General features: G+C 44.6%; 2 protein-coding genes and 1 long non-coding RNA gene across 6 annotated transcripts; all 3 read right to left on the bottom strand.

The window, feature by feature from the left end:
- Nucleotides 1–6,449: 6,449 nt before the first annotated feature.
- Nucleotides 6,450–49,383, bottom strand: LOC129701789 (pterin-4-alpha-carbinolamine dehydratase 2-like). 2 transcript variants are annotated; one of them, XM_055643227.1, is made up of 4 exons: nt 49,193–49,383; nt 40,313–40,444; nt 10,331–10,411; nt 6,450–7,729 (listed from the first exon to the last, which is right to left on the bottom strand). In XM_055643227.1, the coding sequence occupies exons 1-4, from the start codon at nt 49,292–49,294 to the stop codon at nt 7,631–7,633; spliced, it is 414 nt and encodes a 137-aa protein (XP_055499202.1). In that variant the 5' UTR covers nt 49,295–49,383; the 3' UTR covers nt 6,450–7,630. The 2 variants fall into 2 exon arrangements, with proteins under 2 accessions (XP_055499202.1, XP_055499200.1); XM_055643225.1 differs by having other exon boundaries at nt 40,292–40,444.
- Nucleotides 49,384–52,838: 3,455 nt separating this feature from the next.
- On the bottom strand, nt 52,839–93,862 carry LOC129701788 (thioredoxin domain-containing protein 15-like). 3 transcript variants are annotated; one of them, XM_055643223.1, is made up of 7 exons: nt 93,585–93,862; nt 83,294–83,333; nt 79,593–80,009; nt 60,460–60,974; nt 56,175–56,338; nt 54,624–54,754; nt 52,839–53,204 (listed from the first exon to the last, which is right to left on the bottom strand). In XM_055643223.1, the coding sequence occupies exons 2-7, from the start codon at nt 83,304–83,306 to the stop codon at nt 53,008–53,010; spliced, it is 1,437 nt and encodes a 478-aa protein (XP_055499198.1). In that variant the 5' UTR covers nt 83,307–83,333; nt 93,585–93,862; the 3' UTR covers nt 52,839–53,007. The 3 variants fall into 3 exon arrangements, with proteins under 3 accessions (XP_055499198.1, XP_055499197.1, XP_055499199.1); XM_055643222.1 differs by having other exon boundaries at nt 93,580–93,862; XM_055643224.1 differs by lacking the exons at nt 79,593–80,009; nt 83,294–83,333; nt 93,585–93,862 and adding an exon at nt 62,421–62,580.
- Nucleotides 65,044–67,631, bottom strand: LOC129701790 (uncharacterized). Its single transcript, XR_008724265.1, has 2 exons — nt 67,414–67,631; nt 65,044–66,393 (listed from the first exon to the last, which is right to left on the bottom strand). It is a non-coding gene; the product is annotated as an uncharacterized LOC129701790 (long non-coding RNA).
- Nucleotides 93,863–115,059: the final 21,197 nt, after the last annotated feature.

Here is a 115,059-nt window from a genome sequence, read left to right on the forward strand (position 1 = left end):
GGGGGGGGGGGTTACAGAGTAAAAAAAAAATCCAGAGTGAAAAGATAAACATTGGGGCGCAATATTTTTAAATTCTACCCCAGGACAGAGGGAGCCTTGCCTTTGGGCTCCTTGGCCCTCTTGCAGCCCTTTAAATGGTGGCCGATTAGGAAAAGGGGAGATGCAACGAGACCTGGGTGTCATGGTACACCAGTCATTGAAAGTAGGCATGCAGGTACAGCAGGCAGTGAAGAAAGCGAATGGTATGTTAGCATTCATAGCAAAAGGATTTGAGTATAGGAGCAGGGAGGTTCTACTGCAGTTGTACATGGGTCTTGGTGAGACCACACCTGGGGTATTGCGTACAGTTTTGGTCTCCAAATCTGAGGAAAGACATTCTTGCCATAGAGGGAGTACGGAGAGGTTTACCAGACTGATTCCTGGGATGTCAGGACTTTCATATGAAGAAAGACTGGATAGACTCGGCGTGTACTCGCTAGAATTTAGAAGATTGAGGGGGGATCTTATAGAAACTTACAAAATTCTTAAGGGGTTGGACAGGCTAGATGCAAGAAGATTGTTCCCGATATTGGGGAAGTCCAGAACAAGGGGTCACAGTTTAAGGATAAGGGGAAATCTTTTAGGATCGAGATGAGAAAAAAAAAATTTCACACAGAGAGTGGTGAATCTGTGGAATTCTCTGCCACAGAATGTAGTTGAGGCCAGTTCATTGGTTATATTTAAGAGGGAGTTAGATGTGGCCCTTGTAGCTAAAGGTATCAAGGAGTATGGAGAGAAGGCAGGTACAGGATACTGAGTTGGATGATCAGCCATGATCAGGCTCGAAGGGCCGAATGGCCTACTCCAGCACCTATTTTCTATGTTTCTATGTACAGCCACTGGATGACCCTGGCGTTGCGCTCGATGACCGAGAGGGCAGAGGCTTGTTCTTCCCTCAGAGCGACTCGTTGTCACTATCGCTGCGAAACTTGAGGGCAAGACTTTCAAAGGCGGCGTCGGCGGCAAACCTCTCCCTGGCCAGGTTCTCGGTCACCTCGGGGAGAGGAAGGGGGGAGGGGAGGAGAAAGGAGGAGGGAGAGAAGTGGGAAGGAGAGGAGGGGGGAAAGGAGGGGTGAGAGGAGCAGGGGGGAGCGGGGAGCGGGCATCAATCAAAGGAGAAGGGAGGTGTGGGGGGGGGGGGGTGACGACATTCGCTGCGCGAGCAAGATGGCGCAGAGCAAAGTTTGTCATATTTTTGAAGATTTTCATTAATAACTCGAGAAAAAAAGCATGACATTTTCAGATAGGGCGATTTTGGACTCCAGGGGAAAAATCTCTACTGGAATATGTAAAGATTTTACTGTTAACATGTTATACGCAAACAAACACACACACAAACAAACACACACACACATCCAAGATCAGACTTTTAATAGTTACTAGACCAAGTAGGGACCCGTTGGGTCCCGTCCCCTCACCCCCCCCCCCCCCCCCCCACACACACACACTAACCACCCCCCTTGATATTATATTATTATTATTCATTCGCTCCTTTCACCCCATACCCGCCCTATCCACTCATGCATAGCTCCCCAACACGCAGTCGCGTCTAGAGAGGGAGAGGGAAGGGGGTGGAGAGGGCAGAGGGTCAGTGACAGAGAGAGCTGGGGGAGAGAGGGGGAGAGAGAGGGGGAGAGAGAGAGAGAGGGAGAGAGAGAGGAGGGGAGAGAGAGGGGGAGAGAGAGAGGGGGAGAGGGAGAGAGGGGAGGAGGGAGAGAGAGAGGGAGAGAGAGAGGGGAGAGAGAGGGGGAGAGAGAGAGAGGAGAGAGAGAGGGGAGAGAGAGAGAGGGGGGAGAGGGGGGGAGAGAGAGAGAGAGGGGGGGGAGAGAGAGAGAGGGAGGCCCGGGCCAAGAGAGGGGGGGGGGGGGGGGAGAGGGGAAGAGAGAGAGATGGAGAGAGTGGGGGGGGTAGAGAGGGGGGAGAGAGAGGGGGCGGAAAGAGAGGGGGGGGAGAAGGGGGGAAAGAGAGGAAGAGAGGTGGAGAGAGGGGGAGAGGGGGCAGCGGGGGCAGGAGAGAGAGAGAGGGAGAGAGAGGGGTAAGAGAGGGGGAGAGAGGGGGGGGGCAGAGGGGGGGAGAGAGAGGGGGGGGGGGGGGGAGCAGAGGGGGAGAGAGAATGAAAGGGGAGGAGAGAGAGAGAGGTGTAGAGAGAGAATGGGGCGTAGAGAGAGATGGAGGGGGAGAGAGAGAGGGGAGGGGGAAGAGAGGGGAGGGGAGAGAGAGAGCCGAGCCAAGGCACGCGCGGACGGCCGGGCGGGTGAGTGTCGACCAAAGGAGCGTCAATGGGGCTGACGCGGTCTTCAGCTATGATCTTTGGTCTTCAGTCGACAGGGCAACTTTTGAACAACGGGGGCGGAAAGCGGGCTGAGAGGTGATGTCAGTCGCAGCACGAGCAGACGGCAGGCAGGCAGATCCATTGTCACGTCATAAGCAAAAAACATGCCTTTTGATTTCAAAGTTTGATCGGATTTGTGAACATTTTTATCAATATCTCAAGAAATAAAGCACAACATTTTCAGGTTAGCCGATTTCGGACTCCAGGGGGTAAATTTCTACCAGAATATGTTAAAAAAAATTCCCGTTCACGCGTCGTTTTTTGAGAAGATGTGAAAACCCACAAACAAATAAATAAATACACACACACACATCCAAGATCAGAGTTTTATAGTTATAATAAGGATATGATTGAATCAAAATCAAAAATGATAAATTCACATTTCAAAAATGGTTTCGCAATTCAGTAGTACTGATCGTCAGTATTCCATACTGATATTTGAGAATACATGAGGTTGCATGTAAGATACTGATTTTCAAAAATCCAGTTTCTGTGTAGTACATTCTATTGCATTTATGTGAGAAATACCGATTTCCCCAACAAAATACTATCAAAATACGGAAATCAGCCATCAAAATACGGAAATGCTCGGTGAAACTTCGCAACTCTGCAATTATTCATAATCACATTGTGTTTGAGAATTCAAAATGCGATTTGTGATCTTGTTTATGAGTCATCATGGAACTAGAATTTGTTATAATAGTACCCTGTATGACAGTAAAATAGGTTAGTTTGAAAGCGATCATAGTAATGTAAATGCACCATTTAGTTTGACTTCAATTTTCATGATGGAAATTGAATTCGAACTAAATGTTGAATTCACATCCCTATTCCATGTTGAAATTGATGTGATGTGAAGTTGTTAGGTCAGGAGTTAGGTCACCATTAAAGGTACACTGCACACACTAACACAGTTGAACAGTAACAGGCAATCAAATTAACACACAAAACATTTTCTAAAAAAAGGTTTTCTTCACTGCAAAAACTTACAGTATTTTATTTGCAGTTTTTGCATGCTCTTTTATAACATTTTACATAACATTTTACAACAGTACAACTTATTTATTAAAACAAGGACAACTTCAATTCTTGATTTTTTTTAAATGTATACAACAATGATCCCAATCATCACATTCCACCCACTCATTGCTCTTGACTCAACCAAAATTATTTCTGAAATAGTGGTCATAAAATTGGTGCAAAAATGCTCCAAAACAAGGCTCAGAATGCACCAGAGACCATATAAAACCCCAGAGCTTCCATTGCCCTTAAGCGGGCCCTGGACCCTGGCAATGAGGGATTTCGAGCTTCGCGCTCATGATGTGTGCTGCGCGCACATTATTTCACAGACATTGTTTTGTAATCCTGTCATGCCACCCCCTTTTTGAAACGCTTCATACGGGCCTCTTTGTCATCTAGCAGCATTTGCTGTTTTTTTCTACACGCTGTAAATTAACCTTTTGGGAATCCTGCACCATGCACTCACAAGTCCCTTTGCACCTCCGATTTTTGAATCCTCTCCGTAGTTATTATTTCAAACATTTTCAAAAACAAATTGACAATTTTGACAGAGAACGAAGCTATTATTTCAACTGAAGACAGACACAAAGTGGTGGAGTAATTCAGCGCGTCAGACAGCATCTAGGGGAGAAAAGGAATAGGTGGCGTTTCAGATCGAGACCCTTCTTTGGACCGAAGACCGCCGTCTGAAGAAGGGTCTCGACCCGAAACGTCACCTATTCCTTTTCCCCAGAGATGCTGTCTGATACGCTGAGTTACTCCAGCTTTTTGTCTCTATCTTCGCTTTAAACCAGTATCTGCAGTTCCTTCCTACACATATTATTTCAACCGTTTTGTTTGTGGGACTTAATCCAGTCATGAGTAGCCACACTCGTCACGAAAGGCCCTGACACTAACCAGGCGTTCACCAGATAGACTTCCTCCATCTCAGCACCAAGATGCTTTCAGCGACTCCGGCTATTAAACTTGTTGAAAGCTCTCCTGCTGCTCGCCGACTGGTACGTGCTGGAAGTTTTCAATTGTGTTTTCTTTTAGTATCAAGTGAATTTTGGCCATTCCTTTTCTTTTCTCAGTCTTTAGACTTTAGAGATACAGCGCGGAATCAGGCCCTTCGGCCCACCGAGTCCGCGCCAACCACTATCACTATCCTACACACAAGGGACAATTTACAATTTACATAAGCCAATTAACCTATAAACCTTACATCTTTGGAATGTGGGAGGAAACCGGAGTATTCGGGCTTAAGTACTGCATAAGATCATAAGTAATAGGAGCAGAATTAGGCCATTCAGTCTACTCTGCATTCAATTGGCTGATCTATCTCTCCCTCCTAACCCCAGTCTCCTGCCTTCTCCCCATCTGATCTGGTTGCAATAAAATAGCAGGTATCCACCATTTTTTTATTTCAATTAAAGTATTTTGCAACATCTTCAAATTGATGGGAGAGAGAAACTTGGAAGCCTTCTGAAATGAAGGTAGAGTTAGTTTGCTATTCACAATTCCGTATCATCTTCAAAGCTCCCTTATTCAACTGGGGAAGTGAAGTTAATACTTGAATTCATCTTTCTGTGCTGCACTAAAGGCATCGAGACCAGGTGATTGTCTCGATGCCTTTGAACTATTGTACAACCTCATTTGTTTATCACCTAATTGGAGACACTCGGACAACCCTTGATCGGATTTTGCTGGCTTTACCCTCCACTAAACATTATTCCCTCATCATGTATCTGTACACTGTGAATGGCTCAATTGTAATCATGCATTATCTCACCTGTGACTGGGTAGCAGGCAACAATTGCTTTACGCTGTGCCTCGTACACGTGACAATAAACTAAACTGAAGTTTAGTCTGAATTCTGCTTTATTCTAAAGAAGTGTCTCGACCCGAAACATCGCAAATTCCGTCTCTCCAGAGATGCTGCCTGTTCCGCTGAGTTACTCCAGCATTTTGTGTATATATCCCGTGTGATTCTGCAATTCCTTCCTACACAAACTAAATTAAACACTGCTTAGTTTAGTTGAATTTAGTTTAGAGATACAGCATGGATATAGGCCCTTCGGCCCATTGAGTCCGTGCCAACCAGCGATCCCCGTACTATTCCATTCCCATTACTCTTCCATTCCAATTTTAGTCATGCAGATTGTAAATAGTAATTTGTAATAAATCCATTTTATTTAAATAGCATTATTGTAATTAAATAAATTGTATAATAGATTGTAAATAATATATATTTTTAAAACAGCAATATGAGAAGCAGAAAAGTAGAAATAAACCATAAACATTCCTCTGCAGCACAGGCTGAAGGTTCAGGAGGATCACTTTTGGATATATCAAGGTTTATCATTTTAATATTAGTGTTCAAGATTTGTCAGGTTAATCGACAAGCAAGCAAGAAGGTAAAAAAATTACAAAATGCTGGAGTAATTCAGAACGTCAGGCAGCATCTTCGGAGAACATGGATAGGTAATGTTATGGGTCAGGGACCTGCAGGCTCCAGCCATATCTTCAGACAGGAAGGCAAAATTTACAGAAGCCAATCACCTACAAACCTGTAAGGCTTTGGAGTGTGGGAGGAAACCAGAGCACCCGGAGGAAAGCCACGCAGTCGTGGGGAGAAAGTACAAACTCCTTACAGACAGCACCCGTAGCCAGGATCGAAGCCGGGTCTCTGGTGCTGTAAGGCAGCAACTCCACCACTGCGCCACCAAGCAACGCAACAAAGTAGGGCAAACATTGTGATAAAAGAAAGAAAAGTTGCACACTTGCACTTCTCAACATTTTATTTATATTGAAGGAAATGCACCCAACATAAGTGGATATTCCATTTTGTCTTTATTATTTCTCAAGTATTGTGTAAACTAAACCCAATATAACATGCGGGTAATGGAATTATTTTTTCAAAAACTGCAGATGCTGGAAACCTGAAATAAAACCAGTGTTGGAAATGTTCAGCAGGTCGGGCTGCATATGTGGAAAGAAAAATACAAATTTCGATGAAGAGTCTCTGCCCTGAAATGTTAGCTGTTTCTTGATCGACAAATGCTCCCTGACCTGCCGAGTGTTTCAAACATTTAATATTTTAATAATACACAAATACCCCCTCAACAGCATTTCAGATACAAGTCTAATGCATTTACATTCCTGCTTTCAATTTGTACATTCATTAAAAAAATAATTCCCGTGATCAGCAACTCCAGCCCAGTGCCATTGCCAGGATAAAAACATTTTTCACACAGAGAGTGGTGAATCTCTGGAATTCTCTGCCACAGAAGGTAGTTGAGGCCAGTTCATTGGCTATATTTAAGAGGGAGTTAGATGTGGCCCTTATGGCTAAAGGGATCTCGGGGTATGGAGAGAAGGCAGGTACAGGATACTGAGTTGGATGATCAGCCATGATCATATTGAATGGTGGTGCAGGCTCGAAGGGCCGAATGGCCTACTCCTGCACCTATTTTCTATGTTTTATATGTTTCTATAATGGGCCTGTAAGGCCAACTTAAGACTCTATATTTTTAAAAACATTGAAACTTCAGGATACAAGATGGCGCCGGAAATGTGGCGACTCTTTAGTTTAGTTTACTTTACTTTAGAGACACAGCGCGGAAACAGGCCCTTCGGCCCACCGAGCCCGCGCCGACCAGCGATCCCCGCACATTAACACTATCCTACACACACTTGGGACAATTTACATATTATACCAAGCCAATCAACCTACAAACCTGTACGTCTTTGGAGTGTGGGAGGAAACCGGAGATCCCGAAGAAAACCCACACGGTCACAGGGAGAACGTAAAAACTCCGTACAGACAGCACCCGTAGTCGGGATCGAACCAGGGACTCTGGCATTGTAAGGCAGCAACTCGACCGCTGCGCCACTGTTCCTTTGTGTACTGCCTCAATGTAATCTTCTATTCTTACACTCCTGAGCTTAAGTATGATTGTGTACATGTATGGTAGGATTTTATTGAAATGTACTTATAACCAAGAATTTCACCGCATCTCGGTACATGGCAATCAAGTACCGCTGAACCATTGAGATTACAGTTTCACACAACTTACTATTCACTGCATTACTATTCACAGCAGCCATGACCTTCATTTTTGAAGGAATTTAAAAATGGGATTACACGTTCCATTATTCTTCCCAATTTCACCGTGAGCTTAAATTCCTTCAAAGGTATATTTTATGCAAACCCCCCTCGCTGTTTCCCCCCTGGAAGGAAAAAAGGCAGAAAAACAACTAATTGGGAGAAGCAGCAGCTTGTTCGATGAATTTTGCCAGCTTAATATCTTTTTTGGAGAGACCACGGCAGTCATGGGTCAGGAGAGTGATCTGAACCTGGGGGAGAGAAATATATGTACATTTATATTAAATGCATGATTGAGTCACCATTCCACTTTAATCAAAGAAGTGATCTCGAGACGAAACTAAAGTGGGGCAAAATTAATTTTGGTGCAGGTCCACCATCGATTTTCCGGCACCCTTGGTTCCAGAGCCTTGCCGGATTATCCGTTTTGCCGGGTCGGCCATAGTCGGACCGTCCCGCCTAGGCCACCGTGGGGAGGGGGAGATACTGGCCCACAAAGCCGGCCTCGGAAGTCAGCTATGGAAACGGATCTGCCAGCTCCGGCCGGGCTGGGGTTCCAGAGCCCCGGCGGCAGGGGGTAAATACGACCCACCGATCAGCCGCGGAAGTCGCGATGAGGTCGAGATCGGCCGCCTCGTTGCGCCACATTTTCGGGGGGGTGGGGGGGGACTTTCGGGAAAGGGGGCTTCAAGTGCGTTGTTGTAATTTTGTCCGGATTATAAGAGGTGCGGGAATAGAATAGAATATGTTTATTGTCATTGCACAAAACTGAGCAACGAAATTCCATTTGCTTCTCCTCCGTTAAAAGAAATACAACACAACACCAATGCACATATGTACAGTTAATAGTAGAATATAAATACATTTTTAAAAGAGATTAAAAGAATTTAGCGGTATTCCTCGAAGTTACTTCTTGCTTCCCAGTGTTCACTATTGGAGTTAAGCTCTTTTATCGCACAATGGTAGAAACTATTTTTTAGTCTACCAGTGCGAGCCTGCAGAGACCTGAATCGCCTCCCGGAGGGTAGCAGAGTAAAAAGGTGGTTGGCAGGGTGGGATGTGTCCTTCTTGATATTTATGGCCCTGCGCAAGCATCGGGCCTTGTATATGTCATCCAAGGAGGGCAGGTTAACGTTTGTAATGCGCTGCGCAGTTTTTATAATTCCCTGCAGCGCCCTCCTCTCAGCCACAGTACAGCTGGCAAACCACACCAGGATTCCATAGGTGAGGATACTTTCCACGGCACATCGATAGAAGGACAGCAGCAGCGGCTGTGAGACGTTAGCTCGCCGCAGAAGGGTGTGGTGGGGAGGGAAAGAGGGCGTTTTGAGGAAGGAGTGGGGAAGAAGTCATTTTGGGGGACGAGTTGGAGATGAAGGGAGGGGAAGAGGAATTGTTGAAGGATAAAAGGTGGTGAGAAAGAGGAATGTTTCGAGGAGTTGGAGATAGGGGCCGAACTCTTGCAGGATGAGTGCTGGTGAGGTTCATAAGAGGTCATTTTGAGGGATGATTTGGAGACGACGGGAGGGGAAGAGGAAATTTTGAGGGATGTGTCGGTGACAATATTTTGTGGTGTAACAACAACAACATTTGCTAGTCTGGATGAGCTGAACCAGCACTAAAACACACACAAAATGCGGCTAGTTACAGTGCTATTAATGCTTAAGCAAGCCTCTTTGAAGCTTGTTTTGTGGAACTGCACACAAGGAACAAAAGGAGAGAGTAAGGGCTAACTAACTCTGCTGTAAGGTATTAACCAAGATGGCAATGTCTGAGAATACACTGGTTCGGGCTTGTAGCACCTTATAACACCTGACTGTCCCTAATCATCCCTTGCCCATCCAAATGCCTGCATATCCTATCCCTCAGAATACTCTCCAGCAACTTACCAACTACAGATGTTAAGCTCACCAGCCTATAGTTCCCAGCATTTTTCCTGCAGCCCTTCTTGAAAAGAGGCACAACATTTGCCACTTGGGTGGGGGAGGGATGGAGAGAGAGGGAATGCAAGGGTTACTTGAAGTTACAGAAATCAATACTCACACCGCTGGTTGTAAGCTGCCAAAGCAAAATATAAGATGAGATGTGAGATGAAATATGAGATGAAATATGAGATGCTGTTCCTCCGATTTCCATTTAGTCTCACTCTGACAATGGAGGAGGCCGAAGAATCCTAGAACATATACATATATATACATACATATATACATACATATATATATATGTGTATATGTGAGCATGTGTATATATACACACACTGAACTTTTTTTCTCTCGTTTATCATATTGTTTACAGTGTACCATGTTTACATATTCTGTTGTGCTGCTGCAAGTAAGAATTTCATTGTTCTATTTGGGACACATGACAATAAAACACTCTTGACTCTCTTGAGATAATGTTTACCAGTCTGTGGTGTGCTGAGGAAACATGGTGTGCTAGTGCTGACATCGCTAATATGGCACTGCTTTGAAAGGAGCGAGGCACATGTGGTGTGTTGGAAGGAACTGCAGATGCTGCTTTAAACCAAAGATAGACACAAAATGCTGGAGTAACTCAGCGGTACAGTTAGATAGACAGTCACATTTTTGAGTTAGATATAGCTCTCAGGGCTAACGGAAGCAAGGGATATGGGGAGAAAGCAGGAACGGGGTACTGATTTTGAATGATCAGCCATGTTCATATAGTGAATGGCGGTGCTGGCTCAAAGGGCCTACTCCTGCGCCTATTTTCTATGACAGGCAGCATCTCTGGAGAGAAGGAATGGGTGATGTTTCGGGTCAATAACCTTCTTCAGACTGTTGCAGACTGAATTAATACACACCGTCTTGCTGTGAAACTATCGTTCACGTTACCTTGTGGTACACATTGAACCATTCTGGGTGATGATTCATTTTCTCTGCTTGCAAAGCCACACGCGTCATGAACCCAAAGGCCTGGAACGAGATTCAGTTTGGACATAAAGTTAACAACCTCAAATTAAAAACCACCATTCTATATACTATCAAAGGTTAACTGCAAAGCTCAATTTAGTGAATCTGAATAGTAAAATAAAAATCTGTGCCTGACTTTACCCTCTTAAATGAAAAAATAAACCAATTTTCTCTCATTTAAAACAAATGTTGGGTCAAGTTTAGTGCATATTCATCTTTAATGTTTCAGCGTGCTTTGTTTAGCTCAGCCTAGTTTAGTTTAGTTTAGTTTAGGAACCGGAGACTCATTCCTGCTGCACCCTTCAACCACCTTCCCAGCCGTTGTGACTCTCCACTAAGGTGAGTCCAGCCATCATCGTCCTCCGCCTGTTCCACCGCTGAGGTCTTGGTTGGATTGCTCTTTGTCAGAGACCTCCCCCTCGACCTTACCGCCATGGGTGGCCCTACCAGGAGCATAGCTCCAGACGGCATCTCTCTCAGGATCACAGGACCACACAAGCTTCTCCACCACGACAAGGTGACAATCCACGGAGAAGTACATATTGTACATATTATTGCAATAATTGATTATATATATTGGTTAAAATAAACACTCAAGCCAATATAAGATGTAGACTCTTGTGTACAGCCTCAGTTTAATCTACTATTCCTACACTCTACATAAGAAAGATTGTGCCTATGTATAGTAACATTTTTATGGAACTATATGCAAAAAAGGAAATTGTCTGTGACAATGAAGTCATTTATTTCCAGTTTCCTCCCACATCACAAAGATGCACGTTTGTAGGTTAATTAGCCTCGTAAAATTCACCCTGGTGTGTGGAGAATTGATGAGAACGTAAAACTAGTGTGAACCATCCAGTTTTAATGTATTAGATTTTATCATTTAAAAAGGGGCGGCACAGTGGCCTATGGTAGAGTTGCTGCCTTCGTGTGCTGTCTGTATAGAGTTTGTACGTTCTCCCTGTGACCGCGTGGGTTTTCTCCAGGTACACCGGTTTCCTCACACACACCAACGACATACAGGTTTGTAGGTTAATTGGCTTCAGTAAAGATTGTAAATTGTCCCATGTGTGTAGGATAGTGCTAGTGTACGGGGATTACTGGTCGGCACGGACGAGGTGGGCCAAAGGGCCTGTTTCCAGCTGTATCGCTAAGCTAAACTATCTCTAGACTAAAAGTCCTACTTTATATTTTGTATAAATGCTGGTTGCGATACAAGTAGCTAGCAACACCCCAATAAGTGACTGTGGAGCCACTTTGATGTGACTATGATGGGCACAAAAAGCTGGAGTAACTCAGCAGGTCAAACAGCATCTCTGGAGAAAAGAAAGAGGTGATGTTGTAGTCTGCAGCAGCGTCTTGACCAGAAACGTCACCAATACCTTTTCTGCTGAGATGCTGTCCGAACCCGCTGAATTACTCCAGCTTTTTGAGTCTCTCTTCGGATTAAACCAGCATCTGCTGTTCCTTGCTACACTTGATGTGACTAATAATCTTTGAAATGAACTGACAGGGAAAAATAGTCTTCAACGAGTTCCTTCGTTAAAATCAGTACTACAGTTTAATAGAGGCTTTTCTGTCTATATTTCAGACCCTTGTTCGAGCTGCTGATTGCCCTGCAATTACTGGGTAAGGAAACATCCAGCAATTACGCACTGATATGCAGGCATACCTCAGGAAGCCTTCAAATGTTTCATGGAACTAATTTCCATTTTACATTATAAACTATGCTCTGTTCCCCGAGAGAGTGTTTCTCTTTATAATATTTAGATCAAATTTCAAGCCATTGGACAGTTCACCCAGCCCATTAATTGTCTCCATTTGTACCAAATCACCCTCTGTGCGGCACAGTGGCGCAGCTGGTCGACTACGGGTGCTCCGGTTTCCTCCCACATCCCAAAGTCGTGCGGCCTTGTGGGTTAATTGGCCTCTAGAATTGCGCCCGGTATGTCGGGAGTGGATGAGGTGGTGGGATAATGTAGAACTCGTGTGAATGGGTGATCTATGGTTGGCGTGGGCTCAGCCAGCTGAAGTGGGATGTTTCTATGCTGTGTCCCTAAACCTAAAACAATCAGAATTAAATATCATGGATGAGAAGGTGGGATGACAGAGAACTAGTGTGAACGCCTAATCTGAGAAAATACATTCTTGCCATAGAGGGAGTACAGAGAAGGTTCACCAGACTGATTCCTGGGATGTCAGGACTTTCATATGAAGAAAGACTGGATAGACTCGGCTTGTACTCGCTAGAATTAGAAGATTGAGGGGGGATCTTATAGAAACTTACAAAATTCTTAAGGGGTTGGACAGGCTAGATGCAGGAAGATTGTTCCCGATGTTGGGGAAGTCCAGAACAAGGGGTCACAGTTTAAGGATAAGGGGGAAATCTTTTAGGACCGAGATGAGGAAAACATTTTTCACATAGAGAGTGGTGAATCCCTGGAAGGTAGTTGAGGCCAGTTCATTGGCTATATTTAAGAGGGAGTTAGATGTGGCCCTTGTGGCTTAAGGGATGAGGGGGTATGGAGAGAGGGCAGGTGCAGGATACTGAGTTGGATGATCAGCCATGGTCATATTGAATGGCGGTGCAGGCTCGAAGGGCCGATTGGCCTACTCCTGCACCTATTTTCTATGTTTCTATTTTTCTAACTGGACTCTTTTAGAGTTACAGCGCAGAAACTGGCCCTTCGGCCCACCAAGTCCGCACCAACCAGCGATCACCCCATACACTAGCACTATCCTACACACTAGTTGACAGTTTGCAAATTTAACTGAAGCCTGCACGTCTTTGGAGTGTGGGAGGAAACCAAAGCACCAAAACCCATGCGGCCATGGGGAGAACATGCAAACTCCGTACAAACAGAACCCATAGTCAGGATTGAACCCTGGTGCCTAGCGGTGTAAGCCAGCAACTCTACCGTTTCAGCACTGTGCTGCCCACCTACAGCATAACTCGGTGGGCAGAAGGGCCTGTTCCCTGCAAATGACAAAAGTTGAGCAATAACGAGTTGTGACTCTTTGGGTATCGTGGCGCGGTCGAATGTTAGTAACAATTCAATGATTGGCTTTGCAATTTCTAGGCCATTGCATTTTCTTTAAGGATCTGCAATATTTTCTTGTGCTCTCCATTCTCTAGATTACAACAATTGTTACTTTGAAATATCATATGTTCTGGGCAACATATTGCAAGCTGAAAGGATGGATGCAGATACACTGTATCTCAGATTCCATGCTGCATCTCCAAACTAAACATGACAGAAATAGTTACTTCATACGATCTTTTAACAGTAATCTGTTTACTTGAAACGCACTTCACAACTTTTAATTTTAGAATACACTTCTTCCACTCCAGGATTACCACATGTTTCATTAAGGTCTTCCTTAGACACTATCATCTTGGTATTTGTGCTCACTTCCATGAGAAATACAAGCCCTTGACCTTCCTATATTCATCACATAATTCAGAGCCTGGCATTAGGATATTAGAAGGGACCCAGGTTGGCTCCTGACTTTGGGTGCTATCTATGGGGAGTTAGCACGTTCTCCCTCTGAACGCATGATTTTCCTCCAGGGTGCTCCGGTTTCCTCTGACTTCCCAAAGACGTGCAGCTTTGTTGGTTGATTGGCCCTGGTGTGTCGTGAGTGGATGAGAAAATGGGATAACCTGGAATGGGCAATCGATGGTCAGCTCGGACTCGGAGGCCGAAGGGACTGTTTCTATGCTGTTTCACCAAACTAAACTAAAACTAAACCAAAGTTAAATATCATACCACTTCATAACTTACTCTCCTATCATCTCTCACTGATCATACACGTCTGTTAAAAACACAAATATTCCCCTTCATTGCACACAAGAGTTTTTCTCCCAAAATTAATCCATGTGGTTAAAATCAGTGACTTCTCATGGCCAAGGCTGCTCTAAAGAATTTCTAAGTGCAAGATTTTCAACGCAGAGTTTTCAAGGTTATGTTTCTTGTGCGTCAGATGTTTTTTTTATAACTGCCATGCTAAATCCTAATCCCCTCCCCCACACTGTCTAATCATCAGTCTTTGTAAGGGCCTGTCCCACTCGGGCGTCATTTGCGCGTCATGCAGCTGCCGCGCGAAGATTTTGTGAATCCCAAAATCCTGGGGCACCACGCGCGACCGTGCGTCATTGCCTCCGCCACCACGCCTCGCCATGCGCGCGTAATGCACGCCATGCGCGCATCACGGGCATGTCACAACGCGCGCGTCATGCATCATGACACGTAAATGATGTTGTGTAAATGACATGCAAATGACTCCCAAGTGGGACAGGTTCTTTACCTGTTCATTCTGATGCCGGGAATGAGAGAGAGGTCCTGACCTCCCATCTACCTCATTGGAGACCCGTGGACTATTCTTAATCGGACTTTATCTTGCACTGTGTGTTATTCTCTGCCACAGAAGGCAGTGGAGGCCAATTCACTGGATGTTTTCAAGAGAAAGTTAGATTTGGCTCTTAGGGCTTCCCGAATCCACTAGGAGATAGATTTGGATCTTAGGGCTAACGGAATCAAGGAATATGGGGGAAAAGCAGGAATGGGGTACTGATATTGGATGATCAGCCATGACCTTATTGAATGGCGGTGCTGGCACGAAGGGCAGAATGGCCTACTCCTGCTCCTATTTTCTATTTTTCTATTCCCTTTATCCTGTATCTGTACACTGTGGGTGGCCCAATTGTAATTATGGATGGCATTTCCGCCAACTGGATAGCACGCAACAAAAGGTTTTTCCCACTACCTCAGTGCACGTGACAATAAGTTAAACTAAGATCATAAGTGATAGGAGTAGAATTAGGCCATTCGGCCCATCAAGTCTATTCTGCCATTCAATCATGGCTGATCTATCTCTCCCTCCTAACCCCATTCTCCTGCCTCCTCCCCATAGCCTCTGACACCCGTACTAATCTAAGGTAAAATAAGCTACTAAACTAAACTACTAAGCTCAACTAAACGAATTGGAACACGCACCTCGGTCACTTAAAATACAGTGAATATCCGGCCTGCCTGCCCACTTTACCAGCAATCAACTCCCACAGAATATAGTACAGACAGTTCTCTGGCCCTAATATAAATGTCAGGGGTGTCAGGGGTTATGGGGCGAAGGCAGGAGAATGGGGTTGAGAGGGAACGGTAGATCACCCATGATTGAATGGCAGAATAGATTTCAAGGACCAAATGGCCTAATTCTGCTCCTATCACTTATAATAATAATAATAATGCATTTTATTTGCTGGCGCCTTTCTGGACACCCAAGGACACCTTACAGGACATAAAATCACAATACATTTATCAATATTAAAATCAAGTTGATTAAAAACAAAAACAAAAAAAAAAAACAGAAAATACACAAAACATTTTAAGTCATTAAAATCAGGGTGAACATGGTGGAAGTTATGTCGGGTATGCTAATCTAAACAGGTGTGTTTTGAGTTGTGATTTGAATTGATCGATAGTGTCCAGGTGACGGATGGGAGGTGGGAGAGTGTTCCAGAGACGTGGGGCAGAGCAGCTGAAGGCTCTGGCACCCATGGTGCTGAGTCTAAATGTGGGGACAGTTAAAATTGCAGCTGAGGAGGAACAAAGTGACTGGGAAGGAGTGTATGGTAGCAGCAGGTCAGAGAGGTATTGGGGAGCAAGGTGGTGCAGGGCTTTGAAGGTCAGCAGTAAAATCTTGTAGTTAATCCGGTGGTGCACAGGGAGCCAGTGGAGCTGAGTGAGGATTGGTGTGATGTGGTCCGATGATCTGGTGCGGGTGATGATCCGGGCTGCAGAGTTGTGAATGCATTGGAGGCGATGAAGAAGTTTATTGGAGGTGCAAGTGAGGAGGGCGTTACAGTAACCGATGCGGGATGTGACCAGAGCGTGGATGAGGACTTTTGTATTGTCTTTGGAGAGGGAGGGGCGGAGTCTGGAGATGTTGCGGAGATGAAAGTATGCAGAGCGTGTGATATTGCTGATGTGGGGGCCAAAGGAAAGTGTACTGTCCAGAATGACGCCGAGACTTTTGACATGGGAGGAGGTGGGTATGGGTGAGCCATCAACTGAAATGGTGAACGGGCGGGTTTTGGAGAGTGTGGTCTTTGAGCCAATTAGCATGATTTCTGTTTTATTTATTTATGAGCTTATAAACTAATGAAATATCCGCGTGACCAGTGCAAACATGCTGCTCCACTGCATCAAAAATTTTAAAATGCTTTCACAAAATCCTGTTACCTTCAAGTATCAGGTTTGGGGTAAGACAAAAACTTTACCTCCATTCTGATTCAGCAAAGTACACCAGTCTAATACTGGCACATCTGACTGTTAACATGCCTCATTGCCTGTTGCCACTCTCGCTGTTCAAACCAGTTCATATTCGCTTATTGATAAAAGCATAAACTTAGGCATAGCAGATTTTTGCTTTTATTACTACAGTAATTGTTATATTTTGCAAAGGCAAGGCCCATATTCAAGAAAGGGTGGAAACAGAAAGCTGGAAATCTAAGACTATTATGTGCAACATGGTGGCGCAGCAGTAGAGTTGCTGCCTGTCAGCGCCAGAGACCCGGGTTCGATCCTGACCATGGGTGCTGTCTGTACAGAGTTTGTACATTCTCCCTGTGACAGCGTGGGTTTTCCCCAGGTGATCCAGGTTCCTCGCACACTCCAAAGACGTGCGGGTTTGTAGGTTAATTGACATCGGTTACATTGTCCCTGGTGTGTTGGATTGTACAGGGAGATAACCATATAACCATATAACAATTACAGCACGGAAACAGGCCATCTCGACCCTTCTAGTCCATGCCGAACACGTATTCTCCCCTAGTCCCATATACCTGCGCTCAGACCATAACCCTCCATTCCTTTCCCGTCCATATAACTATCCAATTTATTTTTAAATGATAATAATGAACCTGCCTCCACCACCTTCAGTGGAAGCTCATTCCACACAGCTACCACTCTCTGAGTAAAGAAGTTCCCCCTCAAGTTACCCCTAAACTTCAGTCCCTTAATTCTCAAGTCATGTCCCCTTGTTTGAATCTTCCCTACTCTCAGTGGGAAAAGCTTATCCACGTCAACTCTGTCTATCCCTCTCATCATTTTAAAGACCTCTATCATGTCCCCCCTTAACCTTCTGCACTCCAAAGAATAAAGCCCTAACTTGTTCAACCTTTCACTGGTCAACATGGATTTGATCTGGACTGATTACTGGTCAACATGGACTGATCACTGTTCAACATGTTTTAAAGTCTAAAGTAAAATGTTAATATCTCCTAATTGGATCTGCTAGATTCATTTCTAAGGAAAAAAAGGATGTGAAGAAAATGAGAATACAATTGATCTTCCACCTACACCCCATCCTCCAGTCTCACAGTTCATGCCTCTTCTCTCCTTATCCCACAGCCTTTCGTCTCCTTTTCATCCCTGGCCATAAGGTCATAAGGTCATAAAGGATAGGAATAGAATTAGGCCATTTGGCCCATCAACACTACTCCGCCATTCAATCATGGCTGATCTATGTCTCCCTCCTAACCCCATTCTCCTGCCTTCTCCTAATAACCTCTGACACCCGTACTAATCAAGAATCTATCTATTTCTGCCTTAAAAATACCCACTGACTTGGCCTTCACAGCCCTCTGTAGCAAAGAATTCCACAGATTCACCACCCTCTGACAAAATTAATTTCTCCTCATCTTCTTCCAAAAAGAACGTCCTTCAATTCTGAGGCTAGGACCTCTAGTCCTAGACTCTCCCACTAGTGGAAACATCCTCTCCACATCTTTGACCACCCATCTGCTAATCAACCCCCCTAACATTGCCTGGTTTTGTCCTGCACCTAAAGACGGGTCCCGACCCAAAACATTGCCTACGTTGTAATTAGAAAAGGGCAATCTTTACAAATAACAATTTTATAATCGCAAAATCTAAAACCATTAGATTTTGTTTTACAACAAATGCTCTAAATACCAATTTTTTAAATTAAGTTAAGGGCAGCGCAAGGGTGCAGCTGTGAGAGCTGCTGCCTCACAGCGCCAGACACCCGGGTTCGATCCTGACCTCAAGTGCTGACCGTGCGGAGTTTGCACGTTCTCCCTCCGACCTAGTGGGTTTCTTCCCACATCGCAAAGACGTGCAGGTTGGTAGGTTAATTGGCCGCTATAAAATTGCGCCTGGTGTGGGCGAGAAAGTGGGATAACATAGAACTAGCGTGAACGGGCGACCGATGGTCGGCATGGACATAGTGGGCCGAAGGGCCAGTTTCAATGCCGTGTCTCTAAACTCAACTAAAAGCAGTTCGGGTAAACATACCCCTCCCAGCCACCCCTTCACCTCCTCTCCCTGCTGACTTTGGAAGTCCAAACTAAATTTAAATCAGCACCAGGAAGTGAGGAATTGGACGAGGCATGATACATGCTCCACAAATTTGCCTTTACTTTTTTTCTGTTTATATTTGAATTCACTGGAACAAAATCTATCCCCCAAAAAACTCCCACCAAGTAAATGAGCATGAGGAATTTAAAGGCTAATTTTACAAATCAATTCTTCTGGCAATCTTAATTAATTCATGTTTAATATGCCTCAAGAAGGGTTTTTTTTTTCCACCAGTGTGCTCTAGACAAATTCCAACACTAATCAGGCAAATTAGAACTCTATTATTTAAGTGGTGTCTTATTATCCTCTAAATATTTGCAGTGTACGAACATACTAACTTCATTGAGCTGAGATGCCAATAAAAAGGAAATAGGTTGGGATACAGTCCTGTATTTAGGTTTCACACTTAATGATGTTTGACATTTTTCACATCTCGTCATGTGATCTGTCATTAAGTCCAATTACTTTGCGTAGTATCTGCCTTGAGACCCAATTAAAATAATTGTACGATTCCGGCAACGAAACCTTCCATAATTTGGCCAGAATCTGCACTTCTTCAACTTTGATTACATGAAAATTTAATAAGCCGCAAGATTTTTTTTATTATACCTTCTGTCGTGACACATCCTTACTCATCTGAGCTGCATTCAGGGATCGCGTTACGATTCACGGAGAGACAACATTTGGTTCCCAAGTTCTTGAAAGATCAAAACGCCAGCCATGCAACGAAAATGCCAAGGCAGTCTTTCACATATAATTGAATCTTCTGGCAATAATTGGAGCAATTTGGGCGTTTTAATCAGACACAATAACCCAATTTTACAGAAACAGAACCATAATCAAAAATAAATTTGCAAAGTGGAAATCAGTCCAAGCCAGATGTATTTTGGTTAGTTCAGTACAGAATCTCTGTGTCTCCCTCTCTCTCCCCTGACTCTCAGCCTGAAGAATGGTCTCAACCTGAAACGTCACCCAGCCCCTCTCTCCAGAGATGCTGCCTGTCCCGCTGAGTTACTCCAGCATTCAGTGTACTTTAGTTCAGCTTTGCCACGACTTTGTGGGGGGGGGGTTTTTCCTAACAGAGTCAGGTAACCCAGGGGGGAAATTTTAACATTGGACATCCCAAAGTGTTGGGGTATCGATTTCAAATCCAGGTTTGGTTGTAGACAGGAGGCCATGCTGTCTGTTTTACAACAGATACAATGCGGCTGAGGCAGGGGGTAATGGGGAGAGAGAGAAAAACAGAAGGATGTAAAGAAACAATTAGGTCACAGTCACTCAGGCCACTTTTTTAAAGTCTGCTTACACTCCCACATACAACAGCCGCAAGGGGAATAATTGAAAAGCTATCCTATTGACTCCATTTGCACTTCACGCTGCCTGGAGACCAGTCTCACCCCGGACACTCCCTTTTCCCCCTTTTCTCATCGGACAGGAGGTATAGATGTTTGAAAACACACAACTCCAGATTTAGAGACAGTTTCTTCCCAGCTGTTTTCAGGCAACTGAACGGTCCGCTCATCAGCTATAGCGCAATCCTGAACTCACATCTACCTCGTTTGAGACCTTTGGACTATCTTTAATCGACACGAAACGTCACCTATTCCATTTCTTCAACTATGCTGCCTGACCCGCTGAGTTGCTCCAGCATTTTGTGTCTATTGTTTTTGATCAGACTTCAATGTTATATCTTTGCAATAAATGTTGTACCCTTTATCCTTTGTCTGCGGACGGCTTCACTATATTTATTTTGAGTCTTTTCGTTGACTGGATATCACGTAAACATAAGCTTTTCACTGTAGCTCTGTACACGTGACAATAATAAACTAACCTCTAAAGTCACCTGCATCTTTGCTCTGTCTATTGTGGTTGAGTTTGACGATTGAATGGGTGTACGGTAAAGACTTAGTTTAAACTTTAGAGAGATACAGCGCAGAAACAGGCCCTTCGGCCCACCAAGTCCGTGCCAACCAGCGACCACCCCATACACTAACACTATCCCGCACAATAGGGACAATTTTACAACTTACCAAAGCCAATTAACCCACAAGCCTGTACACCTTTGGGATGTGGGAGGAAACTGAAGCACCCGGAGAAAACTCACACGGTCAAAGGGAGAATGTGCAAACTTCATACTGTCAGCACCCGCAGTCAGGAGCGAACCCGGGTCTCTGGCGCTGTAAGACATTCTTGCCATAGAGGGAGTACAGAGAAGGTTCACCAGACTGATCCCTGGGATGTCAGGACTTTCATATGAAGAAAGACTGGATAGACTCGGCTTGTACTCGCTAGAAGTTAGAAGATTGAGGGGGGATCTTATAGAAACTTACAAAATTCTTAAGGGGTTGGACAGGCTAGATGCAGGAAGATTGTTCCAGATGTTGGGGAAGTCCAGAACAAGGGGTCACAGTTTAAGGATAAGGGGGAAGTCATTTAGGAACGAGATGAGAAAATCTTTTTTTACACAGAGAGTGGCGAATCTGTGTAATTCTCTGCCACAGAAGGTGGTTGAGGCCAGTTCATTGGCTATATTTAAGAGGGAGTTAGATGTGGCCCTTGGGGCTAAAGGGATCAGGGGGTATGGAGAGAAGGCAGGTACAGGATACTGAGTTGAATGATCAGCCATGATCACATTGAATGGCGGTGCAGGCTCGAAGGGCCGAATGGCCTACTAATGGCACCTAATTTCTATGTATGGCAGCAACTCTACTACTGCACTACAGTACCACCCCATATCTGATCTGATTAGATCTGTATATCTTATCTGTTTGGATAGCACGCAAAGCTGTTCACTGTATTTTGTTACACGTGACAAAAATAAATATGAACCTAAAAAAATAAAATATTGCAAATGTTTGAAATCTGGGAAGGGAGTGTGTAAGGGCTACTTTCTTCAGAGTTACTGTATAACACCATATTCTGCACTCAGTTTCGTTCCTCCTTTGTGCTACCTGAAGTACTCGTGCATGGTGCGTTTTGAACAAAGTTGCTCACTGTATCTTGGTACATGCGGGAATAAAAAAATCAGTACCAATTCCAATAATTGCTTTCAGACTTCTCCAGGCATTAATAGACGGCACAAAAGCAGATGGAAGAAACGCCGGACGTGCGCACTGAAATGAGAAAGAAATAAAGTGCTGGAGTAACTCAGTGGGACAGGCGGCATCTCTGGAGAACATGGGCTGGTGACGTTTCGGGTCAGGGCCCTTCTGCAGACTCATCAAACTGAAGAACGGCCCCAGCTTGAAATGTCACCAATCCATGTTCTCCAGAGTTGCTGCCTGACCCGCTAAACTACTCCAGCACTTTGTGCCTTTTTTTGTAAACAACCATCTGTAGTTCCTTGTGCCAACATGTGCACTGAGTTCCATTGAGAACATTCTTCCTGTCAAGCTTCCATATTAATAGGACACCCATCTCTATGCCAGAGCTGGGGGCCAAGTTTTATCAGGCATCAGCTCTAGTTACTCCTGGCATTCATGCACCAGCAATACGATAAGTTGCAAGGATCCCTAACTGCAATCTAGGTCACAATCCGCTTCAAAATCTAAAACGTTCATAAGTTATAGGAGCAGAACTAGGCCATTCTGCCCATCGAGTCTACTCCACCATTCAATCATAGCTGATCTATCTTTCTCTCTCAACCCCATTCTCCTGCCTTCTCCCCATAACCCTCGACACCCTTTCTAATTAAGTATCTGTCCATCTCCGCCTTAAAAATACCCAATGACTTGGCCCCTTCAGCAGCCTGTGGCAATGATTTCCACAGATTCCCCATCCTCTGATTAAAGAAATCCCCCTTCAGTTTAGTTTATTGTCAGTTCAGTTTAGTTTATTGCCACGTGTACCGAGGTACAGTGAAGATTGTCATCTCCTTTCTAAAGGTAGGTCCTTTTATTCTAAACTGCTATACAAACTAGAATACCTTTTGTCAGCTGTGATGTTAGAAACATAGAAAATAGGTGCAGGAGTAGGCCATTCGGCCCTTCGAGCCTGCACTATTCAATATGATCATGGCTGATCATCCAACTCAGTATCCTGTACCTGCCTTCTCTCCATACCCCTTGATCCCTTTAGCTAAAAGGGCCACATCTAACTCCCTCTTAAATATATCCAATGAACTGGCCTCAACCACCCTCTGTGGCAGAGAATTCCACAGATTCACCACTCTCTGTGTAAAAAATGTTTGTCTCATCTCGGTCCTAAAAGATTTCCCCCTTTGTTATATTTGTCTCCATTCTATCTAGTTAGGTATTTTGCCAAAAATCCTAACGCTGGAATAAATCTAGATATATTTTAAAATTATTTTCAATGGCTTGAAACAAAGCTCTCAATATCTAACTTAAGTGCCAGTAAGCTAAAGGACACAAACTCCGCAGCCCTACATTGTATCTAGGCAGGTGTATTTTTAGTCGGAGTTTCCAGGAAACAAACCAAGGACAGTTGCCACTCCACTGACGTTATTTATTCTGCTGCCAGCGGTAGAGTTGCTGCCATACAGCGCCAGAGACCCGGGTTCGATCCTGGCTACGGGTGCTGTACTTTACAGAGTTTGTACCTTCTCCCCATGACCTGCGTGGGTCTTCTACAAAAATATTGGTTTCTCCCCACACTCCAAAGATGTACAGGTTTTTTGGTTAATCGCCTTGGTTTAATTGTTAAAATTGTCCCCAACGTAGGATAGTGTTAATGAGATGGGGACAGTCGCTGGCTGGTGTGGACACGATGGGCCAAAGGGCCTGTTTCGACGCTGTATCTCTAAACTAATCAGCTGCCTCGGAGTCAACGGGTAATTGAACAAAGGAATCTAGGATTCACGAGCAAAAAGCAAATTGCTGGAAAAACCTAGTGGGTCAGGTAGCATCTGCGGAGGTAAGGGGAAAGTCGATGCTTTGGGTTGAGACCATCAGAATCCTGATGCAGGGTCATTACCTACACCTTCACTTGAAGGCTTGTTCTTACACAAGGGGTAAAAAAAATGGTCACACATTTACATGATCACAGTGGATTTGCAAGTGACAGCCATTCTAAACACAACTGGGTCCAACGTAGAGCATTCCAGTCGGCATTACAAGGAGACGCAAGGAACCGCAGGTGCTGATTGACAAAAAACTATACAAAGTGCTGGAGTAACCCAGCGGGTCAGAGAGCGTCTCTGGACAACATGGAGAGATGACATTTCAGGTCGGGACTCTTTTTCAGACTCATTACAAGTAACCAGTCAACAATCAATATGTAAGCATTTCCATTATATAGAGAACAAAAAAAATCTGGAATAATTTTGCACTGGGAAATTTCCAGAGCAACGTTTGTTCATAAGTTCATAGGAGCGGAATTACGGCCATTCGCCATTCAATCATGGCTGATCTTTTCCTCTCAACCCCATTCTCCTGCTTTCTCCCCATAACCCCTGACTCCCCTACTAATCAAAAATCTATCAATCTCCACCTTACAAATATCCATTGACTTGGCCTCCAGTCGTCTGTGGCAATGAATTCCACAGACTCACCACCCTCTGACTAAAGAAATTCCTCCTCATCTCCTTTCTAATGCTACGTCCTTTAATTCTGAAGCTATGCCCTCTGGTCCTAGACTCTACTACTAGTGGAAACATCCTCCTCACATTCACTCATTCCAGGCCTTTCACAATTCGGTAAGTTTCAATGAGATCCCCCACATTCTTCTAAACTCCAGCGAGTACAGGCCCAGTGCCTTCAAACCCTCATCGTACGTTAACCCGATTATTCCTGGGATCATTCTCAGTTAAACCTTAATACAAAGTTATTCCTCCAAGAAATTACAATAGTGAAGATTTACTTTCAAGGGAAAACATCATTACGATATAATTTGGAGAATAAAATATCACTCTTACCATTTCACAATCACAATCACAATAATACTTTATTAGCCAAGTATGTTTTGCAATATACGAAGAACTTCATTTGCCAAGTCAGTCTTACAAATAAAAAGCAACGGAACACACAAAACACATTTAAACATAAACATCCACCACAGAGACTGCTCCACATTCCTCACTGTGATGGAAGGCGAAAAAAAAAAATCAATCTCTTCCCTTAGTTCTCCCACGGTCGGGGGCCTCGAGCCCTCCGTTGACGGGACGATCTTCACTCCCGTAGCCGGGGGCGTTTTGGGCCCTCCTGCATCGGGGGGGATGTCCGCAGGCCGCAGTTAGAGCGATCCCAGCAAAGGGATCGGCTCCGATATTAAGTCCGCGACTCGCGATGGGGCCAAAGGTCAGTCCGAGGAGGCCTCCAGCTCCATCAATGATAGGCCGCAAAGCAACCGGAGACGCGACCCGGAAACATCGCCGGCGTCAAGTTGGGAAAAGGGGAAGTACAACGGGATCTAGGGGTCCTTATTCATCAGTTAATTGAAAGTAAGCATGCAGGTACAGCAGGCAGTGAAGAAAGCAAATGGCTTGTTGGCCTTCTTAACAAGAGGAGTTGAGTATAGGAGCAAAGAGGTTCTTCTGCAGTTGTATAGGGCCCTGGTGAGACCACACCTGGAGTATTGTGTGCAGTTTTGGTCCCCTAATTTGAGGAAGGACGTTCTTGCTAGTCAGGGAGTGCAGCGTAGGTTTATAAGGTTAATTCCCTGAAGGGCGGGATTGTCATATGCTGAGAGAATGGAGCGGCCGGGCTTGTACACTCTGGAGTTTAGAAGGATGAGAGGGTCTCTTATTGAAACATATAAGATTATTAATGGTTCGGACACGCTAGAGGCAGGAAACATGTTCTCGATGTTGGGGGAGTCCAGAATCAGGGGCCACAGTTTAAGAATAAGGGGTAAGCCATTTAGAACGGAGACGAGGAAACACTTCTTCACACAGAGAGCTGTGAATCTGTGGAATTCTCTGCCTCAGAGGGCGGTGGAGGCCGGTTCTCTGGATGCTTTCAAGAGAGAGCTACATAGGGCTCTTAAAAACAGCGGAGTCAGGGGATATGGGGCGAAGGCAGGAACGGGGTACTGATTGGGGATGATCAGCCATGATCACAATGGCAGTGCTGGCTCGAAGGGCCGAATGGCCTACTCCTGCACCTATTGACTATTGTCTATCGCATCTCCGGCAATGTAATAAACTGAAACATTTCCCCCGACCCCCCCCTCCTCCCCACATAAAAACAAACTGGAGAACATTTACACAAACATATAAAACGCACTTAATAGATTAAAAAACAAACAGACTGTTGGCGGGGCTGCCAATCGTTCGGCGCCCCTGGTGGTGAAACAATTAACTGGTGACAGAGTGAGATGGGTAGTGTCCAAACTTCTTTAACAGATAAAACAATGTTGGATAAGATTCCACTTCAAGACCAGCTGAAACTTAATTTAATACAGCACTCCATGTGGAAAATGCATTATAATATACATATGGCACATAGGGAAAAGTAGCATCTCATGTTACCCTTGGAATGCATTTAATAACTTAATACTGTCGCTGCAGATTGTTTTACTGGAGCCCACTGTTTTATATCTTAGTGTGTTGGTGAGCAACTGATTTTGATCTCTGCCCTGAATATGTCTTCAAATTTAATAAACAACCTACAGCGCTGATTTAAAAGTAAGGAAACAGAAATATTTTTAAAAATTCAATTCAATCTAACTCTTAACAAAGTAACTTCAAAACCTGCACCTGGTCTTCAAGTGGAATCTTATCTAATGTTGCTTTACCTGTTAAAGCAGTTGAGAAAGCTCCGTCGTCTGACCACCCTGGACACGCTCTCATTTCATTCCTGCCATCGGGAAGAAGGTACAAGAGCCTGAAAACTGTAACATCCAGGTTCAGGGGCAGCTGCTTCCCTACAACCATCAGGTTATTAAACACTATGAATTCCAACTCAACTCTGAACTACAAACTGTCTTCATTGCACTGAGGACTTGAGGCTTTATTTTTCTCCTTGCACTGTTTTGCTGAGTTCCGTATATTTGATCGGTGCGCGTGTCAGGGGTTATGGGGAGAAGGCAGGAGAATGGGGTTAGGAGGGAGAGGTAGATTCAGCCATGGTTGAATGACGGAGTAGACTTGATGGGCCAAATGGCTTAAATCTGCTATTACTTACAGTATGACCTTATATATTGAATTTATTTTTGTTCATTATCAAAGTGTCCACAGAGTACACAAAAAAGCTGGAGAAACTCAGCGGGTGCAGCAGCATCTATTGAGCGAAGGAAATAGGCAACGTTTCGGGCCGAAACCCTTCTTCAGACAGAGTACTATGTTTACATATCCACTGGTGCTGCTGCAAGTAAGAGTTTCACTGTTCATACATACGGTTTCAGGACATACGGCAATGAAACTTGACACTTGAATTGTATCATAAATGATCATTGTGATAGATTTATGAAGGGTCTCGACCCAAAACGTCACCTATTCCTTCTCTCAAGAGATGCTGCCTGACCCGCTGAGTTGCTCCAGCATTTTGTGCCCATAATCGGACAGAACCTTATTCTGTCTCCGCAGTCAAATCCATTCCCCAGCATTAGAGAATACTACACTGGCTGGAGTTCAATATTTCTATGTTCTCTTCCATTTCTTTGTGTCCGCTCCATGTACTTACAAGCTGTGAATCAGTTTTGCCAATACACTTGGTGCCTACGTTAGAAAAGGTGCCTCAACTGTAAGCACTACAAAGATACGACAATTGGTTTTGGCTTCTCTAACACAAACTGAAGGTGAAACAAAGGATAAAGTTTTTAATTTCAGCTGAATTGGTGATTACTCCCAAAATGAATAGTGCAATATAAAAATTAACGACCCTCAGAAAAGCTCTGTGGACATTAGCTCCTACTGGTGCACCGGTAGAATTGCTGCCTCACAGTGCCAGAGACTTGTGATTTATCCTGACCATGGGCGCTGTCTGTATGGAGTTTCTACTTTCTTCCCGTGACCTGCGTGGGTTTTCTGCGCGGGTATCCCAGGAATGGGTAGTTTAACCTATGATGAGCGTTTGTCGCCACTGGGCCTGTACTTGCTGGAGTTAAGAAGAATGAGGGGGGACCTTATTGAAGCGTACAGAATAATGAAAGCCTTGGATAGAGTGGATGTGGAGAGGATGTTTCCATTAGTGGGAGCATCTAGGACTAGAGGTCGTAGCCTCAGAATTAAAGGATGTTCCTTTCGGAAGAAGATGAGGAGAAATTTCTTTAGTCAGAGGATGGTGAATCTGTGGAATTCATTCCCACAGAAGGCTGAGGATGCCAAGTCAGTGGATATTTTTAAGGCAGAGATGGATAGCAGTACAGTTGTCAGAGGTTATGGGGAGAAGGCAGGAGAATGGGGTTAGGCGGGAGAGATAGATCAGCCATGATTGAATGACGGAGTAGATTTGATGGGCCGAATGTCCTAATGCTTCTCACTTATGACTAGACGATAGACAATAGGTGCAGGAGTAGGCCATTCAGCCCTTCGAGCAAGCACCGCCATTCAATGTGATCATGGCTGATCATCCACAATCAGTACCCCGTTCCTGCCTTCTCCCCATATCCCCTGACTCCGCTATTTTTAAGAGCCCTATCTAGCTCTCTCTTGAAAGCATCCAGAGAACCTGCCTCCACTGAGGCAGAGAATTTCTGTATCATTCCTGTATAAATTCCTGTAGAATATTCAGAAGCATGGATCAACAGGACACAGATTTATCCCCAGATCCGCTACAAAAAAGCTCAAGGCAATTACCTCCCATATATCAACATTTACTGGTGTTTTGTTTGTAAGTGCAGGCCAACGAAGCAATAATGTGGTTATTAACTTTACTGAAAAAAGGAACTTTAAACAACCTTATTGTATAACAGCATGTGAACAGTTAATGCAGATTTAGTTTAGTTTAGTTTAGAGATATAGCACAGAAACAGGCCCTTTGGCCCACTGACTCCGTGCCGACCAGCTATCTCCATACACTACCACTATCCTACACACACTCGGGACGATTTACAATTTTTTAAAACCGGTCAATTAACCTACAAACTTGTTTGTCTTTGGAAACTGGAGCACCCGTGGAAAACCCACGTGGTCACAGGGAGAACGTACAAACTCCGTACAGACAACACCCATAGTCAAGATTGAACCCGAGTCTCTGACACTGTAAAGGGCCTGTCCCACGAGCATGCGACTCCATGCGGCAAGCGTGACCATAAGGGCCTGTCCCACGAGCATGCGACTCCATGCAGCAAGCGCAACCTAACGTGGTCGCTTTAACTGTACGGCCTCGCGGGACTGGTCCCACCTCGATCACTGGAGCCGTATGGAGTTGTGTGGAGCTGGTTCTGACATCGCGCGGGGCTCCGAAAAGCTGACCGTGTTCAAAAATTCCGCGCGGCAACGGCCTGCCAGCCCGCAGCCGCCTCGACGCCGTACGTCATGCGCGAACTTCGCTCGAACTTCATATGACTCACTCGACCTCCGCGCGGTCCCCGCTTCTGGTTTGGTCACGATTGCGCATGCAGTCGCATGCTCATGGGACAGGCCCTTTAGGTCGCGCTTGCCGCATGGAGTCGCATGCCAGTGGGCAGGCCCTTAAGGCAGCAACTCTAACCACTGTGCCACCCAGATTTTACATATTTTCCTAGCATTTTTCTTAACCCTGTAGTATAGGGAGAGGGCATGCTGCTCGATTCAGATGAAACTATCCACAAAAATGAGAGCTAGCTTAACATTGAAACTTTGAGAATATAAATTTGCTATCCTTAAATAACATAGATCACATTAATTCCACTTGGCAAGTGAGCTTCTACAAGTAAAACAGCCAAGAAACATCACAACAGCCGCTGAGATATTATCAGTCTTGCTTACACAATGCACTAACAATATGTGAGATGAGTTTAGTTTATTGTCACGTTTTAGTTTAGTTTAGATTAAAGATACAGTGCAGGAACAGGGTCTTCGTCCCGCCGAGGCCGCACCGACCAGCAGTCCCTGCACATGAACACTATCCTACACCAGGGACAATTTTAACATTTTATACCAAGCCAATTAACCCACAAACCTGGGCATCCCTGGAATGTGGGAGGAAACTGAAGTTCTCGGAGAAAGCCCACGCGGTCACGGGAGAACGTACAAACTCCGTACAGACAAGAACCTGTAGTCAGGATCGAACCCGGGTTTCTGGCGCTGTAGTGCAGCGACTCCAACCGCTGTGCCACCGTGCCGCTGATGTACGTGTACAGAGGTACAGTGAAAAGCTTTTGTTGCGTGCTAACCAGTCAGCGGAAAGACAGTACATGATTACAATCGAGCCATCCACAGTGTAATGGGTATCATGCAACATGATAATGGGTATAACATGAAGAACATTCAGTACAAGATAAAATCCCAGTAAGAAAGTGACACAAATAAAAAGTTTAAAAGAGGAATACAACTTCAAAAAATGGGGCTGACTGTAAACAAGCATATGCTAAATCCCTCAACACATCTTGTAGTATACAGCCAGCAGGGATTTTGTTCCAAACAACTTCAAGGTTTCTTTCCTTTATAAACCTTGGTGAGCAGAACGAAACATAGATAAAAGACTTTCCATGCATGATGCCCTACGTATAGAGTTTATCAGACTTCTGTTAGTCTGCATAATTTAACCAAACCTAATTAAAATTTCTGAATTTATTTAGTTTACCACGAGAGGTCAAATACCATTTGCATGGGTTACACCTGCAACCACTCAGCACCCAGCCTTTGATAATTAGCAAAAGATTCACTGGCCAGGCCCAAATTTGTCTAAAATGAGAGCCTCATGGTCTGATTTCCTATTGTAGTCATGCCAAACCTTTAGAGCTCAGGAGTAGATACAGAGTGAAATTTTCCAACAAGCAAACTGGGTTAATAATGTTTCTCTTTCGCCCTTCCTATTCTGCCGTTAGTTATTCAGCATTCATAAACAGCCCCTGGCATCGCACGCAGGCAGCTGCTCAATGGAATGACGGACCGCAGACAAATCACAGTGTAGATTAATTTTAAGCACAAATTACTAGGTAGCAGTCACAGGAAGGCTCATTAGTATCGCTAGAGGCAATAATACAGCAACCTTCTTCCAGGTAATTCAGCACAGGGCAAGGACCAAACCTTACACTTCCAAGTCTATGTGCTTTAGCGCCAAACAATATTAGCTGTCGTCCAGAGTGGCACAGCGGTGGCGCAGCGGTAGAGTTGCTGCCTTGCAAGGCTTGCGGCGCCAGAGACCCGGGTTCAATCCCGACGACGGGGTGCTGTCTGCATGGAGTTTGCACGTTCTCCCCGTGACCGCGTGGGTTTTCTCTGAGATCTCCGGTTTCCTTCCACACTGCAAAGACTTACAGGTTTGTAGGTTAATTGGTTTGGTACAAGTTGTCCCTAGTGTGTGCAGGAAAGTGTTAATGTGCAGGGATCACTGGTCAGTTGCGAAGTTTCAGTGTAAAGCTAGCTCATTTTTGTGGATAGTTTCATCTGAATCGGTGGGCCGAAGGGCCTGTTTCCGTGCTGCATCCCTAAACTAAACATCAGAGGAGGCATTGTTTAAGAAGGAACTGCAGATGCTGGAGAATTGAAGGTACACAAAAAAGCTGGAGAAACTCAGCGGGTGCAGCAGCATCTATGGAGCGAAGGAAATAGGCAACGTTTCGGGCCGAAACCGAGGCATTGTTGGATATAAAATTAATACGAATCACCACTTGATATTCAGATCAATCATTTGTGTTTAGTTTTGAGTTTAGTTATTGCAACGTGTACCAGGGAAAAGATTTTGTTGCGTGCTAACCAGTCAGCGGAAAGGCAATACATGATTTCAATCCAGCCATCCACAGTGTACATATACATGATCAAGGGAATAACGTGAATTTAAAAGAGTGGAGCAATCTTCTTCTTCTTCTTCTTCTTCTTGCGTATGGCGTGCACGGCCTAAAGTTGATCTTGTTTGTGCACGCCGGGTTGAAACAGGGTGGACCACGTGAAGGTTGCAATCTCCCACCCCAGTGGAGCAATTATAATGCGTGATTGCAGACCCACTTCTGTGACCCGCACACCAGGTTGCCTGGGTTGGGCCCCATCATGGATCATCTACACTTCACGCTGCCTCGCCAAGGCCACCAGTCACACGCTGGTCACTCCCTCTTCTCCCCTCTCCCATTAAAGCAAGAGGTACATATGTCCAGAATCAAGGACAGTTTCTACCCAGCTGGTATCAGGCAACTGAACCATATCCTACCACCAACTAGAGAGCAGTCCTGACCTTATTGGAGACCTCCCAGTCCAAACTATCATTAATCAGACCTATTGCACTAAACGTTATATCTTTGATCCTGTATCTGTATGCTGTGGTGAAGGCTTGATTGAAATCGTGTATAAGCACGCAACAAATATGCTTTCCACTGTACCTCGCCACACGTGACAATATAAAAACTAAACAGGCTAACATTATCCAGAAGAAGAGGACCTGCCACGCGGATACGCTGTAACTTTGTCAACGCCCTTCATGGACGATTATTTGCATAGCAAAGAATTTCACTGTGCCTTATCAAATGTGACAATTAAGTATTCACTCATTCATTCATTTATTCATTCTTGAACACAACAATAACCTCAGCAACTGTGAACTTCTATGGACAGGAGTTTGAGTTTGAGTTTAGTTTATTGTCACGTGTACTGAGGTACAGTGAAAAACTTTTGTTGCATGCTAACCAGTTAGCAGAAAGACAATACTTGATTACAATCGAGCCATTTTGGGGGGGGGGTTGAATTAGTTTACAGTTATTAATTCATTGAACTTTTTAATTTTATTTCTATGTGAATTGGGATTTATTTATTTTATTTACATGTGATTGTGATAACAGGCTCATTCATCTGCTGCAATTAATAATTTCATTTTTCTGTTGTTAATGAAACATTCCTGACTCTTCTCGACTTGATTTTTGATTTGGCACAAAGAAGTCCCCCCCCCCCCATCTAATTCTATGTACATTCTTCCAACAAGGCAGCATGTGGGTGAATGTATTTCTTCACATTGTCCAGATAGAGATTTAAAAAATAACTCTTCACATTTTCACAATGGGCGAAACCAATAAATTCCACAGATGTGCAGCTCTGTCCGTTATTCACCAACATCGACAATTTACTGCACGATTTCTACTATGGTGGCTGAAAGTGTATTCATGCTATTCTGCAAGCTTAAGATATTTAGTTCCCATCACTAAAACCTGAAACAATTTGCCACGGGGAATAAAAATCCAAGGAGTTTGATTTTAGTTTATTGTCAGTAATACCCAATGTACAGTGAAAAAAAACTGTTGCATGCTAACCAGTTAGCAGAAAACAATACTTGTTACAATCAAGCCATTTTAATTTACTTGATTACAATCAAGCCATTTGGGGGGGGGGGGGGGGGGGGGGGGGGGGAGGATATTTGAGCTGAATTAGTTTAAAATGATTTTAATTTTATTCTATCTGTGAATTCTTTATTGCCCATTCATCTGCTGCAATCCTAATTTCATTTTTCAGTCGGTAATGAAACATTCCTGACTCTTCTCGACTTGATTTTGATTTGGCACAAAGATAATCTCATCTCATGTACTCCCATTGTCCAGATAGAGATTTAAAAAATAACTCTTCACATTTTCACAATGGGCGAAACCAATAAATTCCACAGATGTGCAGGTCTGTCCGTTATTCAACAACATCGACAATTTACTGCACGAATTCTACCATGGTGGCTGAAAGTGTATTCATGCTATTCTGCAAGCTTAAGATATTTAGTTCCCATCACTAAAACCTGAAACAATTTGCCACGGGGAATAAAAATCCAAGGACATTAATCCTTCTGAAAGTAATAGCCCAATGTCCCTCTCCCCTCCTTCAACACTGTAGTATGGAAAGCAATAGGTAAACACTTATCCTGTTGCCCAGGGGGAATGCCCTTATACCCGAGTACAATAATCACTGTAGCATTGACGAGATGGAGGAGGGCCGTTGGAGAGGGAGGGGGGGGACGGTCGGAGAGTGAGGAGGACAACTGTGAATGAAGGGGGGACATGGCGGGGGGGTTCCCGCTGCCAGGTGCGGCGGCAAGCGTTAGGTAGGTAGACAGTTCAGTAAACTGTCGTTACTTTGTCAGCGCCAAAATGTGGGCGGCACCTGTGTACTGACTAGGCGAGGTCTGCTGCATGGTTTCACAGGGTTGTATGCAAAACAAAACATTTCATTGTTCCTAGGTAAATGTGACAAGAAAGAATTACAAGGGAGTTGGGAGGTCATGTTGCAGTTGTACAAGACGTTGGTGAGACCGCATTTAGAATATTGTGTTCAGTCCTGGGCACCATGTTACAGGAAAGATATTGTCCAGGGGTTTGGGTGCCATCTTTCTCTTGTTTGGTCTTCCCAACAACCGGGAGGAACATAATTAAAGGTGCCTCTCAAAACACTGGACTTCGTGCTTCCTTTTGAGACCCACGAACCACACAAGCTTGAAAGGGTTCAGAAAAGATTTACAAGGATGTTGCCAGGACTAGAGGGTGTGAGTTATAGGGAGAGGTTGTGTAGGCTGGGTCTCTATTCCATGGAGCGCAGAAGGATGAGGGGAGATCTTATAGAGGTATACAAAATCATGAGGGGAATGGATCGGGTAGATGCACAGTCTTTTGCCCAGAGTAGGGGAATCGAGGACCAGAGGACATGGGGTCAAGGTGAAGGGGGAAAGATTTAATATGAATCCGAGGGGTAACTTTTTCACACAAAGGGTGGTTGGTGTATGGAACAAGCTGTCAGAGGAGGTAAACATAGAAACATAGAAATTAGGTGCAGGAGCAGGCCATTCGGCCCTTCGAGCCTGCACCACCATTCAATATGATCATGGCTGATCATCCAACTCAGTATCCCATACCTGCCTTCTCTCCATACCCCCTGATCCCCTTAGCCACAAGGGCCACATCTAACTCCCTCTTAAATATAGCCAATGAACTGGCCTCAACTACCCTCTGTGGCAGAGAGTTCCAGAGATTCACCACTCTCTGTGTGAAAAAAGTTCTTCTCATCTCGGTTTTAAAGGATTTCCCCCTTATCCTTAAGCTGTGACCCCTTGTCCTGGAGTTGAGGTAGTTGACTATCCCATCCTTTAAGAAACAATTAGACAGGTACACGGATAGGACAGGTTTGGAGGGATATGGACCAAACGCAGGCAGGTGGGACTGGTGTAGCTGGGACATGTTGGCCTATGTGAATAAGTTGGGCCGAAGGGCCTGTTTCCACACTGCATCACTCTATGACACTAATCATAATGTATTTTGATTAACATTCAGTTGTAGATTGCAAATATAATCAGACTTATCAGTGCACACCCACTGAGGTGGCACGGTGGTGCAGCGGTAGAGTTGCTGCTTTACTGGCAACGGGTACTGTCTGTACAGAGTTTGTACATTCTCCCTGTGACCTGCGTGGGTTTTCTCTGGGTGCTCCGGTTTCCCCCCACACTCCAAAAACGTACCAGCTGCTGTTAAAATGGTCCCTAGGGTGCAGGATAGAATTAGTGTACGAGTGTGGTGTAGGTTATTTGGCTTGGTAAAATTGTAAATTGTCCCTAGTGTGTGTAGGATAGCATTAATATGCGGGGATTGCTGGTCGGCGCAGACTGGGTGGGCTGAAGGGCCTGTTTCTCTAAAACTAAACTAAACTAAACTAAACCCAGCAGTAACTCAACAGCAGACCACAGTGCAGTTATGGTTTGCATATTATTTGCCTGCAAAAGGCATTTGTTTAAGACACCTTGATGTGAACAGCAGTGTGGGGATGAAAGGGTATCATATTCTACTCCCAAAGACAAGTACCCTGTTGGGAAAGTCGGGAGTCCCAGGTGGCTGCAAACAACAAATGTCACACGTTCCAAAGAACAGAAGGGGTGGCAAATGTACAAATCCCAGCCAAAACTAAAACGTGTGTGACGGACAAGGAGAAGGCAAAGGGAGAGAGAGGTTAATGGAATTAACTTACTGGAATGTGTACATCTGTGTAACCCAATTCATCTGATCCAGCAATTCAATTCCAACATATATTCATGGATCATTCATGTCTATAAACAGTTGCCGACTTTGTTGTCGAGTATAGACCACCTTTTATCCACTGCTATCCCATGCCCATGATCCTGACTCTACACACGACATTTGTTTCAATCTTCATGTGCACATAATTTCCAGCCTTCATTTTGCTTTGTAACGCTGTCAAATTAAATAATAATTTGAAGCGCTTACAAGGAAATAAACTGGCCTATTTACATAGAAAGGAACTGCAGGTGCTGGTTTAACCCAAAGGTTGACACAAAAAGCTGGTGTAACTCAGACAGCATCTCTGGATAAAAGGATTAGGTGACGTTTCAGGGTCGAGACCCTTCTTCAGACTTCAGGCCAGATGTGGTCTATTGGCATGGTCTCATCACTAGCTGGTTTACTGCTTTAATGCAAAGTAATTTCATAAATTCAGAAGTTCTAGGAGCAGAAATAAACCATTTGGCCCATTGAGTCTACTCCGCCATTCAATTCTGGTTCATTCATTTCACCCTCTCAACCCCATTCTCCTACCTTCTCCCCATCACCCCTGTGCTAATCAAGAATCTGCCAATCTTCGTCTTAAAAATATCCATTGACTTGGCCTCCACAGCCACCTGTGGCAATGAATTCCACAGGTTCACCACCGTCTGACTAAAGAAATTCCTCCTCCTGAAGACATTTTGTGCAGAAAGTTAAAAATATATATTTAAATTAATATTTAATTTACGTTCTATTTAATCTATTGCATCAATATTAAAAAATGTATTTGAATTTGACTTCATAAAATACAGTGTATCTGACCTTTGGCCGATCACATATGATCTTTTCATTTCTTTGCTTTCAATGTACTTTCGCGATCCCCAAAAGATAAAATGCTCTGAATGTGACTGCTAGCTAGCTGTTGCATTTGTTTAGTAACTATAGTGCAATGCAATGCGCCCTTCTCTGTCCTTCCCCCACCCCAAATCGTTCTATTAGTTTCACTGTCGTCCCACTTAGTTTCACCTTTTCACTCGTTATCATCTTCTCCACAGCCAACAATGGACCAGTGTGGGCTCCACCTTTCCTTGATCATTGTGGCCGGCTTTGATTTGTCCTTTTGCATGCCTTTCATTCATTTGTTCTTGTTACCTCTTCTTATCTCTAGTTTCCCTCTCCCCTGACTCTCAGTCCGAAGAAGGATCAATCAATCAATCAGAATTATTCATCATCACATACGCAATAAAGTGCAGCGAAATTAATTTTGCCAGCAGCGGTACAATCTCCGTGGGGAAGGCGACCAAAAGCAGTTCCCCCCCCTACCCCCCCTCACCACCCCCCTCACACAAGACACACCAAGAGACATTAAAACACACATTTGGACATACTAAAAAAAAAAAAAAAAAAAAAGTTAAAATGACAAACACGCTGCTGGCAGGGCAGCCGTCTCACAAAGCCCCCAACGAACCCGAATTGACACCTATTCCTTTTCTCCAGGGATGCTGCCTGACCCGCTGAGTTACTCCAACACTGTGTATCTATCTTCAGTGTAAACCAGCATCTGCAGTTCCTTCCTACACAATGCAATGCTGTGTGGTATCAGCATTGTCCCTGCAAACATTTATCTTTTGCCACTAGACTTTGGGATACAGAATGATGAAATAGTCCCAAAGAGCGGATTCCTTTCTTGTAATAACCTTGCAATAACTGCAAGACCTCATTGGAGAATCTTGGACTACTTTTGACCGGACTTTACCTTGCAGTACACGTTGTTCATCTTATTCCCTATATCATGTGTCTATATCAGGGGTGGGGAACCTACGGCATTAAGGCCATTAAGTGCGGCCTTCTAGGCCATTAAGTGCGGCCTTTTGAATGAATCCAAATTTTGTAGAACAGAGCCTTATATTTTTATTAATGTTTGTGTTCGTCTTTTATTATTATTTTTTTAATCTTAAAATGAACATATTTAAAATATCAAAGAGTAAAAGACGATTCAACAAAATAATCTTCCCCGCATAAAAAATGCTTTCTTGCTTATCAACCACTTATTGCTGCAATTCTCCTACCTAACCCAAATCAAGACGCCCTTAAGGTCACAAATGGCGGATACCCATCTAGAAGATCAGCTGAAACTGCGTACCTCCATGTTGCAACCAAATAGTCAAATGCTTTTCCACAAAAAGCATTCACAACAAAATAATTAACTTTAGAATTAACCATTTTTTTTCATTTTCTTGAAGTTAGTACATAGTAGTTGGATTTTTACAAAATAATGTACATTTGGAAGTACTGTATATCTAATTGAAGCTTCTTGGATGTGGCCTTATTAGATTAATGCTAACTTAATGTGGCATTCCATCATGAAACGGTTCCCCACCCCTGATCGATACACTGTGGATGGCTCAATTGTAATGACGCATTGTCTTTCCGCTGACTGATTAGCATGCAACAAAAGCTTTTTGCTGTACCTCTGTACACGTGACAGTAAACTAAACTCAAACGTAACTTAGAAGGTACACAAAAATGCTGGAGAAACGCAGCGGGTGCAGCAGCATCTATGGAGCGAAGGAAATAGGTAACGTTTCGGGCCGAAACCCTGGCCCGAAACATTACCTATTTCCTTCGCTCCATAGATGCTGCTGCACCCGCTGAGTTTCCCCAGCATTTTTGTGTACCTTCAATTTTCCAGCATCTGCAGTTCCTTCTTGAACACTCAAACTAAACTTAAACTTCTTCCGATGCAGGGTTCCGACCCAAAATGGGACTGATTCCTTTTCTCCAGAGATACTGCCTGAGTTACTCCAACCTTTTGTGTCTAACTTCAGAATGTCCAGATCTCTTTCTCTCTCTCTCTCGCCACACTCTGTAGTGCTTTTTCCATTAAGGGCGGCGTAGGGGTAGAGCTACTGCCTTACAGCACCAGAGACCCCGAGTTCGACCCTGACTACAGATGATTGTAATCATGTATTGTATTTCCGCTGACTGGTTTTCGGACGAAAACAAAAGCTTTTCGCTGTACCTCGATACACGTGACAATAAATCCAATTTTTTTTAAAGACCTTTGTAAACATCGCAGCCAGAGTTGTACAGAACTGCCGGTCACATCATGTGTTTCTGTAATGCGTTCAGAGGGTGTACCTTGCAAAGGAGCTGTTTGACTTTGAATATCTTTAGTCAAAGCATAAAGTATCCTTTACCCTGTGGCTGGCAGAGTGGCACAGCAGTAGAGATGCTGCCTTGCAGCGCCAGAGACCAGGAACAGGAAATGTCCAATTTGTTTCCACTCTAGATGCTCTTGTACTCGCTAGAATTTAGAAGATTGAGGGGGGATCTTATAGATACTTACAAAATTCTTAAGGGGTTGGACAGGCTAGATGCAGGAAGTTTATTCCCGATGTTGGGGAAGTCCAGAACTAGGGGTCACAGTTTAAGGATAAGAGGGAAGTCTTGTAGGACCGAGATGAGAAAATCAGTTTTTACACAGAGAGTGGTGAATCTGTGGAATTCTCTGCCACAGAAGGTAGTTGAGGCCAGTTCATTGGCTATATTTAAGAGGGAGTTAGATGTGGCCCTTATGGCTAAAGGGATCAGGGGGTATGGAGAGAAGACAGGGATGGGATACTGAGTTGGATGATCAGCCATGATCATATTGAATGGCGGTACAGGCTCGAAGGGCCGAATGGCCTCTACTCCTGCACCTATTTTCTATGTTTCTATGTCTATGTTTCTTGTTTTCAATAAAATTATCATGATTAATTTCAGCCCTACATCCATGCAACACAAAACTATATTTACTTTATGGTACACAAAAATGCTGGAGAAACTCAGGGGGTGCAGCAGCATCTATGGAGCGAAGGAAATAGGCAACGTTTCGGGCCAAAGCCCGAAACGTTGCCTATTTCCTTCGCTCCATAGATGCTGCTGCACCCGCTGAGTTTCTCCAGCATTTTTGTGTACCTTCGATTTTCCAGCATCTGCAGTTCCTTCTTAAACACATATAGTTATTTTATGCCAACTACTATTTAACACTCCACTCCCCAAGTTGTGCATCTTTTTTAAAAGCAGCACACTAAGCCCAGTTTCTGACTGCTTTATGATGGTGAAACAATTATTGTGGAGCCATGGTAACTATTCTTCGATTAGTTTGGTTTAGTTTAGCGATACAGCATGGAAACAGGCCCTTCGGCCCATCGAGTCCGCAATGACCAGCGATCCCTGCGCATCAACACTATCCTACACACACTAGGGACAATTTACATTTATGCCACGCCAATTCACCTACAAATCTGTACGTCTTTGGAGCGTGGGAGGAAACCAAAGGGGTCTCGGAGAATTCGGCTCGACGGGCTGAATGGCCTACTCCTGCACCTATTTTTCGGTGTTTCTGTTTCCAAAACCCACGCAGGTCACGGGGAGAACATACAACCTCCGTACAGACAGCACCCATGGTCAGGATCGAACCTGGGTCTCTGGCATTGTAAGGCAGCAATTCTACCGCTGCGCCCACCTTGATTACTGAGCACTGTACCTGGTTAAAATTCACAAATGAAAATTCTTTAAACAGTGCATCTCTGTCCTCTACATCTTCCCATCCGGCGGCTTTTAGTTCTGGTAGAAGTTGCTCTCTTTCTTCTGGCGTTAACCAATGGCTCTGTGACGCCTGGAAGAACACAAAAGCACAAGATGGCGACGGAGTTTGGAAGAGTGCATTGACAAGTTCAGCAACAGTACCTCTGTACACGTGACAACAATAGGCCAAACTAAAATTAACACAAATATTTAACTGCAATAAAATTGAGGGGTACGCTAGGACAAGCAACACAGCAGTACAGAATAGTTTAATGAAGAAGGGTCTCGATCCAAAACGTCACCTGTTCCTTTCCTTCAGAGATGCTGTCTGACCCGCTGAGTTACCACAGCTTTTTGTGTCTATCTTCTAATTTAATTGAGATTAGTTAGAGATACAGCGTGGAAGCAGGCCCATCGGCCCAACGAGTCAGCGCCGACTAGCGATCCCCGCACACTAACACTATCCTACACACACTAGGGACAATTTACATTTACACCAAGCCAATTAACCTACAAACCTGTACGTCTTTGGAGTATGGGAGGAAACTGAAGATCTCTGAAGGAAACCGCAGCATCCGGGGGAAACTCACGCAGGTCAAGGGGAGCAAGTACAAACTCCGTACAGACAGCACCCGTGGTTATGATCAAACCAGGGTCTCTGGCACTGTTCAACAACTCTACCACTGCACCACCGTGCAGCCCCAGAGACTAATGGAGAATCATAAATGAGGTGCCGGTGTTTGTGAGCCTGTGTACTGGGTTGTGTGAAAACTTTGGTTAAAAGGAAAGATTGTTGATCGGGGCGAGTTATGCCCCTGTCCCACTTAGGAAACCTGAACGGAAACCTCTGGAGACTTTGCGTCCCACCCAAGGTTTCCGTGCGGTTCCTGGAGGTTGCAGGTGGTTGCAGGCAGTGGAAGCAGGTAGGGAGACTGACAAAAACCTCCGGGAACCGCACTTTAGAGCAGTTAGAGCAGCTCGTTCTAGCACTACGCAGGCACGAATGCAACCACACGTGGATAGTAGAGAAGGCTAGAATAACACAACACAATGACACAGTTACAGGAGATACAGGATTAATGCACAACACAAACTAATGCACAAATAGCGAAAGGCCTGGATAGAGTGGATGTGGAGAGGATGTTTCCACTAGTGGGAATCTAGGACCAGAGGTCAAAGCCTCAGAATTAAGGGACGTTCCTTTATGAAGGAAATGGGGAGGAATTTCTTTAGTCAGAGGGTGGCGATTCTTCACAGTTCATCGTCACAGAAGGCTGTGGAGATCATGTCAATGGATATTTTTAAGGCAAACGTATATAGATTCTTGATTAGTACAGGCGTCAGGGGTAATGGGGGCGAAGGCAGGAGATTGGGGTTAGGAGGGGAAGATCGATCAGCCATGATTGAATAACGGAGTAGACTTGATGGGCCAAATAGCCTAATTCTGCTCCCATCACTTATGAACACAATTCACATTTCGTGCAATTACAGCCACCTTGCATTTTACCCGTGTTTGATTTAAGCGTTTTTGGAATAACACGCGTGTTTAATTAATACCAAAACCCAATTTACACGCTCGTATATTTATATAATGACACACTCAGATCTGATGTGGATGACCCCCAGTCCCAGGAGATTCCCTCCCCGACCTCCACTAAAACGCCACCTTGGGCAACCAGAGTTCACCCCTCGCCAGTGGAAGTGTTCACATTTACATTCAAGGGTAGAGAGAGAAATTGTCCAAAAAGAACAAAGTACTATCCAATAAAATATTTCAGATGGTCCACAGTCCACCAGAAAAACAAGGATATTTGTGCATTACTACTTTTAACAGTCAAAGTTACAAATTTTGTTTGCATCGTACGTCATTGAGAACTTGATTAATTTTAAAATGCTTCAGCAGCAAAAGCCTTTCTTACAATTTCTTAAATTCACCACAAGATGGCAAATTATTTCAAACCAGAGGTAGACAAAAGTGCTGGAGAAACTCAGCGGGTGCAGCAGCATCTATGGAGCGAAGGAAAAAGGCAACGTTTCGGGCCGAAACCCTTCTTCAAACCAAAATTCAACCACTTCAAGTTTAGAAGCAAAAGAAAATCTTCATATCTATAAAACTTAGATGACATCTTTACGATTTTGAAATTGTCAAATAAACTTTAAATAACAGATTTCTGTAGAAATGACCTTCCTTTGAACTAAAATTTCATGACATACTTATTAGTGGAATATTGAGCCTGCAGTTATAGGCCATCACAATACCCAGGAGGGGGGGGGGGGGGGTGGATCCAGACATCTACAGCAAGGAAGAGACCATGTTCCATAAGTGTATGGAGTGAGGGAGATTGCAGCTGCTGTACGATCATCTGAAGGGGCTGCTCCTCAGGTGTTGGCGGCACTTTAGCCCCACGCTCCTGATCTTTGGTCACCCGGTACAGAGGGGGGAGGGTCAGGAGGGAGGGAGGAAGGTGGGGTCGGATTGCTCCTGGGCCTGGTCAAGTTGGCGAATGTCGGGTCCAGGCAGCAGGAAGACGAGGGTTCTGCCCGAGTCGACTGTCTGCCCAACCTCTGGGCCTATGTCCATGCCCACCTATCCCTACATTGGAGCACGCAGTGTCCACGGGGACTCTGCCAATGAGGCCTGCCGTGAAGAGTGCTGGTTGCCACGGGAGGGGGACCCCTTGGGGGGGCATCTAGCCTGTCCAACCCCTTAAGAATTTTGTCGATCCCCGTCCACGTGTATTTAGTTGCCACGGGGGGGGGGGGGGGGGGTCGAGATTGACAATATTTTAATCTGATAAATGTCTTGATCTTGTTACGACTCTGTATTTGTGTATAATTGCAAAAGCATTTTGGATTATTATTTAATAAACAAATATTTTGTTATAAATAATTTAAAAAAAAGGGAGGGAATTCAGAAAACATATGTAAACAAATCTGTCCTACAGAAGATGGTGGGTATGTGGACCAAACTGCCAAAGGAAGTGGGATCGACAATTACAATGTTTAAAAAGACTTTTGGACAGGTACGTGTGTAGGAACGGTTTAGAGGGGCATTGGTCCTACACAGTTAAATGGAACAAGAGAAGCCACCAAGTGCTGGAGTAATTCAGCAGATCAGGCAGTATTTCTGGAGAACATGGATAGGTGATGTTGCTGGGTAGCACCCTTCTTCAGAGTAAATGGAACTAGATTACGCCAGCATAGACAAGTTGGGTTAAAGGGGCCGTTTCCATGTTGTACAACTTTAGACTTTGCTTTAGAGATACCGTGCAGAAACAAGCCCTACGGCCCACCAAGTCCGCGCCGACCAGCAATCGCCCCAAACACGAGCACTGTCATACACACTAGGGATAATTTACAATTTTACCAAAGCCAATTAACCTATGAACCTGTACGTATGTAGAATGTGGGAGAAAACTGGAGCACTCGGAGAAAACCCACGTGGTCACATGGAGAACGTACAAACTCCGTACAGACAGCACCCGTACGCAGGATCAAACCCGGGTCTCCGGCGCTGTGAGGCAGCAACTCCACCTCCGCGCCACAGTGGCACTCATTGACTCTAAAGTGAAAGCAAATGAAAATGTTGCCTTTTATGTAAATGCTTGCCGTTGTAACAATTTAAAAGCACAGGTTTCACTTTGATGCTCATGTAAAACATTCATTTAATCCTTGCTAATCCCTAATGCAGCCCCTTTTGTCAACTGACAACACCCCAAGGGCATTCATAGACAGATGCCATTGTCAAGGGTCAATGATCCAAACACGCACATCAAGTTAATGTACTTTAACCTGGTCATAACAGATGATGACCTACAAGTTTACAATCATTTAGCTCTAATGCCCCTGCCCACTTAGGAGACCTAAACAGCAACCTCTGGTGACCTTGCCCGCCACCCAAAAAAAAAAAATCAAGGTCAAGGTGACCTGCAACCTCCTACCACCTCCCACGCATATGTTGAAAACCTTCCTCCACTATGAAGAAAACCGGCTTCAACTAGACCTGGGACTAAAAAGAATTATCGATTTTTAAAACGGCAACCTATTTTTAGTCGAGGCCGGTTTTAATCACGATGAAAAAATAGCAGCAACCTAGATGAAGCCTCGACCACGCGGAGAACACTTTCGACCATTAGGGAGAGTGACCAAAACCTCCGGTGACCTCATGGAAACCTTGGGTGGCGGGCAAGGTCACCAGAGGTTGCTGTTCCGGTCTCCTAAGTGGGACAGGGGCTTTAGGGAGCGGAATTCCACAATGCAATTGAGGTAGGAACACTGTTTGGAGAAATGGGCAATTTAGCAGTCTTTACTAACTCGGACGTACGGCCTCATTCTATTTTCTCCGCAATTATAAAGGGATGATCAACAGAAACAGCCATAAGACTTCATGGGCAGTAAAGCAGTATGGAATCACCCACCATGTGAGGAGTAGTCACACAGCATGGAAACAGGCCCTTCGGCCCAACATGCCCATGCCAATCAACAGGCAGGTACTATCGCAACGTTTAAGAAACATTTAAACAGATACAAGGATTGGATAGGTTTAGAGGGGCGTGGGTCAAACACAGCCAGGTGGGACTAGTGTAGATGAGACTTGTTGATCGGAGGGGACAAGTTGGGTCGAAGGGCCTGTTCCCACCCTCCATGACTCTGACTATGACTGTGATTCGATGACTTTAACATGCTTCATCAATGGTCTCTCCTACCTGAGTTTGGCCCACATCCTTCTAAACCTTTCCTATCTGTGTACCGGTCCAAATGGCTTTTAAATGTTGTGCTAGTACCTGCCTCAACTTCCTCCTCGGGCAGTTTGTTTCACCTTTGTGTGGAAAGGTTGCCTCTCAGGTTCCTATTAAATCTTTCTCCTCCCACCTTAAACATCTCCTCTGGTCCTTGATTTCCCTACTCTGGGTGGAAGACTCGATGCATTTGCCCTATCTATTCCCTTCATGATCCTATACACCTCTAATAAGATGACCCCCCCCCCTCATCCTCCTGCACTCTAAGGAATAAAGTCCTAACCTGCTCAACCTTTCCCTGTATCTCAGGCCCTCGGGTCCTGGCAACATCATCATGAATCTTCTCTGCACCCTTTCCAGTTTAACATCATCTTTCCTACTACAGTGCAACCAAAACTGAACACTGTACTCCAAATGTAGCTACACCAACATCTTGTACCTGTAACATGTAACATCCTAACTTCTATACTCAATACCCTGAGCGGCCAGTGTACCGAGAGCCTTCTTCACCACCCTATCTACCTGTGTTGCCACTTTCAGGGAACTATGTATCTATCCAGGTCAACCCTCCTCAGAGGAAACTCGCAGGAAACGGCCGGTCAAGGTGCAGTCGCGGTTATATCCTCAGGACCTGCACGGGTCAGCTAACAGCAATATTCAGGGACATCTTTGACCTCTCCCTACACCCATCTGAGATTCCCAACTGAATTGAGAAGACCACTATCATCCTGCTATTGAAGAAATTCAGGACAGCGTGCCTTAATGACCCTTAGTGAGCTGCTTTAAATATCTGGGGGTCCACAACTCTGAGGATATGACATGGACATCACACGCCGCAGCACTCGTGAGTAAAGGCAAGGCAGCGCCTTCACCACCTCAGGCAATTGAGGAAATTCAGAGTGTCTCCGAGGATCCTCCAGTGCTTCTACTCAGCGGCTGTGGAAAGCATCTTGTCCGGAAATATTACAATCTGGTTTGGGAATTGCTCTGCCCAGGACAAGAAGGCTCTGCAGAGAGTAGTGCGTTCAGCCGAACGCACTATGGGAACTTCACTCGCCCCCCCTGCAGGAACTATACATCAGGAGGTGCAACTCCAGAGCCAATAAAATCATGGGAGACCCCTTCCACCCCTGCAACGGACTGTTCCAGCTGCTACGGTCAGGCAAACGCCTCCGTTGCCATGCGGTGAGAACGGAGAGGTTGAGAAGGAGTTTCTTCCCAGAGGCCATTAGGACTGTAAACTCCTATCTCACCAGGGACTAACTTTACTGAACCACTCTACTGCTTTTTTTAAAAATTGCTGTTTTTTTCCCTTTTTCCTTCTGCCCACAATATTCAATATGTAAAAGATTATGTGATTCTGTTCCATTCTGTTTGGAGTTTGTTTGTTTGTCTTTTTGCACAAAGTCCGCGAGCATTGCCACTTTTCATTTCACTGCACATCTCGTATGTGTATGTGACGAATAAACTTGACTTGACTTGACTGCTGTTTTACTGTGAAGGAATGAACTGCAGATGCTGGGTTGCACCGAAGATAGACACAAAATGCTGGAGATACTCAGCGGGACAGGCGGCATCTCTAGGAGAGAAGGAATGGGTAACATTGCAGGTTGAGACCCTCCTTCTATTTCACAGCTTAGCTTGGCATGTGCAGCAGGTCTATCCATGTTTTATCCAACATCAATACACACCCATTTCCAGCAGAGGATGCTGGCTAGCAACTACCGGAAGGCAAGTCAGTGTTCCACACAATATTGTGTTTAAGAAGGAACTGCAGATGCTGGAAAATCGTAGGTACACAAAAATGCTGGAGAAACTCAGCGGGTGCAGCAGCATCTATGGAGCGAAGGAAATAGGCAACGTTTCGGCACGAAACGTTGCCTATTTCGTTCGCTCCATAGATGCTGCTGCACCCGCTGAGTTTCTCCAGCATTTTTGTGTACCTTCTACACAATATTGCTCATCACATTGGCAAATAGCGTTATTGAAAGAGTCCTTAATGAAATAACTAAAATGTTCTGTTTTGGTCTAACGGATACCACAAAGATAGAATAGTTTATGTGTAGGAAGGAACTGCAGATGCTGGATTAAACCGAAGGTAGGCACAAAATGCTGGAGTAACTCAGTGGCTCAGGCAACATTTCGGGAGAAAAGGAGGTAACGTTTCGGGTTGAGACCCTTCTTCAGACTGAAAGTCAGGGGAAAGGGAAACGAGAGATATATAAAATAGCTTATTTTGCAGCAAAAAAAAAAGTTCATTTTGTGTTATTGGTTCTGGTTACATAAAATTACAGTGACATTGTTTAGCTGCTTCTATGTCTGTATGTTTAAGAAGGAACTGCAGATGCTGGAAAATTGAAGGTAGACAAAAATGCTGGAGAAACTCAGCGCGTGAGGCAGCATCTATGGAGCGAAGGAAATAGGCAAAGCAACCGCAAGAGATGCTACACTTGTTGCTTAACCTCCCCCCTCGACTCCATTCAAGGACCCATGCAGTCGTTCCAGCTGCGACAGAGGCTCACCTGCATCTCCTCCAACCTCATCTAATGCATCCGCTGCTCTAGATGTCAGCTGATCTACACTATCGGTGAGACCAAGCGTAGGCTGCAGATACTGTTTCGCCGAACGCCGACGCTCGGTCCGCATTAACCAACCTGATCTCCCTGGTGGCTCAGCACTTCAACTCCCCCTCCCATTCCAAATCCGACCTTTCTGTCCTGGGCCTCCTCCATGGACGGAGTGAGCACTTGCCGGCTTGCTTGGAGGAGCAGCAAGAGGCCATTCAGCTTGAGCAGTTTGCGGCCATTCAGGACCCTCAGAATTTTCGGTAGCCCTTGCTGGATCCTTCCCATCTCAGCTCTCCCTCAGCCTCCTGCAGACCTTTCTCCATTCTTCTCCGCACCCCCCCTTGATACATCAGTCAAAAGAAGGGTTTAAGGAACCCACTCTTCACGTTGCCTATTTAACCTTCGCTCCATAGATGCTGCTGCAACCGCTGAATTTCTCCAGCACTTTTGTCTACCTGGTACATTTTCCAGCATCTGCAGTTCCTTCTTAAACACATTGCCTATTTCCTTCGCTTCATAGATCCTGCCTCACCCCACTGAACTTCTCCAGCATTTTTGTCTACCTATGTCTGTGCGTTAGTGCTGATATGGCAGATATCTGCATCTCCTCTCCAAGATATGGCAGATATCTGCTTGAGTTTTAGCAGAAAACTAGTTTTTCTAATTCAAAGCATTTGATGTACCAAGTGACACTTCTTAACCATAAACTTGCTATTGTGTGTGAAGGAACTGCAGATACTGTTTTAAACTGAATATTGACACAAAAGGCTGGAGTATCTCAGCGGGTCAGGCAGCATCTCTGGAGAGAAGGAATGGGTGACTTTTCAGGTCAAGACCCTTCTTCAGACGGCGTCAAACTTGCTATTGCTTGCTTGTTTATAACAAAGAAGAGGCCATTCAGTCCAGTCAGTATTCCGTCCATTCAGGCCCTCAGAATATTCGGACAGGTACATGGATTGGAAAGGTTGAGAGGGATAGGAGCCAAATGCAGACAGTTGGGACTAGCGTGGACTCGTCCTTGATTATGCTCAAGGTACGAATAAGGAACCCACTCTTCAGTTAATTATAAAGAGCAACCTTCAGTTAATTATAACAAAACCTTCAATGCAAAGTCACCCAAAACTGGGGGAAATGGTCGAGTGTTTTCTTTTAAACCTCAAAACACTGAAAATGAATTCCAGTGGTACAGAACCGTAATCAAACTCGGCATATCCCCTGAACTCTCTCGTTCTGCAAACTCAAAATATGTAGTCAGCCATGAAGACAGTGTCCCTTTAACGCCAGCTGAATGCAATATGGCTCGACAGCTTGTTAAAACAAGGCTACAAAGAAGAGGTCGCTGCTGTTAAGGTTGGTTAGGGGGTTGTACTTTGATGAAGCTTGCTGCTTTCTGCTTGGACGTTTCTTTCCAAAAGTCCACCTGCAGTGGTGTGAGCATTTGGGGCCCTTGCTCGTTTTTAGTCCCGCAGCGTGTTAAAGGCTCCACTTGCCGGCCTCAGCCCCTGGGTACAAGCGGCTTATTGCGGTACCTACCATTTTTGAAGGCGGCGTGCGAGCCAGAGTCCAGGGTTGGACGGAGAGGAGAGCAGGTAGCGACCTGGGCACCGCCGTGAGACTGAACGTTAACCAGCGCATCGCTCTCCAAATAACCTACGGCCTCCACCACCACCGGCCGCTGTCTGTATGAGCCGAGCAAAGTCTCCTGGTATCACGGCGGAACGCTCGGCAGAGATGCTGCCTGGCCAGTTGAGCTACAATCAATGCATGTAATCAACAGCGAGTTAACGCTCATCCCAGTTTATTTTAAACGTGCGCTACGCCAAATCTTGAACCCCGAATAAGGAATAGTTACTCCAGCACTCTGTGTCTCACTTCTACTCACTTGGTGGTTAGCCAAGAACAAAATGCCCTATAAACCCCACCTCTGACAAGTCAGCATTTGCAGCTCTAGGAGTAAGCCGAGTAATCGGAGATAGACACAACATGTGGGACAGGCAGCATCTCTGGAGACAAGGAGAGACCCTTCTTCAGACTGAGAGTCAGGGGAAAGGGAAACGAGAGATATCGTCAGATTATTATTATTATTGGGCAAGAGGGAGGGGGAGGGGGAGGCCCTTTCTGACCTCTTTCACTACTAGGGCGAGGTCAGATACAAACTGGAGGAACAGCACCTCATATTTCCACCCGAGTGGTCTACAGCCTGACTGAATGAACACTGAGAGACATGGAGACACCAGGAACTGCAGATACTGGATTACAAAAACAAGGGGACATGGTGAAGTTCCGGGTCACGGCACTTCTTCAGATGAAATATCACCTATCCCTGTCTGAAGGGTCCCGACCTGAAAACGTCACCTATCCACCTTGTCCAGAGTTGCTGCCTGACCTGCAAAGTTACTCCAGCACTCGGTCTTTTTGGGCATGAACATTCAAATTCTTAATTTCATGTAAGGTGTGTCTCTCCATATCTGCTTGGTCCCGATCCGGAACGTCACCCACTCCGCGGCTCTCTAGAGATGCGCCTGACCCGCTGAGTTACACCAGCTTTTTGTATCTATCTTCGGTTTAAACCAGCACCTGGTTTCTTTCTACACTCTTCCCATACAAACCCTTATTTCCCTCAAACATCCAGCTTTCCCCCCACCCCCAGTATTTGTTCCCAATCTCCGGAGGTCCCAGCTTCAGCAGTTCAGCTACGGCCCCTTATTACCTCCACCTAGGAGCAGTATCGGCCAAAAAAACTTATCTTCTCGGCGATCAAGTGAGTCGTCCGCCAATCAATCAGTCCCCATCTTCTTTCCCTCTCAGGCCTATCCTCTTCTGCCTTCTCCCCACGACAACCCCAGACCCGACGTATTAATCAAGAATCTATCAGTGCAGGGAGAGATTCAAAAGTTTCCCCCCCCCTCCCACACACACACCCCAACATAAAATAACAAAAACTACATTAAAACACAGACACAAAGTGTAGTGTCATGCATTTTGGTTGTACGAATAAAGGCGTAGACTATTTTCTAAATGGGGAGAGAATCCAGAACTTGGAGGTGCAAATCATAATCATACTTTATTAGCCAAGTATGTTTTGCAACATACGAGGAATTTGATTTGCCATACAATCATACTAATAAAAAGCAACAAGACAAAAAATATATTTTAACAAGAACATCCACCACGGTGTCTCCTTCACATTCCTCACTGTGATGGAAGGCAAAAAAAAGTTCAAAATCTTCCCTGCTTTGTTCTCCTGCGGTCAGGGGCCTCGAGCCTTCCGTTGACGGCACGATCTTGGCTCCCAGAGCCTGCGGACTACGCGTCGGGGCGATCAACCTCCTGTATCGGGGGGAGAATCTCTGCTCCCCCACGCCCGGCGTTCGGATTTGGTAGTGCTGGAGCAGGATTCCCAAATGTTATTCTGCAAGTCCAATCAGTAGTAAAGAAGGCAAAGGTATGTGATGCTAGCATTTATTTCAAGAGGGCTGGAGTACAAAAACGGGGATGTTATGCTGAGGCTCTATGTGCTGGTCAGGCCACATCTGGAGTACTGTGAGCCATTTTGGGCACCATATCTGAGGAAAGATGTGCTGGCCCTGGAGTGGGTCCAGAGGAGGTTCGCAAGAATGAGTGGGTTAACATGATGAGTGTTTGATTGCACTGGGTTTGTACTCATTGGTTTAGAAGAATGGGGGGACCTCATTGAAACATACCGAATAGTGAAAGGCTTGGATAGAGTGGATGTGGAAAGGATGGTTCCACCAGTGCGAGAGTCTAGGACATAGTCTCAGAATTAAAGGATGTTCCTTTAGAAAGGAGTTTAGAATGAATTTATTTAGTCAATCTGTGGAATTCTTTGACACTGAAGGCTGTGGACATTTTTAAGGCAGGGATAGATTCTTGATTAGTACAGGTGTCAGTGGTTATGGGGAGAAAGCAGGAGAATGGAGTTAGGAAACAGAGATAGATCAGCCATGATTGAACGGCGGAGTAGACGATAGGCCAGTAATAATTCTGCTCCTATTAGTTATGCCCTTATAGCCTTTATCGCATAGAATAACAAAACAAAATGACTGCATCAAGATGATAATGCATAATATGTACATTCAGTTCTTACAGATATGCTATACATATTTGCACTCCATTGAATGTAAAGTCCTTTGTATTAAACAGTTTCAATCCATTCCCTCTGGTGGTCAGGTGGCACAGCAGTAGAGCTGCTGCCTTACAGCGCCAGAGACCAGGATTTGATCCTGACTGCAGATGCCATGGGTTTTCTCCAGGTACGGTTTCCTCCCACACTCCAAAGATGTTTCGATATATTGGCTTTTGTAAATTGTCCCCAATGTGCAGGACAGTGCAAGGTTCTGGGGTGATAGCTGATCGGCATGGACTCGGTGGGCCGAAGTGCCTGTTTCCACCCTATCGCGAAAGTCTAAAGTAAATTCCCTCGTCAGCCAGTCCACACTCTGGGCATTCCCACACCTCTTTGCCAGTGGCTTTAGCATGACCACATATCTGGCAATCACCCTCTCTGGTTTTTGACTGCGTGTAGCAGCATGGTAGCTCTCACTGGTCTTTGATGACATTGGATTAAATCATCCCTTCCAGATTTTCATTTTGTCCCTCAAATTCTTCATCCACAGTTTTTGGTGCTAGTAGACTAACCAATGTCTCTTACATCTCCAGCCCCACCACCAATATCGCACTTCCCTTCTCAGCTATCACTGCATTTGTCTATGGTGTCTCCACTGAGGAACAGTTTAAGAATCTTTGAGCTCTGAAATGATGCCCTAAAATGTAATCTTTGATGATGAAGTTCCTCATTATTTCCTTCACTTTGTATGTGTTCATTTCAAACATACTTCTTATTACAAGCTCATCTTCTTCTTCTTTCATGTGGCGTGCACAGCCTAAAGTTGTTGGACAACTTGTTCCATTTGATCTTCCGTTTGTGCACGTCGAGTTGATTGCTTTAGTCGAAACAGGGCGGACCATGTGAAGGTTGCAATCTTCCACCCGACTACAAGCTCATAAATGTGCAGTTCTAATTTTGCTTTCTGTCTGAATTATTTAATTTTATAACTCCCATCTGCTATTCACTCTGGAAACGGTACTTAGTTAAATTAGCTGACATGTAAAACAAGAAATAACTATCAGAATTTACAATTCACAAAACTATTGAATATTTGGTAGAGATGACATTTATTCATAATTACACATATTTACATAAATCCCCACATAAACAGCAACATGATGATAAAAGGCCAACCCATTTATGAATATTTTCATAAATACTGTAGATCGCCAGTGTAGCTGTTCTTTGCTCCAAGTTGTGACTACCTCCCTGCAAGAGTTCAATCCTGGTGCTCGTGCTCTTGTCCTGGGATCAACCATTTGATGCTGTCTGATTGAATTGTACCATAAATTAGAAACACACAGAGGAACATCACAGAGAAGGCAAGTAGCCAGTCAATGCCTCTCACCACCACGCTGGGAAGAGGTCCACTTAGATCCTGTTCAATCACTTCAACTGTGCCATTTGCTTCAATACCTGAAAAGGAGATCATATATTTTTTTTTAAAGTAGAGTGCACCAGCAAATTTGCAGAGCATCCAGCATTTATCAGAGTTTCTATTTGAGTTGTAGGGCAGAGGGATCTAGGAGTGTATGTACATAGTTCCATGAAAGTGGCATAAGTAGATGCAGTGGTCAAGTTCACGTGATAGGTGCAGAATTAGGCCATTCAGCCCATCAAGTCTATGCCATCATTCAATAATGGCTGATCTATCTCTCCCTTCTAACCCCATTCTCCTGCCTTCCCCCCAAACCCCTGACACGCATACAAATCAAGAATCTATCTATGCCTTAAAAATACCCATTGACTTGGCCTCCACAGCCTTCTGTGGCAATGAATTCCACAGATTCACCACCACCTGACTAAAGAAATTAAGGAGAAGGATTTCAGCATATTGGCCTTCATCAGTTGGAGTATTGTATATAGAAGTTGGGAGATCATGTTACAATTGTACAAGACATTTAGATTATTGTGTTCAGTTTTGGTCACCCTGTTACAGAAAAGATATTAAGCTGGAAAGGGTGCAGAGAAAATCCACGAGAATGTTGCCAGGACTCAAGGGTCTGAGCAAAAGGGAGAGGTTGAGCAGGCTAGGACTTTATTCCTTGGAACGCAAGAGGATATGGGTGATCTTACAGAGGTGTTCAAGATCATGAGATGAATAGATTGTGTAAATGAGGATTTTTGTTACCACGATAGGGGAATCAGGAGTGAGAGGACATAGGTTTAAGGTGAGGGGGAAATATTTCACGTTGGTCGGTGTGGACAAGTTGGTCGATGTGGGCAAGTTGGGCCGAAGGCCCTGTTTCCACACTGTATTACTCTATGAACGAACAGGCAATACGAAGGAAGTACTAAGGATCAGTTTACAAGCTATTTAATTGTTTTCTAACAGGAAAGGTGTTAAGTGTGCACCACTTTTATGACTGGGAAGAAAGGAAGGGGGGATTAAGGGGGGGGGGGGGTGAAAATCAGTTGTCTACTAAGGAGCTCCCATTCACTGAACATTATGATGATCTTGTTGGAGTGACTGACATTGGACATGCCAGGAAAGGTGTTGGAGTAGAAGATTCTCCCACCATATCAGCTCACTACTAGAGGTTGGGCGAAGCGGAGTATGGAAACAGAGAGATAAATTGATTTTGTCTCCAATTAAACTTTTTTTTTTTAAATCAGTTTTAAAAACTGCTTAAAATACAAATATCAATTGTACAAAAATATCTTTAAACAAAAATACTTCTAAACCTAGAAACCATGTGAGAGTCAACTCAAGTAATACTTTAAATTATTTGACATAAGTATGTCGCAAATTTTAAACCTGATGTGTGCACAGAATTTTACATTGAAATTACGTGAACATAAACACGTGATTTATAAGTCAGAATTACTACTAACCCGTTTGATTAAAGATAAATGCTCTCAAGGTTGATAGTGTTCTGTCCGTATGGTTAAACCTTGCCATTGGCTTCACACCTTGAAACAGGAGGATGTTAGGAACCGCAACTGTACCAAACCTGGTAGAAAGACTTAAGAGTGACAGACACCATAATTAAAGATGTGAATATAGCTAATGAGCTATCAAAATACTACTTAGCAATTCATTTATATAAAATACATCAATTTGAATTTCTGTGGAATATGTCAAATGCCACGTTCATCTCATTTTCATTTTCATTAATGATCTAGTACTCGAGTAACTCAAGCCAAATCATTTGGTTGCAAACAATCTTAGGCTATTTTGTAATTAAAAAAACATTGTGGTAGTTTTACATGGATTTATTGTGCTTGCATTTCACATTGAACATCACAATTTTAGTTTAGTTTAGAGATACAGCGAGGACACAGGCCCTTTGACCCACTGAGTCCACTCCGACCAGCGATCCCCGCACACTAACACTATCCTACACACACTAGGGACAATTTAATTTTTTTACTGAAACCAATTGATCTACAAACCTGTGGGAGGAAACCGGAGCACCCTGAGAAAACGTATGCGGACACAAGGAGAACGTACAAACTCCATACAGACAGCACCTATAGTCAGAATCTAACCTGGGTCTCTGCCACTAAGGCAGCAACTCTACCGCTGTGTCACCGTGCCGCCTTTGTATTACCGGTGTTTCTGACACAGTGCCACAAAATAGTTGAGTTCTAATGTGTTTGTACATCATAAGAGGACACAAAATGCTGGAGTAACTCAGCGGGACAGGCAGCATCTCTGGAGAGAAGGAATGCATGACGTTTCGGATCGAGACCCTTGCTGCCTGTCCCGCTGAGTTACTCCAACATTTTGTGTCTACCTTCGATTTAAACTGCAGTTCTTTCCTACAAAATAAGATCATAAGTGGTAGGAGTAGAATTAGGCCATTTGGCCCATCAAGTCTACTCTGCCATTTAATCATGGTTGATCTATCTCTCCCTCCTAACCCCATTCTCCTGCCTTATCCCCGTAACCTCTGACACCTGTACTAATCAAGAATCTATCTATCTCAGCCTGCACATCTGCACATTGTTTCCAGAAATCCATATTTAAAGGTTTTGAGAATGCAGAATGGAAACTGAAAACATTTCAGGAAAACATGCTCGAGAGAATTTTGTTCTATGTCAGACTAAACCATTTGAGACATCTTGGAAGTTTTCTAATAATGGAAGCCATTCCACTCTTCATATTAGGAGAGTGCTAGTGTATAGGGTGATCTCTGGTCAGCGCAGACTCGGTGGGCCGAAGGACGTGTTTCTGTGCTGTATCTCTAAAGACTAAAAACTGTTCCCAAGTCTGGTGCTACATTCGATCAAACAAAAAAAAAAATCAGTGTTTTACTTGGTTCCTCTGTGTTTAAAGAATGTTAAAGCGTATGAAATACATTGCCAAACAAAAGAAATATGATTATTTAAATCAATGTACAAAATTGTTTCCGTCCCCAACATTACGTGTGCCGTAGCTACCTGCTGTGCTGAGATGCATCCAGTGCCAGAAACTGTAGGGAGGGAAAAGCACGCGGTAATGCATTGAAATGTGGACCAAGGTCTGCAGAGAATCGACACCATGGTGTGTAGAATAGGACCACAGAGCAGTCACTGCCATTGGCACTCAGATATTCCATGAGGTCCTGGAATTACATATACATAATCTCGGATAAAATGCATTATCAGACCAATTAGAAACAGTAAACATTCTGCTTTAAAAGATAACATTTTGTTTTAACACATGTATATCTTCAGGGGCCATTTGAAAATAAATATTCACTGTGCAATAAAATTAAGTTGTACATTTATTTACGCACTATTTAATTTACAAACAAATCCGTTCTCCGGGCTATAACTCTCTTAATATTGCATACCCTAGCACAAGGAAAGATTGTGTAGGAAGGAACTGCAGATGTTGGTTTACACCAAAGATAGATAAAAAAATGCTGCAGTAACTCAGCGTGTCAGGCAGCATCTCTGGAGAAGGAGCAGGTGACGTTTTGGGTCTTCAGAGTCTGAAGATGGGTTCCGACTCGAAATGTCATCTAGTCGTTTCTCCAGAGATGCTGCCTGACTTGCTGAGTTACTCCAGCTTTTTGTGTCTATCTACAAGAAAAGATTGTATCTACCGGATCCACTTAAAGGGATCATTTTAGAGCTGGGAGAAATAAATCACCATTTATACAGCATTTTAATTGTACAATTGATTTCTACGGTTGTTTAAAGTTGCCATTGTCCGCAGGGATTGGTGTTTCAATTGAAGAACCCCATCTTGCCTTCAGGGTTCTTAGCCCAACCAGTTAATCGCAGGCGAAAAACAATCACTGGGCATTCCACGAATAATCATGCCACAATAACCATTCTACAAATGGTACAAGTGGAAGAAAGGTGAGGAGGTTGTGGTCATAGACACATAGTGTTTAAAAAACGTGTAGAAATGATACTGGTTTACACCGAAGATTGAATAAAATGCTGAAGTAACTCGGTGGGACAAGCAGCATTTCTGGAGAAAAAGAATGGGTGACATGTTGGGTCAAGACCCTTCTTCAGACTGAGCGGTCTCGACCCAAAAGGTCACCCATTCCTTCTCTCCAGAGATGCTGCCTGTCCCACTTAGTTACTCCAGCAATTTGTGCCTATCATCATGTTTAAAAAAACATTTGGGCAAGTACATGGGTAGGATACGAGCCAAACACAAGTAGGTGGGACAAGTGTAGATGGGGCACGTTGGTCAACGTGGGAAAGTTGGGCCGAAGAGCCTGTTTTCACGCTGTATGACCACTGAAAGAAATGTACGCGAGGATTCTACACATCAGTGACGGACACCATCATTGGAATCTAACACCTGCACTGATGTCACAGTTGTGCCTGAAGCAAATGTAAATGATTTATTGTAAATGCTGTCATGAAAAATATGGTCATTAAGTTATCCAACAGAAACTGAAAATATTTGCAATATACAGTCATACAGCATGGAAATGGACACCTACAGGCCAAGTCATCCACACTGAGCAGGTTTTATAGCTGAGCAAGTTCCATTTGCCTGCATTTGGTCCATGTTCCTCTGAACAGTTCTCAGCAGATACCTGTCTAAATGTCTTTGAAAGGCTTTATTGTACCCCCCTCCACAGTTCATTTCATATATGCACCACCCTCTGCATGAAGAAATTGCCCCTTGAACCTCCTTCAAATCTTCCCCTCTCACTTTAAACCTAAGCCCGCTTGCTCTGGACTTCTACCAAGGGGCAAAGACTGTCCTCTCTAAGGTCACCCCTTAGTTGCCTACACGCCAGGAAAAAAAGTTGCATCCTTATAACACAAGTTATAACACATAATTATGCATCCTTATAACACAAGTCTCCTGGTAACATCCCATGAAGACAGACATAAAGTGCTGGAGTAACAGTGTGTCAGGCAGCATCTCTGGAGAAAATGGATAGGTGATGTTTTGGGTCAGGACCATTCTTTAGACTAATTGCAGGGAGGAGTGGAAGCAAAAAAAAATGGAAAACGAAGGGGTCGGACAAATCACGGCTGGCAACAGATGACCTCAGACGAGGGGGTTCCCTGATAGAAAAATCTGACATCTCATTCTAGCAGTGTAATAAGGCTATTGAGGATACCACTACTGCTCAAATTCTGCCTTTGCAAGTGCCTAGGGATGGTCAATTTTCCAGCGCATGTCATTGTTCACTGTTACTGTCCTGAGTGCCCTTCTTGAGGGCTGTTATTAATCAGCTATCCGTGCAAAGATAAATTGTTTGAATATTATTCTTATTCCACATTACTCAGTACCTCACTGGTTGATGCCATTAATCTCAGCGTTAAAAAGGCTGTGTTCTGTCATTGCCTTACTCTTTGATGAGTTCTTGACATCATGTGAAATGCTGGCTTGTGAAAACTGATTTTAAGATTCTGACATGGCAGTAAAACTTCAAATAGTCTGAGAAAATTGACACAGTCATAAATTTCAACATGCTACGTAAATTTCAACATCCACAGTAAAGAAAATATGAGGTCCTGTCACACGTGTATGTGTACCTCAGCATCACTCTGTACTTAATATATTTCAATCTTTATTAAGTAGGAAACATCATGGAGTTTTATTAAGGAGACTTCTAAGCATTTTCTGATAAAACTTTTGTTGAAGCATTTTTAGGATCCTTCTGTGCAATATAAACTAAGAATTTGCAAAGCATAAAATACTGGATGATTTGCTTTTTCTCCCTCTGGGGTTAAAAAAAAGACATGTAGTATTGAGTCATCTGCTCTGGCTAAACAGGCACGATTAAAACTTCATTGGGCATTAAGTCAAAGCCAAATTATGTGTGCGTACGTGTGTGTCTATATGGGTGTGTATATACACACACACATGTATGTGTGTATTTATTTATATATATGTGAATATGTATATATTATACATACACAAACAGATAATATACACACACACACACATACACCTACTATAATATACAATTCTTCACCAACAGATTTTCTGTTTAATAAAATTCCTCACTTAATTTAGGAAGTCATTCCATAAAAAAGTACAAAGATTAGTGAAAATATATTGCATTTCGATTCATCAAGATTAATGAACAGTAGAAGACTGTTAATGCAGCAGCTCCAGTTTCCACTAATTAAACAGCAGGGAGCAGCTCAAATATTCAGGCAAGAAGCTGCATGAAAGCAGTGAATCTGAGGCAATCACAAACCTGGAGGGGCCTTCAGAATCTGAAGCGTAGAATCTGCTCTTTTATTTCTTTCAGCAGTAAAAGTTCAAAGTCAGTGGGCCAATAAACCAGACATCTTTAAAATTCTAATTTACTACAAATCAGGTCACCTACAAATGACTATTCTAAATTCCCAACAAGTCAGCCCGTCACAAAGAATAACATTTTGATGTACAATTTCCCAAGAGAGCATAAAGTCTTCGATTGTTGAAATTTGGGCAGTTGTGCATCAAATTAGACAAATATACTGCTAATCCATCCGTTACCGAGACAGACTGTGGCATGCAGCCTTAGCCAAAGAGGCCAGAAGGAAATTTTCTTCAAAGCATTTGCCAATAACGTTTTCAAAATGCACTGAATGACTTTCATCTACAAGTCCCCAGCTACTGATAAACATCTGCACGGTGCTTTGGTGCCGACCTTCAGTGACGTGGCCAGAAAACCACCCTCATTGAGAGAGAAACAACGTGCAAGACCTATATAAAGCACAGAGTGTTGGCGTAACTCAGCGGGATCGGGCAGCATCGGTGGAGGGAATGGATCGGCGACGTTTGGTGACCGGAGCCTTCTTCAGTACAAGTCCTATGGTGTCCCATTGTGTAACGGCATCAAAGCTTAATAAAAATGAATTTTGTGGACAAAAGTTAAGCAAATAAATAACAAAATATGAAAAAACTCAAATTTCTACCAAGTATACCAGAATAGTGCTTAGGTCTGTGATGTCCAATCTTACATATATTGAAGTTGGTATGAGCTAAGCAAGGGCCAAACGGTTAAAAATTCTGATCTTTCTTCCTATTACTATGCTTGGCAGCAAGTACTGTATGTATAGAAAAATCTGCCAGAGACTTCACCATACCTAACAAATCACCGGATCTGGATAGAGTGTAAGAGTTCAAATTTACAAGAATAATTTCCCCAAAGAAAACTTACAGCATAGGTACTATTACAGAAACAATGGCCAACTTAAAGCATACCCCTGAGAGACCCATCAACAAATTCACCAAATCTATTGAAATTTCGAACTGCCTTACTTGCGAGCTGTTAAGGATTTGTACGATAAAGTGATCTAATCCAGTGATATTTCTTTCTTCACAGTTTACTTTTGGTGATTTGGCCGTTCCAGTAGCATTCGATTCTTCCACGGCTGCGCTCACAGTCTGCGCTGGTTCCACAGCATTTGTGGCTTTCTTTTCAGGTAGCTCTCCCTCCGGACTACTGGATGGAGCATGTGCGAGGGAAGGCACTACTTCCTTTGGGACACTGCATTCTCCGTTCTCTCCACTTGCATCGGTACAGGGACTATCTTTGACTTCAAACGTGGAGTGTTCACTTTTAATATTCTGAATAAGAGACAGTAAAGTTTTTTGATTTGAGGTAATTGCACTTCCCAGAACAGCATCAGCTATTTCTGCCGTTGGAAACTGGATTTTCCCTTTACTCTGTTCATCTGTTTCTTCAAGTTCAGCATCACCGATTGCATTGGAAATTATTTCATTCCTTTCAGCAGGCAATTGTTTTGAGGCATCAGCATCTCTTTGGATGTCAGCTGCAAACAAAGATTCTTTGATTAAAAATTCCACATACATCAATATTTTAATATAGTTAATATTAGATCAGTGGCTACAGCAATATAGCCCCATGGTGGCACGGTGCAGCAGCGGTAGAATTGCTGGCTTACAATGCCAGAGACCCGGGTTCGATCCAGACTATGGGTGCTGTCGGTATGGAGTTTGTATGTTCTCCATGACTGCGTGGGCTTTCTCAGGGTTATGGTTCCAAAGACATGCTTGTTTTAGGTTAATTGGCTTCTGTAAATTGTCCCTAGAGTGTAGGATAGAACTTGTTGGTCGGCGTGGACTCTTTGGGCTGAAAGGCCTGTTTCCATGCTGCATCTCTAAATCAAAACTAAACAATATATTGCTTGAGTTTCTCGAAAATCATTGACTCAGAGACACATGTCAAATCTACCAAAAGCAGCCAAGGGATTTTTTTGACAAGTGATTAAACACATTTTGGAATTAAATGAAACTAGTCTCAATAACGGTAGCGTTAAACTATCAGATCATCATAAAAAATAACGATAGGCACAACAATGGCACAAATATAGGCGGGACAGTTGGATAGTTGGTAGAGCTGCAACCTCCACAGTGTATACAAGTGATAGGTGGATACAAAACCTAGAAAGCGATAGGTGATAGACATTAAATACCAGATTAACTCAGCGGGTCAGGCAGCATCACTGGAGAAGATAAATAGGTGATGCTTCGGATCGCGATCCTTCTTCAGACTGAGAGTCAGGGGAGAGGAAAACTAGAAAGGTTTTGAAAAGGTGCCTGACCTGCTGAGTTACTCCAGCACTTCAGTGTAAACCAGCATCTGCAGTTCCTTCCTGCACAAGTGACAGGTGGATAATAATTTTTAATATTTTAATATTTAAGCTTTAAGGTAATCCGCTATATTTAAGAGGGAGTTAGATGTGGCCCTTTTGGCTAAAGGGATCAGGGGGTATGGAGAGAAGGCAGGTATGGGATACTGAGTTGGATGATCAGCCATGATCATATTGAATGGCGGTGCAGGCTCGAAGGGCCGAATGGCCTACTCCTGCACCTATTTTCTATGTTTCTATAATGAGAGGAGGTTGACGTGGAAACAAGGAACTGCAGTTACTGGCGACGTTTCGAGTCGCGTCCTTCTTCAGACCGAGGGAGGGGAGAGGAGGGGGGAGAGAGAGGGGGGAGAGTCAGGGAAGAGGGAGAGAGAGAGGGGGAGAGAGAGGAGCGAGGGGGGGGGAGAGGGGAGTGCGGAGAGGGAGGGGAGAGAGCGGGGGGAGGAAGGGAGGAGGAGGGAGGGGTGGGGGAGAGGAGAGAGGGAGGAGGAGAGGAAGGAGAACGGGGCCTGTCCATGTTTTCCAGTCCATCATTCAATGGGTCGGGAGCGCTCGGCCTGCACAGGCAATATTCCCCGCTGTAATTGGCCCCGCCCGGCCACTCACCATATGTAGTCACCACTGCGAGGATCAGCGCAGCGGCGAGTGAGGCCGCGGGCCGGACGCGGACCCGACAGCCCATTCCCATTCCCACCCCCGCCCGCCCGCAGAGACTATGGCGTGAAGCCGGTGGCCGCCATCTTGACCGCGGCCGCAAGCGGTCGTCCCGACTGACAGCCAAGACAGCCAATCAGCGACGGGGTAGTGGGAGGGACCTAACGGCTCCGACCAATAGCCGAGAGCCTATCGACGTCCCTGTTCTGACTGACGGCGACATTCGCCAATCAGCACGTGGTGTTGGGCGGGGCCTCTCGGTTCTGGCCAATAGTCGTGCGGGAGACCGGGCGCTGCTGTCGCGCCACCCATGACTGACGGTGGCCTCAGCCAATCAGCGATACGTCTTCGTCACGGTGGTGGGCGGGACCTCTTGGTTCCGGCCAATAGCCGCAACCCCGCGGTCGTCCCGCCTCTGACTGATAGCGACATTAGCCAATCGGCATGTCGCTGGTGGGCGGGATCTATGGGTTCTGGCCAATAGCCGCACACGGTAGACAGAGAACCCAAGGTTACACAAAAAAGCTGGAGAAACTCAGCGGGTGCAGCAGCATCTATGGAGCGAAGGAAATAGGCGACGTTTCGGGCCGAAACCCTTCTTCAGACTGATCAGGGGCAAAGATCCTAGAGGGACAAGATAGACCACTCCTTCGAAATTCAATGGGCTGACGTGTAGTACGCAACGGAACGTCACGGCCGCCATTTGTTACAGCGACACTCGACTTCCGGTATTCCACCCGCTGTGATTCAAAGCAAAGATTATAGAGCTCCGCTATAATCTTTGATCCAAAGCAAAGATCCTCAAGTATCTTGTAGCGGGAACAGACCCCTCCTTTGTGTAGTTTCCCTTGCATTGTATTGCTTTAACACACACTGCAAAAAATTAAATTTAACGTATATATATTTAATATATTTATATGAATGTGTGTCTGTGTGTGAGAGGCAAGTTAGAGATAATAGTTTATTCTCATGTATCAGAAGCAACTTTGATTTAAATCATCACTATTAATTTATTTGTCTTGTAAGATGATATACATAAACCATAAAGGCAATTATATATATAATTATATAGTAATAATAAATATATGCATATATATATATTTATACACACATATATACACACACATACACAAATGCATACATATTGATACATTTATATGCATACATATATACACATATATAAACATATATATATATACACATACGTATATACACACATATACATGCATATATACACATACATGCATATATACACATACATATATATTTATATATATTATCATTTTCCAACGATCAATAGATTTACGATCAGCTCCTGTGGATTGGAGGATAGCTAATGCTATCCCACTTTTCAAGAAAGGAGCGTGAGAGAAAACGGAAAATTACAGACCAGTTAGCCCGACTTTGGTGGTGTGAAAGATGCTGGAGTCAATTATTAAAGATGCAATAATGGGGCATTTGGATAGCAGTAAAAGGATCTGTCCAAGTCAACATGGATTTATGAAAGGAAAATCATGTTTGACTAATCTTCTGGATTTTTTTGCCACAAGGCTTGGTGTTGGGGCTGCAACTGTTTACCATATATATTAATAATTTTGAAAAGGGAATTAGGAGCAAAACTAATGCATACATACCTACATATGTACCCATGCGCTGCTGTGACCCGAGCCCCGGAGATTCGGAGGCTCCAACCGCAGGCCTGGCAGACAGTAATATCGGAGCCTGCGGGTCCCTGCTGGGAGACCGCTTTTCGGGGCTTCCGCAACGGCAAATTATTCCGCCCGAGTAGCGGGGGTCGAGGATGACCTGGAGCGGGGCCTTACATCATCGCCCGGCGTGGCTTAAATGGCTGCGGCACTTTTCTAGCGCACGCCGGGGGCTCCAACAACCTCTATGAGGTTCAAGTGACAAATAAATTGTATTGTGTATATTTAAATTAATCTGGCAAGTTGGTCAAATAACATGGGCACCTTCTTGCTTTTTTTGCGACATGGATTTTTTAAATGTGAATGTCTCATATCAACACATTTGTGGGTCAACAGTATTTTGTATCAACCCCCACAATTTCAAATAATTCTCAATTGAACTTCTTAAACAGGAAAACAATTGTTATTTACATCATTTTGTGTGGCTGTCAAGGTAGCTGTGTAGACTGTAATTATGAGACTGCCGGGCAGTATCACTGTAAATGGTGGTGGCTGTGTGTTTTAATGCAAGTGTGAAAAGGAGAGTAAATTTAAAGAGACAATGTGAGAGCCATCAGGGTTTCATCCAGGAACCAATTTAAAGGCAAGTTTCCATCAATTACAGTATTTTAATTGAAAATCTTACTCTTAATATTCTTCCTAATTAGGCTTTTTGTGTTCCCTCTTGAACCTTGTGTCTCCCAGAGCCTCTGGGGAGGTTCTGGAGATACAATAACCCAATTTTGAGGCAAATAACCATCTTTAAAACTGCCTTTAATTCTACATTCTCCGAGGATGCTGGATGCCGCGACAATCTCTTGCAACAAGTACAGAAAGGCAGTCAGCTGCAAAAAGATCAAAAGAGAGGAAAGAGTATGGAAGGGAAAGGCTTTTCAGAATCATAATCAGATTTTATTTTCCAAGTATGTTTTGCAATATACGAGGAATTTCATTGGCCAGGTCAGTCATACAATTAAAAGCAACAGCACTCAAAAACACATTTTAATACGGACATTCACCAAAGTGACTCCTACACATTCCTCACTGTGATGGAAGGCGAAATAAAGTTCAAGTCCCTTCCTTTTGTTCTTCCTCGGTCGGGGGCCTCAAGCCCCCCGTTCAAACTCCGTTCAATGGTGAACTCCTCTTGGTCTCCAGGCCTATAGTGCTGCACAAATCACTGCACCACATGCATCTATTTATTCATTTTTCACATGGTTCATATGCAGCTGGATATTAACTTGCTGACATGGAAAGAGATGCAGTGAGCATTCAATAGTTCAGACTTCTGTGCGAATTAAGGGACTGCTTGATGGGCTGAGGGTAATCGAGATTGGCTGATTGTCATTCTTTTGCAAGAACTGATGGAAGTTCTTATGGAAAAGCTGATGAATTGACTACGGGATGAGCTGGTGGGCTCGAGGATTGCTGGATGAGTGTTTTAGAAATATAGAAAATAGGTGCAGGAGGAGGCCATTTGGCACTTCGACCCAACACCGCCATTCATTGTGATCATGGCTGATCAGCCCCAATCGATAACCCATGCCTGCCTTCTCCCCATATCCCTTGATTCCACTAGCCCCTAGAGATCTATCTAACTCTCTCTTAAATCCACCCAGTGATTTGGCCTCCACTGCCCTCTGTGGCAGGGAATTCCACAAATTCACAACTCTCTGGGTGAAAAAGTTTTTTCTCACCTCAGTCTTAAATGGCCTCCCCTTTGTTCTAAGACTGTGGCCCCTGGTTCTGGACTCGCCCAACATTGGGAACATTTTTCCTGTATCTAGCTTGTTCAGTCCTTTTATTCATTTAGATGTATCTATGAGATCCCCTTGCATCTAACAAGAGTGTTTTATTGTCATGTAGAACAATTTTCCTGCATCTAGCTTGTCCCAGATAGAACAATTAAATTCTTACTTTCAGCAGCACAACAGAATCTGTAAACATAGTACACTGTAAACAATATGATAAGATCTCCCCTCATCCTTCTAAACTCCAGTGAATACAAGCCTAGTCTTTTAAATCTTTCCTCATGACAGTTCTGTTAGGTTATTTGATGGTTAGGACAGGTTTAGAGGGGTATGGGCCAAATGCAGGCATGTATCGCCATTTGCATTAGTTTTGTGCAGTTAATAAATCACAATTTCACACAATGTACATAAGACGGCAGTTTTTTGACAAATAAGACAGTTCGGTGCAGGAGATCTTGTCGATGAGTATTCTGGACCCACTGTTGACATCTGAAATTACAGGAGATATCATTTAGGATTAACTAATAAGAAGAAAGATGATCATAACTACATGCCTGAACAATGGATGATATATCACTTAAATGCAATTGTTTTCAGTTGTGTGGAGATCTGTATGTTGAAGATGTATTTTGCCTCTAATATGTCAATTTACCTTAAATGTAGAAGAGCTTATTAAAATCTTCTTACAAAGACCATTAAGTATTTTCTTTCTATCCTCTTTTGGACCCAAGGCATAGCAGAGCTGCCAACTCTCACGAAGAGGTAAGGGAGGGAGAGAGGGAAGGGAGGGAGATCGAGAGAAGAGAGGGAGAGAGAGAGATCGAGAGAAGAGGGGAGAGAGAGATCGAAAGAGGGGAGACAGAAGAGAGGGAGAAGGGGGAGAGGGGAGAAGGGGGAGGGGAGAGGGAGAAGGGGAAAAGGGGGGAGAGGGAGAAGGGGGGAGAGGGAGAAAGGGGGGAGAGGGAGATGGGGGGAGAGGGAGAGAGGGGGAGAGGGAGTGGAACGATAGCACATTATAACGCGCAGCCGTCCCATTCCGACCAAAGATTATAGAGCAGAGCTGCTCTCGTATCTTTGATTGCGGCCGCCGCCGCCTAACCCCCCGGCCCACCATTGCACCCAAAGATGATAGAGCAGAGTTGTATAATATTTGAATGGGCGGGCTTGTGATCTTTGCTTGTGATGTCTCGACAATTCGAGGGATATAATAGGTAACAGCCGCCGCATTCTCGGACACGAATCTGAGCTCGAAAAATCCCGTGGCCACTGGGCCTAATGTGTCCGCGGGCCATATTTTGGAAATAAATCCCTTACAAGAACAAAACCTAAAATGTACAGAAGTGTTAAAACTGTCTTTATTATTATGGTAAGTAAAGATCTATTAAACATAAGTCTAATAACTTTATAATGTACCGACAAACCCATTTCCCAATGGCTGTTGATGGGAGAACAGAAAATAACATTTTCACGACAGAATATCGACTGAAAATAATAAAAATATTTTCTCACCTTTCTTTTTTATTGGGGAACCTAAAGAATGACAGGTTGGGTCGTTTAGATTTATGATTAGAACAGTTGATAGCGGAGCAGTGAGATGTAGATTTAGCTGAGGACGCCATTACAGCCCAATAAATGCTTAACAATATGGCGTCGACGGTCACACACGTCATACTACGCGTTTTTCGAGGAGTGGTCTATCTTGTCCCTCTAGGATCTTTGATCAGGGGCGGGGGTGTGGGTGGGGACAAGAAAGGGAAAAGGAGGAGGAGCCGGAAGGCTGGGGGATGGGAGGAGACAGCAGGGGGGCTGAGGAAGGGGAGGAGACAGCAAGGACTAACAGAATTGGGAGAAGTCGATGTTCATGCCCCGGGGATGCAGACTCCCCAAACGGAATATGAGGTGCTGTTCCTCCAATTTCCGGTGCTGCTCGCTGTGGCCATGGAGGAGACCCAGGACAGAGAGGTCGGAGGCGGAGTGGGAGGGGGAGTTGAAGTGCTGAGCCACCGGGAGGTCAGCTTGGTTATTGCGGACCGAGCGGAGGTGTTCGGCGAAACGATCGCCCAACCTCCGCTTGGTCTCACCGATATAGATCTGCTGGCATCTAGAGCAGCGGACGCAATAGATGAGGTTGGAAGAGATGCAGGTAAACCTCTGTCGCACCTGGAACGATTGCTTGGGTCCCTGAAAGGAGTTGAGGGGGGAGGTAAAGGGACAAGTGTTGCATCTGCTGCGGCCGCAAGGGAAAGTGCCCGGGGAGGGGGTGGACCGAGAGGGAAGGGAAGAATTGACAAGGGAGTTATGGAGGGAGCGGTCTTTGCGGAAGGCAGATATGGGGGGAGATGGGAAGATGTGGCGAGTGGTGGGGTCACGTTGGAGGTGGCGAAACTGACGGAGGATTATTTTTTGTATGTGATGGCTGGTGGGGTGAAAGGTGAGGACTAGGGGGACTCGGCCCTTGACAGAGAACCCTACTGGCGTCCAGTCCTTGACGGACAGCAGGTTCAGCCAATGGGCGACGCGCTGTCTCCTCGGCGGAGGGCGGGACCTCTGGGTTCCGATCAATGGCCGCGTAGGTTGACCAGGTTAGGTTGAGGCGCAGCAGGTTGGTGGTGGAGAGTCAAGGAACTGCAGGTGGTGGCGAGTCAAGCAACTGCAGGTGGTGGCGAGTCAAGGAACTGCAGGTGGTGGCGAGTCAAGGAACTGGATTACAAAAGAAAAGACACAAAGTGCTGTGGAACTCAGCTGGTAACTTGTGTCATAGAGATAGTGTGGAAACAGGCCCTTCGGTCCAACTTGCCCACACCGGCCAACATGTCCCAGCTACAATAGTCCCACCTGCCTGCACTTGGTCCATATCCCTGCAAACCTGTCCTCTCCATGTACCTGTCTAAACGTTGGGATAGTCCCAGCCTCAACTACCTCCTTTGGCAACCTGGTCCATACACCCACCACCCTTTGTGTGAAAATGTTCCCCCTCGGATTCCCGTTAAATCTTTTCCCCTTCACCTTAAACCTATGTCCACTGGTCCTCGATTCCCCTACTCTGGGCAATTGCATCTACCCGATCTATTCCTCTCATGATTTTGTATGCCTCTATAAGATCTCCCCTCATCCTCCTGCATTCCATGGAATAGAGACCCAGCCTATTCAACCTCTCCCTATAGCTCACACCCTCTAGCCCTGGCAACATCCTCGTGAATCTTTTCTGAACCCTTTCAAACTTCTCTGCTGATATAACTGAACTCTACAGATTTCTTTTTTTTTGTGTTGAGGACGTTATTCCTTGGAGTAAAGGAGGATGTGGGGTGATCGTACAGAGGTGTACACAATCATGAGAGGAAAAGATTTGAGTCACTTTTGAGATACGGCGCAGAAACAGGCCCTCGGCCTACCAAGTCGGCGATCCCTGCACATTAACACTATCCTACACACTAGGGACAATTTACCATTTTACCAAAGCCTGAATAACCTTTAGAAAGGAGATGAGAAGGAATTTCTGTAGTCAGAGGGTGGTGAATCTGTGGAATTTATCACCATAGACGACTGTGGAGACCAGGTCAATGGATATTTTTAAGGTGGAGATTGATAGGTAGTTGATTAGGACGGGTGTCAGGTTATGGGGAAAAGGCAGGAGAATGGGGGTGTGAGGGAAAGAAAGGTCAGCCATGATTGAATGACAGAGTAGACTTGACGGCTGAATGGCATGGCCTAAATCTGCTCCTAGAACGTATGAACTTATGAACCTACACGTCTTTGGAGTGTGGGAGGAAACCAGAGCACTCTTGAGATAACCCAAGCCTTCACAGGGAGTACGTACAAACTTCTTACAGACAGCACCCATAGTCAAGATCGAACCTGGGCCCCTAGCGCTGTGCCAGTATGCCATCTAAGATGATTTGTGAGGTGAAGGAGTGCGTCTTTTATCCTTCCATCTCAGGCCTTTGTCCAACCATCTGCGTATCACAAAAAAAAACCCTAAATCTGCATCCGCCTATCACTAGCTGGGCTTGTGAGATAAGGATAGAAGGTGTGAATCATGAAGCCTGAGGAAGAATATTGATTTAGTTTAGTTTATTGTCACCTGTACCGTGGTACAATGAAAAGCTTTTTGCTATCCAGTCAAAGACTATATATGTTTTGAATCAAGCCACCCGCAGTGCAGATACAAAGTTTGTACCTCCTGTCTGATGGTAGAGGGGAGAAGAGGGAGTGACCAGGGTGAAACCGCTCCTTGATTATGCTAGTGGCCTTGCTGAGGCAGTGAGATGGAGTCAATGGAAGGGAGGTTCGTTTGCATTACGGTCTGGGCCACATCCACAACTTTCTGCAATGTATTGCAGTATTGGATGGAGTGTTCCCAAACCATACTGTGATGCACTCCGATAAAATGCTTTCTAGAAGTTGGTGACGGTTGTTGGCGACAAGCCGAACTTCCTCAGCCTTCTAAGGAAGCAGAGGTGTTAATGTGATTTATTGGTCTCAGCACCGATGTGGCCAGTCCAGGACAAATTGCTGGTGATATTTCTTCCTTGGCCATAGCCTTGATGTGGCTAAACAAAAGTGCTGGGGAAACTCAGCGGGTGCTGCAGCATCTATGGAGCGAAGGAAATAGGTAACGTTTCGGGCCAAAACCCTTCTTCAGACTGATGGAGGGTGGGGGGGCAGCGGGGAGAAGAAAGGAAAAAGGAAGAGGAGGAGCCCGAGGGGTGAGGGAGAGCTGAGAAGGGGCGGAGACAGCAAGGGCTACCGGAAATTGGAGAATTCAATGTTTATGCCACTAGGGTGCAGACTGCCCAAGCGGAATATGAGGCAGCCTTGATGTGGCTGTTTCAGGACCAATGGCGCGTGTTATTTATTTCTAAGAACTAGAAGTTTTCAACCATCTCTACTTCGGCACCATCTATGTATATATACCATGGTATGTGTACTGCTTCGCTTCCTGAAGTCAATCACAATGCCCAGCAGCGACTACACCCTCTCCAAAGACTACGTAAAGCAGGTCTCCCCACTACACATCTACAAACTTTTTATAGGGGGACAGTCGAGAGCACATTAACCAACGGCATCACTTCCTGGTTCGGGAGCTGCAAGGCGTACGAACGGCACCAACTTGACGGGATTGTGAAGACCGCCAGCAGGATTATTGGTGCTCCACTCCCTTTCTTGCTGGACATATACAGGAAGAGATGTACCAACAGAGCCATCTCCATCATCAAAGATCCCTACCACCCATCGCATCACATATTCTCCATCCTGCCATCTGGGAAGAGGTACAGGAGCATTAGCTGCAAAACCAGCAGGATGCTCCTCAGCTTCTTCCCGCAGGCTATAAGACTGATAAACGGACTTAGCCCCCTGCCAAAGTAGCGCGCACCAACCACCAACCTGGACACACTGCAGCAGCTGTCGATCGGAACGCCTGTTGATGTTTAGTAGAGAGTAGAGTGTTTAATTTAATTTGTTCATGATATAGGTATTTTTATTTCTATTTACTTGTTGTTATTTGTACTGCACACTGAACGGACACTGGTTGAGCAACGTTTTTTTGTTTCCTCTGGGTATGTGAGTACTCAGGAAATAACAATAAAGATATACTGATACTGATACTTTGTCTTGCTGACATTGAGGGAGTGGTTGTTGTTTATGGAAAGGGCTCGGAAGAAATGGTTACGCATCCAGGTTGGGTACACGGAAGAGAGGGGGAAAGAAAGGGCAGTGTTTGTAGATTAGTTACCTTAAGTTTAGTTTAGTTTGGAGATACAGCGCAGAAACAGGCCCTTCGGCCCACTGGGTACACACCGACCAGCGATCCCCGCACATTAACACTATCCTACACCCACTAGGGACAATTTTGACATTTACCAAGCCAATTAGCCTACAAACCTGTACGTTTTTGGAGTGTGGGAGGAAACCGAAGATCTCGGAGAAAACCCACGCAGGTCACGGGGAGAACGTACAAACTTCGTACAGACAGCACCCACAGTCGGGATCGAACCCGGGTTCCAGCGCTGCATTCACTGTAAGGCAGCAACTTTACCACTGCGCCACCGTGACCGCCCTAAATTGGAGAAATTGAACGATCAAACATTAGGTTGTTAGCTACCCAAGCCAAATAAATGCGAGGTGCTTTTCCTTCAGTTTGCATGTGGCCTCACTCTTGTAATAAAGGAGGCCCAGGATAGAACTATTGCTGCCGTACTCTGGAAGTATTTGGTCCTCAGAACTTTTCTGGTCACTACTGGGACCTTGTGATGTACCTTTCTGTCAAAGATTGCTAGTGATCATAGAATCTAGTTTTCTTCAATTTTGCTGTTGCTACTGAAATAAGGAGGAAAATATTCATGTGGAGTGAAAGGTTACTGTCTTCACTATTGTGAGATCATGGAGAACTTTAGTTGGACATTTGGTCTGAGACATTCGATGACAAAGGTCTGTTGATGATACTAACCATAGAGGCATGCATGGGCTACCCCTCCAAGCGTGTCCTCTCACCTCTCAAGAGAAACTCCAGGTTTCAGTTGGCAACGTTCCATAGGTACAAAATCAACATCATTTAAAGAATCATGCATTCCACTGTTAATAAGTGAACCAGGCAATTAAAGAAAAGGCGATTCTTTTTCACACATTAATGCATGGCATAAAAAATGGCAGAATGCATCTAAAAGATAATGGCCTGGATAGAGAGGATGTTTCCACCAGTGGGAGAGTCCAGGACCAGAAGTCACAGCCTCAGAATTAAAGTACATTCTTTTAGGAAATAGATGAAGAGGAATTTCTTTAGTCAGTGTGGTGAATCTGTGGAATTCATTGCCACAGAAGGCCGCAGAAGCCAAGTAAATGTATATCTTTAAAGGGGGAAATAGATAGAATCTTGATTAGTACTGGTGTCAGAGGTTATGGGGAGAAGGCAGGAGAAATGGGGTTAAGAGGGAGATAGATCACCCATGATTGAATGGCGGAGTAGACTTGATGGGCCAAATGGCCCAAGTCTGCTCCTATCACTTAAGTAAACCTGAAGCAATATGAGAACCGAACTACAATTTTTTGTATTAGTTTTGTATTAGGGCGTAGAAGAGGGAGAAAACAATGAATTGCGTAGAATGCAAACATGTACTACAAGTTAAGATTCTTTTAAAAGCCTATATTTGAAATGAAAGGCTGTATTGTACCACCTATAAATGTAATACACAACCCATTATTTAAAGTTCGAGTGAGGGGGATAAAAAAAAGGTTCAGTCACGCAGTGACCAGTAATTCGTGAACTGAAGACCAATAACGTTTAATCAGAACTAATTTATAGATCAAAAAGCCAAAATATATATATTTTGACCTGCAAAATACAGAGAAGACTGATTTCCCAAGTAGGTCACTTTAGAACTAACCAAAAACATGACTACTATAAATGCAATTTCACCAGTTTCTCATCGCAAGAGCTGTTTAATAGAAAATTAATTTCTACCTTATAATCGAAAAATTCTAATGCCATAACATTTAAATATCATCCACATGAAAATAAGGATGCAAGGTGGATTTTTTCAGTTTAGTTTAGAGAGATATTGTAGATATTGTATTAGAGAGACTTGGAGGCCCTTCGGCCCACCAAGTCTGCGCCGACCAGTAATCCCCCTGTACACTGACACTATCCTACACACTAGGGACAATTTACAATTTGACCAAAGCCAATTAACCGACAAACCTGTACGTCTTTGATGTGTGGGCGGAAACCGGAGCTTCCCGGAGAAAACCCACACGGGTCACGGGGAGAATGTACAAACTCCATACAGACAGCACCCGTAGTCAGGATCAAACACGGTTTTCTGGCGCCGTAAGGCAGCAACTCTACCGCTGCCACACCGTGCCGCCCTATGTATATGGACACACTTATCTGTTTTGTAGTAAATGCCTACTATGTTCTGTGTGCTGAAGCAAAGCAAGAATTTCATTGTCCTATACAGGGACACATGACAATAAACTCACTTGAACATTTTAATTGAAGAAGTCTGCAGAGGCAAGTAACACTGGCCAATTTGGTGCAATGCCTCAATGCATTTCGACACTTACTTCACAAGATACCCACTGTACATAGCTGTTGGTCTGCATTAACATCTGTTACTGGAACCCACTGCCGCTAGAAGCGGGGTTCCATTTCTGAATGGGAAATACATTTTCACTGGACTCTTGCAACCAGCAAAAAAATGTGTAAGTCCTACAAACAGCAAATAGCTGCCCTAACTAGCTCCACTATAACTGGAGAGAAAGTAGAATATTAAGGGAGAGTGTAACTTTGGGAACTTAATCAGCAAGTTGCTTCAATAAGGATAAACTAATATTTTAAAATTATATTTGATAACAAAATAAAAAATAACATTTGACTTTCTGTCAGCTTTATTTCCACTAGATATGGATTTTTGTTACCAGACAAAAAATGTTAATGATTACCCTTGGTGGATCTACATTTCTGCCCATTTCTTTCCAAACGCTGTCACTGAACAAGGAGCATTGTGCATGTGGTTTTTGTTGTGATAAGCCTTCCACTTTGACTAAAAATACATTTGCCAAGATCGCTTCCCCCATGACAAACCATGCGTTTCTCTTCTGTTGAGAAAGCAATTTACGATTTTACAGAAGCCAAGTAACCAACAAACCTGTAAACAACAAATCTTTGGAGTGCGAGAGAAACCGGAGCTGCCGAAGAAAACCCACAAGGTCACGGGGAGAAGGTACAAACTCCATACAGACAGCGCCTGTAGTCAGGATCGAACCTGGGTCTCTGGTGCTGGTGGAAGGCCGCAACTCTACTGCTGGGCCACTATGCCACCCTTAAACCTTGATTAAGCAGGTACTTTTCACATAGTATATGTTTCAGATTAGTTGATAACCATAGTTTAATCACTATCACATAATTTATTTGTTAAAAATAGGGCACAATATCTTTCAAAGCATCACTTTAGCTCATTCCAGTAGGTAATTTTGCTTTGAACTTCCAAATCAGAATCAAATCTATATTTGAGAAAATTGACGAAAAATGTTTCCAAAATCTTAAGAGTTTACATTCTTTAATAATATCCTTAGTTTTGTTCATAAGGGGCATTTCATAAATTGAATACAATCATCCGTGGTTCAATAGCCACAAACTTTGAGACACAAAGTGGGGGAGTAACTCAGCAGGGAATAACTCGGCAGCATCTCTGGAGGTCATGGATAGGTGACATTTCAGGTTGAACCCTTTTTCAGGCTGATTGAAGAAAGCGGGGAAAAGGGGAGAGACAGGACAAAGAGTCGCAGGTAATAGGTGACACAGGTAGGGGGTTTTGACAGGCCGATCGTTTGAACAAAGGCCAGAGATAAGATCAGAAGTTTAGAGACAGGTATGAAGAATTGCAGATCGAGAAGCTAGAGGGAGGAAAGTGGGTGTGGGGGGGGGGGGGAAGGAAAGGGTTGTGGAGAGGAGAAATAAGTGAGAGTCCAGGTTGGGTACAGGAGAGTGAAAGGGGGGGGGGGGGGTTAGATAGAGGTCACTTAAAATTGGAGAATTCAACATTCATACTGTGTAGGAAAAAACTGCAGATGCTGGTTTAAATCGAAGGTAGACACAAAATACTGGAGTAACTCAGCGGGCCAGGCAGCATCTATGGAGTGAAGGAATGGGTGACGTTTCGGGTCGAGACCTTCAGTCCGAAGAAGGGTCTCAACCCGAAACATCACCTATTCTTTCTCTCCAGAGATGTTGCCTGTCCCACTGAGTTACTCCAGCATTTTGTGTCTACCCTCAACGTTCATACTGTTTGGCTGTAAGCTACAGAAGTGGAATGCAGGCTCTATGCTCGCTGGAAATAGAATACTGCATGTAATAAAGGTTTGGATATATATATATTTTTTTAAATCTTCTGGGGATACAGCATGGAGGTCACATGCTACTTTCTTTGGTGTAAAATGATATTAGCCTAAGTGACCACCCCTCTTTTTTTATTTTACCTCCACTATACTCATTCCACTTTCAAAGCCTGGTTTAGATAAATGGCTAACGGATGAGTTAATGATTGAGAATATGTTAGTGAATACTGCCATGTGTGTAACTCTATTAAAAATTTGGATAAACTTAGCAAGGAATATAGACTAAACCATCCACACTCCTAGTTTACAACTACACCATGTGTATCCATTTACCCAGTAAACCGTAAACAAAGCTCCTGCAAAGTACAGCTTCCCACCTAACAAAAAACATGCGCAAAACATAAAACAGTTTTATCATTCAACAGTACAATCTTTGTCCGTTACATACAAGCATTTTTCCTGGAGTCGTGTACACAGTGGAGCATCACAAGTAATAACAAACCTGGAGCATGCAGTTTTGTCAACAAGTAACAAAGGCATTGAAAACAGAGGCACCTTACAGCTGAGGTTTCTTCAAGGTTAGTGTTCTCCGGGACTTATCACAGTATCTGGCAGCAGACATCAATGAATGTCCATAAAATGCGGCATCTACGAAAAGCCAGTTTAAAAATATGGAGCAAAGGGTTTCTTTCACACGACAATGTAGCTCTATGCATCAACAGGTGTACAGTTTCGAGGCTGTTATTACCGTATTAGCCTTGGATACAGTTTAACTCTAGGTTTGGGGAAAAAGAAAGATGTCTGCACGGATTTCTGGAAAAAAAACTTTTATTATGAAAAGGACAACTAGCCGGCCATTTTGGGAAATGCTAATGCCTGATAAGCAAAACCATTCCGAGGTATATTCTTGACAGTAGATGATATCTCAAACGTGGGTTTGGTGACAATAGTCAGCTACAATGGATGCTACAATTAAACTTTGAAAAGACGCATACATGGAATACTTATGATGAAACCAGTGTTACCATTACAGTAGTACGTGTAGTAAATGTGAAAACCTGCCTTCCTAGGAACGATTCTCGTAGTTGTCAACCAACTCTTTTGCATGTCCAATTGTGATTATGCAGAAGCGTTAAAGTACAGTGCTCAACTCTCTTTCTGCTGAGTTTTCCTTCGGTCTTGCTTTTGCCTGTTAAATACTAATAGAGAGAAATATTGTATAGTTTTTGCAAAAATAAAGTTTGATATTACACTGCATTTATTTTGCAACTGCATTTCAGACACAGAATGCCATGCAAGTGAGATTTTTTTTTATTTTTACAAAACCCATTATTTATGGTACAGTACCAATTAATAATTCAATAATGATCACAATTTTGAAAATGGCACCCTATCTGTTCAATAGATATTGCGCTTTCAGAATGTAGTGACAAGGAGCTGCAGATGTTGGTTTGTAAAATTCTGGAGTAAAGGGCCTGTCCCACGAGCATGCGACTCCATGCGGCAAGCGCGAATTTTTGAACACGGTCAGTTTTTCGGAGTCCCGCGCGATGTCGGGACCAACTCTATACGGCTCCGGCGATCGAAGTAGGCCCAGCCCCACGAGCCGTACGGCTCAAGCGACTACGTTAGGTCGCGCTTGCCGCATGGAGTCGCATGCTCGTGGGACAGGCCCTTTAGGTCGCACTTGCCGCATGGAGTCGCATGCTCGTGGGACAGGCCCTTTACTCAGCGAGTCAGGCAGCATCCCTGGAGAACAAAGAAATTCTTTCACTGGCCAAACTTGGTCTTTCCCCTCCTCTTTTCCAGCTTTCTTTCCCCTTCCCCCCCACCCCTAATCAGTCAGTCTGAAGAAGAGTTCCAACCTGAAACGTCGCCTATCCATGTTCCCCAGGGACGGTGCCTGACCCACTGAGTTACTCCAGCGTTTTTGTCTTTCCATGGTGCTTTCAGTCTCAGCCACCAGTAATCTGCTGTGCTCAGAGGGTCAAGAAAAAAATCCCAGGCCAAACAAGACTAAAACATTGGCTCATTGAAGATTATAATATAGTCCCAGCACAACAGAAAGGCAGGCGCGGAAAGGAGTTGCTCTCCATAATGGGACATACATTCATGCAGTGAAAATGTCGTGACCAATGCCTTAAACTGTCTTCAGTCTAACCACTTCTGTGTTATAATAGAGTGTGTATGAAGTGTGTATGAACTGAAGATAGACACAAAATGCTGGAGTAACTCAACCAGACAGGCAGCATCTCCGGAGGGAAGGAATGGGTGATGTTTCGGGTCTCAACCCGAAACGTCACCCATTCCTTCTCGCCAGAGATGCAGCCTGTCCCGCTGAGTTACTACAGCATTTTGTGTCACAATGGACTCTTTTCTCAAGCTTCTGAGTATCTAAATTGTAACTGTGTTAACGATTTAACAAAAGAATATAATTGCCAAATGAAAATCTGTAAATTGTCTGTGGTATTTACAATATTTCACAGCTGAGACATTGTACCGCAGTGCTCCTTTCTCAACTGGCCTTCCTTCTTTCTAATCATCCAGGAAACAGAATACAAATGTAGAGCGCTCACTCAATGTTAACCCATCTCAAAATCTGGTTTTGTTCCTTCAGTCAATCTCCGCATCAATATACCCTGCTGCTCCATTTAACTAACTGGGTATTTACCAAATTCAACTGCATTGTATCCCCAGAAATTAAGAGTACACATCCGGCTTCTGTTAACATCCTATTGACAACTATTAACACTAATATTAATATAGTCTATTCGCAAATGTGAGAATCAGATCATGTAATACCCAACTTCGAGAGCAGGTGAAAGCGACTCCTAAAAAAAAAATTTAGAGAGCAATGTTGGGAAGTTTGCAGTAGTTATTCATGGGTAATTAAAGATTCTGGTTACCAACAGAAAACTTTATAAAGTATAGATTGCCATACAAAGTTCTATACCATCTTGATAATCAACCCTCAAGAACAGTAACTAAAGCTGGAGTTAGCTATTTTCCATGAAGCGGAGACACAAGGAACTGCAGATGCTGCTGTACAAAAAAGACACAATTTGCTGGAGTAATCAGCAGGTCAGGCAACATTACTGGAGAACATAGATAAGTGACATTTTGGCTTGGGACCCTTCTTCAGACTGAAGAAGGGTCCCGATTCAAAACGTCACTGATCCATGCTCTCCAGAATTCTGAAGAGTCTCGACCCGAAACGTCCATGTTCTCCAGAGACACTGCCTGACCCGCTGAGTTACTGCAACACTTTATGTCCTTCTTCCATGAGGTGTTGCTGTAGACAACTTTCACAACGGCCTCAGCCGTAAGCTTCACGTTGTAGCCAAAGATTGCAGTGAATGACTACTGCTTTCAGGCTTAACCCCTTTAAGACGAGCGTTTGTGGAGATTGACAGCCTCTCCTCTTTTGAAATTTCCCCAATGGGAAAAAGTGTAACTAAAATAATTAAAATGATAGAAAACTGCACATGTCCAGTCAAAGGATCCCTAACAAGTGCCAAATAGCAAAATGCAAAATATTGTAACTAACAGGTGTAATGTTCCAAAGACATTTTATTTTAGGGCCAGGATTCCACAACCTCTATGCTGTTTAACAAGATCTTATAGTACGTGTGTGTAGATCAATATCTTGTATAAAAAGTTACCCTACTTCTTAAAGGAACAAACAGATTATAGAAAAACAGTGCTGGCGTTTTACTGATTCAGCTCCAAGTTTCTATTTGTGGTTACAGAAGGGCCACTTGATGCTTTGTTACGGACCATCGAATAGCTAAAAGCAACACTGCTACACGAGGGGAAATCGAGACCAGAGATGTGGGAGAGAGTTTTTATGGTACCTGGCGGCCTTCCAGGGCTGACCCGATATCCTGCTGCCTTGGTCGTGCCCAAGGGCCTGCCCGGGCTGGTCTTAAACCCAGCTGCCTTTGTTGTTCCCAAAGGTCGGCCCGTACTGGTTCTGTAGCCAGCAGCTTTCGTCGTCCCAGCCGGCCTTCCTCTCTTCCCCGCTCGGAAAATGTTTTTCCTCCGTTTCACGTCGTCCTGGGCCTCTGCGGTTCTCCCGACGCCCAGTTGGGAACTCGGCTCCTCCGGCGACTCCTGCTTCACGCAGCTTATGGGCTTGTAGCTGTTCCCGTAATGTTTGTCCGGTTGAGACGAACACAAGTCAAACTGTTCATCGCTGCTCACATCATCAGCAACCTCCTTCTCAGACTGATAGCAGCTGGTGTTACTGCAGCCCACTGAATGCATCATTTCTATGGGCAGGACAACAAAAGTATTTTAGAGTAATTTGTAACAATAGCAAAATCAACGCACATGCAAATTACTGAAGATAGTCATTCCAGGAAATGAGGTAGATGCAGGGAACTGCAGATGTGGGGAGGACATCACTGTAAAATACCGAATAGTGAAAGGCCTGGATCGGGTGGATGTGGAGAAGATGTTTCCACTAGTGGGAGAGTCTAGGCCACAGAGCACAGCCACAGAATAAAACGAAGTACCTTTCGAAAGGAGATGAGGAGGAATTTCTTCAGTCAATGAATGGTGAATCTGTGGGATTCATTGCCACAGAAGGCTGTGGAGGCCAAGACAATGGATATTTTTAAGGCAGAGGTAGATAGGTTCTTGATTAGTACGGGTGTCAGGGTTTATGGAGAGAAGGCAGGAGAGTGCGGTTGGGAGAGATAGATCAGATGTAATTGAATGGCGATGTAGACCTGATGGGCCGAATGGCCTAATTCAACATGTTCGTTTACCAAGGAAAGTTTCTGGTGCAACTAAAGCACGAGCTTGAAAATCCACAAACCATGGATGGTAGAAAGAAGAAAAAATATCTCAATAGATCATGGCCTCGAAATTTAGAAACCAGGAACTGTAGATGTTGGACATAGTGCTGGAGTAACTCAGCAGGTCAGGCAACATCTCTGGAGAACACGGATAGGTGACGATTCGGGTTAGGACCTTTCTTCATCCTGAAGGACTTTAGTCTGAAGAAAGGTCCCTACCCAAAACGTCACCTATCCATGTTCTCCAGGTTTGCTGCCTGACCTGCTGAGTTACTCTAGCATTTTGTGCCATTCCAGCAAATAATTTTGCTTTATCCTTCCAGAATCGAATCAAATCTTCATTTTGAAAATTGGGATTTGTTTTGGAGAATCCAATGTTTTGAAGACTTTCCAAAATCAGAATGATTTAATCTTGATTGAATAATGTTTACACAAGAGTTTACATTCTCTAATAATCTCCTTATGTTTGTTCATAAGGAGCATTTCTAGATTTAATACAATTGTCTGTGGGACAATAATAATTTATTCACGTGAAAGAAAATACTGCATGTAATGGTAAAGGTCAGGATATTAAAAAATAATCCTCTGGCGATCCAACACAGGCATCCTCTCCACATCCACTCTATCTAGGCCCTTCACTAATCGGTAAGTTTCAATGAGGTCCCCCTTCATCCATCTAAACTCCAGCGAGGACAGGTCCAGTGTTGTCAAATGCTCATCATATGTTCACTCAATCATTCTTGTAAACCTCCTCTGGGCACTCTCCAGAGACAGCACATCCTCCCTCAGATATGTGACCCAAAATTGCTCACAATACTCCAAATACAGCCTGATGTCATGCTAAGGCCTTATAGAGCCTCAGCATGACATCACTGTTTTTTGAATTCTAGTCCTCTTGAAATAAATGTTGGCATTGTGTTTGCCTTCCATACTACCCATTCAACTTGCAAATTAACTTTTTGGGAATCCTGCAATCCCAAGTCCCTTTGCACCTCTGATTTCTGGATTCTCACCCCATGTTTCTGTGCCGTATGACTCTAAGATTTAAAATATGACATTGCAGGTTTAAATAATAGTGGAGTAGGATAAAATGAATTAATGAATAAGTCTATTGGACAAGTATTCACATACAAGGAATTTGCCTTGGTGCTCCGCCCGCAAGTGACAACATGACATACAGTGACAGTTAGGAATGACACATAAAACACTAAACATTAATAATAACACATTATCGATTAATATAGGATGCCAATATATGGAAAGGATCATTGGAAAACACTTTACCCATAAAATGTAATGGTGAGAAGGCAACGTTTTGTTGGGGGTACTTAATGGACAGGTGGGTAGTTTTCTTTCGGAAGGGTAATCAATAGCATTGGGCTTCTGTGTCGTCACAAAATTTAGTTCTACGATTTTGAAAAACCATCCCATCTGCTCCTCCTTCATTTTGTATTTAAATGGTATAATGAAGTCATCCTTGGTGCTGCAGCAGCGATACACTTACAAATAAATACACACTACACAATACAATTTAACACAAACATCCACCACAACGCTCTTCACTGTGGTGGAAGGCAAGTCCTCCTCCTTTGTTTTGTGAATCCACCGATTCCATCTACACTCCATCTCTGCCTCCGAAAAGCAGCCAACTTAATCAAGGACTTGTCCCATCCCTTCTTCTCCCTGCTCCGATTCGCCAGACTCAGGAACAGTGTCTTCCCTTCCATCATCAGCATTCTCAATAGTCCTTCCATAAGCTAGAGCACTGTTCAATTCACCATCGAGGACATTGGACTTTGTCTAAGGAACTAATGCACTACAAAATGCTGTATTCTACACTCTTTATCTTCCCCATTGCTCCATCTATTGTACTTGCATTTGAACTGTATCTATCTGGTATATCTGATCTATTTGGATTTGTAAAACAAAGCTTATCACTGTAACTCGGTACATATGACAATAATAAACCTAAACAATGATGCGTCACTATGTGCACATTTCTTCAAAGGCAGCTAGGAACTGTTTTGTTTCCAATTTCATACAGAAGCACCATCGGCTGAACCAGCCAGAACTCCTTATTGAACGGCACGTGGTTGCAAAATGTGGAGGACTTGTACGGAGTTTGTACGATCTTCCCGTGACCACGTGGCTTTTCTCCGGGTGCTCCAATTTCCTCCCATACTACAAAGAGGTACAGGTTTGTAGGCCAATTGGCTGAGGTATAAATTTGTTCCTAGTGTGTGCGATTGTGCTAGTGCATGAGGTTCACGGGTCGGCACGGAGTCGTGAGCCGAAGGGCCTGTTTCTGCACTGTATCTCTAAACTAAACAGTGAATAGAGGCTAGCAAAATATAGTCGTTTTGCACATTCCCAAAGATGGCATCTAGATGAAGGACATACTATGATGTTCAGAATTCTTCCTAAGCCCCGTGGCTTTCCTCCTAAGCGGCACTGTGGCGTAGCGGTAGAGCTACTGCCTTACAGCGCCAGAGACCCAGGTTTGATCCTGACTACGGGTGCTGTTTGCACCGAGTTTGTACGTTCTCCCCGTGAGTTTTCTCCGAGATCTTCGGTTTCCTCCCACACTCTCGAACCTATCTCTAAACTAACAAAAAAACTAAAATATGCATAAGAACACTTTTTATTTAAAACCACTAATTTGGAATGATTGGAAGGTTGAATTGAACTTTTTTCCATAAGGGGGACCAGAGTCCAGAATTACTGAATAATAAAGCACTGAATTGTATACAGACCTCTGTAATTCATAACGTCTCTCACACGAATAGAAACTACCTGGGGAACAAAAAGAGAATAGTTATAAATGATTCATTGCAAATAAGCAAAGATCTACGATGCAAATAAATTTCCTATCTTTCGGGACCAATGAAGAAGAGCTTTTTATGATACGCATTTAAATTTAAATTATTGAACGCATTGTTTGGGAACAGCTCCATCCAAGACAGCAAAAATTAGCAGATTGTGGACGCAGCCCAGACCATCACGAAAACAACCTCCCTTCCATTGACTCCATCTACACTTCATGCTGCCCCGGCAAGGCACCAGCATAATCAATGTTTAAGGTGAGAGGAGAATGATTTGAAGGGGATGTGATGGGCTAACTTCTATACACTGAAGGGCGATGAGTAAATGGGTAAATGGAACAAGCTGCCAGAGGAGGTAGTACAGGTAGATACAATCACAACTTTAAAAAATATATATATTTGGACAGGTACGTGGACAGGAATAGTTTACAGGGATATGGGCACAAACACTGGAGTTCCAACAAGTGGACTGGACACTTTGGACAGTTTGTGTTTTCTATATTTTTTCTCTCCCCTTTCTTGTTTTAAAAACAGCGCCTCAATTGTGGTGACTATGTATTTGTGGTTGTGCAAAAGAATGTCACTGTGCTATGCATACTAGACAATAGAGAACTATATGAAAGAGGAAAATGGGATTATGAGTAGGCATCTTGGTTGGCAAGGACAAGTTGTGCCAAAGGGCCTCTTTCCTCACTGTACAACTCTACGAATCTCTATAAATCGCCCGAAAATGTGGACGGCACGGTGGTAGAGTCACTGCCTTACAGCGTCAAGAAACCCGGGTTCTATCCTGACTACGGGTTCTGTCTGTATGGAGTTTGTACGTTCTCCCCGTGACCTGCATGGGTTTTCTCCGAGATATTCGGCTTCCTCCCACACTCCAAAGATGTACAGGTTTGTAGGTTACCAGGCTTGGTAACATTGTAAATTGCCCCTAGTGTGTGTAGGATAGAGTTAATGTGCGGGGATCGCTGGTCGCTGCGGACTCGGTAGGCTGAAGGACCTGTTTCCAGGCTATATCTCCAAACTTAACTAAAATCTGAAATAAAGCTTATAATATACATAAGTTCAAGATTCCCCCCCCCCCCCCCAAGCCATTATATTTTGAAATATTTGCAGTATCTTGGAGTTGAAATCCATTCAAATTCTACCAGACGCAGAAAATCGACAGAACATTAATCGTGGCTTAGTAGGCCGTTTAAACCCTGACTGTAGCTCAAGCAAGGAAGCGTGACATTTTCAGTGTATTTTTCAGTGGGATTAGTTTGTAAACAGCTTACTTTCAAGTCAACTCAAGTAATTTCCAGATTCCCCAGGAGAAGAGTGCGACAGTGTGGATGAGACCTGAACTGTTGACAGCTAGCACCATGTAAACGCAGGAACAGCACCTCATATTTCGCTTGGGCAGCGGTTTGTATAAGGGACACGACACGACCCAAAACGTCACCCATTCCTCTTCTCCAGAGATGCTGTCTGACCCGATCAGTTACTCCAACTTTTTGGGTCTATCTTCAGTATGAATATTGACTTCTATAACTTCAAGTAACCCTTGCTTTCCCTCTCTCTTTCCTTCCTAGTTCTCTAACTAGTTTGAATGCCTTCCTGATTAAATTTTACTTTGTATGCCTCATGGACACCTTCCCCTCCGCTAGCATTGATCCAATCTACATGCTCTCTAACCTCCGTCCCCTTTGATCTTTAGTTTTTATACCTTGTCGTTCTATATTCCTATGCCTCCCTCTCCCCCGACTCTGTCTGAAGAAGGGTCTCGACCCAAAACATCACCCATTCCTTCTCTCTGGAGGTGCTGCCTGTCCCGCTGAGTTACTCAAGCACTTTGTGTCTATCACCATGTTAAATGGCACATGCTTGGAAGTCCCAAAGTTGCTACGATTGCCCTCAGTGTGACAGCAGTGAACAACACCCCCGATACTACCATGGAAACGCAGGCAAGTAGCTTTTTTTCAAAAATGGACAAGTATTTGAAAACAAATAAAATTAATCAGAATATATGATGAGGCAATGAGCTTTCTAAGAATCAATTCTTCCCAGACAGAAGTGACCCCAGCCCGAGGGGAGGCATTTTCCACACAACAGACACAGTGACAATACACTTTGAATTGGAAAAGGTGAAGTTCTCATTATTGGAGTTCATTGAACATAGGTGATCTTATAGATGTGTACAAGATCATGAGAAGAATAGATAGGGTAAATGCACAATCTTTCATCCAGAGCAGGGGAATCAAGAACCAAGAGGGCATAGGTGAGGGGGGAGCAAAGATTTAATAGGAACACAAGCTGCAACTTTTCTTTTCATACAAAGGGTGGTGGGTGTATGCACCTCGTGTTCGGCACAGACTTTGTGGGCTGAAGGGCCTGTGCTGTTCTGTGTTTTACACTGTAAAGTATCTATCTATAGGCGATAATTCCTCTGAAATCAGTTATACAATATTAAGTGAAGGCATCAACACTAGATGTTAGTGGGACAGAGATGGTCAAGGGGACCAGTGACATGGGGTGTAAAGTTAACATGGGGGTGGAATAGGGAGCTGAAGTAATGAAGCCTTCAGTCAGACCTGGATCCAGTGTCCTGAGCAAAGGTTTAGATTTCCAGTGAACAGCATTATGAAAGGGGATGAAAATTCAATTTCCATTACGCTTAAATACATGGGTTCACACTTGAGAGCCAAATAACCAGCAAAACGCTGTTACTGTTTAGTCAATGCAACAAACAAGGAAGACTACCCATTCCATCTCCTCGCTTATATCCACCTCTCACTTGCCCATCTTTCTCTTCCAGCTTTCTCCCCAGTACCACATACAATCAGCCTGGAGAAGGCTCCTGTTCCAAAACACCGTCTGTCCATTATCTCCGCAGATGCTCGCCTGACCTGCTGAGTTACTCCAGCACTCTGTGCATTCTATTGTAAAACTGGCGTCTGCAGTTCCTTGTTTCGAGTAACATTATGGACATTTTTCTGCAGTCTGGCTTGTTTACCTCTGGTGTAAATGTATACATTGAACACAGATCTTAACCTCTGCTACTTCATTGATTTATTACATGTCATGAGCCTTTGAATTTTTTTTATTTTTTTTATTCTGGAACTTTCCAAACAATTCTGGCTTCGGCTGGGCATTTGGACCATAAATACAAAAGAGAATTCTTGTTTGTAGTGTTCTTTGTTTCTCCTGGCACCATCTAGTGTTGGAAGACTACATTTTATTTTACAGTCACCAAAGATGGAGATCATGCAGTAAGCCATCTTTGTTCATTCAGTGCCCGTGCACAGATTCCCATCTCTGCAGCTGGAGACACTGTTTATAGTCCCAGAGGGAAAAATACCTCAACCTACACCACTCTCTCCGCCTCAGGCCAACTTTGTCAGAGCAGACCGAAGCAGCGAAATATGTACACAATCAACAGAGGAATAGATCGGCTGAACGCAGAGTTTTTTTAACTTGGATGTTGCCAGGACTCAAGGGCCTGAGCCTTAGGGGGAGGTTGAGCAGCCTGGGACTTTATTTCTAGAGCACAGGAGGATGAGGAGCCATCTTACAGACGGGTATAAGATCAAGGGAGGAATAGTTTGGGTAAATGCCATCTTTTACCCACAGTAGGGGAATCAAAAACAAGAGGATGCAAGTTTAAGGTGATAGGGGAAAGATTTGATAGGAACCTGAGGGGCAACTTTTTTTCTTAAACAAAGGGTGGTGGGTGGATGGATCGAGCTGCCAGAGGAGGTGGTTGAGGCAGGTACTATCACAACGTTTAAGAACCATTCAGACAGGTACATGGATAGGTATAGAGGGTTATTATGGGCCAAATGAGGGAAGGCGGGACTAGCGTGCATGGGACCACTTGGTTGTCATAGGCAAGTTGGGCCGAAGGGCCTGTTTCCACAATGTACAACTATGACTGGAGCAGCACTGCAGAAGCTAACATTGAAGTGGGGTGAAAAGTGACGGTGTACTGGAGTAAATCGGCAGGTCAGGTAGCATCAGTGGAGCAGAACACAAGGAGCTGGAGTAACTCGACGGGTCAGGTAGCATCTGTGGAGCAGAAAATAAAATGCTGGAATAACTCCTCAGCAAGCCAGCCAGCATCTATGGAGGATGTGGTTAGTCAACATTTCAGAACAAGACCCTTCTTCAGACTGGTGGTAGCAGGGGGCAAATAGCTGGGCAAGAGGGATGGGTGCAGAACAAACCTTAGCAAGTGATATGTGGAAGGTACACAAAAATGCAGGAGAAACTCAGCAGGTGCAACAGCATCTGTGGAGCGAAGGAAATGGGTAACGTTTCGGGCCGAAACCCTTCTTCAGACTGATATGTGATATGTGGATACAGGTGCCAGCTCTGATTTGTTTTTTACTTATTCTTACGTCTAATTTCCCTCTCAGTCTTCGAAAGGGCCTCTACCCAAAACGTCACCTATTCCTTTTCTCCAGAGATGCTGCCTGACCCGCTGAGTTACTCCAGCATCCTGTGTCTATCCTTGATGTCACCCGACATCTGCAGTTCCTTTCTACACAGGGGAACAAATGGACTACATTTTATCCTCATGCCCAAAGAGCTTCAAGACTAACTGTACCAATGTCAGCATTAAACAGAAACCCGCAGAATCTCTCTGATATGTGTACGTTATCACTTCACTGGACAACTTTCCTCTCACTAGGCCTGTATCTGAAGAAGTAGAGATACTGGAATTTGCACTTACTACAACAATGCTAGGATTTGTTTCTTAACCCTGTGTATAATTTCCCAAACACCTTCCATGTTCCCATCAATCCAACATCAATTTGAGATGATATCATTTCCTTGCATTTGCATAGCACCCGAAATATAAAAATGATATAAATCTGCCTATTTAAAATTCATCATAAATTTACTGACTCTTACATTACATTCTTAGTACAGCAAATGGTGCAAGATGGTCATTGTCTTTGCATTCGGCATAATCACGGTTCATCATTCAGTCTGAAGAAGGGCCACGACTCGAAACATCACCTATCCATGACCTCCAGAGATGCTGCCCGACCCGTTGAGTTACTCCAGCACAATGTTCATAAGTTCTCGGAGCAGAATTAGGCCATTCAGCACATCAAGTCTACTCCGCCATTCAATTGTGGCTGATCTAACTTTCCATCCGAACCCCATCGTTATGCCTTCGCCCCATTACCCCTGACATCTTTACTAATCAAGGATCCGTCGGGGTGGAAGATTGCAACCTTCAACCTTGTTTCGACTAATGCAATCAACCCAGCGTGCACAATCAAATAGAACAAGTTGTCTTGCAACCTCAGGCTGTGCACGCCACACGCAAGAAGGATCCGTCAATCTCCGCCATAAAGATATCCATCGACTTGGCCTCCACAGCCATCTGCGTTTCTTCTGTAAACCAGCACTTGCAGTTCCTCGATTCTACATTTAGACTGGATGTTAATTTATTCAGAATGAAAAAATATACATAGAACAAAACCTGTACTGATCCAGCTTGCTCTCAACTACTGAATGGATGTTTAAACTCCTGTTGCTGGCACTAAAGCCATCTTCTCCAACCCTATGAATGGAGGAAAAAAAAACAAAGTGTTGGAGTAAGTCAGCAGGTCAGGCAACATCTCTGGAGGACCTAGATAGGTGACGTTTCGGGTGGGGACCCTTCTTCAGACCGATTGCGGAGAGAGGAGGAGAACCTCTTTAAAGTAGGCATACTTTGAGGAGATACCCTGTACGCTAACACTATCCCACACACACTAGAGAATTTTTTTAACATTTATCAAGCCAATTAACCTACAATCCTGTATGTTTTTAGAGTGTGGGAGGAAACGGAAGATCTCGGAGAAAACCCACGCAGTGCACGTGGAGAACGTGCAAACTCCATACTGACAGCACCCGTAGTCACGATTGAACCCAGATCTCCGGCACTACAAGCACTGTAAGGCAGCAACTCTACCGCTGCACCACTGTGCCGGTGTATAAAGTCATGAGAGGAATAAATTGGGTAGATGGACATAATCTCTTGCCCAGAGTAGGGGAATCGAGGACTAGAGGACATAGGTTCAAGGTGAAGAGGAAAAGATTTAATCGGAATCTGAGGGGTAACATTTTCACACAGAGGGTGGCGGGTGTGTGGAACAAGCTGCCAGAGGAGGTAGTTGAGGCTGGGACTATCCCAAACGTTTTAAGAAACAGTTAGACAGGTACATGGATAGGACATGCTTGAAAGGATATGGACCAAACACAGGCAAGTGGAACTAGTGTTGCTGGGACACATTGGGTCGAAGGGCCTGTTTCCACTCTGTATCACTCTATGACAGCTCCACTGCAAAATCTCCTCAAGATATGCCTACTTTGAAGAGGTTCTCCTCCTCTCTCAGCAATCGGTCTGAAGAAGGGTCCCCACCCAAAACGTCACCTATCGAGGTCCTCCAGAGATGCTGCCTGACCCGCTGACTTACTCCAACACTGTTTTTTTTTTTAATCATTCACTTTTAATCATTGGAGAAGATGGCTGTAGTGCCAGCAACAGGAGTTTAAACATCCATTCAGTAGTTGAGGGCAAGCTGGATCAGTGCAGGTTTTGTTCTATATATAGTTTTTCATTCTGAATAAAGTTTATTTTTGAAAGAAAAACATTATACTAGTATATTTGTAGGTACCTAATTATGACTAGTGCCACACTAAATCAATGCATACTGTTAGCTTAGAGTCTATAATGTGACACTCCCATGGAATGACTTCAATCTTAAGTACGTGTGGAAAAAAAATCTTCAAGTTCATGGATATTCTATGATACAAACACAAATGTATGCCGTGACAAAATAGCCCTTTACGTTTAGTTAATTAACACAAATACATTTAGATTACTTATGAATTTTTCCCTTATGAATTTTTCAGTCCCTTATGAACAGTCCCTTAGATAGGGATCTTAAAAATAGCGGAGTCAGGGGATATGGGGAGAAGGCAGGAACGGGGTACTGATTGGAGATGATCAGCCATGATCACATTGAATGGCGGTGCTGGCTCGAAGGGCCGAATGGCCTACTCCTACACCTATTGTCTATTGGATGCACTGTCTTTTACTTAGGGTGGGGGGGATTCAAGAACCGGAGGGCATATGTTTAAGGTGAGAGAGGCAAGATTTAATAGGAACCCGAGGGGTAGTTTTTTCACTCAGAGAGTGAGTGGTGGGTGTATGAAACGAGCTGCCAGAGGAGGTAGTTGAGGCAGAAACTAAAACAACATTTAAAAGACACTTGGACTGGCATATGGAGAGGAAATGCGGGCAGATGGGACTAACTTAAATGGAAGTTGGTTGCATGGACAAGTTGGGCTGAAGGATCTGTTCCCTGCTGTATGACTCTATCTATGACTTGTATTCCATGAACTTCCACAAGTATGCAATTATTTTTTTCCCCCATATTTATAATTATTGCAAATAAGATAACTGTTGGTAAAATGTCCTTTGTTCACAGGGAAAATGGTGTGGAGGGGAACTCTATTTTTAAATGTCATCACAGCGATTTGAAGATGCATATATTTTTAGCCATTTGGTCAGTTAGGATGATGAAATAACTTAACTGGAATTGAGAAGGGGCCTCTCATCTAAACAAACAATACACCATTATTATTCATTCTGTAAATGTTCCACAGAGATAAGTAAGCTGTTTAACTTAAATACGGAACACATTAATAGTAAAAGATTCCGTTTTACAAAGACGATTTTTCTCTCACACCCATATCAATCAATTCTTGCAAAAAAAAATGTTCAGATAGGAAAGACACAAAAATCAGAAGTACAAGAGTGATCAGACCCAAATCTGATTCGAACACCTGCAAGGATTATCTACCTTACCACTGCCAGTTATATTAAACAAAAACAAGACATAGAAACATAGAAAATAGGAGTAGGCCATTCGAGCCTGCCACCGCCATTCAATATGATCATGGCTGATCATCCAACTCAGTATCCTGTTCCTGCCTTCTCTCCATACCCCCTGATCCCTTTAGCCACAAGGGCCACATCTAACTCCCTCTTAAATATAAACAATGAACTGGCCTCAATTACCTTCTGCAGCAGAGAATTCCAGAGATTCACCACTCTCTGTGTGAAAAATGTTTTTCTCATCTCGGTCCTAAATGATTTCCCCCTTATCCTTAAACTATGACCCCTTGTTCTGGACATTCCCAACATTGGGAACAATCTTCCTGCATCTAGCCTGTCCAACCCCTTAAGAATTGTGTAAGTTTCTATAAGATCCCCCCTCAATCTTCTAAATTCTAGCGAGTACAAACCGAGTCTATCCAGTCTTTATTCATATGAAAGTCCTGACATCCCAGGAATCAGTCTGGTGAACCTTCTATGTACTCCCTCTATGGCAAGAATGTCTTTCCTCAGATTAGGAGACCAAAACTGTACGCAATACTCCAGGTGTGGTCTCACCAAGACCCTGTACAACTGCAGTAGAACCTCCCTGCTCCTATAGGGTGATTTCACGAAAGGTCAAGCACCCACATGACCGAAAATCTACCTAAATTTACAGTCCAAATAAAAGATAGAAACTAAGGTAAATTCAAGAGGGAGCTGAAGGTGCAAATCCAGCGGAAATGCTTATCGGACATTTGCCATGGAGATTTAAAGATCCAAAATATCGGGAATTATCGCGTTTGCTCGCTGCATTTCATCAAAAGTAAGGCATTATTGACATTATTGATGAAATGCAGCGAGCAAACGCGATAATTCCCGATATTTTGGACCTTTAAATCTCCACGGCAAATGTCCGCTGTTCACTTCCGCTGGATTGGCACCTTCAGCTCCCTCTTTAATTTACCTTAGTTTCTATCTTTTCTTTGGACTGAAAATCTAGGTAGCTGTGCCTCACGGTCACCCCGACTGGCACAGTAAATTGCAGCTCAAAAACTGGCCGTTTTCCATGTTTTTAACGGGTGGGAAAGTGCGTGTTTTCCCATTCACTAACATGTACCGGATGTATAGCATGTCCTCCACTTGAGATTTTCGGTCACGTGGGTGCGGATCTACGCCCCAGTGACCTTTCGTGAAATCACCCTATACTCAAATCCTTTTGCTATGAATGCTAACATACCATTCGCCTTCTTCACTGCCTGCTGCACCTGCATGCCTACTTTTAATGACTGGTGTACCATGACACCCAGGTCTCGTTGCATCTCCCCCTTTCCTAATCGGCCACCATTCAGATAATAATCTACTTTCCTGTTTTTGCCACCAGTGGATAACCTCACATTTATCCACATTATACTGCATCTGCCATGCATTTGCCCACTCACCCAGCCTATCCAAGTCACCTTGCAGCCTCCTAGCATCCTCCTCACAGCTGACACTGCCCCCCAGCTTCGTGTCATCCGCAAACTTGGAGATGTTGCATTCAATTCCCTCGTCCAAATCATTAATACATATCGTAAATAGCTGGGGTCCCAGAACTGAGCCTTGCGGTACCCCACTAGTCACTGCCTGCCATTGTGAAAAGGACCCGTTCACTCCTACTCTTTGCTTCCTGTCTGCCAACCAGTTCTCTATCCACATCAATACTGAACCCCCAATACCGCGTGCTTTAACACTCTCTTAAACATCAAGTTACAAGAGAATTTACTAATATTTTCACAACTGGTGTTAAATCCTCCTTAAATAGACAAGGTCTTTATTAAACACTGCAATCCACATAATCACAAGGTTTGCAAAGCTATTCCTTTATGTGTGTGTGTGTGTGTGTGTGTGTGTGTGTGTGTATATGTGTATATATATATATATATATATATATCCACACATGTGTCTGTGCGTGTATGTGTATATATATATATCAACACACACTATATATATATATAAATACACACAGATGTACATATAAACACACATAAATGTGTGTGTATATGTTTATGTGTGTATATATACACATGTGTCGGATGTGTGTGTATGTGGGAGGGATGTGTGTGTGTGTGTGTGTGTGTGTGTGTGTGTGTGTGTGCGTGTGTGTGTGTAAGTGTGTCTGTGTGTGTGTGTGTGTCTGAGTATGTGTGTGTGTGCCTGTGTCTGCTTTTGTGTCTGTGTAAGTGTGTCTGTGTGTGTGTGTCTGTCTGTGTGTCTATGTGTGTGTGTCTATGTGTGTGTGTCTATGTGTGTGTGTGTGTCTGTCTGTGAGTGTCTGTGTGTGTGTGTGTGTCCCTGTGTACAAAACACTGACCTTACCCCAAGCTAGGGCTGGGCTGAGCTGGCTGCTGCATCCAGTTGCTGGTGCAGGTCTGGCCGGCCGGGACACGTCCTGAGCACCGCAAGGGTTAAAAAGCTACCAGCAGCCGAGCACGGCTCATCTTGCCATTCCGGGCTCTGGGCTTTCTCCTTCACTTCGATATCCCCCACATCGACACAGGGGGAAGAAAAAACAGAACCCTGCCTTGGAAACACAGTGAACAAAAGGCAAGGCAGGGCAGGGTAGGGTAGGGCAGGGTAGGACGCTGGTTGCAGCCGCCGCCGCTGCTGCTGCTCTGAATATTGCTGCTCCTTCTCTCTGCCGCGATCCCTTTGCAACCTTTATCAAAGCAACGAAAGTCACAACACGGAAATACGTGCAGCGCAAGCGCACTTCCGCCCGGGAATAAAGGACCAGCAGAACAAACAAACAATTAAAATTTAATGCCCCCCTATTCCTTCTCTACACCCCCTCACCAAAAGCCAATTGCCTTCAATGCAGACACAAGCAAATGCTGCTTTCATTCATTATCCTAACAATTACCCTTTTATTCTCACTTTTTTTTTAAAACAATGATAAATTGTTATATGTATGTTTCCATGCACACTATTTTTTTTTAAAAATACCTCACTGGTACATCATTGTGTTTTATTTTTTTATGTTGCTCAGTGTGTGTGTGCATCAAGGCAGAGAGACAAAAATGTCCACATTTCTTCTTAAAATATTCCAGCTTTAGACACACAAGGAACCTAGAGAAACATGCAGCTTTGCAACAAGAAAAAGACACAAAGTGCAGCTTTCTTCTCGGTTTGTGGACTGAGTAAATGTAGTTGGTAAAAATATTTCTGGTTTTCAACCTAATGCAACTGATCCTCAAAGAGAGAGAAAGAGAATTGTGCCCGGGATGGCTACTTTACCAGGACGCAAGCTGGTAACTCAGCAGGTCAGGCAGCATCTCTGGAGAAAAAGGATGGGTGAGGTTTCGGGTCAAGGTCCTTTCTACAGGTTGAAAGTAGAGGGGAAGGGAACTGGGGGTAGGAAAAGGCCACAGCCCCTAATGGCCCATTGTTGGCTGGGGAAACATAGAAACATAGAAATTAGGTGCAGGAGTAGGCCATTCAGCCCTTCGGGCCTGCACCGCCATTCAATATGATCATGGCTGATCATCCAACTCAGTATCCTGTACCTGCCTTCTCTCCATACCCCCTGATCCCTTTAGCCACAAGGGCCACATCTAACTCCCTCTTAAATATAGCTAATGAACTGGCCTCAACTACCTTCTGTGGCAGAGAATTCCACAGATTCACCACTCTCTGTGGGGTGGGAGACTGCAACCTTCACGTTGTCCGCCCTGTTTCGACGAATGCAATCAACCCGGCGTGCACAACCAAATAAGATCAAATAGAACAAGTTGTCCAACAACTTTAGGCTGTGCGCGACATACGCAAGAAGAAGACTCTGTGTGAAAAATGTTTTTCTCATCTCGGTCCTAAAAGATTTCCCCCTTATCCTTAAACTGTGACCCCTTTTTCTGGACTTCCCCAACATCGGGAACAATCTTCCTGCATCTAGCCTGTCCAACCCCTTAAGAATTGTGTAAGTTTCTATAAGATCCCCCCTCAATCTTCTAAATTCTAACGAGTACAAGCCGAGTCTATCCAGTCTTTCTTCATAAGACAGTCCCGACATCCCAGGAATCAGTCTGGGAAGAGGTGATAACGAAAGGATACAAGGATGCGAATAATGGAATTAGTAGGGTGACTTGGGGGGGGGGGGGGGGGGGGGGGGGGGGGGGGGGGGGGGGGGGGGGGGGGGGGGGGGGGAATGCAGGGGTTACTTAAAATTAGAGAAAACATACCTCTGGATCCTAAGCTGCCCAAGCGAAATATGACGTGCTGTTCCTCCAATTTGCATTGGGCTTCACTGTGACTGTGGAGGAGGCCTAGGCCAGAAGCGCCAGTATGGGAAGGGGGGTTAAGTTCTGAATGCTTTGCATTGATCCACTTCATCTGATGATTAGAAGATGATAAATCGGGAAGAAGGTACAGGAAGGAGCCTGAAAACTGTAACGCCCAGTTTCAGGAGCAGCCTCTTCCCTCCAACCATCAGGCAATTAAATACTACAACTTCCAAATAGGCTCCAAACTATTATAGGCTTGCGAACATTTTGTTTTACTTTGCACTGCTATTGTCTATTTATTTGTCTTTGTTTTTTTTTAAATATATACAGAATGTTTTTGTGGTTTATTATGGGTTTTACACAGTACTATGTTTATACATCTGTTGTGCTGCTGCAATTTAATTGTTCCGTTTCGGGACATATTACAATGAAACACTCTTGACTCTTGACATTTTCACCTTTGGAAAAAGGTTATAACCGTCTAGATTCTTAGAAGTTTAGCATTTGGCCCATGCAACTTTCATTTTGATTTTTGAAAGTTATATCTTAGTCTTAATTCCCTTTCTCTTTTCAGGTTATTATTTTATTTCTTTTCAAATATTTATGCTTCTAAAAGCTCTCACAGATTCTGCTTTCTCTATCCTTTTAGGTGTCCAGCTGGCACTCTGTGTGAAAGCTTTTCCTAATTGCTGCTTGTAATTTAAAAAATATTTAAATGTATGTCTGTGAATTACTTACTCATTTACCAATGGGATTAAACTTCTTTTAATTGATTCCTTAAACCACTTAATAATTTTGAGCGTGCATCCAAAACTCTATTAAACCTCTTTGTTCTAAAAATTAACTTATTTTCTGCTCATGAATCTATTCAACTGTCATGATTGTCACATAAGTTCATGGAGCAGAATTAGGCTATGCAAGTTCAAGTTCAAGTTCAAGTGAGTTTATTGTCATGTGTCCCTGATAGGACAATGAAATTCTTGCCCATCAAGTCTACTCAGCCATTCAATCATGGCTGATCTATCTCTCCCTCCTAATCCCATTCTCCTACCTTCATCCCATAACCCCTGACACCTGCACTAATCAAGAATGTATCTATCTCCGCCTTAAAAATATCCATTGACTTGGATGGACACAAAAAGCAGGAGTTCGGCATCTACGCCGTCTGTGGCAATGAATTCCACAGATTCGCCACCCTCTGACTGAAGAAATTCCTCCTCATCTCCTTTCTACAGGTACCTCCTTTAATTCTGAGGCTGTGGCCTCTGCTCCCAGACTCTCAGTGGATATATTTAAGGCAGAGATAGATAGATTCGTGATTAGTGCGGGTGTCAGAGGTTATGGGCAGAAGGCAGGAGAATGGGGTTAGGATGGAGAGATAGATCTGCCGAATGATCTAATTCTACTCCTATTCCTTATGACCTTCTCCAGGAGCTCTGGTTTCCCTCCACACAAATACACACAGGTTGTCGGCTAATTGGCTTGGTAAAATTGTAAATTGTCCCTGGCGTGTGTTGGACAATGTTAGTGTGTGCGGTGATCATTGGTCGATGCAGACTTTATAGATCAACGTGCCTGTTTCTGCACGGTATCTCTAAACTAAAAGAAATGGAAGTGATGGGGAGGGTAGAGGATAGTCTGCAGATCAATTAGTGCTACGTATGTACCTACCATAGGTCTTTGGAGTGCAGGCAGTAAGTAGATTGAATAACCTGCAAAGTGCATAAGAAAATAGCTGCTGTAAAGGACACATGGTGGAAAATGTTTTTAAAAAACTGTGAATGAATAGTGAAGCGATGAGTCACAATAATTACAGAGATTGGGGAAATAAAGGAGAAGAATCCAGGCAATTAATGCAGCAGTTATAAACATCAGTAATGCACGATCGATCATTGGGCAGATGAAGAACAGATATACACAGTGGGCTCAGACTCCACTGAGGTTAGAAATCCTTCATCAATTTTCAACCTGTGACATATTCTCAATGGATATTTCTAAGGCAGAGATGTATAGATTCTTGATTAGCCGGTGTCAATGGTCATGGGGAGAAGGCAGGAGAATTGGGTTGAGAGGGAGAGATAGATCAGCAATTATAGAATGACGTCGTAGATGGGCTGAGTGGCCTAATTCTGTTCCCATAACTTATGAACAAGTTCCTGTATAATATTCAGAAGCATGGAGCAACAGGACACAGATTTATCCCCACATTCTCTACAAAAAAGCTCAAGGCAATTACCTCCCATATATCAAAATGTACTGCCATTTTGTTTGTAAGTGCAGGCCAATTAAGCAATAATGTGGTTATTAACTTCACATGAAAAAAGAGCTTTAAATAACCTTATGGTACAACGGCATGTGAACAGTTAATGCAGATTTAGTTTGGTTTAAAGACATTGCACAGAAACAGGCCCTTTGGTCCACTGACTCCGCGCCAACCAGCGATCACCGTACACTAGTGATAATATTGGGCATTTTAAGTGCCTGACAAAATGGAGGATTTCTGCCTTTGCAAAACCTGCTTGGCATCTTTCTGCAAAGGCTGCAAAGACCATGAGGATCATGGCTCCAGAATGTCTGTGGCCTGGGAGGAAGTTGAGTACAGGGTGATGTCCAGATGTCCTTTAATTATTAATATGTATGAGGGTTTTCCAGAAGGAGCTGGGTCCTGCTGCAAATGCATGATCAGGATTGGTTGGGAAATGATGGGTTATAATATTATTGTTAACTATGTTGCATGGTCTTTGCACTGCTATTCGTGAATGGTCAAGGAGAGGGGCCTTGCCCAAATTGTGTACATTACCTGGTGAAATGTAATAGTCGATATAGTCTAAAAGAGGGGAGAGCAAATGAGTGTGTCGATCTTCCGGGGTAAAGGGCCTGTCCCACTGTACGAGGTAATTCAAGAGTTCTCCCGAGTTTTCCCCCGATTCGAACTCGGAGAATGTCCGTAGCGGGTCCGTAGGAGTTCGTGGATGTCTCGTAGCGGCTCATACGAGTAAAAAGTAACAATAGTTTTCATCACAAGTATTTTTTTTACTCGTGGACATTTTTCACAGTGTTGAAAAAACGTCACGAGTTTACCGGATTTCCTACCGTTAGCATTACGAGCCGCTAAGGGACATCCACAAACTCCTACGGACCCGCTACAGACATTCTCCGAGTTCGAATCAGGGGAAAACTCGGGAGAATTCTTGAATTACCTCGTACAGTGGGACAGACCCTTAACACTTGGGACAGTGCTGGAGGTGTCTATTCGCACAAGGCTGAAGGGCTTGGACAGTAGAGACAAGGATCGGACCAGCAGTGTTGGTTAGTTATCGTATTGGTAGTGTGTTTGCGTTCGGAAAATAAAGTTAGTTGATCCAGTGCTTGACTCAGTGTTTTACTGAACCAGACTAACGGGGTGAGATTAGGACCGGAATTGCACTAGCACTATCCTGCATACCCTCGGGACCATTTACAATTTTTTTTTAAACCAAAGTCAGTTGACCTACAAACTTGTATGTCTTTGTAGTGTGGGAGGAAACCGGAGCACCTGGAGAAAACCCACGTGGTCACAGGGAGAACGTACAAACTCCGTACAGACAACACCCATAGTCAAGAGTGAACCTGAGTCTCCGACGCTGTGAGGCTGCAACTCTAGTAGGAGGGCACATCATCCGAGGGCGTACACACTATTGAGGATAAATGGGGATACTGTGGATAGGGTGAGCTGTTTTAAGTACCTGGGAGCCACATCTCTGAGGATATGACATGGACATCACACGCCGCAGCACTCGTGAGTAAGGCAAGGCAGCGCCTTTACCACCTCAGGCAATTGAGGAAATTCAGAGTGTCTCCAAAGATCCTCCAGTACTTCTACTCAGCGGCTGTGGAAAGCATCTTGTCCGGAAATATTACAATCTGGTTTGGGAATTGCTCTGCCCAGGACAAGAAGGCTCTGCAGAGAGTAGTGCGTTCAGCCGAACGCACTATGGGAACTTCACTCGCCCCCTGCAGGAACTATACATCAGGAGGTGCAACTCCAGAGCCAAGAAAATCATGGGAGACCCCTTCCACCCCTGCAACGGACTGTTCCAGCTGCTACGTTCAGGCAAACGCCTCCGTTGCCATGCTGTGAGAACAGAGAGGTTGAGAAGGAGTTTCTTCCCAGAGGCCATTCGGACTGTAAACTCCTATCTCACCAGGGACTAACTTTACTGAACCACTCTACTGCTTTTTTTAAAATTGCTGTTTTTTTCCCTTTTTCCTTCTGCCCACAATATTTAATATGAAAAAGAATATGCGATTCTGTTCCATTTTGTTTATAGTTTGTTTGTTTGTCTTTTTGCACAAAGTCCACGAGCATTGCCACTTTTCATTTCGTATGTGTATGTGACGAATAAACTTGACTTGACTTAACCACTGTGCCACCATGATTTTAAATTACACATTTTCCTAACATTTTTCTTAACCCTGTAGGATGAGGGCAAGCTGCTCGATTCAGATGGAACTATCCACAAAAATGAGAGCTAGCTTTACATTGAAAATTTGGGAATATAAATTTGCTATCCATAAATAACATAGACATAAATCATGTTAATTCCACTTGGCCAGTAAGCTTCTACAAGTAAAACAGCCAAAAAACATCACAACAGTCACTGAGATATTATCAGTCTTGCTTACACAATGCACTGAAAATATCCGAGTTGAGTTTAGTTTAGTTTAAAGATACAGCAAGGAAACAGGCTCTTCGGCCCACCGAGTCCGCACCGACCAGCGATCCCCACACATTAACACTATCCTACATTAGGGACAATTTTTTAATTTTATACGAAGCCAATTAATCTGCAAACCTGTACATCCTTGGAATGTGGTAGCAAACTGAAGTACTCGGAGAAAGCCCACGCGGTCACGGGAAGAACGTACAAACTCCGTACAGACAAGAACCTGTCGTCAGGATCGAACCCTGTCTCTCTGGCGCTGGGAGGCAGCATCCCTACCACCGTGCCCACACACTAACACTGTCCAACACACACCAGGGACAATTTACAATTTTACCAAGCCAATTAGCCGACAAACCTGTGTGTATTTGGAGAGTGGAAGGAAACCAGAGCTCCTGGAGAAGGTTATAAGGAATAAGAGTAGAATCAGGCAATTCGGCCCATCAAGTCTACTCAAAATCTATCAATTTCCACTTTAAAAATATCCATTGAAGGCCTCCACAGCCTTCTGTGACAATGAATACCACTGACTCATCACCCTCTGACTAAAGAAATTCCTCATCTCCTTTCTAACAGTATGTCCTATTATGAGGTTATGCCCTCTGGTCCTAGACTCTACCACTTGTGGAAACATCCTCTCCACATTCTCTCTCCAGGCCTTTCACTATTTGGTAAGTTTCAATGAGGTCCCCCCCCTCATCCGAAACTCCAGCGAGTACAGGCACAAACTTCTGAATGTATGAACATGTAGGCTGTGGGCTGAGGAGCTTTTACGTTCGGGTTCGTGACCCAACTCACGGAACTACCTGAATTTTTAACATATTGTGAAATATTTTTATATAAATCATACCTGAAATTCGTCAAGACCAAAACCTGCACATTTTGTTTAAATATGACAAAAACTTCCAATTTTCCGAGTAGTAATTGTCCAATCAATGCAAGTTTGATATTGTGGTCGGACGCAAATTGACCAATCCCGCGCTTTGTTTTATGGTTGCCGGGCAGCGAGGACTCTGGGATCATGGCTGCCTCTTCATTACATCAATACAATAACACTGTTTCCAAGGATAAAGGTAATGCTAATCCAGAACAAGGGGTCACAGTTTAAGGATAAAGGGGAAATCTTTTAGGACCGAGATGAGGAAAACTTTTTTCACACAGAGAGTGGTGAATCTGTGGAATTCTCTCCCGCAGAAGGTAGTTGAGGCCAGTTCATTGGCTATATTTAAGAAGGAGTTAGATGTGGCCCTTGTGGCTAAAGGGATCAGGGGGTATGGAGAGAAGGCAGGTACAGGATACCGAGTTGGATGATCAGCCATGATCATATTGAATGGCGGTGCAGGCTCGAAGGGCCGAATGGCCTACTCCTGCACCTATTTTCTATGTTTCTAAAGAAGTAGACAAAGTAGGAGAACTTCTTCAAGATAGGCATAGGAGAACTGAAGAAGGGTTTCGGCCCGAAACGTTGCCTATTTCCTTCGCTCCATAGTTGCTGCTGCACCCGCTGAGTTTCCCCAGCTTTTTTGTGTACCTAAAGGTAATGCTAACCTTGCTGATCATTTTGTTTTTGAATTGATTTATCTTTATAAAGTTGTGATGTGAACAGTTAAATAAAAATGGTAAATAACGAATGTATAGCTAGGGTTAGGGTCAGTCGGTCGGGCTTGCCGATGGATGCTGTGGAGGATCAGTCGGGCTGTCGGTCCGCCGGTGGATGGTGAGAGTGGTTGGACGGCCGGTGAGCTCTGTAAGGGGTCTGTCGGGCTTTGAGTGCTGCGAGGGGTTGGTCGGGCTGTCGGCCGGCTGGTGTTGCAGCGAGCGAGCGGACGGACTGACGGAGCCGGCGCTATGGCGCGTGCAAGACAATGCTGATCCCCACCATCATCACGACAATCCAGAAGGGCATGTTGGTCGAGGTGGACTCGCTGAGCGGCCACACGTACGGAGCCCGCAGCCAGTCCCAAAGCGGCTCCAGCTCCAGCCGAAGGCAGCTCCGGAAGGAGGGCGAGTTAGGGTTAGTACAGGGTTAGGTATTTTCCTCTCAGCAGAAGATGCCTTCGCCTTCCCCCAGCCTGGCACTGCTCCAGTCCCACTATGGCTGTGACCCCCAGTCTGCACACTGGCAGTCAGTAGGGTTCAGTAAACAGGTTGAACCCAGAAGAACTGCCCTCACCCATTAATTAGGCTGGTGCAGGAGCCGGACCTCTGCGGCAGTCTCATTCAAAAAACACAAGTATATTAATATTATACAATATAATTATACATAAATATATATTACAGTCATATTCATGTCATATATATGTATATATATATATATATATGTGTGTGCGTGTATATATATATATATGTATATATGTATATGTGTATGTATATATGTGTATATATATATATATATGTATGTATGTGTGTGTGTGTGTGTATATATATGTATATATATGTGTATATATATATATACACACATATACACACACACATATATATATATATATATATATATATAGTTTAAATGGACTGCAACATGGAAATAGACTCCTCATGGTATAATATGGGCGTTGGGCACTAGATGGCGCTTATTTTTTAATCTCATTTTCTAATTAGTTTAATTAATTAATGTGCAACTTTTTGCACTGACGAGTTATAACTTCCTTCTCAATTATATTTTATCTAAATCTGTGCAAAATTTCATGTAGTTCGAAGACATGGGACACGAAAGTTGATTACTAGACACATTTTTGTTGCTCGGTCCACAGCCGAATGAGATTGGAAAATGTGTCAACTACAAAGGGACGTCACAGGGGTGTGTGGTCAGGGGTGTGAGCTCAGTCCCCTGCTCTACTCAGTCTGTACCCATCACTGTGTAGCCAGACACAGTTCCAACTACATCCTTCAATTTGCTGACGACACAACCGTTATTGGATGAATTACAGATAATGATGTGTAAGTATAGGAGGGAGAACAATGGTCTGATTGAATGGTGCCAGAACAACCTTGCTTTCAATTCATTTAGTGCGGCACAGTGGCACAGCGGTAGAGTTGCTGTCTTACTGCACCAGCCACCTGCATTTGCTCCTGACTACGGGTGCTGTCTGTACGGAGTTTGTACGTTCCCCCTAAAACCATGTTAGCTTTCTCCAGGCGCTCCGGTTTCCTCCCAATACACAATAGGTGCAGGAGTAGGCCATTCGGCCCCTTGAGCCAGCACCACCATTCAATGTGATCGTGGCTGATCATCCACAATCAGTACCCCGTTCCTGCCTTCTCCATAAATCCCCTGACTCCGCTATCTTTAAGAGCCCTATCAAGCTCTCTCTTTAAAGTATCCAGAGAACCGGCCTCCACCGCCCTCTGAGGCAGAGAATTCCACAGACTCAACTCTCTGTGCGGAAAAAGTGTTTCCTCATCTCCGTTCTAAATGCCTTACCCCTTATTCTTAATGCCCCATGCTCCAAAGGCATACAGGTATGTGGATTAATTGGTTTCAGTTTTTAAAAAAAATTGTCCCGAGTGTGTAGGATAGTGCTGGTGTATGGAGGGTGATCGCTGGTTGGCATGGACTCAGTAGGCCGGAGGGCTACTAAGCTGTATTGTTAAAGCATAAAGTCTCAAGTCAGTGAGACCAAGGAGTTGATTGTTGACTCCAGAAAAGGAATCTAGAAGAAGAATCTGTCTTCATTGATACATGGTGGATTCATCGATAATTCATTTGCAGGATAAAATGACTCTAAACATGTAATTATTGTGGCCTTGTCAAACATAAGGGCTAGCACTACACGCTACGAATCCCAGCTGTGGAGACACTGGTATCGTTGTCTCGTTGTAGGACTTTGATCATTCTTTTAATCTGGATTTTTAATTCATGTATTGTTTTTTTTGTTTATATATAATTTATGATGCTTTTATGTGATATACTAAGATTTTATATGTACTTTCTGATATTTTTTAATATGCAATGCATTTTTATGTAATGTTGCCCCTTGTCTGGACCTCGAGTCCGTAATAAAGTTTATTATAAATTATTATTATTAAATTATTATGGTGAAGAGATTCATTGATGGTGGTGGAGAAAGTCAATAACTTCAAGTTCCTGGACGTGAATATCTCTGAAGATATATCCTGGGCCCACTATATTGATGCAATCATAATGAAAGCCCATCAATGCCTCTACTTCCTTGGAATATTGAGGAGATACAGTATGTCTATTAATACTCTTTTAAACTTCTAAAGGTGTACAGTAGAGAGCATATTGACTGGTTGTATGGCAAGGTTCAAGAGTGCACGATAGAAGTCACGGCTAAATATACACGGCTAAGTAGGCTGGAGCTGCATTTCTCCGCAAACGATGATGACAGGGTTATTTAAATGTATTAGTAAAATATATAACATGTAAACTCAGAAGACTTTTAGACTTTAGAGATACAGTCTAAAGTCTGTAGAACTTTAGACTGTAAAGTTAAAGTTTACATTTCCTTCGGCCTGCGTCGACCAGCGATCACCCCGTACACTAGCACGATCGTACACACCAGGGACAATTTACAATGTTTATCAAAGGCAACTAACTTACAAACCTGTTTGAGAAGGAACCGCAGATGCTGGAAAATCGAAGGTAGACAAAAATGCTGGAGAAACTCAGCGGGTGAGGCAGCATCTATGGAGCCAAGGAAATAGGCAACGTTTCGGCACCGTGCTGCCCAGAAATTTAATATTTTGTGTACAATCACTTATTTATAATTTATCTTTATCTATCTATATCTATAAAACTCTGTGCCTGATGACTGGCTGCCTTTCTGCCTTTTGATTCGTGCCCAATACTCGCAGATGTCCAATCGGAATGGCCGATGCTCGCAGATGTACAATCGGAATGGATCCTTTTACTTTCTTCCTTTGATTCACTGCCACGCCGAATCCAGACGCTCAATCTCCCACATCTTTTCCATTTCGATGGAGATTTCGCTTTTCTTTCTAAGTATCCGCTCCTCATTACATTTTGTCGCCTTTAAGTACACGTTTTTAATCAAATCCTTCTCCCCCCCCCTTACTCATTTTGTCGCCTCCTGCTGGCCAGCAACCATAACGGCTGCTGGCGCCCGCATTTCAACCTCAAGAGACGTCATTTAATTCGGCCTTTCAAGGACGGCTTCAGTTCGAGGACCACGTCTCCCGTGTTGGCTGCAGGTAGGGAACGGCTGCGTTGGGGGAGCAGACCCAACGGGTCTGCCATTGGTCTAGTATTCATTAAAAATAATAAGTTGTATCCTTCTAACTCAGGCATAGATTTATATTTTTACTGGATCAGATATTTATTCAGTTTGGCAAGGAAAATAATTAATTATTCAGGGTACAATATTTATTTGATTTCTCAGGGAAATTATTCCAAGCATATTGAATATATTTATTCAACTGGTCAGTTATGTTACTTATTTTTTCAAGGCTTCATTATTCCATGCATGTCCTGGAATCCAACAAACACACTCATTCACTGTTGAAAATAAGTTATACTTAAACACAATCTAGTCAGCACTCATTTGTTTAATTACTGTGCATTTATTCCATCTGTTCTGGAATAACAACTCAAAGCAAAGCTAATTTGAAAAAGCAATTTAGTAAAATTACTCCTGAGCTTCATTGTTTTTTTTGATGTTTCCACTGGTACATTCAAGAACATCCATTCATTGTGCATCATTACAATTTGATTGCACCTGGGTTACACCCAATTCTTACTTATTTTAAATCGACCAAATAAATCTTTTTTGCCATTCTAAACAAATGCTACACCTTTTAAATTAACACATAGTAGCGGACACCTACTGGTGCCTGTGGGTAGTCGAACCCTGCGGTTGGCTACCTTGGACACGTGACCGTGGGGAGGGGTTTGTTTTGCGCGCTTTTCTGGGCAAGTCCAATCATTCTGTTTACCACCGTTGTGGTAGTAGCACTGTCTCAAGATTACCTTTGTTTTCACCTTGCTTTCGTAATAAAGTCTTTGAAATCAATATACCGTCTCGACTCGCTAAACTGGTGATCCCGACGCGCCCAATTGATATTGGACGCCGTCATGCAGGGTGCCACAGTTCCCGACGCCCATCAGGGCGCTGTCAGACTCAAGCTGCTGTTGTTCTGGCCCGAACAGCCTCAAGTGTGGTTCGTGCACGTGGAGGCGCAGTTCCACCTGCGCCGTATAGTCGTTGATTAAACCAAATATTTCCACGTCGTGGGGGCCCTTACGCAGGAGTCAGCTTTCCGATTGCTGCCCTTCCTGCAGATCCCACCCTCAACCGCCAAGTATGAAGGCCTCAAGGCCCTCCTCCTACACACTTTCGGGTTCAGCCACCAGGATCGCGCCGCCCACCACCTGCACATGGACGGCTTGGGAGATCGCAAGCCGTCTGTACTCATGGCCGGGAAACTCGCCCTCATGGACGGCCACCGTCCGTGCCTGCTGTTCGAGCAGGCATTCTTAGAACAGATGCCACACGACATCCGCCTCATGCTCGCAGGCGCGGATTTCGCCGATCCTCTGCAGCTCTCCGAACGGGCCGACGAACTTTGGTTGACGAAGCAACAAGATGGTGGCACCATTAACCGTGTGTCTGCACCAGTGTCTTCACCCCAGCGTGACCATGACAAGGTCCCGCACACGAGTTCCAATGCGGAGCCACAGCAGCGATCCGGGACCGTTGGTGTTTCTATCATTTCCGATGGGGCGTGGAGGCGCAACGCTGCCGTCAGCCCGGCGCGTTTCAGGGAAATGCCTCGGCCGATCGTCTTTAGAGGCAATCACGATCGGCCCGAACAACCGCCTCTATGTCCGCGACTGCCACTCCGGCTGATGCTTTCTCGTGGACTCCGGTGCAATTATCAGCATCCTCCCTGCAACCTGGCGCGACACTCCCACAACCGTGCTGGTAAGCGGGGCCCTGTGCTCACAGCCGTCAACGGAAGCACCATCCGAATTTACGGTACGCGGACCCTCTCACTCACCTTTGACTCCCGCCCGTACGAGTGGCCGTTTATCGTGGCAGACCTCGCCCAGCCGCTCCCTAGGGGCTGATTTCCTGTGTGTTTTCCCTCGTCGTGGATATACTGGGCGGTTGCATGACTCAGCGATCGGCCATCGGCTTCACCACGTCGCGGCCCCCACCCCCACTCGACTCACAGCTCAGCGTCGTCGCCAAGGTCAATGGTCCATACCCCTGAGCTCCTGACACCCCGTTTCAGCGGGACGGCCCCTAAACACAGGGTCGGACACCACATCCCCACCATGGGTCCTCCGGTACACGCCCGGGCTCGCCACCTCCCGCCGGACAAGCTGCGCATTGTCTGCGGTGCATGAGCCCACGGTGTTGCAAAAATGTGCCTATGTTTTTATTTGCAGGGACGCTCATCGTTCGCCATTGCAGCGAGTTCACGTGGGGCCATTCTGGGTGCTGTGATCTGGGGTTGCCATGTTCACCGTGGACGTGGGAGGCTGGGAGTTTGTCTCCGGCGTCCGTCTCAAACCCGCTCACGTGGCTGTGGACAGCCCGGTTGTTGTTGCTTTGTAGAAGTCGTCCACCGGCCGTTCCACCCGCACTAAGTGTGCCTGTTTCCCACGCCCCGTCGCCGGATCCCGGCCCGGTTTCGCTGGTCCCCCATGTTACGCCCGCCCCACCTTCGCTGACCACGCGTTCCAGTAGTTGCGTCTGGGTCCCCGCTCGTTCCCCAGCCCAAGTTCTGGGGGGGGTCCTGTAGCGACACCTACTGGTGCCTGTGGGTAGTCGAACCCTGCGGTTGGCTACCTCGGACATGTGACCGTGGGGAAGGGTTTGTTTCGCGCGCTTTTCTGGGCAAGCCCATTCAATCTGTTTACCACCGTTGTGGTAGTAGCACTGTATTTAGCCGTCTCAAGATTACCGTTGTTTTCATCTTACTTTCGAAATAAAGTCTTGAAATCAACCTCCCGTCTCGACTCGCTAAAACATTACACATTCTCCATTGGTTCAAGATCATAGTTTAGAGGAGCAGAATTAGGCCATTCGACCCATCAAGTCTGCTCTGCCATTCAATCATGGCCAATCTATTTTACCCTCTCAACCCCATTCTCCTGCCTTCTCCCAATAACCCCCGACACCCTTGAAAGAGCAAACTTGCTTAAATCATGAACTTACGTAACTCATGAACTTACCATTAATAGGGGTTTATCCAGTCTGATACCACCGTCCAAAACAATTCCCAAGGTGGCAGTGATAGTGTCGCTGCCTTTCAGCACCAGAGACCCAGGTTTGATCCTGACTACGGGTGCTCTCTATCAACAGAGTTTGTACATTCTCCCCATGACCATGTGGGTTTTCTCTGGGTGCTCTGGTTTCCTCCCACATTCCTAAGACATTCCAGTTTGTAGGTTAATTGGCTTCTGTAAATTGCCACCAGCGTGTAGGATGCAAAACTGGGATAACATGGGACCAGAGTATGGGCCATCATTGGACTCGGTGGGCTGAAGTGTCTGTTTCTACGCTGTATCTCTAAACTAAACACAATGGAACTTTGTAGCTGAAATCCTTCATGTCGGCAACCATTCCTATCAAATCTATTCCTCATAAAGTGTAGCTACCAGAACTGGATGCAACACTCTAACCAGTATTTTGTAAATGTTCATAATGATCCCAAAGTTTTTGCACTGAAAGATCTCAGTTACAATTGTTCCAATCTATTTTCATTGTCCTAGGCATTGCTTCATCAGGACAGACCAGACTGTATGTTTACACAAGTCCAATCTGCTTCGATTCTTTCGACCTCTGGGTTATGGGCCCACCATGTTCCCATTCTGCATTATTGTCATCTTAATGACAGAGGTTGGGAGCATTCAGTCTAGTTGACTTCACCACTCTTCTTGAAATTATGGAGTGTTACCATCCAGAAATACAATAACTCAACTGGCTGTAACGAAACAAGTATAGCAACAATTAAAGTTCCAGAACATTTTGTTTCATGTTTTCAGTATCATGGAACAGAAACAAGTTTGTTTAGAGTATATTTACATGACTCCGAAAATTAATAGGGCTGTCTAGCTGATGGGACGACATATTACTGATTGAGTGTGACAAACCAAGTGGTAGAAACAGTGCTGGCACTCCTGTAGTTTCAGTTACTGTAGATCAGTGCATGTTCCTTTAACCATAGTGACCTCCCGTATTACTAACCACTCCCCATTGTCTCCAGTATAATTGTAGTGTCCCCACCTCTAGCTCGCTCTCTAGCTCCAGTGATGACCACGGACAGCTACAGCATAGTGCCAACTAGTTACTTTAATAAACAGTTACAGTAAAAGACTTGTGTGTGCAGTAAGTCATTTTACATGGTGTCAGAAGTGGGATCCGGATTTGCATCAACCCCAAGGACCTCAACCTTGCCATCAAGCGCCCCCACTACCCCATGCGGACGGTAGAGGACGTTGCTGCACAGGTCGGCCCTGCAACTGTCTTTTCAGTCCTAGACGCCAAGAGCTCCTTCTGGCAGATCCCTCTGGACGAACGCTCCTCATTCCTCACTACCTTCAGCACTCCCTTCGGCCGGTTCCGTTTCCTCCGCACGCCGTTTGGGATCAACTCTGCCAGCGAGGTTTTCCAGCGCACCATGGAGCAGCTGTTTGCCGACTTACCGTGCGCCATCATCGTGGATGACATTCTGGTGTACGGGAGGGACGTTGCTGAGCACGACCTGAACCTCCGCAACATTTCCCGCGACCCCGCGCTCGGTTCCCCTGCCCAGCGCCTTATGTCACGCACCACCAGACCTCCCCTGCCGGTCTCCCAGCAGTCCCTCAAGCCCTCAGTACAAAATCCTGCCACTGTCACTGAGCGCATTGTCAAAAAACAGGTGACCCAGAAGCGCTCCTTCGACAAATCCGCCCGGCTACTTCCACGTCTGCTCCCGGGGCAGGTTGTCCGAATGCAGCAAACTCCTGGACAGGGCGCGGGTGATAAACCTCAAGCTTAACCCGAAGAAATGTCGATTCCGGGTCCCAGAAGTCACTTACGTTGGCCATGTCTTCACGGCAGGGGGTCTCAAGCCCGACCCCCAGAAAACGTCAGCAGTCACAGATATGCCCGCTCCTACCGACGTCCCTGGCCTGCAGCGCTTCCTGGGCATGGTCAATTACCTGGGTAAGTTTATACCCGACCTCAGTGAACTGAGTGCCCCCCTGCGGGAACTAATTAAAAAGGACTCCGCGTGGGTCTGGCTCCCACACCATCAGTCGGCTTTCGTGACTCTGAAGTCGAAGCTTGCCGCTACCCCGACTTTGAAATTTTTCGACCTGCACCGACCCATTATCCTCACTTGCGATGCCTCCAAGTTTGGTCTCGGTGCCGCTTGTCTGCAGCTTTATGACAACCTTCAGCTGCCTGTCTCCTACGCTTCTCGCACCATGACCCCTGCCGAGCAGCGCTACGCCCAGATCGAAAAAGAACTGCTTGCCGTGGTCTTTGCTTGCTCCAAGTTTAAAGACTACATCCTTGGCAACTCTTTCACCATCGAGACTGACCACCAGCCGTTGGTGACAATCCTGAATAAACCTATCCATGTTGCTTCTTCCCGGTTGCAGCGCATGATGCTGCAGCTCCAGCGTTTCACGTTCCAGATCGTCTACCGTAAGGGCAAAGACATGTTTGTAGCTGACACCCTTTCTCGTGCTCCGCTGCCTTCCGTTGTCCGCCACCCGTACGAATCCTCCGACCTTCTGGTACTAAACGTCAACATTGTTCCTTCACAGCAGATGCAGTCCCTGGTGCAACATACTGCTGATGATCCTGCCCTGCAACAACTTGCGGACGTTATCCGCCGTGGTTGGCCTGACCGTCGCTCCGAACTGCCTGCTGGCGCTGCACCTTATTTCCTCGTTCGCGATGAACTGGTGCTGCACGCCGGCGTGGTGGTAAAGGGTCACAAAGTCGTGGTGCCTGCCGCACTGCGGGATCATTACTTCCAGACTGCTCACAGCGGCCACCCCGGGGTGGAAGCTACTCTATCTCATGCCCAGAGCCAATTCTACTGGCCAGGTATGGCTCAGGACATCCGTGACAGGGTCTCCGCCTGCGCTGCCTGCAACACCCTGCACCCCCATCAGCAGCGCCAGCCTCTCCTGCAGCCGCCGGCTCCAGAGCTCCCATGGATGGCCGTTGCCACCGACCTCTTTGAGTGGCGTGGAAAGCACTTCCTGGTCCTGGTGGACTCCTATTCCAGCTGGTTCGAGGTCGACCAGCTGTCCTCCATCACCTCTGCCGCTGTCATCGGGAAGCTTCGCCACCACTTCTCCACCTTCGGCTCCCCGGTGACCCTCCGGTCCGACAACGGCAGCCAATTCTCCAGCGACGAGTTCAAAACCTTTGCTGCCCGTTGGAACTTTCACCACATTACCAGCAGCCCCGAGTATCCTCAGAGCAACGGACTTGCTGAGCGGGCCGTACGTAGCGCCAAGGAGCTGCTTGAACACTGCCGCCTGTTCCGTGCCGATTTCCACCTTGCCCTGCTCAACCTCCGCAACATTTCCCGCGACCCCGCGCTCGGTTCCCCTGCCCAGCGCCTTATGTCACGCACCACCAGACCTCCCCTGCCGGTCTCCCAGCAGTCCCTCAAGCCCTCAGTACAAAATCCTGCCACTGTCACTGAGCGCATTGTCAAAAAACAGGTGACCCAGAAGCGCTCCTTCGACAAATCCGCCCGGCTACTTCCACGTCTGCTCCCGGGGCAGGTTGTCCGAATGCAATCCCCCACTGGCCACTACCGCCTGGCCGTCGTAGTCGGCGACGCCGGTTCTCCGCGCTCCTACTTCGTCGACTACGAGGGGGCTATCTACCGTCGCTCCCGCCAGCACCTGCTCCTTGTGTATGAGCCCGCTCCGCCTCCCGCGGATCCTTCTCACCCCCCCATTTCTTCTCGACCTCCCGTTGCCCCTCACGCCCCGCCAACACCTCGCATGCCACGCACCCTACCTTCACAACTGTCCGCCCGTTCCCCTGCCTCGCCTGTCAAGCCGGCATCGCCCGCAAAACCTACCTCGCCTGCCAAGCCTCTTTCTCCGCCCGCAGCCCCGCATTCTCCTCCGCCCGCCCCTCCTGCCCATCCCCCGGCTGCTGTCCCTTCTGTTCCCAACGATGAGGAGGAGGGCGGTTTACGCACCCGCTCTGGCCGGCTGGTCAGGCCGCCTGTCCGCTACGGGGAGCTCGCATAGTGTTGTACTGTTGCCGGTGCGGTTGGTGTTCGTAGCGTATGAGCCGTGGTCACTCTGTACAGTACCTGCCATGCTTTTGTTTCTAAGAGGAAGGATGTAGATCAGTGCATGTTCCTTTAACCATAGTGACCTCCCGTATTACTAACCACTCCCCATTGTCTCCAGTATAATTGTAGTGTCCCCACCTCTAGCTCGCTCTCTAGCTCCAGTGATGACCACGGACAGCTACAGCCTAGTGTTAACTCTAGTATTAATAAACAGTTACAGTAAAAAGACTTGTGTGTGCAGTAAGTCATTTTACAGTTACCTAGTATTATTTGTATGTAAACATCACTCTGAAAATTAGCTCACTAGTTTAAACCTGAATATGCCAGATGCTAAAGTAACGTAGACTCTAGATTTACAGCGTGGGTACAGGCTTAATCACCCACCTAGTCTGCGCCGGCCAGCGATCACCCCGTACACCAGCCCTATCCTACACACGAGAGACAATTTACAATTTTTACCAAAGCCAATTAATCTCCAATCCTGTACATCTTTGGAATATGGGAGGAAACGAGAGCACCCAGTGAAAACCCACGCGGTCACATGGAGAATGTACAAATTCTGTGCAGACAGCACCTGTAGTCAGGATCGAACCTGGGTGTCTGGTGCTATAAGGCCGCAACTCTACCACTGCACCACTATGCCGTCTCCTGATATAGCACAAGAGCTTCCTCCTGGGATATAGGATATGGTAAGAGACAAAATGCCTAGAAATGTATCTTAGTCTGCAGTGCTAACTCAATGGAATGAACTTCCTTGCCTCCACTATACAGTAATTTGGTGCTACTAGTTGTGAATGAACTGCAGGACATTCATTCAGGAATTCTTGAAAGCAGATGTTCCAAGTAATTACGCTGTGAAACAAACGGCACATGTGATTCTAAGTTTTAGTATTAAGAGCACTTAACAAGAAATCAAACTCATATCAATCATTGAGCCATTTTTCACTGTTGATTTTCACAATCTGTATAAACCATTACTACCTACTCCACTGCCAACAATGAATCATTGTGCGCTTCACCTTTCCTTAATCATCATTGCTTTTTGCATGTCTTTCATTCATTTGTCCTGTGTTTCCCTCCCCCCCCCCCCCCCCCCCCCCCCCGACTCTCAGTCTGAAGAAGGGTCCTGACCCGAAACGTCACCCATTCCTTTTCTCCAGAGATGCTGCCTGTCCCGCTGAGTTACTCCAGCATTTTGTCTATCTACAATCATTGATGATGCTACATTTAGAATATGCTGTATATTTTTTTTAAATGAGACATATTGGCCAGGATTCAGCCTGCACTTACCTAGCAATCCATTTCTCCACCCCTGGGAGTCAGGTAGCAAGATGTCAATGATGAGCAGGCATCAGATGTTGTATTAAGTTTCTGTTCTGAAAACGTCCTGTCGCGAATGGACAGACTTCAAGCTGGAGTCGGGAGCCACTATTCCTGTTAAAACTGGCAGGCTTCAATAACTCTTTTCAAAATAACTTCTTTATTTAAAGGCATTTTACATCTTTTAATTTGTATAAATAATGGACATAATTGAAATTAGTTATCATTAAAGCACTAAGCAATAATTAAAAGCAATGACACAGTCCATCACAGGCTTCTTCCTTCCTTCCACACACTCCCACGTTCATGGTGTCTTGCATCAGGAAGGCTAGAGGTAGTGATAAAGATGGCCATTCCCTTGTCTCTTTTCCATCTTCTGGATGTCCAGACTTAAGAACAGCTTCTTCCCCACTGCTCTCGGACTTCTGAACCAAATCAGCTCTTTCGCACACCCTTCCCAGAGGTGCTTTCACATATTCTTACTCTTTGGGCCTTCTTCATGTTTGAGTCCGAAGAAGGGTTTCGACCTGAAATGTCACCCATCCCTTTTCTCCAGAGTTGCTGCCTGACCCGTTGAGTTACTCCAGCATTTTGTGCCTGCTCTTATTCTTAACTCTATCTCGTTTTATTTTTCCACCATTGCACGTGATTAAGACTGCACTCCAATACTTGCACCATTCTGCTGCTTTGCACTCATCGTTGCATTTATTACCATTCTACTCTTTATGAAATTCACATGAACATGGAATTTCATTGCATTCTGGTATATATGAAACTATCCCCCCAGCTCTCTCTCCCCCCCCCCCTCCCCCCCCACCTCTCCGCTCCCCCTCTCCCCCCCCCCCCCCTCTCCCTCCTCCCTCCCTCCCTCTCTCCCCCCCCTCTCCCCCCCCCCCCCCCCCCACCTTCCTCTTCCTCCCCCCAGCCCTTTCTCTTTTCTCTCCCCCCCCCCTCCTCCCCTCCCCCCCCCCCTCTCTCCCCTCCCCCAACGGTCTATATATCCTAAAAGTGTTATGAAAAAGACTCCTCCTGGTTTTCAAGTCCTAGATCTTGCTTCATTTACAGATAGAAGATTCAATCACCAGTCTGAGCCCACTTCATTTGGGATGCAGCGAGCCATTATTACAACATATTATTACATAAATTATTACCACAATTATTACAAGATAGAGCTCTTAAAGATAACGTAGTCAATGGATATGGGTAGAAGGCAGGAACGGGGTACTGATTGTGGATGATCAGCCATGATCACAGTGAATGGCGGTGCTGCCTCGAATGACGAAAGGCCTACTCCTGCAC

The sequence above is a fragment of the Leucoraja erinacea genome, chromosome 11 (assembly GCF_028641065.1).
Source record: "Leucoraja erinacea ecotype New England chromosome 11, Leri_hhj_1, whole genome shotgun sequence".
Taxonomy (NCBI): Eukaryota; Metazoa; Chordata; class Chondrichthyes; order Rajiformes; family Rajidae; genus Leucoraja; species Leucoraja erinaceus.

Bases quoted from the DNA above. Each gene is read 5' to 3' on its own strand.
- LOC129701789 (XM_055643225.1), bottom strand. From the start codon at position 49,294: ATGCGCTGGTTAACGTTCAGTCTCACGGCGGTGCCCAGGTCGCTACCT. The intron at 40,445-49,192 runs GTAGGTACCGCA...GTGTTCTTCCAG, and splicing joins GCACGCCGCCTTCAAAAATG to GCGTCACAGAGCCATTGGTT. The intron at 7,730-10,330 runs GTAACGTGAACG...TCTCTCCCCCAG, and splicing joins GGTTCAATGTGTACCACAAG to GTTCAGATCACTCTCCTGAC.
- LOC129701788 (XM_055643223.1), bottom strand. The intron at 60,975-79,592 runs GTACCATAAAAA...CTTTGTTTGCAG, and splicing joins CAGCCCTGGAAGGCCGCCAG to CTGACATCCAAAGAGATGCT. The intron at 54,755-56,174 runs GTAGCTACGGCA...GTCACTCTTAAG, and splicing joins GATGCATCTCAGCACAGCAG to TCTTTCTACCAGGTTTGGTA.